This window comes from Nicotiana tabacum, unplaced genomic scaffold (assembly GCF_000715075.1).
Source record: "Nicotiana tabacum cultivar K326 unplaced genomic scaffold, ASM71507v2 Un00011, whole genome shotgun sequence".
NCBI lineage: Eukaryota > Viridiplantae > Streptophyta > Magnoliopsida > Solanales > Solanaceae > Nicotiana > Nicotiana tabacum.
Window position 1 is genome coordinate 737,772 of NW_027438249.1, and position 144,179 is coordinate 881,950.

At 35.2% G+C, this 144,179-nt stretch overlaps 9 protein-coding genes and 1 long non-coding RNA gene across 12 annotated transcripts; 6 read left to right on the top strand and 4 right to left on the bottom strand.

Moving 5' to 3' along the window:
- Positions 1-1,865: 1,865 nt before the first annotated feature.
- Positions 1,866-5,936, top strand: LOC107773552 (cinnamyl alcohol dehydrogenase 2). The gene is made up of 5 exons (XM_075248664.1): positions 1,866-2,128; positions 2,799-2,912; positions 4,175-4,685; positions 5,250-5,403; positions 5,512-5,936. The coding sequence occupies exons 1-5, from the start codon at positions 2,031-2,033 to the stop codon at positions 5,712-5,714; spliced, it is 1,080 nt and encodes a 359-aa protein (XP_075104765.1). The 5' UTR covers positions 1,866-2,030; the 3' UTR covers positions 5,715-5,936.
- Positions 5,937-7,516: 1,580 nt separating this feature from the next.
- Positions 7,517-8,407, top strand: LOC142178873 (uncharacterized). Its single transcript, XM_075248652.1, has one exon. The coding sequence runs from the start codon at positions 7,517-7,519 to the stop codon at positions 8,405-8,407; it is 891 nt and encodes a 296-aa protein (XP_075104753.1).
- A 3,745-nt stretch (positions 8,408-12,152) lies between these two features.
- Positions 12,153-15,273, top strand: LOC107773242 (putative mannitol dehydrogenase). The gene is made up of 5 exons (XM_075248665.1): positions 12,153-12,372; positions 12,448-12,561; positions 13,461-13,974; positions 14,666-14,819; positions 14,947-15,273. The coding sequence occupies exons 1-5, from the start codon at positions 12,275-12,277 to the stop codon at positions 15,147-15,149; spliced, it is 1,083 nt and encodes a 360-aa protein (XP_075104766.1). The 5' UTR covers positions 12,153-12,274; the 3' UTR covers positions 15,150-15,273.
- Positions 15,274-20,609: 5,336 nt separating this feature from the next.
- On the top strand, positions 20,610-23,858 carry LOC107773995 (putative mannitol dehydrogenase). The gene is made up of 5 exons (XM_016593439.2): positions 20,610-20,970; positions 22,135-22,248; positions 22,611-23,124; positions 23,216-23,369; positions 23,480-23,858. Exons 1-5 carry the CDS (start codon positions 20,873-20,875, stop codon positions 23,680-23,682), a joined length of 1,083 nt encoding a protein of 360 aa, XP_016448925.1. The 5' UTR covers positions 20,610-20,872; the 3' UTR covers positions 23,683-23,858.
- A 228-nt stretch (positions 23,859-24,086) lies between these two features.
- LOC107773993 (elongator complex protein 4) lies at positions 24,087-29,655 on the bottom strand. Its single transcript, XM_016593438.2, has 9 exons — positions 29,519-29,655; positions 28,465-28,618; positions 28,098-28,324; positions 27,902-27,971; positions 26,924-27,080; positions 25,656-25,734; positions 25,228-25,387; positions 25,062-25,153; positions 24,087-24,629 (listed from the first exon to the last, which is right to left on the bottom strand). Exons 2-9 carry the CDS (start codon positions 28,595-28,597, stop codon positions 24,462-24,464), a joined length of 1,086 nt encoding a protein of 361 aa, XP_016448924.1. The 5' UTR covers positions 28,598-28,618; positions 29,519-29,655; the 3' UTR covers positions 24,087-24,461.
- A 20,259-nt stretch (positions 29,656-49,914) lies between these two features.
- On the top strand, positions 49,915-52,144 carry LOC107773653 (dof zinc finger protein DOF5.7). Its single transcript, XM_016593057.2, has 3 exons — positions 49,915-50,507; positions 50,654-51,045; positions 51,297-52,144. Exons 1-3 carry the CDS (start codon positions 50,323-50,325, stop codon positions 51,788-51,790), a joined length of 1,071 nt encoding a protein of 356 aa, XP_016448543.1. The 5' UTR covers positions 49,915-50,322; the 3' UTR covers positions 51,791-52,144.
- Positions 52,145-75,999: 23,855 nt separating this feature from the next.
- Positions 76,000-80,777, bottom strand: LOC107772980 (HVA22-like protein e). 2 transcript variants are annotated; one of them, XM_075248661.1, is made up of 5 exons: positions 80,593-80,776; positions 78,628-78,654; positions 78,395-78,517; positions 77,773-77,971; positions 76,000-76,217 (listed from the first exon to the last, which is right to left on the bottom strand). In XM_075248661.1, the coding sequence occupies exons 1-5, from the start codon at positions 80,637-80,639 to the stop codon at positions 76,197-76,199; spliced, it is 417 nt and encodes a 138-aa protein (XP_075104762.1). In that variant the 5' UTR covers positions 80,640-80,776; the 3' UTR covers positions 76,000-76,196. The 2 variants fall into 2 exon arrangements, with proteins under 2 accessions (XP_075104762.1, XP_075104763.1); XM_075248662.1 differs by lacking the exon at positions 78,628-78,654 and having other exon boundaries at positions 80,593-80,777.
- Positions 80,778-81,819: 1,042 nt separating this feature from the next.
- On the bottom strand, positions 81,820-89,407 carry LOC107773967 (kinesin-like protein KIN-14R). The gene is made up of 19 exons (XM_016593402.2): positions 89,062-89,407; positions 88,287-88,585; positions 88,034-88,205; positions 87,862-87,932; positions 87,593-87,776; positions 86,853-86,962; positions 86,647-86,746; positions 86,482-86,568; positions 86,188-86,364; positions 85,820-86,093; positions 85,544-85,705; positions 85,225-85,440; positions 85,108-85,145; positions 84,809-84,972; positions 84,432-84,683; positions 83,223-83,288; positions 83,022-83,096; positions 82,861-82,932; positions 81,820-82,743 (listed from the first exon to the last, which is right to left on the bottom strand). The coding sequence occupies exons 1-19, from the start codon at positions 89,246-89,248 to the stop codon at positions 82,108-82,110; spliced, it is 3,342 nt and encodes a 1,113-aa protein (XP_016448888.2). The 5' UTR covers positions 89,249-89,407; the 3' UTR covers positions 81,820-82,107.
- A 1,680-nt stretch (positions 89,408-91,087) lies between these two features.
- LOC107773430 (protein DECREASED SIZE EXCLUSION LIMIT 1) lies at positions 91,088-110,921 on the top strand. Of its 2 annotated transcripts, XM_075248656.1 has the most exons (14): positions 91,088-91,219; positions 91,336-91,447; positions 91,536-91,598; positions 92,061-92,132; positions 92,304-92,360; positions 93,720-93,889; positions 95,397-95,455; positions 95,546-95,636; positions 96,618-96,684; positions 108,850-108,932; positions 109,036-109,127; positions 109,596-109,702; positions 110,164-110,227; positions 110,381-110,921. In XM_075248656.1, exons 2-14 carry the CDS (start codon positions 91,344-91,346, stop codon positions 110,477-110,479), a joined length of 1,128 nt encoding a protein of 375 aa, XP_075104757.1. In that variant the 5' UTR covers positions 91,088-91,219; positions 91,336-91,343; the 3' UTR covers positions 110,480-110,921. The 2 variants fall into 2 exon arrangements, with proteins under 2 accessions (XP_075104757.1, XP_075104756.1); XM_075248655.1 differs by lacking the exon at positions 91,088-91,219 and having other exon boundaries at positions 91,329-91,447.
- Positions 110,922-132,328: 21,407 nt separating this feature from the next.
- LOC142178880 (uncharacterized) lies at positions 132,329-139,834 on the bottom strand. The gene is made up of 3 exons (XR_012707079.1): positions 139,772-139,834; positions 139,199-139,281; positions 132,329-132,617 (listed from the first exon to the last, which is right to left on the bottom strand). It is a non-coding gene; the product is annotated as an uncharacterized LOC142178880 (long non-coding RNA).
- Between the last annotated feature and the right edge of the window lie 4,345 nt (positions 139,835-144,179).

Here is a 144,179-nt window from a genome sequence, read left to right on the forward strand (position 1 = left end):
CAAAAAATGACCTTTTTTTAGTGAGTATGATTAAAATTCATTCATTGAAAACATATAGATGAGTCAATATTCAAAATTTGAGGAAGATTGAAGGTGATTTGGATTGATTTGGTATCAAAATTCGTAGTTAAAATCGAGTTTAAAAAATTCTTCTGCGACACTATCAAACATGTATCACGCATATATCTCACACACAGATATACATGTGATACACAATTAATGCAAAATATGATACATATGTGATATACAAATGATGCACAGTATGATAGACACATATTTTTTCCATGTTTTTCTTCTACTTTGAATTTTCAATTCAAACCCTATTAAATTCCACCAAATCATCCCAAATCTGGGATTCAAACTCTTTAAGATGTACTCAATCTATCCTAATAACACCCACTCAAAAGAAAGCAAAATTTTGACCTTTTTTTGCTACAAATAGCTAACTGGCTAATATTAGTAATATTTGGCTAAAATTAGTAATATTTTATGAATTGGCTAATTTTTGTAATGAACTACTTTTATATGGACATAGCTGGTAGTTTTCCTATATTGAATAACCATGATTAAGTAATAAGAGTTAAAAGATGCATGTTATATAGCTTGTTTGGCCAAGCTTCATTTTGGCTAAAAGTATTTTTTTTTTTCAAAGTTAAACTATTTGGCCAAGCTTTTAGAAAGGGAATTTTTTTTTTTGAGTTGAAGCCATTTTTGAGAAATAGAAAAGGTAGTGTTTTTTTTTTCAAAAGCACTTTTTTAAAAGCACTTATAAGAAAAATACATTTCGAAGCATTTTCTAAAAGTTTGGTCAAACACTAATTGTTGCTCCAAGGTATTTTTTAAATTAATCAGTCAAATACAAATAAATTAATCAGCAAAAGTATTTTTTTAGAAAGTACTTTTATATAAATATTTTTCAAAATAAGCTGATTTCAAAGGTTAGAACTGTATGGGTCAAAATTAGATCAGAGAAATTCGGCACGCAAAGATATAAGGTCGAGGTCGGACAGGCGGGATCGAACAGTCATCAATAAGGCCAAGGTCGTACAGTCATCAATAGTCGAGGTCGGACAGTCATTAATAGCCAAAGTCAGGCAGTCATCAATAAGGCCGAGGTCGGGCAGTCATCAATAAGGCCAAGGTCTGACAGTGATGAAATAGCTAGTTTGCTTTGGAATCCTCAAAGGGAATATTCAGTAGAATATTCCCTCTAATTGTACTTTTTTAGGATTTTCTATGTATACCCCTTATAAATAGGAAGAGAGGACTTCCAAAAAAGAGGGCTGGCTCTCTCTCCCTCTCCCTCTTTCTAGAAAATATGTAAACATACCTCTTTAAAGAGATTAGAGGATCTGTGTTCCCGGACCTTCATCAGATCCAAAAAGGGTCCTGAGGTTCTTGTATCTGTTATCATTCGTCTTTATCAAATGAAAGAGGATCCGCTCCACTCAAGATTTGGTGAATCTTTTCCCTTATTTACATTTTATTACTTAATGCATCTTTCTTTATGCTATTAAATTTGGCCATAATCACGGCCAACATTTATACTCGGATATATTTTTCTATTCATATTATTCATCTCGGATCTAGAGTTAATTATCTTTAATTAGGATTTACTTCTTCATCTTTGAGTAAAACAAGAACTAGGTGTGACTAAGGTTTTTCCCTATAAAGCACGAGTCTCACGAGATTCCGGACCAAAATTGATGGCAAACCATTGTCGTTGTATTAACTTTCATCAAACCTAGTAGTTGAACCATTATTGCAAGCATTTACTTCATTTCTCTAATTCAACTACTTGTACACTCAAAAATAAATTCATTTAGCCCTATCTCCACATACAGTAGAAAGTTTCCTTTAAATCCATTGTATATTTCTTGAAACAAGTTAAAATAGTAATAAAGCAAAAACCTTCCCAACTAATACTATAAATATATTGGCTTTGTCCATGCGTTTGCTCAGTCTCATTTTCTAGGCATTCTTAGTTATAGCTAGCTATATTTTTTGGTTATATTTTTTAATTAGGTGAAATGGCAAAAAACCCAGAAGAAGAGCATTCAGTGAAGGCTTTTGGATTTGCAGCTAGAGACACTTCTGGGGTTCTTTCTCCTTTCAACTTTTCAAGAAGGTATTAACGTAATTATATTTTACGCGATCGGTGTAGTTTAACCTATTCTAGTATGTTAATAGTTACTATTCTTGTCATGTTATATACAATTGCGTAGCCACACAGAATGAAGCGTGTTCAAATAGGAAAATTATGGTGATTATATAGAAAATTATACTATGTATATAGGTCAAAAATTACTTTTTATAAATATATAATAAATTTTTGAACATGCAAAATTTCTGGCTCTGCTACTAGTTATATATCACTAAATGGGACATAGATATTTGCCTATTATTACATTGTAAGTGATTTGATTGTGTAAATATTTTTTTAAGTTGTTAGTACATAAAAATTTTAAATTTTTTCTCTTTTTTTTTCTTTTTAGAAAAATGGTTCCATGTAGTGGCGGAGGCAGGATCTCCACGAAGGGGGTTCAAAAAAAAAATTGTATCTAGTGGGAATTGAACTCATAACCTTATGCAGATTTTGAACCCCCTTGACCACTAAACTACACTTTTGGATTGTGTTAAGGGGGTTCAAAACTTAATATATAGAGGTAAAAAACAGATTTTGCCTTATATATACAGTGTATGTTTTCGGCGAAGGGGGTTCGGATGAACCCCTTGCGCCCCCTAAATCCGCCCCTGAGTCACTTCCATGTATGTGAAAAATCTTTTGAATGGTGCAGGGCTACTGGGGAGAAAGATGTGCAATTCAAAGTCTTGTATTGTGGAATTTGCCATACAGATCTTCACTTTATCAAGAATGAATGGGGAGTCACTAGATATCCTGTTGTACCTGGGTAATGTGTTTCTTCATTTTCTTTTGCCTTTAATTTTGTTCCTTTTTGCGCATTTCGAGACAAATATATTTTCTTCATCATTGTTATTGAAAGATATAACTTTAAAAAGTTGTCGTAAAAGGATTAAAGTATGTGATGCATCCAATGAAAGAAAATCAAAATAATGTAAGGTTAAAAAAAAGAATAAAATTAACACAGGGGGTAAACTCGTCCATTTTATGTTTCTACTATAGGTACTTATACAAAATAAGAAAGAATTAATCTTTGTACAATATTTCAAACCCAAAAAATGATACAAGGAAATTATTCAGCATAATTCTATAGTTTTAATAGAAAAAAATGATTCTATAAAAATTTCTTGTGTATTATTTTTAGATCTCGGGTTGTACGTTTAATTTTCACTAGATCTAAATCTTATTAATATTCTCAGAAGTGATGGAGTGAAGACAGCCTTTAAATCTTTAATGGGTTAATAAAGTTTGCCTTCAGTGCCTGCCCCAAATGTAGGTGGGACTGACAAGAGCCAATAACTCTACTCCATGCCCCTACAACTTGTCAAAGTAATGGTGACTCCGATCCAATTTAGATGACACGTTTCGTTCCAATTTAGATCAAAATGTATGAAGTTTGACCACCATTTTAAAATATATATTTTTAATCATATTTATATGAGAAAAATTACAACTTATAGTACTTTTCATATAGTTTTTGAATAGCTAAATTTCATTTTTAAAATATTGAATTAAACTAATCTAATTTAGCTTCAAAGTTTAGTCCAATTGACTTTCGATAAGGACTTTTTGAGAAGGACTTAAGTAGCTAAGTTTCCAAAGGTGAACATCCCCTGTCCTTTACAGTATAGTTGTAAAAGGCTTCTCAGAAAAGTTAAGAAGAAAGCTTTCGAAAGGCCGACCACAATCTCATAGGCATTTTGGTGGTAAACCGACGACTACACGGCTCTATATCAAGTCATGAGCAATAACGAGGCCAAGCTGTTGTCAATATGTCATCTAAATTGAAAACAGAGGGAGTAGTTCGAAACTACAAAACATTAACATATTTGACGTTTGTTTATTTCCGTAAAGGATTTAACCTATATGCACATAATATTTTTTCACTATGTAGTAATTGTGATACTAAAGCTAGTTACATGTTTATCCGCTAATCAATTCATATGTACCAAGATAATCTGATTGTATAAAATACTTTTTTATACTTTCCGTGTATAGAACTAAAGTCTTTACTTGAATTATTTGAAATAGGCATGAGATTGTGGGTGTGGTGACTGAAGTCGGTACAAAAGTTGAGAATTTTAAAGTTGGAGACAAAGTAGGAGTTGGATACATGGTAGGATCATGTCGTAAATGTGCAAGCTGTGACAATGATATGGAGAATTACTGTCCTGGTCAGATACCGACTGCTAATGGTACTAACTCCGATGGAACAGTAACGTATGGAGGTTACTCCGATATCATGGTTTCTGATGAACATTTTGTAGTTCATTGGCCTGAGAATTTGCCAATGGAAGCAGCTCCTTTACTGTGTGCTGGGATCACAACTTATAGTCCAATGAAATATTTTGGACTAGATAAGCCTGGAATGCATATTGGTGTTGTTGGTCTTGGTGGTCTTGGTCATATGGCTGTGAAATTTGCTAAGGCTTTTGGAGCTAAAGTCACAGTTATTAGTACCTCTATTGGTAAAAAAGATGAAGCTCTTCAACATCTTGGTGCTGATTTGTTTGTACTTAGCAGCCAGCCTCAGGAGATTCAGGTGTGTATAATTCAGTGGTTTTTTATTTGTTGAATGGAGATTGTATATGGTATGTTGCTTTAAATTGGAGATGGCAAATGGACGAGTCAAACTTGGGCAGGTCTAAACTGGTTAATTAGTACATTGTGGAAACAGCCTCTTGCAGAAATGCAGGGTAAGGTTGCATACAATAAACTCTTGGGTACCGCTCTTTCTCGGACCTCACGCATAGCGGGAGCTTAGTGAATCAGACTACCCTTTTTCTTAAGATGGGTGAATAACGGGTCATTGTCATACTCAATCCGTCCAACACGAGACAATCTTACCTCCTTATTGAAAGAAGTTGTAAAAGCGAATATATTTTTTTTACAAATCATTTGCTTAAATTCTTCCAAATTTGTTTGTTTAGGTTCGGGTTACATTTTGACCTAATAATTTGATGGATCATTTCAAATTTAACCTGTTAGATCAAGTCAACAAATAGGTCATGACCTAAACGGTTTAAAATTGGGCGGATTACTAAAAAATGGGTTGATTTTACCACATGTAATTTAAATCTTTGTTTTATGTTGGCTATTATAACAGGGTGCATTGAACACAATGGATGGCATTATCGATACAGTTTCAGCAGATCATCCACTTTTGCCATTGCTTGGTATGTTAAAGCCTAATGGGAAGCTTGTTATGGTTGGTGCATATGCAAAACCACTTCAACTGCCAGTTTTTCCCTTGCTTTTGGGTAAGCACATCGCTTTTTCTTTTCCTTTTTTTCCTTTCTTACAATAACGGTGTATATAATTTAAACTACTATTAAACTTCATACTGACGTACATAATGTGGAAAACAGGAAGGAAGCTAGTGGCTGGGAGTGCTATAGGAGGAATAAAAGAAACTCAGGAAATGTTAGATTTTGCGTCAAAGCATAATATAACACCAGATGTTGAAGTCGTGCCAATGGACTATGTGAACACTGCTGTCGATCGCCTACTGAAGTCTGATGTGAAGTATCGATTCGTGCTCGATATTGGCAACCATTCAAACTCTACTTAAGCTTAAATCATTTTTTGGTTCTTGAAAATCACTGTTGATTTTCTCAGCTCGTGTGTTAAACAAGTCTTAATAATAGCATTGTCTTTGCTTAGCTCTATAGTTGTCCAATCTTTTAAAAAGGCTCGAGACTTTCTGGTTTGTCTTAGTAGAGAATAACTACTCTTGTATTTTTTTTATTTGGCTGTGCTATTTTATCACAACTTCTGGTCTCGTTCCTTTAAACTTGGGCGTATTTATAGGGTAATTTATGGATACGTGAATCCATAGTCTCTCCGTCAAATTAGGTATTTTATGTATGTATTTATCTGTTGGTACACATGCTCTAACAAAACTGAATGATGCACTTGGTTGAATACCTAGTTTAGAGGTGCCAAATTAGTTAAAAGAAAGAGAGATTTTCATTACTAGCACACTTTTAAAGAGATATCACGGAAGATTGGCATCAGATAATGATTAACAAGTAAGGCAGTAAGATATTTATACATATAGCAGATTCTTTTCGATTCAAATATGGTAATGTCTTACCAAAATCAAGCTACAACAGTAAAAACGGCCGTATCATATTTAATATCCTTTCCTTTTTTTGAATGTAAATCAATTTCTTATAAAAAAACTTAATGGAAATATCTTTTCCTATTTTTTCGTTGGAAACCAAATCATTCCATAGCAAATTTTTTCCTTTCCGTACATGGACTCTTTTATATAAATGTAACCCTAGCAAAATTATACTAGTTTCTATGTACAAAATCAAATATTTTGTCTATTTTATGTAGAACATATTATACCATTTATATATTTATTTAACTATCATTTCTTTGCATATCTAGAAAAAGAATATGCATATATTTTGCTTAAAAATTTAATGCATGTATGTAGTATATATACATTGAAACCATGTATTTATAAGAAAACACCCATATTATGGAGCCACAGTTCTCTGATCACTCTCCCATGAAGATTAAATTTGATCAATACATAGGGGGAAAAAATAAGCCGTTCAGATTTTTTAATTGTATAGCTGAACATCAAGACTTCTTACTTTTAATTGATAATTGTTGGAAGCTACCTACTCCTGAAACATATATGAGAAGAATATGGAATAAATTGAAGTGCATTAAGCAGAGGTTGAAAACACTGAACATAGAGCAATTTAAGGGAGTAGAAGGCAAACTGAAGCATATCAGGAATCAATTACGAGAAATACAGGAAAGAATGGGACAACATAAGCAGGATAGTATTTTGATTGAAGAGGAAAAAAAACTGAGAAGGCAATTGGAGACATGGGGGATGATTGAGGAGAGTATCTATAAACAAAAGTCAAGAGTCCAATGGTTGAAAGTAGGGGATTCAAACTCAACCTACTTTTTTGCAAACATGAAGAGTAGATAATCCCAAAATAATATTAGCAGTCTGTCAGCTGAACAAGGTGTGCAAATTCAAGCTGCCGCTGGGATAAAAACAGAAGTAATAGGTTTTTTCAAGAAGCTTTTGGGTACAGCAGTTGTGGCATTGCCTGCAATTTATCCAGCAATTATAAGGGATGGTCTGGTACTTCTCAATAAACAACAGAGGGATCTAATAAGGCCAGTAACTAGTGCAGAAGTATTCCTAGCATTAAAGGATATTGATGACATGAAAGCACGGGGATGCGATGGACTAAATAGGTCATGACCTATTTGTTGACTTGACCTAACAAGTTAAATTTGAAATGATCCATCAAACTATTAGGTCAAAATGTACCCAACCCTATACATACGAATTTGGAAGAACTTAAGCACCGGGATGAATGGAGCTGTGTGTAGATGGAAGCTGTGTGTAGAAAGTTCCTTTGGACTGGGGGAAATGAAACGTCACATAAATCTCTCCTGGCTTGGGAGAAGTTCTGCTATCCTCACTCAGCTGGTGGCTTTAATGTTATGGATATCCATATATGGAATAAGGCAGCAGTAAGCAAACATTACTGGAACTTGAGCAAAAAGAAGGACAAGTTGTGGATTCAATGGATTAATTGCTACTATATTAAAGGGAGGCAAGTTTGGGATACATATCCAAACCAAGCTTCCTGGATGGTTAGGAAAATAATGAAGGCCAAAAAGAATTTTGAAGAAGCAAGATACACTCATTCTGATATTCTAGCCCTGAATTCCTTTTCTATCAAAAAACTTTATCAGAGATTGAGAGTTACTTTCCCAAAGGTTACTTGGAAGAGACTTGTCTGTAATAATGCAGGGTGTCCTAAATGGGTATTCAATTTGACGTTGGTAGCACATGGAAGATTGTACACAAGAGATCGATTAGCCAAGTGGGGCATTGCTAATAATTTGGTTTGTCCATTGTGTGAACATGATAATGAATCACTTGATCACTTATTTTTTAAGTGTAGCTTCTCTGCAGCTCTATGGAATAAATTACTCATATGGCAAGGAGTGCATAAACAAATTATGGGATGGGTGCAAGAGCAGGAGTGGGCGATTAAATTTGCAAATGAGAAAAACGCAAAAGCAGAAATGTATAGAATGGTGCTGGCATGTAGTGTTTACTATATTTGGAAAGAGAGAAATCAAAGAATATTTCAAAGAAGAAGAAGAACTGTTGACAATCTGGGCATGCTAATAGTGCAAGATATACACTGTCGAGGGAGCCACAACAAGAAGATTACAAAGCAACTGGAATCCATGAATTTCTACCCCTGAAAATTGTCCCGGAGGAAAAGAGTTAGAAGAAGAGTAGGATAATATTGACATTTTAGTAGTAATGAGTCTGAACATTTCCTTAGTATTGAATAGATAATATCATAAGCGAGAAGGGGATAGTAGATAAATGTTTAGTAGTAATATCATGATTGTACATATATTTTGCCCTTGGTAATAAAGTTACTTAAAAAAAAAACATATGTATATACATATATTTAGTATAATATGCATATAAACAGCTCGGTATATATACATTTGAAACCATGTATTTATAAGGAAAAGCCCATGTATATATACATGTATTTAGTATAATATGTGTATAAGCAGTTTATGTGATATTTTTTCAATTCTATACACATATTATACCAAATTTATATGAATAATATACAAGGATTACCAAACCACTACCAATTATATTATATAAAATATAATTAATATATATATGAACACCTTTTGCCAGTGGGCTATGCAAGGGTACTAAAAGTCTATATTTAATTAATTAGAAGTAATATTTTGCCTTATACCTAGTATAATTTTCGGCGAAGAATGTTCAGTTGACCACCATTGGGCCAACTTAGCTTCGTCCATGTGTATATATATAATGTATAATTTCGGACTATACATGTATATCCGTATGTTATTCCTTTAATAGCAAAATAGAAAAGAAAAATTGTGCGGAAAAAGTGAAATGATGTTTTTTCCCGAAGAACAAGAGACATTGAAGAAGAATAAGTCTCAAATACCATTAAATTTTGGTTGAGTAGAAATATGAAAAATGCTTCTGATCACTGGACTTCTTACAGATCATAGAAAAATATATGAATAAGGATATAAAAGGTGTGAGGATAAGGACACAATGCATCAGAAAATAGGGTGGCACAGAGTCGGATCTAAAATTTTTAGTTTATGGGTTCCTACATCGATTTTAAATTAATATATTATAATAACCAGACTAAAGAACTGGATTCCCAACTAAATATTCTTATACATTAAAAGATTTCCTTAATACAAATACGGGATCTAGCCAAAAGCTACTGGGTTCCCGGGAACCATACTCACACCTTTAGATCCGCCCCTGGGGTGGCAGCCGTAAGGTAGTAATTAATTAGATACCACGTTTAGTTAAAGTTTTAAATTAGTTAAATTTAATAATGATCAAAACTATCCCTTAAATTGCGGGTTAGTTAAATTTAAACAACCACATAATTTATCAAAACTGCTAAAAAGGTAAAAAAAAATCTGTTATTTTTGGAATAAACAGAAAATGTTATTATTTATGACAATAATTTTTAAGAAGAGATCAGCCGTGTAAAAATCTCGAGGGAAGAGTTATCTATCCATATTATTCATTAAAAAATGGGCTAGACAATGAACTTTTTATAAACGGATCGAATATGGATAAAAATCATATTATCCACTTGAAAAATGAATAACCAAATGGATAACCAATGAATGACTAATGTGTTTAACTTTTACATTTGTAAAGCCTCAAACTGGGGGTAGGGGTGTACAAATCGAACCGAAAAATCACAAAAAAACGAAAAGTCTACCCAAATCGATTAAAAAACCCGACTAGGTTTGGTTTGATTTGATTTGGTATTGAGTAAAAAAAATCGAACCAAACCGACATATAAATATATAATTTTTATATATACTTTTAAGATTTTATATAGACTTTTCTCTAAAAAAATATCTAGAAACATTTGGAATTCTCTTGCGGGATATAATATTTAATAGAATATGAAGTAATTCATATTTATAACCTTAAATAATGGGTTATATGATCGATTTCTCATCAAGTATTGCTGAAATGCGTCAATCTCTTTGTTCTTCCATATTCGTAGCATAAGTTAAGATCTATTAAATTCTTATATATTTTTCGAATTTGAAGTGATTATTATTAGTTAGGTATCATATTGATTTTTATGTTTAATTACTAATTCGGTTAACCTTGAAAGTGTACATCAACAAAAAATTATTGTCAAACGACTAAAAATATAACTATTATATGTTACTAAGAAACTTCTCTCGTAAGAATATTTTAATAGATAATATGCTTGCCAATTTTTATATTTCTACTAAACATATATTTACTTATAAAAAAAATTTAACAAAGTAAGATTGAAATAGTATTTAAGTGACAAAACTCGAAAAATCCGAAAAACCCAATAAAATCGAACCAATCCACACCGATATGGTTGGTTTGGTTTGGTTTTTATCAAAACCAATCAACTCGGTCTATGTACACCCCTAACTGGGAATACGGATCGGATCAAATAATTTATTCTTTTTTGATACTAGGTCTTAGTTATTTACCCAAAGGAACAGGAACAATCTCATTTGATACTATTTTTTCTTTTGAACTTGAACGAAACATTGAGTTATTGATAGTGCCACTATGTTAGTCATTTTCAAACATTGATCTGTCCACCATTTTTTTTAGTAAGCTACTAAAGTTTATTCTATTTAACTTCTTTTTCTTTGGAGAAAATGATAAAGATAATGACGGTAATAACAAAGACGTCAAACGTGTCCAAATTATGTTTAAAGATGGCCAATATGTTGTGTCTAAGAACTATTCAAATGAACACTTTTTCTCTTGTCCATAATTGCCAGTCCACATTGGTAACTATGGGTAGGAAGCAACAGCAGCTTTTCAAGAATTTAGTTCTATAATAATACATCACCAATGACGTCATTTTGCCATACTTATATAGGGTTTTTGACCAATATTATCCCTTATCTTTTAAGGTATATTTATTTTGATTCCTCAAATATAACACTGAACATATTTAGTCCTTTAAGTATGTTAAAGTAAAGCACTTTTAGTCTCACTAACACAGTGTGTTAAAAAACTAACGGTGTTACTCAACTCTGATTCATGAAGCAAATCTTCTGCTCTGAAACAAAATATTTCCTCTCGTTTTATTAGATAACGTAAACTATTACTTTAATTCCTTATTTTTAGATAATAGCTTCTAAAATTTTGACATTGAAAATATCCTCTCCTGCGCCGGTTTTTAATGAGAAAATGATAATGTGTAACCGATGTAAAAATAATTAGCCGAATTTTTTTACTAAAAGTGTATATTTATATATATATATATTAACATTTAAAAATTTCGGTTGTTTTTTCCAAAAAGAAAAGTTAAAATTTGAAAAAAAAAATAGAGTTGCCAGGATCACTTCTAGGCATATTATTGCAGCAAACGGATAACCAGGTTGTATTATCACTTTTAGCTAGTGCTAGAAACTATTTACATCTGGTAGCCGAAAAAGTATATAAAATTTGTATAATTTTTGTATATTAACATACAAAATGTATATATATATACAAAATAATATACAAATTTTATATTTTTTTCGTCTATTATTTTTACAACGGCTATATAGTGTAATTTTCTTTTGGCTATTATTTTTACAATGGCAATACAATGTCTTTTTTCATTGAAAACTGGCACAGAAGGGGATATTTTCAAGGTCAAAATTTTAGAAGACATTATCTAAAAATGAGGAATTAAAGTGATAATTTGCATTATCTAATAAAAGGATAGGAAACGTTTTGCTTCAGAGCAAAAGATTTGCTTCATGAATCAGAGTTGGGTAACACCATTAGTTTTTGAACACATTGTGTTAGTGAGACTAAAGGTGTTCTATCTTAGCATACTTAAGGGACTAAATATGCTCGAGGTTATATTTGAGGGACCAAAAACTCTACTTATATACACCATTAACAAACAGCCCATCGCTTACACTTTACTTCACCATTTTCCATAGTTCCACTACCAATAATAACATTGTCTGAACCACCCATTTTTCCTTTAAATTTTTCATCTAAAAGAAAAGAGGAAATTCAAGAATTGGAATATGGAGAAATCACTAGAGGAAGTGCACCCTGTTAAGGCTTTTGGTTGGGCAGCTAAAGATACTTCTGGGTTACTTTCCCCCTTTAAATTCTCCAGAAGGTAATTGATTTTATACAAGATATCATTTTTTGTAATAAGGACAAGATTTTGATTTTATCAACTTAATGTTTGTAGGGAAACTGGGGATAAGGATGTGAAATTGAAGATTCTTTATTGTGGTATCTGTCATACTGATCTTCATCAAGTGAAAAATGAATGGGGATTTTCTCAATATCCTATGGTCCCTGGGTATGGTGTCAATTTCAGATTCTTGAAAGTATTATATTTCATGCATATGCAGAACTCTTACTACCTTATGATATTTACAACATATTGCACATTTATAACATTGCTCTTGACATATGGTACCACCAAATATTTTAATTTAGCCAGGAATTGGAAATAACCTCTTAACAAGTCATAGCTGGGAGGTGGGCATGAGTTCCCCTCATTTAAAACAGGAGAATTTGTTGCTGAAACTGTATGAAGTTCAGAGAAAAATAAATTAAACTATGATTCCCTTGAACTAATTTTTGAGTTATAGAAACATGTTAATGGGAGCTTAGTGGATTATTAGTAAGGTCATTTATGCTTGCATCCGAAAAATTTGTCCTTTGTCAAAACATTAGGATTTAACTTATAAGCACCGACGGTATAAAGAAATTTTACACCATCTGCATATTTTAACCTCTTCTAGCTAGTAACATGACTTATCTCTATGTTACTAATCCCACTTTGTATGGACCGCTACTGGTAGTTATCGGTTATGTGACTTGATAGTCTAAAAATTCTTTTAGACAGTAACAACAACAACAACAACAACCCAGTATAATCCCACTTAGTGGGGTCTAGGGAGGGTAGTGTGTACGCAGACCTTACCCCTACCCTGGGGTAGAGAGGTTGTTTCCAAATAGACCCTCGGCATCCTTCCCTCCAAGAACTTCCCACCTTGCTCTTGGGGAGACTCGAACTCACAACCTCTTTTAGACAGTAAGTGTATCGAAATATAACTCAAACATTAGTAGTTCTTGGCTAAGGTCCAAGTGTTTTTGGCTCAGTTAAGGATCATTCCTTGCAACCTTCAAATTCAATAGCTCTATTTGCTTTCATACTTTAAATTTGAATTCTAACTCTTATGATGGATGCAGACATGAGATTGTGGGTGAAGTAACCGAGGTTGGTAGCAAGGTGGAGAAATTCAAAGTTGGGGAGAAAGCTGGTGTGGGGTGTCTAGTTGGATCATGTCGATCTTGTGAAAACTGCACCAACGATCTTGAAAATTATTGTTCCAAGGGAATAGCCACCTACAATGCAATCTACCACGATGGAACACCAACGTATGGAGGCTACTCAGACATGATTGTTGTTGATGAACATTTTGTCATTCATGTCCCAGAAAACATGCCCCTAGCTGCTGCAGCTCCTCTCCTTTGTGCTGGAATTACAACCTACAGCCCGTTGAGATACTTTGGACTAGATAAACCAGGTCTTCATATTGGTGTAGTAGGTCTTGGTGGACTCGGTCATGTTGGTGTCAAGTTTGCCAAGGCTTTAGGGCTAAAGGTGACGGTAATTAGTACATCTCAAAGCAAACAGAAGGAAGCCATTGAACATCTTGGTGCTGATTCGTTTTTGATTAGTACTGATCCGGATCAGCTGCAGGTAACTACTTCTAATCAATCTTTATCTCTTTCTCTCTACCATTTATTGCTGGATAAAATACTAAAGATGAATGTCCTAACTAGAAGAACACTTTATGACACACAAGATGCAATAGCTAACAATAAATGAAGGGATAAAATTGAGGATGCAAGAAAACCGGTTTGAGGCACGCTATTGAGGACTCTGTATCCGTAGTAGATAACTGCATTAGCAAAATGACGTCCTACTCCTAAAATACAACTGACCACTCAAGAGTCTTCTAATGTGCACTCAAATAGAAGCTCCAAATAACTCTTAAATCTTCAACTGCTTTTGTAATTATTTAGATAAGACACTTTTTGACGAGAGTGAAATGAGAAAGAACTAAAGAACAAAGTTAGAGGAAGGCAAGGTCATATGGAAGATTAACTGGTCAATTCCTTGGGATGGTGGGGTAGGTATTCATATAGTGTGTGAAATATAACCAAGGCACATTTTAGTGAATAGATATGTCCTTCTACGAAGAATGTATACATCTATTCCGTTAATGAATAGATGTGTTCTACAAAGATTTGATACATCTTTTTAGAAAATATTGTATCTTTACAACAATAGGGGAGTACATTAAATTTTGAATCACTTAAATAAAAACAAATATCTAATTGTCATAGATTAACATAGTAGTACTCAACTGTGGTTCCTATATCCATAGGCTGCTATGGGCACAATGGATGGAATTCTTGACACAGTCTCCGCGGACCATCCCATACATCCATTGATTGGGCTATTGAAGTCTCATGGGAAGCTTATATTTCTTGGTGCACCTGCAAAACCTGTCGAGCTACCAGTCTTTTCATTGCTTATGGGTGAGTTGACTACTCTCACTGTCTAGATTTTGGTATGACGGTGCAAGGAATGTGTTATCATCTCATATTTAAAATCTTTTAGTTGCTATAGTAGTGTAAGTAAGTTGAGAATTGCATATAATGACAGGGAGGAAGCTTGTAGCTGGAAGTGGTATAGGAGGGATGAAAGAGACGCAAGAAATGCTTGATTTTGCTGCAAAACACAATATAACAGCAGATGTTGAAGTTATTCCGATGGATTATGTAAACACTGCAATGGAGCGTCTTGCCAAAGCTGATGTTAAATACCGTTTTGTCATTGATGTTGCTAAGACCCTTAAAGCAGAATGATTAAGAGTTCTGCTTCATGTAATTCCAGTATTTTATGATGTTTTGGGCATAAAACAATGATTTTGATTACTAAGTGAAACATTGTTAAGAAAATAAATAATGAAAGTTGAGTAGTTTTTCCAAATATTGGAAATTATTTTAAGTCTTTTATCTTCAATATGAACCAGGAGGTTCAAGCTGTGGAAACAGTCTCTAGTAGAAATGGGTAAGGCTGCGTAGAATAAACCCTTGTGGTCCGGCCCTTCCCTGGACCTCACGTCGTAGTAGGATCTTAGTGCACAAGCTGCCCTATCTTCAGTGAAGCCAAATATTTTTGCTTATGTGTTGCTCTCTAGAAGATGGAAATAAATTTATATGATTTACTAAACAAGCAAATTCCACCAGCAACGAAAAAAGTTAGTCGATTTCTTCCTGGAGAATAGTTTCTCATAAACAAGTTACATTACAGGTAACCAAAAAATCCAGAAACTAACCTTGTTAGAGAAGTCAAACGGAGCACATACCGACTGAATGGCAATACATAAGAAAGAAACTTTTACAACCCATTCAATTCAAGATATCAGTCCTAGGTTGTGCACGGATCGGATCGGATCGGATTTAGCACATTTCGGATTCGAATTTCGGATTTCGGATTCTAGAAAATGCAATCCGAATCCGATCCGAATTATATCGGATTGGATCGGATTTTAAAGTTTGGATCGGATCGGATTTCGGATCGTATTATTATGCCTCAAAGTTGCAAACTAATATGTATATTTTCTCTGTAATACATTAAGAAAAATTCATGTTTATGCAATTATGAGAGTATTATGGTGCCAATATAGTTAAATCTAGCAATTGTAAAGGTAATAACTTGGAGTAAAATGTAAAGGAAGTAAACTATCCGAAATTAAATTGTAGTATTTATACATTGCCAAATAATTTCGGATTTCGGATCGGATCGGATTAAAATATACCAATCCGAATCCGATCCGAAATCCGAAATTTTAATAAATACAATCCGAAATCCAAAATCCGAAATTGAATGGATCGGTTCGGATTTCGGATATCCGATCCGAATGAACAGCCCTATTCAGTCCTACATAATCTGAACCATAGGAGACACAAAGAATAAAATCATGCCAGTATAAAGTAGAATTCCTGAACATCTAACCAGTTCATAAGCCTATGGAAACCAGAGTTCCACAAGCTAGATAATCCTTGTAAACATCTTGAATGTGCATCCAATTTAAGCATCTGAAACATATTAATATTGTTCACCTAAAGAATAATTCAACATGTTAATATTGTTCCTTAAAGAACAAAGCTTTCCATCTTTTTTGCTTCTGCCTCTGTGCTGCTCAGTTTCTGCTATAAATTTACTATACTATTTTTTCTCACAGGCTTCTGCATAACTATGTTTACGAACTTCAGCACCTTACTAAAGCTTCTACACTCACGTTACTCTATCTATGGACTACCATCTATACTCATGATCTCATGCTCAGCATATTTTTAGTTACTCACTATCAAGAATTAATCACTGTCTATTGGTAGCAAAGATTACTTCTTTTTCTTTTCTTCATATCTCAATATTACAATTCACGATATCCAGAATCTGAAATGTCCAGTTACAGTAATTTATAAAATTTAAAAAATTGATTGACAAGAAAGGCAGGTACTTCTGTTAAGCATTTTATCAAACGGCTGGTATGCATTACTGTAAAAACAAAATTACCGAATTTCTCTGCTAATTAACTTTAGTTTCCAGTTCCAGTTGTTTCAATCTTAAATGGAGCTGTAGCTATTATTTGGACTTGTTGTTACAGACATTAACTAAAACAAAAAAGGAAGAAGAGCTTACAAGTAGGGGTGTTCATAAAAATCCGAAAAATCGACAAAAAAAAACCGATACTTTTTGGTTTTGTTTTGAAATTTAAAAACCGATCAAATTTAGTTTGGTTTTGGTTTTAATCAAAAAAAAAAACTGAACCAAACCGAATATAGGAGTAGCTATTTTAATTTTAGAATTACACCTATATATATGTATACTGTTATACAAAGTTTCAAAAATTTTATAGTAAATGTTAATCGTTTGCACTTTTAGTACAGTTCTTTACCTTTACATTCTAGTTTGACTGGTAGTTTTCTTTTGTTAAGTGTAAGAATCTATTTCATGTTAAAAATAATATATTTTTAATTGAGTTCTTAAATTATTCATCACTATTTGATTCAATTATCATCAATATATCTTGGTAAATAATAGATTCTCAAAGGGCAGTTGATTTGATAGTGTTACATTAAAAATGTGGTCGCCAAAATATGTGTTTGGTAGTGTATGTCTTATATTTAAGGAAAAAATCGAAAAATAACCGAAAAAACCGAAAAATCGACATAAACCGAATCAAGAAAAAACCGACTTAATTGGTTTGGTTTGTTTCTAATATTTAAAAAACCGACTTACTTGGTTTGGTTTCTTTTTAGGGAAAACCAATCCAAATCGAACCATGAACACCCCTGCTTACAAGTGATGGCGCTATTGGAACTTTGTCTTCTCCTATATTGCCTCTGTAGTCTGTTTTTCATATAGTTACATATTAAGTTCAAGAAAATAAAAAGATTTTTAAAAGTAATGGTCTTAACATTGTCATGTCATTTTTGTGAATGTAAAAGCATGTAGTAAAGGTAACATAAAAGATGTATTTTCTTTAAGCACTAAAAAAAATAATTAGTGCTACCTATAATTAAACTAGTTATGATTAGCTCGGGTTGTGTGGGCCCAACAGTCATAGTCAAAGGTTAAATTTTTATGTAGCGTCCAATTTTGCATCACTTGTTGAATTTATACCTACTTTTAAAAAAAGCTGATACTAAATTTTTAAATAACTTTTGATACATATAGCTTTCTTTTCTTCTTTAATGCTATTTTCTTCTTCTTGTGCTTAGAGTTCCTTGTCCTTCTTCTTAGTTGCAAAAAAGGTTTGTTAAATTTGATGTTGTTTCGACAATTTGATGACTGAAATTTATTTTTTATAATATTTAAAAGTTATGTTTCAAATTAAAGCTCATTTTGAGTGGATTTGAGCATTGAATCATATATTTGATTGTTGAAAATCGAAGAACAAGTTTATGTTTCAGAACATAAGATTCAAAATCTGAAGTTTCATTCAATATGTTGAACTACTTAAGATTCGAATTTCTGAAGTTGTATTTGAAAGATAGAAAAACTTCAGATTTGATTTCTGAATTTGCATTGAAGAGATTAAACTACATCAGATTCGAATTTCTGAAGTTGCACTTGAAAGATAGAAGAACTTCAGATTTAATTTCTGAAATTACATTAAAGAGATTAAACTACTTCAGATCCAAGCGGATACACTTTATAAAATTTTATGCTATGAGGGTATAACTTCAATGGTGACCCCAAAAGTGGGTATATATAAAAATGCCCTAGCCAAAGGGGTGGAATTTTATTTTTCTCCTCTATGTATAAATGAATTATACATATATTATACATCTATTAACTAAATATATAATTGGGTGGGTAACTATTTAAATTAATTCTTTTAAATGTCTTAAATGCTCATTACATTCAAGCAAAGCTTGAAAGAATTTGCTTCTTTCTCTTTTTCCCGACAAAAGCTAAACTTTTTAAAAAATTTAATTGACTCAAACTTCAAATAATATTTATTCATATTTTAAAATATTGCATATATGTAATTCCTATTAAGTGATAATCATTCTCTATACACAATTTTGCGAATGAAAGCTCTCAATAATATAATCAAAACCTTATCATAAACTCACAAATGTCAATTTCCCTTTTTAAAAATATTCAAAGTACAATTAAAACAGCCTATCTTTCACAATTTTAACTAAGATCTATGTTGGCCCAGACTATTTGGTACATCTTTTGTTTTACAACAACAACTCAATGAAATTTCACAAGTGGGGTCTGATAACAATAGAGAATATAAAAGGAGCACTGATAGCAAACTAAGGAAGTATTGGTGACAGGTAATAACAGAATAAGATATGCAAAAATAGAAAACTCAGGATAAAACGGTACCATACTAACACTAACACTAATGAACTATTGAAGATAAAGGTAAACATACGACTGCCTACTAACCTTCTACCATGTCCTCGATTAGCTCAAGCTGTGTCATATCCCACCTGATCACCTCTTCCCAAGACTTCTTTGGCCTATCTCTACCTTTCCTCTTACCCCCGAGGTTAATCTCTCACATCTCGTAACTGGGGCATCTGTTCTTCTCCTCCTAATTTGGCTAAACATTTTTTTCATGCTGAAATTAAAATACTTATAGATAGAAAACAATTTCAGTTCAAGTATTAGATGAAAATTATTTAGAAGAAGACAATGATATTGTGTTTTGACATCGTCGGATTATTGTGGTCTTTTGAATTTGTTATTGACGGATAATAAATATGGGATCTCGTGAATTTGTTATTCATGGATAATATATATTAAATAATCAATCAAGTAAGAAAAATAATTAATAGTAACAAAATTGCAAGAGTCTTTGATTCCAAAGTCAATAACTTGGTAGAAGCTATTGAAGCCAATAGCCACAATAAAATTGAAGGAAAAACATAATTATAATGCATTTGTAAAATGCAGTTAAAGAGCTGTGTGTGAATATTTGGGATTGGGCTATGATACTCTCAAGAGAAAGGGAAATTTGAGTGAAGTTCTTTCTTTACTATATCCATTTTTAACTTAATATATTGTGAATGTTCATTTGCATGCCGGTTGAAGGTTCCTTGCCTTTTCCCTTGAACCGGGTATGAATTCCTAAATCCATTTACCTCGACCAGGATCAACTCCTTCTATGCCCCAGGAAAAAGCTAAAAGTAAAGCAGTCATCAAGCCAGAGCTAGTTTCACAGCTACCGATTCGCACTTATATAATAGTCAGTCATCAATTGAAAGCCCATACAGACTAAGACCTTATTCACACAGCGAAGAAAGGCCGAGTGGAAGGGGGCAGGCAGCTGGCTGCTTCTTTGCCATGCGCTTTGCAATCAATCTCTTTAGCCATGAAGAAATGCTTTGAAGGCTTACAACTCATCGCCACTTGCAGGATTGCAAAAGAAAAGTGAAAATGCGTCGCACTGTTAGTGTAAAATGCATCATCCACGGGCAAAACTGTCTAGACAAACATAAAACATTGAAGCAGCTACAGTAACTATAAATATGTCCGGGCCAATCAAAATAACCAGCTTAGCTAAATTTACTAAAATGACCCTTCTTATATGCTGATCAAGCATGTTGATGACACAGACAGTTGAAGAACCTCAACTGTTGCTTCTATTATTATTATTATTATTATAAGAGAAAGAGTAGAATATAGTGAGTATATTGAGTTAGTGATTTTAAAAACAGAAATTTGTCAACCATTTTTTGGTGTCTCAAATAATTCTTAAAATAAACGGAACGTCAATTATGAAGGCCAATATGTTGTGTCTAAGGTCCATTCAAAAATAAAAACACTTTTTTAACTCCAGTCCGTATTGGCAACTATGGCAGGAAGCAAATCAAAATTTCAAAGAATTTTGTTCTCTAACTATTGCCAAATGCTTATAACAATTAAATTTACACTTTTCCTTCTCATTGCTATAGTTACACCACCAAATAATAATACCTTATAGTTATATTTGTAGCAGAATTGTGCAGTGAAATTGAATTATCTTTGAGTTAGTAAAAAATTCAAGAATTGGGATATGGAGAAATCACCAGAGGAATTGCACCCAGTTATGGCATTTGGTTGGGCTGCTAGAGACACTTCTGGTTTCCTCTCCTCCTTCAAATTCTCCAGAAGGTACTTTTATTTATATAATATATTTATTATTATTTTTTTAAATACTATATGAGGGAATATTGATATACTCTCAAATCTCTGTTACTCTGTATCTTAACTTGTGTTGAACTGATTTAGAATGTCTTCAACTTGTCATCGGATTCAGGATAATCATATCAAGGTCAAATCATCCAATACATAGTCAAGATTGAGTTATTCTCTAACCTTTTGGATGTGTTGTTCAATAATATCGTCGTGCGTTCACATAATCGTCTTCTCTATATGCATTATCACTTACATTTAAAGAACCTTCCATTGCTCTATTTTATGATAAATAGAGCAAAGTAAAATAATTTTTGTGTAACAAAAAAAAGAAAAGTGACTTTGGGTAATAAACGCATAGTTGAATCATTTAAGTAACAAAAAAAGAGTAAATTTTGGATAATGAACACAAAGTTAAATGGTCACCCATGAAATTTACTCGGAGTGTGAGTATAGCTTCACTATAGCTCATGCGACTGGGAGTAAACGGAGAAAAAACTTCACTTCGCAAGTTTGAGCATTCCTCTCAAAATCATGGAAAATTGTTGCCTTAGCTTGTAGTTCACTTGGTCAAACCACGACATCCATTTAAACAATCTCATGCGAGAGAACCCTAAAAAGGCAGTCTGGTGCACTAAGCTCCTGCTATGCGTGAGGTAAGAGGCGGACCTATGTATAGTGTTGAGGGGTCACCGGACCCCGCAAACTTCGGCAAAAATCTTGTATATGTTTATGTGTATATCTTGAAAATGATTATATAAATAACTTGGCACCCTCATGAACACTAAGTCTTTAGGGGGCATTGGTCGAGCAAAATAATGGTGCCCCTCTCACGTTAAAATCCTGGGTCCGACTCTGTTAAGGTGCGGGGAATGGCCGAATCACAAGGGTTTATTATACGCAGCCTTACCTTGCATTTTTGCAAGAGTCTGTTTCCACGATTCGAACTCGTGACCTCCTAGTCACATGACAACAACTTTAACAGTTACACCAAGGCTCTCCTTCATGCGGAGAGAACCCTCTTCGGAAAATAAGTGATACACTTGAGTTTATCTATGAAGTTATTTTGTAACAAAGACAAGATTTTGTTTTGATCATCTTGATTAATGTTTGTAATCTTTTGTTTTCAAATGATGTTTGCAGGGCAACTGGTGACAAGGATGTTAAATTGAAGCTTCTTTACTGTGGTATCTGTCACTCTGATATTCATCAGTTGAAGAATGAATGGGGATCTTCTCTATATCCTCTGGTCCCTGGGTATGGTCTCAATTTTAGATTCTTGATTATTAGTAAGGTGTCATTTACACTTACATGAAAAAGATTAGTCATTTGTCTAAACTTTAATGTTGGGATTAGTTACAATGAGATTAGTTATGATGGGATTAGTTATCCTGGTATTATTTCTTATTGACTAGCTGGTACTATATTGAATCATTCCTGGGATTGTTATTTTTATTGTTTTATCATGGGATAACTTATCCTGGGATTATTATTCCACCCTTTGGCAGGTATAAGTTATTCTGGTGCTATTTTTAATCCTAGAATAACTTATCTAAGGATTAGTACTTTTACTTATCCATCATACCAAACGACCCCTTATAGTTATTTGATGGATTCAGACATGAGATCGTGGGTGAAGTAACTGAGGTTGGTATCAAGGTAGAGAAGTTCAAAGCCGGGGATAAAGTTGCTGTGGGAGGGTATTGTGGATCATGTCGATCTTGTGAAAACTGCACCAACAATCTTGAAAATTATTGTTCCAAGGGAATAGCCACCTACAATGCAATCTACCATGACGGAACACCAACGTATGGAGGCTACTCGAACATGATTGTTGTCGATGAACATTTCGTCTTTCATGTCCCAGAAAACTTGCCCCTAGCTACTGCAGCCCCTCTTCTTTGTGCTGGAATTACAATGTACAGTCCGTTGAGATACTTTGGACTAGACAAACCAGGCCTTCACATTGGTGTAGTAGGTCTAGGTGGACTTGGTCATGTTGGTGTCAAGTTTGCCAAAGCCATGGGGCTAAAGGTGACAGTAATTAGTACATCTCGAAATAAACAGAAGGAAGCTCTTGAGCGCCTCAGTGCTGATTCGTTTTTGGTCAGCACGGATGAGGATCAGCTGCAGGTAATTACTTGTAATCTTGAAATCTTTACTTCAAGCATCTGTTGTCATTGAATAACATTTTGGTTCTTGACATTGTTTCCTATATCCATAGGCTGCTATGGGCACAATGGATGGCATTCTTGACACAGTCTCCGCAGATCATCCCATACATCCATTGATTGGGCTATTGAAGTCTCATGGGAAGCTTATATTTCTTGGTGCACCTGAAAAACCCGTCGAGCTACCTGTCTTTCCATTACTTATGGGTAAGTGGATTATATTTTATCAAGATTTTAGAGTAATTACTGTCTCATATTTAAACTCTTTTTTAGCTCCTACAAATGTATAAGTTGAGAGTTACTACATATAATGACAGGGAGGAAGCTTGTAGCTGGAAGTGGGATAGGAGGGATGAAAGAGACACAAGAAATGCTTGATTTTGCTGCAAAACACAATATAACAGCAGAAGTTGAAGTCATTCCAATGGATTATGTAAATACTGCATTGGAGCGTCTCGCTAAAGGTGATGTTAAGTACCGTTTTGTCATTGACGTTGCCAAGACTCTTAAAACAGAATGATTAGGAGTTTTGCTTCGTCTAATTCTAGTATTTTATGATGTTTTGGGCGCAAAACTGATGAGTTTGATTTCTTCTTGTGAAAATTATATGATGAATTAAGAGTAGCTTCTCAAATATTGGAAATTATATTGAGGATCGTTTATCTTCAATGCAGTCAAACCATTCGCTTGTGTTACCTCTCTATAGGATGGAGGTTTAGTATCAATGAGATTAATCATATGTTACAAAAAAACTGTGCAATAAACTTGATCAAGGGGTCGTCAAAGACATAGCCAAAATTTAAATTTTATGAGTTCAGCCTTTGAGTTGCTATCATTGAATCCAAACTCATCACACTGATGGCAATCCCAATGAAATAGCTAAATTAAATTATGCTGATTCTAGTCATTATTGAAATTCAGGAATTAAGAAAGCTGACTCAAGATAAGTTTAACTGTAATGCATATCCTTCAATACAATTTCCTAAATATTTGATCGTAAGGATAAACATAATGTACTCAATTAGCACAGCCTAACAAGTCCAGCTCATAATTGTAAATTGATGCAACTGTAGAACATTATGATACAGTGAGTAGAACTATCCGTCCTGGCATTCCTCCTCTTGACCGGCTTTCATCAACAAAATTCGGAATTGTAAGAATGTATGCTAAATCCAGCTTCCATCCGACCCCTGATTGCAGCTTGCAACTGACAGTGACAAAGTTTGAACCAGCAAATCCAGCAATTACAGGAGCATGACTTAGGTTGTGACAAATTGAAGCAAACGCGCTTAATATCATCTAGAAGTCAAGGTTCCCTGTCTTAGAACTTCCAGAACAACTACTAGAAGTACCATATGAACTTCCACTTGAACCATCAACAGGGGCTTGATTAAGGCATTCTAAAATCAATGCCCTTCGCTTTCGCAGCTTTATTGAGAATGTTGTGGCTTCCAGAATTGCAGGGACCTGTTAAAAGTTTCGCATCAACTTACGCAATAAATTCGATAGACAGAAAATAACAGCAAATAACACAGAATTTAGAAATAGTTTCGCTTCCCCCAAGGATGATTGGTTGCACTTTTGATGTTCCAAAACAAGTCTGTTAATTATCATCAAACTCCACTTTACCGGTATTTCTCTCTATCATTTCTGATAAGGTTCATGTAAATTAATTATGCTTTTGAGGGTTAGATAAGGAAAGAAGAGAGCAAAGAACAACATGCATTTTATCGACTCATTAATGCTTTTAGAAAGTGTTTATGTTTCTTTTAAGTTAAAATCCAAACATCATTTGAATGTTTAGCTTATTTACCCATTCAAAGAAAATAAGCATTCCAGAAAATATTAGGACGCGATCAACTGCTGTAGTTAATAGTCAATGCAGAAAAGGTCATTCACCTGTGTATTTATGCGAGCCACTTTGTGTACACTCAGAAGGCCCAGCATATCTTGGTAACCAGTGAGGAGCTTGGCCAACTCCTTGTCCTCATCTGCAGCAAGCTTTAGTCACATTTGATAGCAGAACGAGATGAAGCTTTCTATAATGGATTAAATGGAGGCATACCAGGAATTGCTTTGACAGATATCAAGGTATCAGCCAGATGCTGCCATCTCTTTAAAAAGGTTGGTGAGACAAGTGAGGGCGGAAAAGATATGACCGCAACTGCACCCGAAGATCGAATCATACCTTTCAAGGTTCTTATAAAAGAAAGCATATCCCAATCCTGCAACGAGATGCAAGTACAGAATCAAATTTTTCACTGAACAGTCCCACAGGGCAACATGAACCCAAAAAGAGCCCAAAAACAATTTCTCATGCGTATATTCCGTTATGCCGCCCTTCCTAACACCCCCCCAAAAAATACCACCTCTCTAGAAACAACAAAAAACTAATGATTTTGATGGCCATTAGTCCTGCGGTGAGTTATTAATGGAGAATATTTTTTCTTAAAGAATAACTAGATTACAAGTAACCAAAGTCCAGAAAATAACCTTGTCAGAGAAGTCGCACTGAGGAGAACATAGTGACTGAATGGCAATACGACCGGCACATGTGATGTTGCCATCAGATCTGACAGAGTATTAGAAGAAACTTTTACACATATTCAACAGTTCAATCCTATCTAATCAGAACTAAAGGATCCACGTAATCAAAAACTTAATCTCAAAAAGAATCCTCATACAAGTATCGTTCAAAAGGTAACAGACCTTAATTGACAAAAACAACAATTTGAGAGATAATCCTGATAACAGCAATATTGAGGAGGGGGCCAAACTGGACATAAAATAGCAGTCTGATGCTTTATTAAACTATCAGCAAATCATCAATTCTTTTCAATTAAGCCACTAGCTTAATTATGACTTATCATGCATGTTTATTTGCTTTGTTGAGATGGAGTAATGATGTTTTGAAAGAAGAATGATTAACAATATTATTTGTTCTTTCATTATTCACTGATAAGAAAAATATTATTCAGTCTCTAAAGTTACTTGAAAAGGGAAAAAGAAAGCATAATCAATAGGCTTCCATGTAGTGATACATTATAATGAAACTACAGGTTAGAAGGACATTGTGTATCTGCTAGATCTTTTTTTTTTTTTTTGGTTTCCCACCCGGTGTCCAGTACCCGCATTGGAGCCCGACTATAGCCGTATTCGCGCCGGGTAGGGCCCCATTTGGGGGTAGCGCTCCTTACCAAGTATTTTTCCATACCCAAGGCTCGAACTCGTATCTGCTAGATCTTTTAATTGCCAGAATACCTATAGTAGACATCAGAATTGCACAAATGTAAAGAAGAAGCGTTTAAGAAACGCTTAAAGTGGATTGTGATTCTATATCCATATTTTAGATATTTTGAATCAAATGATATGAAAGATTATCCAGCCAACTTATGTCAGATTACATTCTTATCGTGGAAAGGCAATCAACTTTGTCTATTTTTCTATCCTTTTTCCCAGCCTTTTTACCTATTACCAATTCCTTGATGCATGTTTGCACACAGAAGAGTCTCTAGGTTATCCCTATGTCATACCACCACTTTTAAGATAACTATGGCAGGCCTCGGCTCACAATGGTATCCAACAACTTTTTACATCTTCCAAATGCAGACCCATATCCCATTTTCGTATCCTATTGAAAGACATGTATCAAAGATATCCTTATCCTTTATTTGGAAACTTAATAAATTGCATTTTTGGTTCATAAAACACAGTGAACATGAAAACTGTAACTGAATGTATGAAAGAAGGAGTGACAATACTTTGAGATTTGAGATGAAAAGGCTGCACAACGTTCCAGTAGAGGCACTAGATTGGGAGAATCTCGAAGACTAATGCAATCAACCCGCTGCCCACTATAGAAGTGCCTTTCCAGGGGCTTTCGCACGTCGAAGTCATTGCAATATTCAGCTTTTCCACCTGCATGATGATGCACAAGCTAATCGTCAGATTCAGCATAGGTCTCGCTTTCAATTAACAGCATAGTTACAAACAAATGAATAGAAAGTCTTTGGGCAACTACAAAAAGAACACTGCCCAAAGTACTTGATTACAGAAATGTGACTTGTCACACATTTTAAACGATTATTTCGTAGCATTACCAAAGCCTTCAAACTGTTAGCCGTTTTATCTTTATGACGGATGATATTATTTCGAAGAGTCAAGTAGGACAGAAACAGGGAGCCAAAAATCAACAGACACTACCAAATGTAATGATCAACGTATGGCCCTAAAGATTTTCTTCTAGAAGTAAATTTCATGAAGATAACTGGAGTCGCATGTCCACCTAAAATCTGGACAGCTATGGAAATTGCAACTCAATCTTACAAGTTGTTTAAGCGTAGAAACATTTTATTTGTGGCTTTAAGGAAATTTCAAAATAGTAAATACGCACTTCAAAAAGGCATCATTTGGTTGAAAACTTAACCAGAGGTATAAAATTTAATCTACTAGATTTCCTAGGGCATTGTTGAGTCAATCTCATTGCAGAATGCCCTTAGCATACTTGTGACAAGATCCATTTCCTCTTTCTTTATGCTTTAACCAGTAAATGATACATGGACATTTTTAGTCACCTCTTCGCAAGACAGCCCAATTCAAAACAAACTTGACTTAGACACCGCAGGAAAAAATTACCGTATCAAACTGAAGCCAACTTCTTTAGAGGAAAAATAGTCATTATTAGCTGTACGAGTTCAAAAGTGAATGAATTGAAACAAATCAGCTTCAAGCGGTTTTACCTCTTTGGACCTCTGAATTCTGTTCCCCCAAATACTTCTTATATTGCCAAGCGATTCTTAAATTCGAATCCTGTAATGTAAAATGGATTAAAAGTTCAGCTTTTTAGAACTGACAAGGTCTACATTAACATAACATCATGTATCCATAGTTTCATTTATAATATTTTGTTAAGATGTCGGAAAGAAAGGTATAAACCTGTTCAGCAGGCCGTTCATGAGGCTTCTCATCCTTAGAAGCCATTGGGCTAGGCAAAGTTCCAAGAAAGCCTCGTGGATCTCTTTCCGGGCTGGCATAAAGCAGGGGTTGCTTGTGAACCAGGCCCTGAGACATGAAATTTCTCAGTAAAAGCATATGATGAGGTGCCTCAGGGTCTTCCATTACCATGACTAGGCTTCCCAAAGTAAAGCCACCTCCCAAAATCTCTGGAAAGAGAATATAACAAGCAAATGGGAAAAAAAAAGTTCATATATATAACGCTAGCTAGTAACAAAAGAAAGAGAAATAATAATGCTGAGAACAAAGAAAAGGAAAGAGACATTAAAGGAGGTGTAGTGGGAATTACGGTCAAGATCTGGTATGCCTGATGAAAGAAATGATGTGCCATTTGGACCAAGCTTTACTCCAGGAATCTGAGATGTAGCTGCACTAGATATGTTTCGAGAGAAACTGCTGCCACGTGGCCTACTTGAAGCCATGAAGCTTCTTATAGATCAACTCTTCATAAAAAGAAGGAAGCAAAATTGAGAACAAAGCTCAACCAAAGTAAACAAATCTCAAGTCACATGTTACAGCTAGCAACTGAAAAATTTGTGGCATCACATGAACTTATCTTACTATAATCTTAATAGAACATAGAGGTTATTCTTTCTAGACTTGTCACTTCCAAGAACAAATAAATGACCAAAATAAAATATCGGGCAACTGCAGAACTATAAAGAAAACAAAACCAAACATACAACATAACAAATAATGAGCACCACAAAATAGTCACAGCACCATCATAAAGCATAATTCATGAACCTCAACCAAGTTCATGTGCCCCGCAAAACCTATTGCACACAGCTGCGGAGCTAGCTCTTTGGTTACGTGTTCGGTGCAACCCATTAGCTTTGGTTCAAACTCTGTTATTATCAAGGGATCTATGGAACATGTGCAAATTATAATTTAGAATCCTGAACCCATAAGCTTCAAATGTTGGCTCTACCTATGAATTTACACAAGCTAAATAATGTTTGTACATTGTAAGTATATGAAATGTGCTCACATTTTCAGCATTTGAGAACATGCTAATGTCCCTTAAGAATAGAAATTCAATCAGTTATGGTAACAACCCCGATAGGATATAAAAAAAGATATTACACAAGTGACACAATAATAATAAACCTACAATTAGCAAAGATTACATCTTTTCTTCATATCTCAAATTTTTTCGCTATTTTTCAGAGCAACTGAGGACACCAACAATTGGGAATTTTGATTTTTATGTATCGGTTGACATAAGAGGCTGATACTTCTTGTAAGCACTTTATCAAATAGCAGGTGTGCATAGTGTCAACAACAAAGAACATTCAAACTGCAACGTAAAAGAAAAATTGAAAGGACTAAGGAGTGCTTACAAGTGATGGGCGTTAATGGAATTTTTATCTTCTTCGATATATGCCTCTCTACTTCACAAACAGCTCTTTTTTTTTTTTTTTTTGCCCTCTCAGAGCTTAGGGAGCGAACGTATTTCTCTTTCTTAGGAGTTTAGAGCGGCAAAGTTATAAATTGGAACTTTATAAAATAAAATCAATACCTTTTCTTTTTCTTTTTCTATTTCTTTTTTTTGGGGTTATTTTTGTTAACTTTTATTACTTTTACTTTCTGTAATTTTGATAATCGGTACATGCCCCGTAATGGCTTTTTATATCCAACAATAATTTTTATTAATTGAATAATTGATTCGAATCCTAAAAATAATAATGTCTTGAAATAAATAAAGACAGACTCAGGATTTGAAAGTAGAAGGAACATCGCTATCGAATAAAAATTTGAGCATATGCTGAAACAGAAAATTGAACCAAGAATGAATATTAAAAGTTAAGATGTGCCCCCAAATTGAGCAATGCAACTGACTAAGCATCAAGTTTAGGATGAATCAAAACAAATGATGTTACTTAAGATATATATATATAGGGGCTAGTGGCTCCCCTACCTAATGGTAGATTCGCCTATGGAATAAACATGATTAATCAAATGAAATAAAGTGCTTCGATAAGATCTCACACTTAGAGCTAACATCATATAACTTAATTGACACATTGTGAAATCTATTTGCTACTTCGATCAAATGGGATCAGATGAATAAAGTTTGTCTAAATTTGAGCGGATTAAAATGAACTAAACTAATAGATGTGTGGAGTAATTATTTGTTCAAAGTTCATTTAAGTTGTGATAAGTTTGATTAGTAACCAAGAAAATAGGGTAAAAATTAACCTGTACATATGGTTAAACTCTTTTACACTGTCTAACTTATTTTACTTTATTAATTGGAATTTTTACCTCCTATATCAAAGGTTAACACCTTATTTATTTTAAATAAATACCATTTAAGAAAATTATATTCTATAGATACCTTTTAATGTTTATAGCAAAATATATAATTTTGGTTACCTCCTACCCCTAAGCCACTAAATACGCTATTCAGTTACACTATTTTCTTTCTCTCTCTACTTTGATACATGTCATTCTCTTCTCCCACACGATGCTCAATCTCAAAATTCCTCTCACCCACATCACCTACCATTAGTCACAAACAATTATTTTGCCTGGTATACCACGAAGACTTCCAGCTAGTGAGTAGCCTCCTGGCCCATCAGGCAATCCGACAAGACAAGCTAGACTATTTCGATGTGTTGAACACTAAACCCTTCCGTTGCAATTACAACTGTAGAAGAAATCCTTACGCCTCCGTGTTCGCATAGCTATGGCGAAGAACAGAAACAAGAATAAGAAAAATGGTCGTGCGGCTATGGATGTCTCCTCTGACAAGACAGTCACGGGTCCCCTAACAGTGTTAGTAATTTCTGCAACTGAAATTGAATCCACAGTAAGATTCAGGTTTTTTTCTCGACGACGGATTCGCCGGAAATTAGGATTTTTTGTTGAACAAAGACGACGGAGTTTGGTCAATTTGTATTGGATTTTAGTTATTTTACTAATGTGTTAACATTCGTTCTGCAATGGTAAAGATGCAATTTTCCTGAAACCTTTGCTACAATTTGAGGAATTTTTGATGGGAAACTTGAAGTCATTCCATTCTTGCGCGCATCTCTGTTCAAAGTCCTCCTAGGCATATGCTTAGTTGACTGTGTCCGACAAAGATGTAATTTTCTATAGAGATTTCAAGAGAAAGATACAAGAACTATTAATTACGATTCAGAAACAGTATGAATTCTGGCATGATCTTTAGTAGCTACTTCATGCCGCTGGACTATCCTTGATTTTCTGCTATTATATTTCAATATTTTTTCAACGTATTACACTGTATTTTTATGTACTTCATTGTATTCATTGTCTTTTTTTTCATTGTAATTCAATGTATCTCGTTGTATGTCACGTATTTCATTGTATTCACTATTTTTTTCATTGTATTTCAATGTATCCCGCTTTATTTTATGTATTTCATTGTATTCACTGTCTCGCTATATGCCATGAATGTATTCATATATATTTTTTAATTAATATAATTTATGTATTCAGATGTATTATATAATTTCTCTGAAGATTGCTATATTTTTAGGGTATTTTTCGGTTGAGAATCTTTTTTATAACTGGAAATACAAATTTTGTGTGTTATAATTGAGTTTGTTGAGTTATATTAGGAGTCTATTATGTTAATTGATTCACTTTCCGTTTAAAAATAGTGTAATCTCCCGTCTCACGCCATGAATACAGTCGAATACAGTCGAATACAATAATTTGTCCAGCTGTAATCCCATGTGTTCACGCCATGAATACAGTCGAATACACTCGAATACAACAGCTGATTAGCTAGACTTCCCTGATTCACGCCTATTTTTATTACTGTATTCATGAATACAGTAGCTTAAATACATCTAATACATCTTATAACAACAGAAAACGTATCTACAATCCGTAATATAGCAAATGGTATCCATAGATAGCTAATTACCACTAAAAGATAGTGCTTTATGAAAATTTCTCTTATTAATTCCCAAAAGTTCTCTTCCCACAAAAAAATGACATCTTTACACAAATAGCCGGTCATATTAATTGTTTATTTATTTAATCATATGCATATATTATACATTGATTATATATAATTATACATATGTAATACATAAATTATGCATATATTATACATTCACCGACTATTTTAGTTTAAGTGATAGACTGGGGTGCTATTTGGGTTAATTCTTCAAAAAAAAAAAAATTACCTCCTGTAGCAAATATTAACACCTTATTTGTTTTAAATAAATACCATTTTAAAAAATTATATTCTATAGATACCTTTTAAGGTTTATAGCAAAATATTTAATTTTGGTTACCTCCTAGCCCTAAGCCACTAAATACGCTAATCAGTTACACTATTTTCTTTCTCTCTCTACTTTGATATAGTGTTGTATTCTGGCCCGGGCCCGGGCCTTAGTGGGCCTAACGGGCCGGGTTTCGTGGGCCTGGGCTCTGGCGGTCCCGGGCTTCGTGGGCTCAATGGGTGGAACCGGCCCGTGACGGGCTTAAGCCCACATGGTTTTGTGCTTAACGGGTCGGGCTCGTGGGCTTCGCGGGCCTAGCGGTTTTTTTTTTAAGGCAATTTCTTGTAGTATCATGGCTATATTAAAAATATATATGTAGTATATATGTAGATCTAATTATTAAAGTGCTTGACGAAAAAGAAAATAACAAAACAATAGTAAAACACTAAATTGCCATGCATAATATATTGTCTTGTAGTATATATATTGTATCTTATGTATATATATTCTGTTAATATATTGTCTTGTAGTATATATATTGTATCTTATGTATATATATTCTCTTATATATTTTCTTATAGTATATATATTGTATCTTATGTATATATATTTTCTTTTAGTATATATATTGTATCTTATGTATATATATTCTCTTATATATTTTCTTGTAGTATATATATTGTATCTTATGTATATATATTCGCATAATATATTTTCTTGTAGTATATATATTGTATCTTATGTATATATATTCGCATAATATATTGTCTTGTAGTATATATATTGTATCTTATGTATATATATTCTCTTATATATTTTCTTGTAGTATATATATTGTATCTTATGTATATATATTCGCATAATATATTTTCTTGTAGTATATATATTGTATCTTATGTATATATATTCGCATAATATATTGTCTTGTAGTATATATATTGTATCTTATGTATATATATTCTCTTATATATTTTCTTGTAGTATATATATTGTATCTTATGTATATATTGTAGCTTATAAATAATTCTAAGTAAAGACAAAGAAATATTGCGAAAAGATATTGTCTTGTAGTATGTATATTGTATCTTATGTATATATATTCTCTTATATATTTTCTTGTAGCATATATATTGTATCTTATGTATATATATTCTCTTATATATATTTTCTTGTAGTATATATATTGTATCTTATGTATATATTGTAGCTTATAAATAATTCTAAGTAAAGACAAAGAAATATTGCGAAATGATATTCAAGGGTAGAAGCAATAAATTTTATTACCAAAAATGGCATATCTTTCTTAGTCATCCTTCCCCCAATGGAATGAGCACAACAAAGTACTTATACCACCATTAAAAGGAAAAAAAACTAAGGAAGATGTGCCAAAATACAAGTTACATATTAGTCTATGTATTATCTCTAACAAATCTCATAAATCCTTCAAGGTTCGGAGGAGGTTGTGTTGGTGGTGGTGGAAAAGAAGCTTGTTCATCACCACTTCCGGGCTAAGCCGAATCCTCCGCAAGTTCCGCTATCATTTCTTCATAAGCTTCATCTATCGCTGGTTGTGCTTCTGCAATTCCAAAGTTTTTTCTTTCTGAGCGGATCCAATCTCTAAACAGTACTGATTTTTCCAAGCTATCCCTCATAGACGCTCTATGATCACCTATTTACAGTCTTGCTTGACTGAAAGCGCTCTCTGATGCAACAGTTGAAGCTTGAATTGATAAAATATCCCGAGCCATCCTTGCAAGAACCGGAAAATATTTTTCCTTTGCCTTCCACCATTCCAAAAGATCAAAAGAGCCGTCTGGATTCTCCTTTTCAAGTCCCTGAGACAAATAAACTTGAAGCTCATTTAGATGTGAAGTTTCATCATAATTTTCACCTTGAGAACCCCTGAACTCCGTCCAAGATTTAAGAGCTTTTAAGCCCGCAACTCTTTTAGACGATTGTGAGCTAGACGAAGTAGGGGTTGGAATAGTTGGCCTAGCATGCTCTAAGGCAAGTTGATAAGCATTATAAACTGTTTGAGCATTAATTTTAATTGAAGCTTTTGCATCTGCAAGTGTAGCAATTTCCTCATTTGAAAGATCTAAAGCCTTATAAATATTTGAATACCAAAAATGAGGACCTCCCAATTTCATTGTAGGATTTAGCATTGCAGCAAGACCATAAATAGGAGGGATAGGAAAAAAATATTTTTTAAACTTTTGTTTCATTTCATTTATAGCAAGTTCATAAATGTCTCCACCCTCACCAAATTCAACAAACAAATCAGATAGTGCTGCAATATAAACTAAACAGTTTGAAATAGTAGGATAATATTGCCCAGAAAATGCATTTGTAGCAATTTGAAAATGTTCTAAAAAATCTAAAAGAATTTTAACATTCGTCCAATCTTGAGTAGTAAGCATTTCATCATCATCCTCACCACCTACCCGAGAATTAAACGTTGCATTAATTGGGTTTCTATATTCATATGCTACTACTAAACTTTCGTACATACAATTCCATCTAGTCGGGCAAGGTTTAGGAACTTTTCTTTCTCTAAGGCCATATTCATCACATTTTTTAAAATACTCTCTAAGTCTACTTCTACGGTTTGAATAAAAAAGCCAATTAAGAGTCATTCTAACCTTTTCAATTTCTATGTTTAATATTCGCATACCATCACCGACAATTAAATGATAAATATGACAAATACATCTAACATGGAAAATATTAGTAAATACAGGATTTAGTGTTGTTGTAAGCATGCTTATAGCACTAGTGTTACTAGAAGCATTATCCATTGAAATTGTCATTATTTTATCGCTAAAGCAAAAATATCTACAAATATCTGCAACAGTGTTAGCTATAAACTTACATGTGTGACGCGAATTAATTATTCTATATGCAATTATGCGTTTTTGCATTATCCATTCCTCATCTATCCAATGACTTGTAACAGTTAGATAATCACAATCATTACCACTTCTACCAATATCAGTAGTAATAGAAATCCGATTAGGTATATGAGTAAATAAATACCGCAAATATTGTTCATATTCATGTTTGAATTTATAAATATCACTCTTAACTGTTGCGCGAGGCCAACCTTTATAAGTAGGATTAAAAACTCTTCTAATATAATGAACCCAATTAGGATTAGATGCAAAAGTATAAGGTAAGCACATAACAGTAATCATCTTTGCTAATTCTTCACGATCTCTATTTGGATCGTAATATAAAATACCTCCGGTGACTGTTAATTCCGGGTTGAACTAGATTTGAACCTGTACTAGGGTTAACCGCAGAATCTACACTTGTCCCCTCTAGTTGCGCTTTCATTTGAAAAAATCTAGCCTTATCTCTAGGGTGTGTTTTTATGTGCTTAGTCAAACTACCCGTGCCGCTACGGTTTCCAGTATATTTATGCACCATTAATTTCCCACAAGTTTTACACTTAGCCTTATTTTGTTCTCTTACTTGAGTAAAAAAATTCCAAACTAATGATGTTTCTAGGCGTTTAGCAGGTTCTCTATTAAAAGTAGGAGTTTCTACAGGTGGGTCGACCGGTGCATCAGTTGGGTTATTAAGAGGACTAGTAGGTGTATCATCTAAATCCGATGCTTGGGTTTCATCATCATCCTCATTTTCCTCATTATTTTCTAAGATGGTTTCATTAGGATAAAGAGCATTCATAATTTCATCATCTAATCTATCACCTGGTGCAACATTATGGTAAAATTCACTATCGGTAAATTGAAAACAAGGGTGATCACTATCAAGAATTACGGAAGGAGGAGGACGTCTAGGTTGACGACTACTTTCAACTTGCTTATCTTTTCTAGGTCGGGGAGCCGGGGGAAGGGTAGTTGGTTGGCCACTACTTTCACCGGTTTTATCTTTTCCTTTACCAAACATTTTTTTCAAAGTAAATGCCATATTAATTATAATTATGCAAACTAAATCACACAAAAATATATTCTTAAAACGTAAGAGTTGAAACGAGTTTACCGGATTGCCGAACAACTTCTTAAAAATTGAAAATCGTTGAACACTTGAAAACTTCAATTCAACAACTTCACAATTTTTCACGAAATTTCAACAATAAATTAAGTAATTGTAGTAGAGAGATTGAGAGAGATTGAGAGATATTGAGAGATATTGATGAATTGGTGAATAAAAATGAAAGAATGAGGGGGTATTTATAGTTGAGAAATGGGGAAAAGTGTAATTATATAAAGTTTGGGGTTAAAATAAAGTTTGGGGGCCAAATGACCATTTTTTAAACTTAAAAATGGTCATATTTTCAGCCCAAACGGCTAGATTTTAAATATGGCCGTTGGAGAATTTTAATTTTTTTTTTTAAAAAAAAAATAGCCGTTGGGCCCGCCAGGACCAGCCCAGGCCCGTCTGACGGTCCCGGGCTCGTGGGCTAATACTACAAGACCGGCCCGTCACGGGCTTCTCAGGACCACCAGGACCGGCCCACCAGGCCCACCAGGCCCGTTATGACCGTGGGCCCGGCCCGCTCCGGTTCAGGCCCGGCCCACCAAGCAGCCTTACTTTGATACATCCCATTCTCTTCTCTCATCCCATTAAAAGTAAAATCAGTTACACCAGCGTATTAAAGCTTCCGCCGCCGTTCTTAACTCTTGATTATCTAACGAGTGCCATTTACGAGAAAGGAAATCCACAACACTATATATCAAAGCTATCAAACATGAAATTCACCACATTAATTCCGACACACACTTCTACTTTTGGTGAAAATCAGAACATCCAACTTTTTTTCTTTCTTTTTGCTTTGTTTTCTTCTGGAATTGAACTGCAGTAGAGGAGTTGGAATATGAGGCAACAACGCTAGACACATAGCTGGAGAGTTGCAACTTTGAATTGCTAGTTGCGGTGGAAACTGGGCCGCCACTCGACGTCAAGTCCAACGAGGAGATGGCGGCGGTCGTGGAAAGAGGATTCAGTTTCGGAGATCCAACGAGTGACGATTTCTTTCTTTCGTTATGAGAACTTTTCTTTTAATATATTTTAATGTAATTTCAACGTATTACATTGTATTCATAATTTTCATTGTATTCATTGTCTTTATTTTTCATTGTAATTTAATGTATCTCGTTGTATTCCATGTATTTTATTATATTCTCTGTCTTTTTTTCATTGCATTTCAATGTATCCCATTGTATTTTATATATTTCATTGTATTCATTGTCTCGCTATATGCCATGAATGTATTCATAAGTTCTTTTTAATTAATATAATTTATGTATTCACATGTAATATATAATTTCTCTGAAGATTGCTATGTCTTTGGGGTATTTTTTGGTTGAGAATTTTTTTTATAACTGAAAATACAAATGTTGTATGTTATAATTGAGTTTGTTGAGTTATATTAGGAGTCTTTTATATTAATTGATTCACTTTCCGTTTTAAAAACAGTGTAATCCCCCTATTTCACGCTGTGAATACAGTCGAATATAATAATCTGTCCAGCTGTAATCCCATATTTCACTCCATGAATACAGTCGAATACACTCGAATACAACAACTGATTAGCTGGACTTCCTTGATTTACGCCTATTTTTGCTATAGTATTCATGAATACAATAGCTTAAATACATCAAATACATCTTATAACCACATAAAATATATCTATAATCCGTAATATAGCAAATGGTATGTATAGATGGCTAATTACTACTAAAAGATAGTGTTTTATGAAAATTTCTCAAAAAAAATCCATCTTGAAACAAGTCATCATTGCAACTGTCCAAATGAATTAAAATCACTTTGCTTCTTTATGTTATGGGCTCTGAGCTTCTCTTTTGGGCCTGGATCATCTTCTAGCTCATAGTAGTATTTATTTATTTATTTATTTGTCTGTTTCAAAAATTTAAAAAGTGTCAAAATTAAAATTTTGAGGTAAGTGTTTAATTTTTTTTCTTAGGGTACCAAGATAATAAATGTTTTTCATGTATTATTTAAATAAACTTTCATCCTTTAAAAAATTTATTGAATAAGTATTCTTACCTTCCTTGGTTAGTTTTTAAGTCATATTAATTGGTTTACAATAAAACTGGATGAGAATAATTATTTTCTTCAAGTAATAGAGACAAAAAGCGTAATAAACATTAAGCTGTAAACCAAATAGTCAAAAGGAAACCAGACTACAAAAAGTGTTGTGAAGGGATGGATGATCCATCCACCTTTAATTAGAGGTCTTAGTTACGAGCCTTAAGAATGAAAAAAATTCGATATGGGCGCTTCTCATTTAATAAGCCTTATGCTACATAAACTCGAATTAATCGAGACTACAATGCAAGTTTTAGACATCGAGTGACAGGGGCCGAACTAACCTTAAAGATACAGGTTCAGCCGAATGCAGTAATTTTGTTCAAACTCTGTACAAAATTACCATTTAATCAGATGTGGGTCCAGAAATTTTAACTCATGGGTTCTTAAACAATCTCAAATTAATATACAATAATATCCTATTGCATTAGATCCGCCTCTGTATTTAATAGGAACATATTTTTTATTTATAACCTAGTAACTTAAAGAGACTAAAATTCCGAATACAAAAACTCTAATCTCCTATTGCACTAGATCCGCCTCTGCATTTAATAGGTACAAATTTTTATTTATAACCTAGTAATTTAAAAGAACTAAAATTCCAAACACAAAAATTTTAAATGCTAGCTCCGACTATACTCTATACCGGTTTGACAAACCAAAAACAAAACCATAGAGATAGAGAGGCGAGAGCGACATGACAAGCACGTGAGCGAAATAATACTAGCATGCGATGCTTCTACTTCAAGGCACCGTACTTTTTCCTGAGACAAAAAATAATTTTGTAGCAGAAATTATAATAATGGAAATAAGGAGTTGGGAATTCAATAATTTTGATTCAGATTTTTATATTTGTCTTAGCCATCAAAGTTTTAAGGGATTAAGTCAAATCCTAAATTAAAGATACTACAGGACTCTTGAAATTCTAAGAGTCTATTAAGGTTTTTTGGAGGGTACTCTACCCAAAACCCTAACTCACACATATATAAAGAGATACATATTCCCTTGAAGAGGTGTCTCAAAATTCCCATAAAATCTTCGGATATTCACAAAGAGATTAAAATATGGCCGAATACTTCTTGACAATCAAATAGTTCAAGAAGCTGGAGATCAAATACATATCCAGGAGGTCTGCCCATCCTACATTCGAGAAATACGATGCTTCAGCCCTCGAATCACGGAGATAATTAGGAGAGAAGAATCAAGGGAGAAACAGAATTGTACTCACAATTGATTAGTAAAAATATTTTTCTCTTATTTTGTGACTGCAGTTTATTTTTCGTATGTTGAAAATTAGTTGCAAACAATATGTATAGATAATTTATCTAATACTTAATTAAAAAATTTAACTAAAATTAAGAGTCTATAAACTCAAAATTCCTCTTCTCTTTCACGTTCATTTTATTATTTTTCCTTAAAAATTCTACTACCACTACGATTTTTTCTTCAAAAAATCCTTGCAATATGCCAATATAGAGATGAAAGCTGCTAAAATATGGAAAATAAAGAGTGAGGAAAGTTACCAGATAGAAGCAGTATCCTTCTTTGGCTCTTTCTCGGAATAACTAAACTTCAAGTTCTATTAGCCGCTGTGGAAAGCCAAAAATTTATACAAGATGATTCAAAAAAATACTAAAATATCACACCTAATGTTCAGACATATGATATAAAGTAGTTTTTTAATGCCCAATAATTTGCGATTATACTAAAATCTTACATTAGCTCAAGGGTGTATAGCAAAATAATTCATATTTACCCTATTTAATTATAATTATAATTTTTGGGCATAGGATTCAATTAAACCCCTTGCCACAACCTAAGTCTGCTCCGAAAAATACCAACTTAGGAAAGGTTTTCTATTGAAAAAGAAAAACTTAAAATGTTTTTAATAAGAATGGATGTCACCAAAGCTTATAGTCTAGCGATATTAATTTATGTGGAAGTCTTCACACATTAAGTATTGGTGACATTAAATATGTTTTTAAATATGTTTCACACAAAATATTATTGCGTATTATCACTTTTAGCTGGCGCTAGAAACTTTTAGCATATGAATTTGGATGACATTCCATCACCTAAAAAAACTAATAAATGATTTAAAAAATGTAACATAAGAATATGACGTGTCCATTGATGATTTACTGACAGAGAAAAGAGAAAAAGGAATGTAATTAATAAGGAAATACATCTGGCCCTAATAAAAAGAAAAAAAGAATAAGGTAAATTAATCAAGGAGAAGTGGCCAGCAGCCCAGCAGGGTAGATAAGGAGAATGGCCCGTGAGAAGCGATGTAACGTTTTGTCTGATGATGACGGTGATGATGATTCTTCAAATTTGTTTGTTTTCTATTCTAGGTTCATTACGCGTTTTAACATTCGATTAATTTGAATTCATTAAGTATATAAACTATAAATTAAGTATTTTCTCAAGAGAAAAGAATTTTCAATTATAAAATACAGTTTAAGTCGAATATATAATGAATTTGATTGCACCATCGATGAGTAATAACTTACTCGTACCCGGTATTTATACCAAATTATAATTATGCTATGCGCATTCTCGCTTTAATACTTAACAATTACGGTTAAACTGTTTGATTTAGTATAATCATCTGGTGCGGATTCATATTTACCCATACATATTTTGGGGTTTGATTAATTTGAATTCGCATCACATAAAACTCATTAAATGGGAAAACACTCTCTATTAGAACATAAATATTCAAGTATTCTTTCAAGAGAAAAGAACTTTCAATTATAAAATACAGTTTAAGTCGAATATATAATGAATTTGTTTGCACCGTCAATAAGTAAAAACTTAGTCGCATCTGCTGTTTATACCAAATCAATAAATATATATACAAGACAAGTGACTTTCATAGAGCACATATCTCACTTAAACCATAATTATATTATATGCATTCTCGCTTTAATATTTAACGGTTAAGGTTAAACTGCTTGATTTAACGTAATCATCTGACAAGAATACATATTTACCCATAAAAAATATAGTCCATCTTTAGAGTGGGATGAGAAGAATTGTGTTGTGGGGAGGGATTAGGGATGCGGAGCCAAAATTTAAAGTTTATGATTTCAGGATTCTATATTAATAAACTACTTAAAATAAATACAATTACTAAGTTCTGCCGAACCCGTAAGGCGGGGAGGAGTTTACATCACGGCTTCATGTGTATATGCATATTGTGTTGTGTCTGTTTCTCACGGGAATCCAGCCAGCTTCTTCCTTTCACGAGATCTCTCTTTCTTAGCTCTCTCTATCTGTCACTTAGCTCTTGTTTTACGGCGTCTACACGTTTATTTTCCAGCACATACACTACAACTTATTTTGTATGCCACTCTGTTTATTTTTATTTTGTGGCATACAATTATATGTCCATCTCTTCTCATGTTAAGTAGTAGTTCTTTTGGGCGGTAGTAGTGCCAAATCATATTTGTCACGCTTTACTTCAACTCCCCACCTCATCATTTCTTGCTTTCTTTAGTATATTGTAGCAATAAACCTATGGAAAAGTTTGGTGGTTGGGACCAAACTAGGACATTCCAAGATTGAAGGGTAAAAAGTTAATATCGATTTTAATTTGTTTTGTTAAGGTACGTATATAAAAATCATACGTTGTCATGAGTTGGAATATAAGTTATCTCTTCATCAAGTTAGGAATGGGTTAGGACAAAATCAAGTATATGAGTTTGGACGTCAAATTAAGGCTGTCCAACGGGACGGGCCGTCCCGTCCCGTCCCGGTCCTGTTTAAACGGGATGGGCCAATGTTAAACGGAACACGGGATGGGACGGGACGACCATTTCGTCCCGTTTATCCCGTCCCATTTCGTCCCGCTTCGTCCCGTTCCGTCCCATCCCGCTTGTTCCGTCCCGTCTCGCCTGTTCCAACTGTCCCGCGAGTTTTTATGGTATATTTGTGGAATTTCTATTATATTTGGTTAGTATAAAACAAATCCAACTTATGCAACGGCCATTAATGAAATGATTGCAAAATTTAAAAAGTAATTTTTCTCTATTCCCCAAGTTTATTTAATTTCTACAATACTTAATTCATATTTAAAATTAAGAGGTGCAAAGGGACTTGTTCGTAAAATTTATCAAAATTTAGCAATTCAAGAATATGAACAACCATCTCTTAAGACTTCCAAGCTAACATATATTCTTATGTTAGAATCTAGATCAACGTTTGATAAATATAAATCTATAGAAACAACAAGTGGTGAAACTGTTCCTTCTACTTCTAAGTCTAGAGTAAAAATTCTTATGGGATGATATTGATGATATAACATGTTTTGATTCCTCTATTGATGATGAACTTGATTCTTAGTACCAAAGAATGCTTTTAGCGCAACAATATTTCAAATTGGAGATCATAGACATTCATTAGCAGAGGACAACCTAGAGATTTCCGTATTATTCAGAGATTGGATTAATGCAGAAAGAAGAAATCTTGGTTTTGAAAAATTAACACTAGGGAAGAAGAAAAATACAATGAGATACTTAGCACTGGGACGGATGACGACATGGAGCTCATAGAACATCAATCAACATTCAACACTGCCAATTCCAGAACAATGTCCGAGAGATATTATTGATAAGTTACAAAGAAGCTATATAGGAGCTTACAAATATTAGTATGATAATTTGTAATTGGCTACTAAGAGGCCTAGTTCAAACAGAACCCTTCCTAGAAGGTGGCTGCGTAGATTATGTGCTCTTCAAAAGAATTATATTTGTATTTGAGATTTGAAAGTTCCGTTAATAAAATAAAAGGCTCTAAGCGTTGAATTTTTTTTATGAATTGTCTTACTTACTTATTGATAAATATAAATCTATAGAAACAACAAGTGGTGAAACTGTTCCTTCTACTTCTAAGTCTAGAGTAAAAATTCTTATGGGAAGATATTGATGATATAACATGTTTTGATTCCTCTATTGATGATGAACTTGATTCTTAGTACCAAAGAATGCTTTTAGCGCAACAATATTTCAAATTGGAGATCATAGACATTCATTAGCAGAGGACAACCTAGAGATTTCCGTATTATTCAGAGATTGGATTAATGCAGAAAGAAGAAATCTTGGTTTTGAAAAATTAACACTAGGGAAGAAGAAAAATACAATGAGATACTTAGCACTGGGACCGATGACGACATGGAGCTCATAGAACATCAATCAACATTCAACACTGCCAATTCCAGAACAATGTCCGAGAGATATTATTGATAAGTTACAAAGAAGTTATATAGGAGCTTACAAATATTAGTATGATAATTTGTAATTGGCTACTAAGAGGCCTAGTTCAAACAGAACCCTTCCTAGAAGGTGGCTGCGTAGATTATGTGCTCTTCAAAAGAATTATATTTGTATTTGAGATTTGAAAGTTCCGTTAATAAAATAAAAGGCTCTAAGCGTTGAATTTTTTTTATGAATTGTCTTACTTACTTATTGATAAATATAAATCTATAGAAACAACAAGTGGTGAAACTGTTCCTTCTACTTCTAAGTCTAGAGTAAAAATTCTTATGGGAAGATATTGATGATATAACATGTTTTGATTCCTCTATTGATGATGAACTTGATTCTTAGTACCAAAGAATGCTTTTAGCGCAACAATATTTCAAATTGGAGATCATAGACATTCATTAGCAGAGGACAACCTAGAGATTTCCGTATTATTCAGAGATTGGATTAATGCAGAAAGAAGAAATCTTGGTTTTGAAAAATTAACACTAGGGAAGAAGAAAAATACAATGAGATACTTAGCACTGGGACCGATGACGACATGGAGCTCATAGAACATCAATCAACATTCAACACTGCCAATTCCAGAACAATGTCCGAGAGATATTATTGATAAGTTACAAAGAAGCTATATAGGAGCTTACAAATATTAGTATGATAATTTGTAATTGGCTACTAAGAGGCCTAGTTCAAACAGAACCCTTCCTAGAAGGTGGCTGCGTAGATTATGTGCTCTTCAAAAGAATTATATTTGTATTTGAGATTTGAAAGTTCCGTTAATAAAATAAAAGGCTCTAAGCGTTGAATTTTTTTTATGAATTGTCTTACTTACTTATTGATAAATATAAATCTATAGAAACAACAAGTGGTGAAACTGTTCCTTCTACTTCTAAGTCTAGAGTAAAAATTCTTATTGGGAAGATATTGATGATATAACATGTTTTGATTCCTCATGATGAACTTGATTCTTAGTACCAAAGAATGCTTTTAGCGCAACAATATTTCAAATTGGAGATCATAGACATTCATTAGCAGAGGACAACCTAGAGATTTCCGTATTATTCAGAGATTGGATTAATGCAGAAAGAAGAAATCTTGGTTTTGAAAAATTAACACTAGGGAAGAAGAAAAATACAATGAGATACTTAGCACTGGGACCGATGATGACATGGAGCTCATAGAACATCAATCAACATTCAACACTGCCAATTCCAGAACAATGTCCGAGAGATATTATTGATAAGTTACAAAGAAGCTATATAGGAGCTTACAAATATTAGTATGATAATTTGTAATTGGCTACTAAGAGGCCTAGTTCAAACAGAACCCTTCCTAGAAGGTGACTGCGTAGAATAGGTACTCTTCAAAAGAATTATATTTGTATTTGAGATTTGAAAGTTCCATTAATAAAATAAAAGGCTCTAACCATTGAATTTTTTTTATGAATTGTCTTAGTTACTTAATAGTTAATACTTTGAAATTATATTAAATAAATTATATCTCTATTATAAATTTACAATTACTAGAATATTTCATTACAAGTCTTTTGTTTTAATATTTTATAATTCTTTACTTAGTTTTATAATTTTCGTTTTAACATAATAACATTTAAGTTTATTAAATAAGTCAAAAATCTAGCCGTTGCAAATTTTAAAAACATAGTAATTTTTAAAAAACTAGACGTTTTTTTTAAAAAAAAAATACACTTAACACCCATGAACCCGTCCCGTCCCGTTCCGTCCCGTCTCGTCCCGTCTCGTCCCATCTCGTCCCGTCCCGTCTCGTCCCGTCTCGTTTGTTAGCGGGACGGGATGGGACGACCATTTCGTCCCGTCCCACTGCCGTCCCGCTTAAATGTCGTCCCGTCCTGTTGGATAGTCATACATCAAATAGACTAATTAAAAAAAAGGCAGCTCGGTGCACTAAGCTCCCGTTATGCGCGGGGTCGGGGGAAGGGTCGGACCACAAGGGTGTCTATAGTACGCAACCTTACCCTGCATTTCTGCAAGAGGTTGTTTCCACGGCTTAAACTCATGACCTCCTAGTCCCATAGACTAATATTGGAAAAAAATATCGTGCTAGCTCACATTGTCGATTCAAGGCCTATTTAAGAGGAGAATTATAGTAGATTTCACCCAATATATATATATATATATATATATATATATATATATATATATATATATATATATATATATATATATATATATCCCGCCTTGTTGAATTGAGACGTAATAATTCTATTTAGGGGTGTACAAAGGAAACCGACAAACCGTACCAAATCGAGAAAAAAAACCCGACTATGGTTTGATTTGATTTGGTTTGGTGTTTATAAAAAAAAACCCGACCATAATTGGTTTGGTTTTAATTAAAGAAAGTCAAACCGAAACCAAACCAACCCGACATTACATATATAGAAATTTTAGATATATTTAATATATAAATATACTTATTGTGATGTAATTTATAAATATTTCTTAAAAAAATTCATAATTTTATCTTTTAAGGTATTATTTCACGGTTGGACTTAGAACTTTTGAATGTTCCAATAAGTTTTATAGCCATTAACAATAGTAAACTAAATAATGCTAACAAAAGCCTAAACCAAAATCAAATCAATGCTAATGCTAACAAAAAACATTTAATTCAATACTATGAACAAGAATGTATTGAATATCTATATTTTGTTTTGCAATAATTTAGATAAAAATGCATAACCTATTTTTATTTTTTCTTTAGCGTTTAGTCATGTAATTAATACTCCCTTATTAGTCTACTTATTTTATCATGACTTAGTACTTTTAGCTTATATTTATTTTTATTATGGCTTTTTAATTAGCAATATTTATATTACATAATTTTATTGTCTTTATTGTTGAATATTTTAGGATAATGCCATGACACATCTCATATTTTGTATTATTTTCTTGGAAAATACTTTATATAGTTGTATCTTACTAGGATTAAAGAAATATTTTGAGCACAATTTATATGTTTTGTTCTACGAAGATTTTACTCGGGAAAAAAACCCGAAAAACCAAACCCGAGAAAACCGAGAGTGAAAACCCCGAGTTTTATTGATTTGATCTTTAGATTTAATAATCCGACACAATTTGTTTGGTTTGGTAATTGTCAAATCCGAACCAATCCAATCTATGTACACCCCTAATTCTATTGTTATATTCTATTGCTACTAAGATTGAGAAACAAAATGATATTTTTAGTTTTCCCTTGGTATCGAATTAAAGAACATGCTAATTAGAATGCAACATACAAACTTAAATGCCGGGGGGAAATAATGCAAAAGGTACAAAATACAAATAGTAAGTAGAGACAGTTCATAAAGGTAGAAGCTTGGTCGTATATTAACTAAAATTTAGTCAATGAATCACAATCAGAACTTGGTCGCTACAGTTATTATTCGTTTTTCTACTGCATTAATTCAGTGATCGTACGTACATCTTGCCCATAACAAAAGAAAGGTACCATCAACTGTTCCTCTCTTTGTCCTTCTCTTGCCAAAGAGTTATTTTAATAATAATATAAAGATCAACTACCACGGCTTATAGTAGGATAAATATTTTTAGGATCACACTATCCTTGATCAGAACTCTCGACCTCTCGGGTTCAATCTTTGGAATAGGAAGATATTGGTACGGAATACTTTCCCTTTAATAGGGCTTATGCAAAGCGAATTCGGATTAGCTGGACTTCAATGCGGGTATCCGATAGTGAATGGAAAAGAAAATAAAGATCCCGCCATGTCGAGTAAAGTATAGTACGAATATATTCAAGCAGCCTAGCTAGTGATTTTAAAAGTAAATGAATAATAATTAAGTCATCTCCAATAAGTTGGCAATTCCTTGGAATTTTTTTATTAAGAAGGTTAATTTTAAACAGTGATATCAAAAGCTATGTAAAGCTGGTTAGAGAACAAGTCTAGTCTTTCTAAATAATACTATTCTCTATTTAAAAAAGAAAGTCACCCAATGCTATTTTTGTGGCATCACGTCAACTTTGTAGCTTCCTCCTAGTTAATATATCCTTATAAGAGAAATCATTCTGCACCTCGGTCTCTAGCTCCGCTCCGGCATATATATGCCTAGAATGTAGTACACTGATAAAAGACTTTTTTTTGGTTTTTCACTAAATATCCGATACTCGTATTAAGAACAAACAAAATCCAAATTTGCACGGATCAAAAGATCCCACATTAAAACTAACTGATTATAACAAAGACGATTTCATACTCAGGCTCGAAACACGAGTACTCATAATAGATTACATTAATGAAATAGAGAATTAAATAGCGGTAGAGGGGGCCAGGGATGGGGTTGTAAAAGGTGTAAGCTTCTTAATATGTGGAAGCCTGCAAAAAAGGTGGGGTTAAATGAGAGTAAAAGGGACATTACATAAGAAGGAAGAGACAAGGCTGTTGTCCCTGCCATTCCCACACAGCAACTGTTTCCTCTTTTCTCACACTCATCACTACTAGCACTGACCCTATACTCTGAGATCCTTCTCCTACTCTTTTTGTACTTTCTTCACACTATACATTATCCGCCCGTCCTAATTTATGCTACGGTATTTGGTTGAACACGAAGTTTAAGAATTTTTCTTTTGAAATTTGTGGTATAAAATACTCTCTCCGTTCACTTTTACTTGTCATGTTTCGCTTTTCGAAAGTCAAACTACATAAACTTTGACCAACATTTTAACATGTATTTTCTCACCGTATTAGTATGAGAAAAATTACAAATTATAATACTTTTCATATGGTTTTCGAATATTTAAATTATAATTTTAAAATATTAAAAAATTAAATCTAATGCATTTAACTTCGAAAATTAGTCAAACTGACTCTCGAAAAACGAAACATGACAAGTAAAAGTGAATGAAGGGAATATGTTATAGACATATTTATGTCTTAAAATTATGTTATTGATAGAATCAAGGAAAATATTATTTTTTGACAGACTAAAAAAGAAAGTATATAGGGACAATTAGAGTACTATTATACTTAATTTCCACTTTGATACCTACATTCTCTCCTATCACATCCATTCAGTAATTCAATGCATTAGCATGAAAAAAAAAATTCTATTTATTGGAGCTAGACATCTTCCCACAATTCGATAATGGTGTTGTTTGCATGCATGCATGCATTCAATTGGTGCTTGAATTAAAGCTATTATCTAAGTTTACTGCAGTCGAGCTTGTGCTGCAGTTGTCCTACAAAGGAATAACCATTTTTAAATATATTTTGGGGAAATGGATTAATTAATATGTAACAACTTAGTTACAGACTGTTACTCGCGATAACAACAATAATTATGCTTCAATTTCAAGTAAATTGAGGTGGTATATATAAATCATCACTAACTATGCTGTTCCGTTTAAGTTCATCTTAGACAAATCTCAGACGATACATTATCGTATATATTGCCAACTAGAGGAGGACCTGTATATACTATATTGAGAGGGGTCATCGACACCTGTAAAGTTTGGCAAAAATTCCGTGTATGATGTAAACTATATTTTTGGAAAATAATAATATATATTAATAGTGGGCACCCTATATACAAAACAAATTTTAGTTGAATCCAAAAAGTGCACCTCCGATCTTCAAATTCTGGATCCGCATCTGATTACCAACAATGTAAAAGCTATACATGATTAAGAAAAAACTTAATTTTCAAATTCTTTACTTAATTATAACTGAAAACAGAGACGGAGTCACAAGCCCACGCACGAGTTTGGTAGAACTCAGTGTTTCAAACATTATATTTATACTATAAAATTCAATTAATTTGTATAAATAAATTATCCAGAACCCATTAAATTATCTTTTTTAGAATTCTAGAACCCATAAACTCAAAATCTTAACTCCGCCTCTGACCGAAAAACTTTTTATTACAGTATAGTTAATTAATTAATCAACTTCATCCAATACTATTTCATGTGAGTATTTGTTTTCAAATGAAAAATACATAGCCTGAGTCCTCTCTTTTTCCCCAATTATTTATTGTTTTTAACCTCAGTTATTACCTTTTTAACTTTATTTGTTTTCACTTACATGTGGATCTCACCATTCTGCCTCATCTGTATCAGATCATCTACTCTCTTTTGTCTTTTTATATCCTTCTCTTTCTTAAACATCAGAATATATATACCTAGTCCTTTTTCTAGTGAGATCTCTAATTCTCTTTCCTATGTAACCTACTTTATTTATTCTATCACAATCTCTATAATAATCAAATATCTCTCTATATTTTTTTCTTTCTTTTCTCTTCACACCCAAAGAAAGAAAAAACCTTCTTGATGAAGTTCACAAGCAGCCATCAACATCCTCTATTAAATCCATGCATGAAATCATTGAAAGAAATCTTTGCCTCTTCCAAAGGAAACTGAAACACAACTAATTTAATTTCCTCTATTCCTCCACCTCTCCTTTGTTTACCTTTTCCTATATATAATTTTTATATTCAATTTGTACACTATTCATTATTAGGGTTTCTTCCCTAGCTCTTCACACTTGACCCAAAAAAAAAAAAAAACAGCTAGCTAGAAGCTAGTTATTTAGCCTACTGTAATCCTCCTCCTATGACGAGTCCAGATAACAAAGAGGAAAGCCAGAGCTCCGGTGGCGGTGGCCGGAAAACGTCGGCGGCAAGGCCACAAGAACCATCATTGAATTGTCCAAGATGTGATTCTCCCAACACCAAGTTTTGTTATTACAACAATTACAGTCTTTCACAACCAAGACATTTCTGCAAGACTTGCAGAAGGTACATACTTTTGAATTATGTGACTATTTCATCTAATATTTTTTTTTTGTGTGTGTCGGTGAGATTTGAATTCATGAACTATTCAACAGTTTGAACTATTCGAGAGAGCACTTTTTTATTTACTTAATTATATTATGTGACAACAGGTACTGGACTAAAGGGGGAGCGCTACGCAACGTTCCGATAGGCGGTGGTTGCCGGAAAAACAAGAAGATAAAGACTTCTTCTTCTTCAAGGCTTTCTGGTGATTCAAAAGATACAAGCGTTTCTTCAGATATTGGTGGGCTTAAATTTTTTCATGGTCTTTCACCAGCTATGGATTTTCAGCTAGGAGGACTAAACTTTCCTAGATTAAGTAGCAATACTTCAACATCTGGCAGTATTTTCAACCAGTTTTCTTCGTTTGGGGACATTTCTACTACTTCTGCTGCTGCAATTGGATCAAGTTCTTGTTTTAGTCTTGATCCTTCAGGAAGTTGTTCTGGTTCTTTATTGGGATTCAATAATTTCCCTTTCTCAAGTTCTATGCTAAAACAAGGTGAGAATATAGTGGTGCAGAACGATTCGATAATGTTGAAGTGTATAACCATCTCATTTAACATTTTAAGTTATTCGAAAAAGTACTTTTATTATATTATATCCGTCCTCAAATATGTAACCATACTTTTTTATGGGCCAAAAAAGCGATGAAAATAAGTACCAAATGAGATATATGTTGAAGTGTATGACTAATATACAAGCTTAAACGATTTACATTTTTAATTACTTAATTATATTATGTCTCGACAGGTAATGCAGGAGCTCAGGAAATGGGGTCGATGGGCATTCATCACGGCACAATGGCATCTTCAATAGAATCCTTGAGTTCAATAAACCAAGATTTACACTGGAAATTACAACAACAAAGATTGGCCATGCTTTTTGGTGGGGATCAAAATCAAAAAGAGAACATTGTTTCATCTCATATTCCTCATCTTGATCAAAACCAAATTCAAAAGCCACAGCCTATTTTGTTTCAAAACTTGGATATTTCATCAAAACAACAAGAAGAAGAAGCTGCAGTTTTTGGAAATAATATTAATTCAAGAAAAGATCATGGTAGTGGAAGTGATCATGGGAATAATAATTTAGCTACTGAATGGTTCTTTGATAACTCATTTGGGACAGTAAATCCAACTTCAACAAATAGTAGCAGTGGAAATGCAAATGATCAGAACAACAACAACAATTGGAATAGTATTCAAGCTTGGAGCAATTTAAATCAGTATAGTACACTGCCTTAGTTCAATTTGATGAAACAATGGTGAAAGAAATCATATTTTATACTAATCTATTTAGGCCTTCTTTTCTTTGAGTTTGTTCATTTTGGTTAATAGGGAGATCAATATGGAAAAAATAGCTAAGACAATCAGGAATTAGTTTTTGTTTTCTCCTTTTCTTTTTTTTGTTATTTAAATTCAGTAAGACACTAATTAAAAGTTTTTAGTATTGAACTTATTGTAATTGTTTTAAGATGATGATGATGATCTTTTATTGTTTATTCTCATGATGCATTAAGATGTCGCACGTCCTACTACTAGTTTCAATTTTTTGGATGTAAGTTATATATTATTGACAGTATAATGAATATTTGTATAGTACTAGTATAATTTAATTTGTTATATATTGCATTACCATTTATTCAAGGTTACCAATAAATGTCACTAAATAATTATCTGCAATAGCTTTTAAGTGATCTGATTGTGAAAATGTTATGATTGTATATAATGTTATTTTGACCTTATTTGTCCATAAAACATAAACTCTAATTTTGTTCCCCTCTTTTTGTTTATACATGTTGGTTTCTTGTTCTTACAAATTCTAATTGGCAGATCACTCTATTTATTTGCAATATTGATAATAATATACTAAGATTTTGAAATGTTAATCCCATAGTCTAATTATTATTTTTCTTACTTCAATATATTCTTGGGATTGGTGATAGTCTGAATTTTTTTTTGGTAGAGTCAGTCAATAAATTGGAAACTTAACGGCATATCTTTTGATTTGTTATTATGTTATTGAGTCAGACTTCAGAAGTCTCGCTATGTCAATCTGTCTCCCTTTATCAGGTAAACCAATTGAATAACCAATTCTCAGACTTCTCAAATAAATGTATATGTGTTAGTCATCGTTAGAAGGAGGGCCTTAGCGTAATTGGTAATGTTACTGGCATGTGATCACTCGGCCACGAGTTCGAGCCGTGGAAACAGCCTCATGCATACAGAAATACAGGATAAGACTGCGTACGATAGGACCGGCCTTTCCCGTACCCCACGCATAATGGGAACTTATTGCATCGGGCTACCCTTTTATTACTCATGTGTTAGAAATTATACAATAGTGACTGAGTTCTTTTTTGCTGTGCCATACCTGCAACTGTTTCATACCTATATAATATATACACTGCTCTGCACACACATATATATATATATAGTCTTTGCTTCAGCATAATTCTCTCTCACATACACACATTGCCTGGGGCTTTTCATAATAATTAGAGTTGCAGGTATTGTGATTTTGGTGGTGTCTCATAAAGTGGTGGCTTGAAACTGTAATGAATGCCAAGACTGTATCAACATTTTGAGTGAAAGAATCTAAGTGAGCTTGGTGTTCTTACAAATTTGTTTTTTATTAGCTTTTTGATGCTCTTGGATAGTGTGCCTAGCTTCTCCCTATTCAAATTGCAAGCTTTTTTTTTTGTCCGGAGCAGTTTGTGTGTATTTATGTTTATTTATTGAATTTCTGCTTTTTTCTATCAGTATAGATGCTAGATAATTCTGATAGTCAAAATTTAAATAAATAAGAAAAAATTACTTAAAGTTTTTGTTTACGTTGAAATTTTATTCTTGACGATCCCTTATAATTTTCACTCGTTTCATTAACTTCAATTGAGAATATTGAGTGAACTACACTAGTTTGGATTTTGGAAAGTGCTTATGTGTAAAGAAAAGATTTGCTTTTTCTAACAACTTTTACCATGTTCATTCCTCACTTTAACCATTAATTCAAAAGGAATATTGCTCCCCTGCCTAAGGTTTTGATTCAATTTAAAGTGTGTTATGATCATATTTCTTATATTTTTATGTTCCATTAATTAGCTATAGTAATAACGTATCCACAGGGGAGAGCTTTTTTCAATTAATGCATAGGAATATACAACTTTGTTGAAAGTAAGACCTGCATTGCATCATTTCATTATATATGCTTTTGAATTTATAAGAAGCTCATTGCAACTTTTTATAAATACTATTTTTATGACACTTTTTTTCCTCGTTGAATTTATTGTAAATTTGAGCAACTGTTGTTCAGAGAAGAAATAGTATTTACAAAATTGTAAAACAATTTAACAACATTATCCATATTTCTTGATTATATTACCTGTTTATGGCTCATAATGGGTCATATATTGAGGTTTAATATGGTTAAAAAACAATAATATCAATTTTCTATTTATCTTTGTCTTCTCAATCATCAAAATAGAATAGATGTGAGTTAATATTGGTCATTTTTGTGAATTTTCTGTTTTATTTTATGCTAATAGTTTACTCAAGAAAACTAGAATATAAAGAAATGTTTTATTGCAATTCATTAAAGGTGGTATAAATCAATTTTTGAGGTTCATGGGACAAGTTGAGACAAAATCTTAACCTCCTTAAAAAGCTAGACAAACTTACGTAAGTCTAGTTTATATATAACTGTATTTATGAACTTTAGTCTTTCAACTCTCCTTTTGTTGGTACGAATCTTTTCTTTTTCCCCATTGACTTGAAAAAGCAAATAACCCCATTTGCCATTTCTTAAAATCGGATAAAAATACTTTCTAGCATTTTAAGCTTTCATGTATGATGATCACACAATTCATTAATGTGATTGTAAAAGTCTTGGATTTAAGTTTTATTGTGACCTATTATCAAAAAAAAAAAAAATCACTTTGGATCACAAAAATTTAGGTTTGCACGTGAGGGAATGGGTTGGAAATATAATTACGTAAATAAAACTACTATTCTTAATCCCTTAAAACTTTTATATAAATTGGTCACAAAATTCAACAATGATAATATTTTTAAAGAAAGAAAAAGAGAATTTTTTTGTGTGTCTCGATTGAGGAAAAAAAAAGGCAAAATACAAAATCGGCCAGTCGGGTAAAATTTATTGCATTTGCTAGTCGAAAAGTATATAAAAAATATATTATTTTTTGTATAAAATACACATACATACAAAAAATATATACTTTGTCAGCTACTGTTTTTGGAATCGGCTAACAACAACAACATACCCAATAATATCCCACACTGTGGGGTCTGGAGAGGGTAATGTGTACGTAGACCTTACCCTTACCTTGTGAAGATAGAGAGGTTGTTTCCAATAAACCCTCGGCTCAGGATGGCTAATAACATACATTTTAAAAAAAATACAAGGGTAAAAATTTATCCGCACTCGATATATTGGGGGGTTGGAGGGGGGGGGGGGGCAAGAATAACGTGAAAGACACTCTGGAAGAGAACTTGGGATAGATAGCAACAACAAATGTGTCTGTATAGTGAAGTACTTCAACTGTCATTTTAGAAAACCTGCGAGAAATTCATGAGTATTATGTAATGACTCATTGGACATGATAGGGAAACTCATACCTGCTTTTTAACCTCACGATAAATGGTTGGTCTTTTCTTCTTTTTCCTTTTTTTTTCCCCATATATAAGCTGAAATAAATACAGAAAATGATTTTTCATACTTCGTCTTTTACCGTGGTGATTAAATTCTTGAATATTGAAATATTACTTTAGAATTTTTAAAAGGAATCCATAAAATAGGGAAAGAAGAAATGTTTTTATTGCTATAAATTATAATACGAACAAAAGTTATTATTCATGCGTGCTTTAGCAATTTTTTTAAGAAGAGAAACTTTGATATTTTAATTTTTTTTAAAGAGAGAATTGAAGCTTTCGTTTCAGAATAAAAGAAGGTTGCAGATATAAATGGGGACATTCTACTTTATTATACGCAATTAATTTGATTTTCTCTTTTACATTTTAATTATTAATGTGATTTAAGGCTGTCAAATGAGCTGGTATATATACAAGATATAATTTGGACGTGTTAAAATGTCATTAGATAATACTAGTATTAGTACCCGCGTGATGCGCGGACATAAATAACAAATTATAATTTGAGTTATTGCAATTACCTTAAAATTTAAAATTTCCAGATAACATGTTTCTTTTTATTTATATTTTTATTTTATATCTGTAATAATGCAACTCCTTGATTTAGTACTTGTATTTTATTTTGTGGTCAATATTAAATAATACTAAACATATCACATTTGTGATATATCTTGTTTGAGCATATTATTTAACAAAATTCTGACTACCTTTTTATGTTTCATCACAAATTCGAATAAGTTTTATCCTTCTACATTTTCACCCAAAACAACTCTCTCTTTAATTTTTGCCTATAGTTATTACATTATCTATTACTTAATAATGTTATATTCATGTCATCTTTTATTAGCTTACCAATTGACTTGATATCTTGCTTATTACCTTTTTGATAAACATATATAAATACAAAGTTTTTTTATTCCTAAAATTTAATTTATTATTGTACTTTGATCCTCTTACTTGGAACTCTTTTTTCATTTAAATCTTTCAATAATATATTTGAGTATTATTTAATTATTTAATATACTTATACTTAATTAATTCCAAATATAAATATTCTCACACTATCTCTATTTTCCTCTTTATACATCCTCTTCCTACTATGAATTTTTAATTAGTTTTTTTACATTAATATTTTACCAATAAACAAAATATATAATATTACATGTTATTTTAAGTTATAACTTTGAATTAGTTTAAAAACATTAATACATAAGTTTTTTATTATTATATTTTAAATCTATTGAATTTTCTTATAATTGTTTTTTGTATCACGTGTAATTAAATTTTCTTTCTCTTTTAAAGTTAGGATACAAATTAGACTTTAATTTTCGTTCATAAAATTACCCATATGAGATATTTATTTTGTAATTCCTTAGTTTTATTTTGTTATCTAATTTTTAGTTTTTTTATCTAGTAAAACTTTAATTTTGTAGTTTTATCCATAGTTTGAGAGTTTTCACCATAATTTTAATCTAAATCTCAAGTTCAAATCGGCTTTCCCTTCTATTTCTAATATTAAATATTTTTAAATTTTTTATTATTGCTATTAAGTTACCTAATATATAGTATTTTATTTTCTTATGTGGCTTTTGTCACACCTCCTTTTTCGGCTACGCCCCCGAGAAGGGAGTATATAAGGGAGTTTTTCCAATCAAAGGACAATCAAAATGGGATTTTTATATTTTTTATTTCGGAGTCGCCACTTGGGAGATTTATGGTGTCCTAAGTCACCGGTTTTAATCCCGAATCGAGGAAAATATGACTCTGTTTAACATTCTGCGAACCAGAAATCCGAGTAAGGAATTCTGTTAACCCGGGAGAAGGTGTTAGGCACTCCTGAATTCCGTGGTTCTAGCACGGTCGCTTAACAATTTATACTTGGCCTAATTATCTGACTTATTACACATTTTTTGAACTTATTGCGTATTTTCAACTTTTATTACCGCTTTTAGCTTGACTATTTGTAATTATAGAATTGTCTTGAAACGAATCACGCGTACGTATATTCGTTTTACTTTTAGTATGTAAAGAATCATGTCACGCGTACGTGTACACAATTAAATTAATAACATTTTTTATTATAAAAAAACGAATTTGGCCGAAATTACGCGTGCTTAAAACAAACTACGAACATTTGTCATTTTTTGTATGATTAAATGGTAAGCGGCGCGCCTCGGACTATATGAGACAAATTAATTTAATAACCTCCGAAAACCCATTTTTTATTGAGAAAATTTGTTCGAAGTTGCGCGAACGCATACTCCGAATTGTCTTTAGAATTGTAATCATGTCACGCTAACGTGTCCACAATTACGATAATATTTTAAACGGCCCTAAAGGTTTCTCTACGAATGTTTATTATTTTTATATCTACATTAATACGAGAGCCATGGGAATTCGCTGAATGGCGCGCCTCGATTTCCAAAGAATCAAGATTCATTAAGTGATGGCCATAGGTTATATGATTTAAAAGTGTGAATGACATGCCTCAAAATTATTCAACTAGAAGAATTAAGGAGATAATTAAAACTAACTTGAAATTAAAAATCACAACCATACCGCGAAAACAGTACCCGTGATTTAATTATGTGCCTAGAGCTTGATCACCATATTCATAAGTTGTTTGTTCTCTTCCTATGCTTGAGACCAATTGTATGTGTTTAAAACTTGCAAAATGGTTTACGTGTAAAGTTGGGAGAAATTTTAGCTAATATGCATACCATTTGTTTTATGAAATAACCGTCACTCCACCCGGAGCAAACTCAACCTTTGTATATCCTCTACTTAAAATGCCGAAATCAGTACTCATAAACCCAGTCCTCTTCTACGCATTTTATTCTTAGTACAAGTCCTAATTATTCTGTTAATTTGCTTATGACGATTGGGTTTTAGACGAACAAAATCGAACCAATTATTGTCCAAAACTTGTGAAAACTATTTACAACTACCAAATCTATACCTTGTAATAATGTTGACATTATGTTTTGTTATAAGAAATGGGCTAATTGTACTCCTAAGTTAAAATAGGCAATTTGTTGTTAAGAAAGAAAATTAGTTTACAAATTGATAAATTCACACTACATATACCACGAATACACAACTGAACCTTTCAGAATACTCCAATACTTTAAGCATAATGGATTATATCAATTTACCTTTAACTTATGGTTATCCCAATAGTTGTTATCATGATTACATACAAACAAGAACACTTATATCAACTAGAATTAAAACAAAATTCCGATGTTTGACGAAATATACTATTGTGGTTCCTTGATATTTCCATACTACCCTGCACTTAGCTAACAGGGCTTAAAAACAAAATTTAACTAATGGTCAACTTTCTACCAAGTTCCCCATCTCAACAGTTCGAAAGCAGCTATAACCAATGAGCTTCAGAAATAAGTAAAATTACTGCAGAGCTTATGCTAACTTCAACAGAAGCCAGTTGGCTAATAGCTCCCATGTTGAGCATATGATATGTTAATTAACTAAAAAAAATTGAAACTTAAACTAATAGATTTAAATGGGCAGAGGACATGTTTGGAACTCCGGATTTCATTTCCTTGCGATATCGAAACCTTGTATGAGATAAGTCTAAAAACATATACCTGGAAATGAGAGTAAGAAGGGGTAAGATTCAGCAGTATCAACAGCAAGACCCAGCAACAGAAATACACCAAGGAAAACCAATTTTTGAGCTAAATTCAAACCAGTAGAAAGATCAAATGATGATCAGTTCATCAAAAAAAAATGCAGCCAACACTTGAACCAAACACTTGAAAATCAACAAGTTCAAATTATTTTTAACATCTAATTATTTAGGAATTATTTCAGAAATGAAAAGCCTTAAGAATTTCAGAAATTTTAATGGAACAGTAATATTTTGTATCCTTTCCAGTATTTTCCCGAATGTTTTTTCTTGTTTTTTTTTTGAATGCCCATCTTTCTCTCTGAATGTCTTTCTAAATCCCCCTCTCTTTATAGACCTCCTCCCCTCTTATACAATCCTGCCCGACCTTTTTTTAACTTACTGCCTTACCCCCCTTTCCTACTAAAATCTGAATCATTCCACTTTAAATCCCACTAAGGAAAACTTTTTCTTATTTTCAGCCCCTCATTCCCTTTTGTTCCCATTATTATATAAAGGCACTAATATCCCACTAACAAAACACTATCATTAATATTATCCTAACTGTTTCATTCCCAAATCACCCCTGAAACCCCTTAATAATACTGTCCCAATACAAACCATTCATCTGCATTAAAACCTTTAACTCTAAAATCTTGTTCAAACTAACAATTGTCTAAAACTAATTCTGATTAACAACTATAGCCAATTCTCCTAACAAACTGAATGATTAAGGTCAAGTTCTCATTGAAACCCATGGACTGAATTTGAATCACAACACAAAACTCAACAGAATCATTATAACTGAAACTGAAAATTGAATCAAAATGATCATGAATGCAGGTAACATGAATGCAGGTTCATTTGTCAGTATATTGACAATGCCCTGAAGCTAAGTGTCCACAGATCAAGCATACACAATAACCATTTGACGAACTTATTGGTTTACAAACAAGAACGAATTAATCGACGAAAACTAATTAACCGATTGCCTACAACAATTGATAACAACCAATCTGAAAATAGATAATCAGGCAATTTCCTTCGGCATTGTCAAGGACAGGGGTTTATAATAAAACAACTAATCGACGAACTTATTCGAATCGATTACACAACCTAATTATACACAACAAAGACAGAAATAAATTCGACCAAATAAAAAGGTCTGAAGGAGAAGAACAGAACAATTGACAGAACTGGAAAATTAATATAACAATACTAAACACATAAACAGACATTTAAAATATCAAAACTAGAATAAAAGAAAAAATAAGAAACATACCTTAAAATGGAACAACGAACGGACGGACTTGAATCAACTCATACTTGAACTTTTTGAGGTCAAACGTACTTTAATCGAGTGTTCTCAACCGAGAACACTTCGACTAAGGTCAGTTAAACACCCAAAACCTCTTAAAATTCGGACAGAAACCAGTTTTGGTTTTTCTAGGGTTCTGTTTGTTTCGATTTGGGGTTCGAGTGTTTCTAGCCAGATTCGAACCAAACCAACGGTGGTTTGGTCATGAGGGAGGTCAAGGGGTGCCATGGTGTGAGTTCAAGGTAGATTGGGGTGTGTCCAGGTTTTGCTCGAATCTTCGATTGAAGATTCGAGAAGCTGGAGGTTGATTCGAGGCAAGTTAACAGATCCATAACGAGGGTGGCCAGGGGTTGCCTTGGTGTGAGTTTGGGACTGGTTGGGGTGGGTTTCAAGTTTTCTCGAATCTTCGATTGGAGATTCGAGAATCTGGAGTCTGATTCGAGCAAAACAGTTAAGGGATTTGTGGAGAGGGTGGTTAGGAGGTTCAGGGGTGTTATTTTGGTGGTCACCGGCGTTGTTGCCGCCGGCTTTCAAGCGAAGGGGTTTCAGGGCGGCTAGGGTTTGAGAGGGTTTCTTGGGTTCATCTCTGAAAGAGACGATGAACAGGGTATGGCTTAGGGAGTGTGAGGAGAGGGGTTAGGTTTATATACGGAGGGGATGGTTTGATCTTGGCCATTCGATCAAGAGAGATCGAGGGTCCAGATCAGTTCACTTAACTCAAACGGTGTCGTTTGGAGTAGTACTGGGGCGGTACGGGTATTAGAGTGACGAGTCGGGGGTCGGGTCTGGTCAAGGCTTTGGGACCGTTTGATCAGTTGAGATCAACGGTCCAGATTGAAACGTGTCCAAACGACGTCGTTTGGTTCTGGTGGGGGTAGACCAGGTATGGTAGATGAGTCTGGGCTGGTTTGGCGTGGGTTTGGACGATTTTGTTTGGGCTTGAGGATCTTCTGGCCCAAATTTGAGTTCCTCTCTTTTATTAACTCTTTTTCTTTTCTTTTCTTCTTTTTTTTTCTCAAAATTAAACTTAAAGATCCTACATTAAATTATAGAAAACCTAAGTTAACTTAAAAATATTAATTAACTTTAAATATCACCCATCACAAACAATTAAACACTTAAATTAAAAGAAAATCACACAATTTGACCAAAATACAAATAATATGTTATTTTCTGTGAATTTTCATTTTTGTAAAACACTTAATTATTAATTAATTCCGAAATATAAAAAATCCAATCCTAAATGCAAATGCTATATACTTTTGTATTTTTAATGCATTAATAAAATTAAACATGCACACATATCTATGCAAACAAACAGGAAAATCGCACAATATTTCCTAAAAATAACACATAATTAAAGAAAAGACCTAATTTTGGGAATTATTTTGGAGTAATTCGTATGAGGCAAAAATCACGTGCTCACAGCTTCCCCTCTTTGTCCGGAAACACGAAGAGTTTTCGTGCAAAGATAAAGTGAGCGGATACGAGCGATTTTTGCATGTTTGAATACTCCGTGGGAAGCATTTTTTGAAAGATTTGACCGAACCTCTGCTTCAAAGGTTTCCTACATATCCTTGGCTATAAAGGAATCAGGTCAATGTAGTTCAGAAAGTTTTGGATAGCTGGGACTACCATGGGATTGCCTTTTGCTGTTACTGTTGTTACTGCTGATGTTACCTCTTACTGATCTCTTTATTACACCTTGATGAAAGATAAAGAAGTTATACTAAGCTATGATCTATGCATTACAAAAATTTATTCTCAAACTTGGTCATGTGACTGGTGTTGCCTCGTTGTCTTGTGTTTCCTCTGATGTTGCTTTTACTTCTGACTTGCCTTGTATTCTCCCTTGATTGCCGATCTCGAATTGTTTATTTCCTTCGCGTTATTTTCCTTCGAATCTTGAACTGCCTTCCTCTGCTGGGGATTTTTGTTGTTTCCCGCTGCTTTACTGACTTCAACAACAATTACTTTTTAAAATATAGCACTATTCCTTTCTTCAGGCGGGCTCCTGACTTCAATCAACAACTTCGAAAAATAAAGCACCATTCCTTTCTTCAGGCGGGCTCCTGACTTCAATCAATAACTTCGAAAAAATAAAACGTCATTCCTTTCTTCAGGCGGGCTCCTGACCTCAACAACATCTTCGAAAAAATAAAAACGTCATTCCTTTCTTCAGGCGGGCTCCTGACTTCAACAACAACTTCGAAAAATAAAGCGTCATTCCTTTCTTCAGGCGGGCTTTTGATTGCTGAAACTTGAATTGTATTCCATTGTTCTCCAGGTGGGCTCCTGATTGCTGCGACTCGAATTGTGTTCCCTTGTTCTCCAGGTGGGCTCCTGATTGCTGCGACTTGAATTGTTGTTCCTTGTTCTCCAGGTGGACGCCTGATTGCTGAAAACTTGAATTGTATTCCCTTGTTCTCCAGGTGGGCTCCTAATTGTTGCGACTTGAATTGTTGTTCCTTGTTCTCCAGGTGGACGCCTGATTGCTGAAAACTTGAATTGTATTCCCTTATTCTCCAGGTGGGCTCCTGATTGCTGCGACTTGAATTGTTGTTCCTTGTTCTCCAGGTGGACGCCTGATTGCTGAAAACTCGAATTACATTCCTTTATTCTCCAGGTGGGCTCATGATTGCTGCGACTTGAATTGTTGTTCCTTGTTCTCCAGGTGGACGCCTGATTGCTGAAAACTCGAATTGTATTCCATTGTTCTCCAGGTGGGCTCCTGATTGCTGAAACTTCAACTGTTGTTCCTTGTTTTCCAGGTGGACGCCTGATTGCTGAAAACTCGAATTGTATTCCCTTGTTCTCTAGGTGGGCTCCTGATTGCTGAAACTTCAACTGTTGTTCCTTGTTTTCCAGGTGGACGCCTGATTGCTGAAAACTCGAATTGTATTCCCTTGTTCTCCAGGTGGGCTCCTGATTGCTGAAACTTCAACTGTTGTTCCTTGTTTTCTAGGTGGACGCCTGATTTCAACAAAATAGACAAAAGCAAAGAAAATTTTTTGCCTCAGTTTGGTAGTTGGGGACAGATGTGATTGTAAAACTAAATCATATTACCAAATATTATTAAGAATTTGAAAGTTATGTCCTATTATCCAGGAGGGTCCTGATAACTCTTACGCGAACTTTGAAGCCAACTTATAGTCCCTTTGGTGCACATTTGTCCTACATTTACTACTTATGATTGTTTTAAGGTTTAACCTAGGTCCCATTTTCTAGGAGGGTCCTGAAGTTTCTAATCGAGCCTTGTCTTTTTTTAAAAAAATAAAATAAAATTCAAACCAACTTATATTTTCACGAAGTAGAGCTTATGCCAGATCTTGTATTCATGAATGTTTTGAATTAAAGCTAAGTCCCATTTTCTAGGAGGGTCCTGAGAATTTATACAATCAAACCTGCATGGTACTTGCTCTCCTCACAGGGTGCTTCCTGGAACAAATGCCGTCTTTGCCCCTGTTTTCAAATCAAAGAAAATTTTGTCAGTTTAAAATGTGGTAGTTAGTTGTGCCATTTTTGCTGGGGAGGGTTTTCTCTTTGCCCTGCTTTGCTTCATCAGACTGCTTTGAACCGGTCGAAAGGACTGTTTTGACCTCATGATTGATCCTTAACTGCAAGATCCCCAACTGTTGTTTTCACTTCTGACCCTTCCATTCGTAACCATACATCTCTCATGACATTACTGAACTATTTCACCGATTTAACTTTTCCTTACACCCTATGTCTCATCATATTACCTCCAGCATATCCTAGCCGTATTTTGCCTTTGTGCAATTTTGAATCTTGGTAGTATACCTTGACATTCCTTCTTATTTGTTGGAACAAGGCTAACCTCAGAAGAGCTTTAGAGGAGTAAAAATTAACAGCAATGAAATGCGACAATTTTGAAAATTAAGAATAAAGAAGAAAATCCAAATTTGGATGACTGTTGGAGATAGGAACAAGGAACTTATCTGAGCGGAGTCACTAGCACCAATGATCATGGTATGCATTTTGGATTAATCAGCCCAGTCTATTTAACCAATCTCTTTTCAAATTGTTTTACTTTGTTCTCCAAAATTTCCACAACCCAATTTTACTTTCCGCCAACTTACGGACCTTGTTTGACTTGCAGTGCCCTGAAGGGTTTTCATCGACAAACCTCTCTCATTCGTTTGTTCCTCAGTTCCTTGTCGCCTTATGGTGCCCGTGAAGGTTTTCACCGATAAGGCTCTCTCATTTATACTTTCTCTCAACTTTCGCCCCATGGTGCCCATGAGGGTTTTCACCAATAAGACTCTCATTTTCATTACTTTTCCTGCTTGGACCAGAGTGTTATCCTGATACGAATCACCTTTATTTGCTCAACTTGGCATCTCTCGAAGACTGATCGAAAGGTCTTTCTTTGGACCGTAATGTGGGCTTTTGGATGGGGTTAGAAAGAAAGGGTATCAAAGGCTCAAAGCAATTTGACATGGGTTTAAAATTACAACTCTTGGAATCACATTTCTTATTACAAGTACAACTTCTGCCCCAGTTTCTTGCTTGGGGATCTTTTGATATTTTATTTTACTATGACAGAGCCGTGAGGCTGCCTACATATCCTTAACAGGAATCAGGTCAAACTTAGTTCACACCCTGATTGCTTGTTGTTATACTTTCTCTTTTCACTTCTTTTCCTTTTCTCTTTTTCTTTCTTGTCCTTTTCTTTTTGTTGTTTATTCCAAAAGAGGGGTATGAAAGAAACAAATGCGGCTCAAAAAGGGGGAACAAAGGGTAAAATGTTTAGATAGCAGAACAAATTGCCTTCGTCATTCCAATCTTTGAAACAATGCCAAGTACAAACAATCAACAATTATAACAAATAAATCATACATAATATTTCTTGCCAATTCGGGGCGAACTTGCCTTTTGCTTCAACCTGATGTGGAAGAATACGTTTCAGCACTTGCTGAATCACTTCAAACTTTCGGGGACGCACCCTTTTGTTGTATGCTCTTGCTATTCTTCTTTGATATAACTGGCCATGACATACTGCTGCCAATCTTTTTTCATCAATCAAGTTCAACTGCTCCAAACGGGTTTTGACCCACTCATCATCATCAACCTTAGCCTCAGCGACAATCTGAAGGGAAGGGATTTCAACTTCTGCAGGTATTACTGCTTCAGTGCCATATACCAACAAATAAGGAGTTGCACCTACCGAAGTGCGAACGGTAGTGCGATATCCCAGCAACGCAAATGGTAATTTTTCGTGTCATTGCCTCGAACCTTCTACCATTTTCCGAAGTATCTTCTTTATGTTTTTGTTAGCTGCCTCGACTGCTCCATTTGCCTTGGGCCGATATGGGGTAGAATTGCGATGTGTAATCTTAAACTGTTGACAGAACTCTTTCATAAAATTACTGTTAAGATTAGCACTATTATCTGTAATGACCACCTTTGGAATTCCGAATCGACAGATGATATTTGAGTGAACGAAATCGACCACTGCTTTTTTGGTCACTGATTTGAATGTTTTGGCCTAAACCCACTTGGTAAAAAAATCAATGGCTACCAGAATGAACCTATGCCCGTTGGATGCTGCTGGCTCAATTAGTCCAATGACATCCATGCCCCAAGCAACGAAGGGCCATGATGCTGACATTGTGTGCAATTCCGATGGTGGAGAATGAATCAAATCTCCGTGTATCTGACATTGATAACATTTGCGCATAAAATTGATACAATCTCGCTTCATGGTAAGCCAATAATAGCCTGCTCGGAGAATTTTCTTTGCCAACACATATCCGCTCATATGTGGTTCGCAGACTCCCGAATATACTTCGGACATGACAACCGTAGCTTGTCTAGCATCTATGCATCTTAATAATCCAAGGTCTGGCGTTTTCTTATACAAAACTCCTCCACTTAAGAAGAATCCATTTGCCAACCGTCTAATTGTTCTCTTTTGATCCCCTGTGGCTTGCACTGGATATATCCCTATTCTGATGTATTCCTTGATATCGTGGAACCATGGTTCACCATCAAGTTCTTCCTCAATCATGTTACAGTAAGCATGTTGATCTTGGACTTGAATATGCAGAGGATCGACATAAGCTTTGTCCGGATGGTGCAACATTGATGCCAGGGTAGCCAATGCATCGGCGACCTCATTATGGACCCTTGGAATATGCCTGAATTCCACTGATCGAAACTGTTGACAAAGATCATGTAAATACTGTTAGTACGGTATGAGCTTCAAGTCGCGTGTTTCCCATTCTCCTTGAATTTGATGTACCAGAAGATCCGAGTCTCCCAAGACCAAGATCTCCTGGATATCTATGTCTGCAGCTAGCCTTAGACCCAAAATACAGGCTTCATACTCAGCCATATTGTTGGTGCAATAAAACCGAAGCTGAGCCGTAACGGGATAGTGATGCCCTGTTTCAGAAATAATCACAGCTCCTATCCCGACTCCTTTCATGTTGGCAGTCCCATCAAAGAAAAGTTTCCAGCCTGGTTTTTCAATTTGCTCCAGTTCATCGATATGCATCGCTTTTTCATCGGGAAAATAAGTTCTCAAAGGCTCGTAATCTTCATCGATCGGGTTTTCGGCCAAATGATCGGCCAATGCTTGGGCTTTCATCGCAGTCCGAGTTACATAAATGATGTCAAACTCTGTGAGCAATATTTTCCACTTCGCAAGTCTTCCTGTCGGCATAGGCTTTTGAAAGATATACTTTAATGGATCCAAACGCGAAATGAGGTAAGTAGTGTAGGATGACAAATAATGTTTCAATTTCTAAGCCACCCAAGTTAGGGCGCAACATGTCCTTTCCAGATGAGTGTACTTAACCTCATAAGCCGTGAACTTCTTGATAAGATAGTAGATGGCATGTTCCTTTCTGCCGGTGATGTCATGCTGCCCCAGTACACAACCAAATGAATTTTCCAAGACTGTCAAGTAAAGAATTAAAGGTCTTCCTGGTTCTGGAGGAACCAGCACGGGTGGGTTTGACAAGTATCCTTTTATCTTATCAAATGCTTCTTGACACTCATCAGTCCATTCGACCGCAACATCCTTCTTTAACAATTTGAAAATAGGCTCACAAGTTGTCGTGAGCTGAGCAATAAACCTGCTGATGTAGTTCAACCTCCCTAACAGACTCATTACTTCAGTCTTGTTCCTCGGAGGTGGCAATTCTTGGATGGCTTTGATCTTTGATAGGTCCAACTCGATGCCTCGCCGGCTGACTATGAATCCCAACAGCTTTCTGGATGGAACACCAAATGCGCACTTGGCAGGGTTAAGCTTAAGGTTGTACCTGCGAAGTCTTAGGAAGAATTTCCTCAAATCCCCAACGTGGTTGGCCTGATGCTTTGATTTTATGATCACATCATCCACGTATACCTCAATCTCCTTATGTATCATATCATGAAACATTGTAGTCATTGCTCTCATGTAAGTTGCCCCGGCGTTCTTCAAACCAAATGGCATTACCCGGTAGCAATAAGTTCCCCTTGGTGTGATGAATGTCGTCTTTTCTGCATGTTCTTCATCCATCAGAATCTGATGATACCCGGCATAGCAATCCACAAAAGATCCTATCTCATGCTTGGCACAATTATCGATCAAAATGTGGATATTGGGTAGTAGGAAGTTGTCCTTCGGACTAGCTTTGTTGAGATTACGGTAATCGACGCATACTCTGATCTTACCGTTCTTTTTGGCACATGCACGACATTAGCCAACCAAGCAGGATATCGAGTGACGCGAATGACTTTTGCATCCAACTGTTTGGTGATTTCTTCTTTAATTTTCACACTCATATCAGTTTTGAATTTCCTCAACTTTTGTTTGACGGGAGGAAACACTGGATCGGTGGGCAATTTGTGGACCACTAAATCAGTGCTCAAGCCCGGCATGTCGTCATATGACCATGCAAAAACATCTTTGAATTCGATGAGTGCTTTGATTAACTTTTCCCGGATCTTTGGCTTTAGGTGGACACTTATTTTAGTCTCTCGGATATTATCTGTGTCTCCTAAATTGACGGCTTCTGTATCATTCAGGTTGGGTTTGGGTTTTTCTTCGAAGTGAATTAAATCCTTACTAATCTCTTCGAAGGCCTCATCTTCATTGTATTCTGATTCGTAATCACAATCTACTTCTTGAACTATTATTTTAGAATCAGATTGATTTTTAAGACTGGGCTGAGGATTCCTTATGCATGCCATATCACTAGAGCTAGCGTAAAAAGAACTGTACAGAAAAGAAAAGAAAAAAAACAAAAGAAAAACTATCAGGAATGATAAAGGAAGGGAAATTGCATTTTATTGAATGATGAAAGATAATAGGGTTTGCACACTTCAAACAGACTGAAAGATAAAAATTTGGATTACAACCCTGGAATAACCCAAACAAACTGAAGGAAAATCAAAATAAACTACCAAGACTCCCTTCGAATGGGGAGATGAGTGGCTTTCCAATTATTAAGCTTTGTTTCTGGCCCAACGAATTGAATTTCTGCGTTGCTAGGACCTTCACCACTTTCCACCATGTTCACACTATCAAACAACTTTTCAAATCTTTCAATTAACTCCTCGTCAGGATTAATCATAGAACTGGAAATTGTTGTTACCGGGCGACTTCTGGTACCAGACTTGACAAATGATTTGGAAAGACGTGAGACTGGCTTTGGAAGGACCCATGCCTTCTGTTTTAGCTTTCTGGCCTTTCTTATGTCTGTGGCAGTGGTCTTGAATCCCAAACCAAATGTTCCCAAGTTTTCAGGAAGAGACACCGGCTGTATGATGCCTTGCAGTGACGAGCCCAAACCTTTACCGAGTACAAAACCATTCTTCAACATCTCATAGGCTACTATGACTGATGTGGTGGTTATCTTTGGATTTGGAATGTATTTCCCCTCCGGAACTTTATCTACTAACATCGTGTCAGAAACTTGGTATGCTACTAAATTCGGACAGAAACCAGTTTTGGTTTTTCTAGGTTCTATTTGTTTCGATTTGGGGTTCGAGTGTTTCTAGCCAGATTTGAACCAAACCAACGGTGGTTTGGTCATGAGGGAGGTCTAAGGGTTCCATGGTGTGAGTTCAAGGTAGATTGGGGTGGGTCCAGGTTTTGCTCGAATCTTTGATTGAAGATTCGAGAAGCTTGAGGTTGATTCGAGGCAAACGGTTAACAGATCCATAACGAAGGTGGTTAGGGGGTGCCTTGGTGTGAATTTGGGACTGGTTGGGGTGGGTTTCAAGTTTGCTCGAATCTTCGATTGGAGATTCGAGAAGCTGGAGTCTGATTCGAGCAAAACGGTTAAGGGGTTTGTGGAGAGGGTGGTTAGGAGGTTCAGGGGTGTTATTTTGGTGGTCACCGGCGTTGTTGCTGCCGGCTTTCAAGCGAAGGGGTTTCAGGGCGGCTAGGGTTTGGGAGGGTTGTTTGTGTTCGTCTCTGAAAGAGACGATGAACAGGGTATGGCTTAGGGGGGTGTGAGGAGAGGGGTTGGGTTTATATACGGAGGGGATGGTTTGATCTTGGCCGTTCGATCAAGAGAGATCGAGGGTCCAGATTAGTTCACTTAACTCAAACAGTGTCGTTTGGAGTAGTACTGGGGCGGTCCGGGTATTGGAGTGACGGGTTGGGGGTCGGGTTTGGTCAAGGCTTTGGGACCGTTTGATCAGTTGAGATCAACGGTCCAGATTGAAACGTGTCCAAACAACGTCGTTTGGTTCTGGTGGGGGTAGACCAGGTATGGTAGATGGGTCTGGGCTGGTTTGGCGTGGGTTTGGACGGATTTTGTTTGGGCTTGAGGATCTTCTGGCCCAAATTTGAGTTCCTCTCTTTTATTAACTCTTTTTTTTTCTCAAAATTAAACTTAAAGATCCTACATTAAATTATAGAAAACCTAAGTTAACTTAAAAATATTAATTAACTTTAAATATCACCCATCACAAACAATTAAACACTTAAATTAAAAGAAAATCGCACAATTTGACCAAAATACAAATAATATGTTATTTTCTGTGAATTTTCATTTTTGTAAAACACCTAATTATTAATTAATTCCAAAATATAAAAAATCCAATCCTAAATGCAAATGCTATATATTTTTGTATTTTTAATGCATTAATAAAATTAAACATGCACACAGATCTATGCAAACAAATAGGAAAATCGCATAATATTTCCTAAAAATAACACATAATTAAAGAAAAGACCTAATTTTGGGAATTATTTTGGAGTAATTTGTATGAGGCAAAAATCACGTGCTCACAGCTTTCATTAACATGCCTCTTTATTTAATATCATAATCTATTTATATCATTAATATTATTACATAAATTGATGCATAATTTTTTAATCTTGAAATAAATATTTATTTTATTTAAAATTAATACTCAAAATTATTAAATTATTTAAATTTATTAATAATATTTTTAAGAATTATATATTTACTTTATTATAATTTTTAAACTAATTCTTAGTATAAATAACCTCGCATTATCTCTAATTTATTAATATTTTGATTTTTTAAATTTTTTTATCTATTAAACTTCAGTTATGTGGCCTTATCCACATCATGACCTTTTTTTTTATCATACTTAAAAAAAACTTTTTATATCAAATTTAAATAAGTTTTATCCTTCTTTGTTCTTTATGATAGAAATTTTAATTTTTTCTCTGTTTGTTTCTTATTTTGCTATTGTATATTCAATACTTAATATTATTAACATTGTCATGTGCTTTTTATTAGTTTACTTGAATTTAATATCCACTTTTATCACATTCATTTTAATATAATACAAATAATAAATAAAAATTATTTCAACACTAACTTTAATCTATTGCTTATATTCTTAAATAAATATGATTTTTCTTATCATATTAAAAAAAAGTCCCATCTCAAATTGAAATATATCTTATTCTTCTATTTTATCCATTGGACCATATTTTCAAAAATCATCTTATACTTTCAAACTTAACCTAGCAATACTCAATTCAAATATTAATCGTATAAACTCTAATTGTTGCAACAATATTTTTACTATTATTTTAAGAAATAAAAAATTTGTCCGAATTGTCAACATTAATATATATATAATTATTTAATTATTTTTCCTATCATAACTGAATTATACACAAATTTAATTAAAGATACCTATAGTAATGTATATTGCACCCAAATAAGGTTAGATACAAAGCTTTTACTAAATAAAGAATTATTATTTCAACTTAAAATTGATGTGTAAGATACAAAATGAAAATTTAATTGATTCTTTCTCAGAAAAGGATACCTATCATAACTGAATTATACATAAAAATTTAATTAAAGATACCTACAGTAATGTATATTGTACCAAAATAAGGTCAGTTACAAAGCTTGATCAATTAATTAAAATTCGTCCCTACCATAATTATACAAAAAAATGTTAAATAAATTATACTACTAATAGAAATTTGTATCATAATTAAAAAATAATTCTTATTGAACTACTACTTCCATTAATTATGTTTTCATTTTAAAACTGTGGCTATTTTTGAATGACCACTTGTAAATCTGATAATTTTTAAATTTTTCCCCAAAGTTAGTGGGGTGGAAAAGGTTTATCCGAAATTACTGTATATATATATATATATAAGAAAAAAAATTATTCATATATATTAGACATTGAGCGTGGTGAAGATTCTGTTTTCTGTCACTAAATTCCATCAGAAATATTTTCTTCATATATATATATATAACGTACCAAACTGAAATCCATAACAACACTAACTTAGACGAGAAGAACTGGCAGTTAGTTATTTGTACAGAAGAATCTTTTGTGGTCTATTTGTCCATTTGCTGATCAAACTTCTTCTTGTCATATTCATATATAATCATCATATACATAAACTTCGGCTCAATCAAACGTTTTCTACGATATGGGTTTGGTTCTATTGCTACTCATCATTTTATTTTGTTTTTTCCCATCTGTTTAATTGCTGAGAGGAGGTGAGGGAGTGGGGCTAAGTGAAGAAAATGGTTAGTTTCTAAAACGAGAAAAATGCATTCATTATCGTCATTTACTTTGGACATTTGTGGTATTTTTGGTTAGTTTTGAAAAAACACAATCACTGAGTCTTTGATTCTTGGAAACCCCACACTATCCATCCCCCAAGTTAGCATTAACTGTCATCATTACAATTTTGGCCTTTCTAACATGGAAACAAACTGAAAAAATGTTGTTTGGATTTGGGTTACTTCATAAAGATCTATATCAACACTCAAGGTACGTGTGGTTCAAGTATTTTAATATAATAGAGACAACAAAGATAAGGTAACTTTTTTTTATTTGCCTAGATTTTAGTGTAAAGTACTTACCTAATACTCGTGCATGGGTGGAGCTAGGGGCAAACGGGCGTTTACCCGTATCCCTTTCGTCGAAAAATTATATTGTGTATATAAGATAAAATTTTATTTTATCTATATATATTATATGTTGAATCCTCTTAGCTTCTTCACGTCTTTAATTTTTTATTTTTTGAATTCCGTTAATAAAATCATGTCTTTGCCATATTCGTGTCGATCAGGAAGTAGCAGATACCTGATTAAATAATTATTGTGCGTAAAAATTAGTTCGGATACCGCATTTTTTTTTTGTTACGTATGATATGAGAACAAAAATAAAATAAAATAACTACTTATGTTCAATCATGCTTTAGGTGTGTGTCTATGAGAACCATCCAATGCGTGGATTTTTGTCAAACTGTATTTGGATCTTTTCTTCTTGTTCATGATTTATATCATTTTGTTCTTTGCTGATCTTTGACTACAGCACTATGAAGAAAGTTGTGGTAAATCTTTGGGATTTTACTTCGAGTAAATTCAAGTTAATCAGCAATTTTTGTAACCTCAATAATCTAGTTAGAGTCATTACCGTCATTATTATGTCTTGTAATTCACAATTTAAAAACATGCTTAGGAGGGTCTACAGGCTACGAGTTTGAAAAAGAAAAAACGTCTACTCCCTCCGATCCGTAATAAGTGACCATTTTACTATTTTATTTTGGTCCAAAATAAGTTTCCATTTACATAATCAAGAGGGAATTTATTTTATTTTTCAAAATTTACCCTTATTTACATATTCCAATATTTCAAGGTATCAATTAATTAAGGTTAATTTAGTGAATACATCTTTTTTTTCTATGAGTTGGTATTTCCTTAATAAGTGTGCCAAAGGTAAAATGATCACTTATTATGGACCGGAAGGAGTAATTGTCTTATCACTATGTAGGATGGAAATTGGAAAGGCATTTGAATTTGAAGAAAGCATTCAAAAGATGAGTAAGCAAAAATTAGGATATATCACATGAAATTGTACTACCATCATTAGAAAAGCATAACGAGTTCGAAGTACGACTCTCAAATTGTCTAATTTTCAGTTTTAATTCGAATACTTGTCGAAAAATTGGACTAATGGGGACAGAATTTAAATAACGACCTCAAAAAGGCTATTTGTGCAAATGTCCCTTAAATCAGCTCGATACACAGAGATTGTCCAAATCGCTCGGTACACCGGTCTGAATCTTTTAAATGAAGTTTTGGGCTTTTTCTTGTCAATCTTGGGCGATCTGCACAGATAGCCACTAACCGCTCATGTCTTTATTTTAAAGCCAGCGTTTTAAATATCTTTAGTCTTTAGCCACTGATTTAATAAACTTTAACTGCTCGAACGAAAATACCCTTCTGCTTATGTCCTTAACTTAAGGACTTCAGGACTACATGTCCTTAACTTTTGAACTTGAAACTCTAAGTTCAGGACTTCAGGACTACATGTCCTTAACTTTTGAACTTGGAACTCTAAGTTCAGGACTTCAAGGTTACATGTCCTTAACTTTTGAATTTGGAACTCAAACTTCAAGACCAAGCGTCCTTAACTTTTGAACTTGTAAGTCAAAGTTAAGGACCTATTGTCCTTAACTTTTAAACTTGTAACTGTAAGTTAAGTACTGCTTGTCCTTAACTTTTGAACGTGTAACTGTAAGTTAAGGACTGTCTGTCCTTAAGTTTTGAACTTGAAACTATAAGTTAAGGACTGTTTGTCCTTAACTTTTGAACCTGAAACTCAAAGTTAAGGACAACAAGTCCTTAAGTTTTGAACTTGAAACAATAACTTAAATATTGACTGTCCTTAAGTTTTGAACTTGAAACTATAAGTTAAGGACTGTTTGTCCTTATCTTTTGAACCTGCATGTCAAATTTAAGGACTGCATGTCCTTAACTTTTAAACCTGCATGTCAAACTTAAAGACTCATGTCCTTAACTTTTAATCTTTGAACTCAAAAGAAATAAAAACAAGGTAAGAAGAAAGAAATTACTGTACGTAATTGAGACATCTGCTCAAAAATTCAGAACTTGAAAATTTTGATGATGCAAAAGGAACTACTGTACGTATTGGTAAAAGAAATAGTGAAGCAAAATCAGAAGGATCTCGTGATGGACCTGGTTATGTACTAGTAATTGGGGCTACTAATAGACCCGATGCTATTGACCAAGCATGGAGGAGGCCGACCGTGAAATCACCTTGGGTATTCCAGATGAAAATGCAACGCGAAAGAGAGGAAGAAAGGGTAAAATTATCTTTTTTCTATTAGTAGTGGCTATTTTTGCTGAGCATTATAATTAGTGGATAAAAATTAAAGACACCCTTAATTAGTCGCTACTACACGCCATTTTTACGTCAATCTTCGACTTTGAAGCCCAAATTAATGTTGAGCCATCTAATCGATTGGGAGAATAATATTGTATAGCCGCTCTCAAAATAATAGTCGAAAAATATATTTTTTGTATATATATACATTATGTATATTATATAAAAAAAATATACAAATATTATATATATTTTGGGCTATCAAATATAAATAGTTCTTGGCACGGGCTAAAAGTGAAAAAAGCCAATTCGATTCGTCTTTTTGTGCATCATTATTTCAGGCCCATGTTTTGAGCTTTCTGGATTGTGGACTACATATTATTTTATGGGCTTTTCCAAAACGTTCAGATTTTTGGCCCAAAATCGCAATCTGCTTAAAATTTTGGGCAAACTACGAAATTGACCCGTCGGTCAAAATTAATTATATTTGCTAACAAAAAAGAAATTATTTATTTTATCGACTATCGACTATTATTTATAGGAGAAGATAAAATTATAAATTTCTCAAAATTTTCACCTCAAGATTCGGTTAGCTCGATCCATGTATATAAGTTTAACACTCTGGATTACACGGTAAACACACTTTTTTATAACCAAGACAAAAAAAGTTCTTGCGAAGAAGCCCAAGGAAGAGATCGCCGAGTTCAACTTCCACTGGTGATGGCGATTCCTTCTTGAAAAACAGTATATTCAGTTGAATCTTCATATTATAATAATAAGATCGAAGTAGTGTTAATTTCTCCCTTTTTAGAATGGCTCCAGTGTCTACATTTATGTTAAGTCTGCTCGGAGGGGCACACTGAGCAAGTACGAAAAATTGACCGCGCTCCGCTTTCTTAAAAGCAAGGACCACTACCGGAGGTCAAACCAAGGTTATATTATACTTGTTCGGCCTACGTAGTTGAGCTTTCATCATTTTTTTAGTTTCACGATTCCATTGTAGAACCTTTAATAAATTTATTTTCTCAAACTTTTATTACCTTAATAATTTCTATCTCATTTTTATTTATTAACCTTGTAAAAGATGTAATCCGCACACTTGATAAATAATAAAGGGAAGCAGGCAATATAGCAAAACATAGATTAATCCACTTTTCTGCTGGCAAATACATAGTAATATATACTACTATAAAATATTTAAAATAAACATTGACAGCATCAATCTAACTCATCACAGTAGGGTTCTTTATAGTACAAAGTTTAGCCACAGTGCCAAAATTACAGAATGGAAGCAAATAATTACACCCCATACATTAAGGTAATTAACAAGCTAAATACTGCCTATACAATATTTTCATTGTTAATAAACAAAATTAGGCAATCTCTATGGTGGCACTTCATCTGTCACTCTTTATAAGTATTCAGTAAGCCTCATGCTCTCCCTGTTCCAGAGAATATACATTATTATCATTAACCTGAGTAAGTAGATAAGGTAATGCAAACCAACAAAAAAAAAAGGGGCAATCCGGAGCACGAAGCATTCCGCGTTCATCTAGGATCCGGGAAGGGCCACACCCCGATGTGTATGATGCAGGCAGTCTATCCTGATATAAGCATCAGTGGTTAATTCCACGGCTCGAACCCGTGGCCTATAGTCACACAGAGACAACTTTATTATTGCTCAATGCCCCTTCTAGATAAGGTAATGCAACAAATAAGAATTAGTTGTTTTTGTTATTTCTATTTAAAGTAAAATATTTTTCTTTTAGATCATATTAGCTAAAGATCAGGATCAATAACTTCAAAATCAAAACCCTCTAAGATCAGTTATATAATGGTGAATACAATGGATACAAACTTTATACCGGCCATGTTGTATGAGGTTGAGTGTTGGCCAGTTAAGAGCTCACATATCCCGAAGATGAAAGTAGCAAAAATGAGGATATTGAGGTGGGTGTGGCTCCCATGGATAACAAGACACGGGAAACAAGGCTCAGATGGTTCGGGCACGTACAGAGGAGAAGCCTAGATGCCCCGATAAGGAGGTGCGAGCAGTTGACATTGGTGGGTACGAGAAGAGGTAGAGGGCGACCTAAGAAGTATTGGGAAGAGGTGATCAGGCGGGATATGGCAAGGCTCGGACATGGCTCACGATAGGAAGCTGCGGAGGTCGAGCATTAAGGTTGTAGGTTAGTAGTTGATAGGATTTTGTCTTAGACTGTTAGTGGTCAATGTTATGTTCACACTACTCTTCTATTTCGTAGTGCCGAGCCTTATTTCTATGATTTTTGTTGATGGTACCGATATACAGTCTCTTTTCGTCTTCTTGAGCTGAGGGTCTATTGATAACAGCCTCTCTACCCCTTCGGGGTAAAGGTAAGGTCTGTGTACACACTACCCTTCGTAGACCTCACTTGTGAGATTTTACTAGGTTGTCGTTGTTGTTGTTGTTTAGATCTTAGTGAAGACTAATTTCGTTTCATTTGAGCGTTGATGGAGAGTTATCAACTAGTTGTGTAGGTAGCTATGTTGCTCGGGCTCTTTGAAAATATCGCCGGTATGTGCCAGATCCTCCAAAAGTAGTATATTTTTGAAGGATATGACGGTCGTGCAGCGACATCTCGGAGAGTATGTAACATGGGTAGGTGAAATATTTTGTGTGTTGGCTAAAGGAGAAAAAAAAAACTCTTTGAATAAACGTCAAAGTGATGAATAACCTTCTTGAAAGCAACATGTTCCTACTTTTAAACCCCCACCCACCCCACCCCACCCCACCCGATAGTACTTATGAGGTTATTTTAATTTCCTTGAACAATCAAGACTTTAATATAGGACTTGTGATTGAAGTGTGTGTATATTAGTACTTGTATAGACCCTTCTGATCCGACCCTTCCTCGAACCCCGCACATAACGGGAGCTTAGTGCACCGGGCTGCCCTGTATATGAAATATTAATTACCACATATCATAACTCTAATAATTACTTGCTTGAACTGACCTTTTTGGAAGTGATGAAGTCCACAAATTTAGTCTTGGACTTGCCTTTAGGAGACTTGTTATGGTGCTGCTGTGATTCTCTATATCTCTTGATTATCCTTTCCCTAACAAACTTATCATATATAAAAGCTGCTCCTCTGAACTGTGGTAGAACTAGCCATGCCACAAATATCAACTTCACATCATACCATATTGGTATCCTATTTTTCCAAATAACAAATAAATAATAAATCAGTTTTCTCCACACAAAAGAAAAATCTCCATAGTTACTAGTCTTTCAATTTTTAATTACTTTCACAATAATTTTGAAGGGTAGCCTTGGAACATCGGTGAAGTTGTTCCCGTGTAACCAATCGGTCACGTGTTCAACTCGTGGAATCAGCCACTAATACTTGCATTAGGGTTGGCTGCCTACATCACACCCCCTTGGTAAAGTTATTACCCCGTGACCTATAGATCACGTGTTCAAGCCATGGAATCAGTCACTAATACTTGCATTAGGGTTAACTGCCTACATCACACCCAAGGGGTGCGGTCCTTTCTCATACCCTATCTTGCACCGGACTGCCTTTTTTATTTTCTCAATAACTTAAAAAAAAAAGAAAAAGAAAAAACTAACTTACCATTCAAGAACTGGTTGAAGGACCATTTCCATGAGTGTAAGAAAAGAATAGAAAATCCAATAAGCAAGCCATTGTTCATCATCTAACTTGTCAGTAGTCTCAATTGCTACTACTGATGCATACCTATATAATAAATCACCCAAAAAAATTTTTTAAAAAATATCCTGAAAATGATTTTATAAGAAAAAAAGAGGATTTTTTTAAACATAAATATAACAATTTAAAACACTTACAAAGGATAGAGCAACATCGTCACTGGCCTGCAATATTTAGTTCAAAAACAAAACAAATCATTTTTCAAGATATCTGAAAATATATAATACTTCCTCTATTCCTTCTTATAGGTACCTATAAATTAGATACAATTTAACTTTATAATTTTCCGTTCTATACTCTTAGGGGTTGTTTGGTATGAAGGATAAGTAAAAATAATTTTGGGATAAAAATTTAATAATGCAATTCTGAGATAAATTATCCTATGATTAAAAATTGTATCTGAATAATTTATACATGCCAGAAGGAGGAATAATAATCTCAGGATAAAGCAATAAAACTGACAATACAAGGATTAATACAACATATACCAAATAGTCAATAAGAAATAACACCAGAATAATTAATGGGCTTTTTTCACTTTTACCTCACGCCACAAAACTATTTACATTTGATAGCCGAAAAAACTATTTACATTTGGTAGCCAAAAAAATGTACAATACCTATAATTTTTAGAGATAAAATAGAGAATGTGTATATATAAAAAACATATATATTTTTTTGTTATTATTTTGAAAGCGTCTATATATTGTCTTTTTAACATAATTAATTCCACCATAACTAATTACAGTATAACTAATCTCAGCATAATTTGCTTAATGACATACTTAGGCCATCTCCAAGGTTGCACCAAATTTTGCACCAAATCCAAATTTGGTGCAAAATTTGGTGTTTTTTTGCTCCAATGGAACACCAAATCTTGCACCATTATAGAGCATGAATAGTGTTGCATCAAATTTGGTGCAACACTATTCATCACACCAAATTTGGTTTATTATTATTTTATTCATCTTTTTATTTTTTGGATTTTTAATTTATCATATATTGTGTATATAATTAATTTTTCTATTAAGATTTTTATAATTTTAATTTTATATCCTATTTTTTTGATATATTAATTTTTGTATATATTATATTTATATAAAATTATAAGTTAATTTTATTATTACTATAATTGTATAAAAAGAAACATAACCATTATTTAAAAATAAAAAATGCAAATGTAAGATATCTAATGTTGCTGAAATTGAAAAGTGAAAACTAAAATTTAAAAAAGAAAATTAACAATACATAAAATAAAAATACATTATAATTAAAGTACATCAAAGGAGGATAAGTTAAAATTGAAATTACATTAAAAAACATAAAAGGTAAGTTTAGTAATCCCCTATGTCATTTCTAAGTGCACCAAAATTACCAAAATACTGAAAGGACAGGGTAGAAGTTTGTTGTGCTTGTGGTTGTTAAAATTGTTGACTTCTTTTATCGATTATTCGTTTTTGTTCTTGTTGCAAAAATTCACGAAGATTTGAATCGTCAATGGAATTCAAGTTCGTCACCGATTTGAATAACTTTTAGCTCGACACAAAAAAAATTAAGGATAAAGATGCGCATTTCGCACTTCGTAATGCATTAATCGAGCATTTATGGGAGAATAGAGGCAAAAGTTAAATATTTATGTGGTACTTAAATTAAATTTGACTATGATGTAATATTTATTTAATTATCTTTTATCAATGATTTCAGTTTTAGTTATTTATTCTTTAAAATAATTTTGTAATAAATGATTATATAAGTGGTGAATGTGAATTATATATGATGAATATGGAAAAAAGAAAAAAAGATAGTATTTGTTTGAAGGAAATAAAAAATAAAATTTAAATAGAAGATAATAATATAATATAAAAGAGAGAGAAGAAATATTATTTTTTGGTATAAAAAATGTTGTAATGGTTGGAGTAAATTTGGTGTTACACCATTTTGGCGTGAAATTTGGTGTTAGGGTTGGAGATAGTCTTTAATACTTTTATAAATACAGAATAGTCATGACATATTTAGGATCATAACACTGTCATATAAAATAAAACGACGAAAGTAATAAAATAGCAAATTAAAGAATCCTATAAATAAACTGTAAAATTTACCCGGCAAGAGTATGAAGATGACACATCAAAGTCCAGAAATAACCCATAATTCCTCTTGAAACTGAGAAGCTTCTAATGAAATGAAAACTTAAAAAGAAGAGAAAGAAAATGGAAAGCTTCTTATTTATCAAACCTCAAGAGAAGAAGAAGAAGAAAGACAAAAAAATTACAGTATGTTAATTAAAAGAGGACAATATTTGTGGACAGCAATTTATATAAGAAAATGTTAGAGGGACACGTGTCAGTATTTAAGATGGTAGGTCGGTATTAGGTTCTTACTTTAACGTAGTGTTCTAGGTTGAGCACCGGCCATGGGACCAAAGTTTAATTTAAAAAATAAACGACATTTAATTGATTAATTAAATGTTTAATTGTGTTAAAAGAAGGACATTTGTATTTTCTAGAATTTTACTTTATCTTTCTTCAAGGAACACGTGTACTCATACATGAAGAACAGTTGAAGAAGGAAGGAAATTTAATAGAAAATGGGATGGCCATCTTCTTTTTGGTCTAAGAATTCATTTCCCTTAATTTATTGAAAATTTTCTATGAGCATCAAGAGGTAAAAATCACTTTTAAATGCAGAAAATTGATATAATAGATAAGTAAACTTTGAATAAACTGATTTTTAAACTTAAAGTTCATTTATATGTGTTCGAACTTTAAATTCAATTATTTGACACGTTGGGGTGTCTATTTGGACCATAAAGTATACTAATGCTAAGTATCAATATTTTTTGAATTGGAAATAATTGAAATTTAATTCATTTCTCAACTAATTTTGACTTAAGTAAAATTTGAACGAATTGAATCCTTATTCATTTACTTCTGTCAAGTTATTTTAAGTTTTCAGGTATAACTCAATTCTCAACTTATTGTTTATGTATAAATTTTGAACTAGTTGCCTATTGATCTGTTTATTTCTTAACTCTTTTTTAAGAAGAGATTATTAGCTATAAACAAAAGAATGAACAATTTGTTTTGAATAATAGACATCTTCCACATCCAACTATAATTCAACGAGTATCATTAGCTGCTTATCTTATGTGAAATTTTGTTGATTAGTTTCTGATAGGCAACAACAACAATAAAACCAATGTAATAGGCGGAGTATGGGAAGTATGTACGCCTACCTCGCCTACCTAGTGAAGGCAGAGAGGCTGTTTCTAATAGACCTACTTCTGATAGGCAATAGTAAGCATTTTAGTAATTAACACCCTGTGATAATTTGTTGAGAGGTTATTAAGCATTTCCTGAAGTCAACCAGCCACAATCATCCACTTTTTTTCCTTCTTAATATGACATACAATGATACAGTGGATTACTAGGACATACAGTAATCTACCAAGTTGCACTTGTTGTATAGACAACAGAATCCAGTTTCTAAAATGGATATACAAAATGCAGCACAATTAAAAAAAATGCACCACAAACCAATCAAACATACACTAATATCAAGAGAGGAATTAGTTGTGAAGACAACAGAATCAAGTTGGCTTCTTTGCTATCTCTAGACTATCTTGACCACATCCTTTTTTTGGCGTCCCTCTCTTTAGCTCCCTGAACAACGGGCTCTCTGCTCGTTTTGTTACGAATCGATGGCCTCTGAGCATTGGTGGTAGTAGTCGTAGTTGGCTTCATTCCTCTTGGAACACCACTAGCAAATGGTTTAGGTGGATCAGATTGCCTGCCCCTTCTATCACTTGCAGATACGGCAGCAGCATTGTTCTCTGCTTCGCCATTTCTAGACAACCGCTTCCTTCTGGACTCTTGAAGGAAATCCTGTTCTGTCCTGTTATGTACTGAAGAAGATGGCAAAATACCGTTGTTCTCTGTTTCACTATTTGTTGACAACCGCTTTCGTCTAACTTGTTGGGCAGATTCCTTTCCCTTCAACAAGTTAGGCTGCTGACTTGCCTGGCGATTCAGAGAATTTGAGCTCCTCAAAATACGTTGCTCAATTTCACTTGTTAAATTTTCCTCTTTGCTTTCCAGTGGGATTGATCTTAAAGAGTTGGCCTCAGAATCTATAACAGGCACGCATGCCAATTGTTGTTCTATAACAGGCACGCATGCCAATTGTTGTTCTATAACAGGCACGCATGCCAACTGTTGTTCTATCTCCTTGATCTTGTCTTCAAGTTCCTTAATCTGGAAGTGTAAGACATTGTCATTTCATGACGGTTTTGCCAAATCAAGTCCATAATACACTTAAAACATTGTTATGTTTCACTCTTGTCAATATCATAGAAGATAAAAGCAACAAACCTTCTGACGGAGTAGAATGCACTCCTCTGCGTTCTGTTCTTTTGCTTTCAGCTTTTCCTCGAGTTCCTCAACCTGAAAACCAGGAAATACTGCGTCACATTTAGGTTCTTGCTAAATTTTATGGGAAACTTCAAGCTGGTAATATGCTTGAGAATGAGAACCTTATGTTGAAGGATGTTAGATTGAGAAGCAAACTCTTGCTCTCGCTCTGTCAGCTTGATCTCGAGATCCTTGACCTGATTTTATGAGAGCATTAAACAAATGAACTTATGAATATCAAATGTGTTTTTTAGAATTCACTATATTGAATGACTTATATAAAATTTCTGCAAATAAAATTGCTGTTAGCCAATTGAAAGAACCTTATTGTTGAGGCTTTCAGACTCAAATTGATGTTGCTGCCTCATATTGTTCTCTAGCTCTGAAACCTGTATTAGAAGATACAAAAAGTAAAATCAGAATGATACGCAAAGCATTAATCCATATTAAAATCACAATGATATGCAAAACAAATATATTGAGCGCTTATTGTGAGAATCATAATAAATGCATCTTCATTTTTTGTCACTATATTTTTCCTATCGTGTCTATTAAGAAATGGTCACTTAAATGATTTTGGAAATAAAAAAATACCTAAGGGACAGGACAAACCTTAAAAGTTAAAAGGACATGGAGCAACACAAAAAAATTAAGACATACACCCAGGTATATAATAGTTGCGAGTTCCTCCAGATTCACAAATAAATATGAGGGAAATGTATTCCCTAGCATTACTAGTAAAACAATTCGCCATTTTATTAGCCTCCTGAAACTATGTTGAATTTGCAAGCTTGTCTGTGATAAAGGAAGATGTATCAGCTTGATCCTCTTGAATATTCCAGTGTCCGAGAAAATTGTCCTTTTATTATTTTGAAGGGAGAAAGACAATTCATCTCGACCACCAGGTCACTAAATTGTAGAAGTCTGCTCCTATTTGGATTTTATCAGAGAGACGAATTAGATCTTACTTAGGAAGATAATTAATCAGCTTACACAAAGTCAACTTAATCACATATTATTTTTCATTCTTAGCCAGAGGGCACATATTATTTTTCATTCTTTTTCCGAAATCACTCTTTTGGTCCTGTAAAAGATGTTGGCCAAAGTGGCTTTAATTTTTCAACTACTTTGCTACTATTTGAGAGCTTTGAGATTGGATGCTGCTGTTAAAATTGACTTATTATGAATGTATATCTCCTAGCTAAACACTGATGCACTGTTTTTTGGGTAATGGCTAGTTCTTCTAGAATGCTGCTACGTATGTTAACTCTGAAATTATACTACAAAGTCATATCTTCTAATGCCAACTTATATATCACAGGTTACACTATACTAATGAGTCGGCAATACCAATTCAAGCATTACAAGTTCAATTTGTCTGATGAGACTAATGTCATCTTTAAAGGACATAGAGTGTAACAATCACTCTAATTAGATATATCGACAACAAAAGACAGGAAACCGAATTAGATATAGAACAAAGCTTAATCACCATGTGTAAGTACTCAGAATATGATTCGATTAAAGGATACCTTCTGTTGCAGAGCAGAACAAGTTTCTTCCCGACCCTTCAATCTCTCTGAAAGCTGTGAAAGTTGTTTCTCTGATTGACCATGTAATGTTGTCTTTAAATTGAGCTGGCTTTCAAGTTCCTTAATCTTATCCTGTTGAGTTTTGTTAACGTGTTCCTTCCCTTTAGCCTTACTCTCTAAGTTCTGTAGGCTTTCCTCAAGTTTCTTCAGGGACTCATCTTTGGATTTAGCTTCCTGCCTTGCTTTGTCAAGCTGCCACCAAAAAAAAAAACGAAAAAGGGAGAGAGGATTACAATAAGTGGTTGAGTAGCATGTTGTACTAAGAATTCTTGTAGGCAGATGAACAGAAAACTACACTTGGAAAACATTCTACAAACCATCATTTTCAACTTTTGGAGCTCGCTGGTATCAACTTGTTTCCTTACAGGACCCAACTCAATTCCTCTAACTCTTGTCGCAAAGTTCAATGAACTTATAGTTTCACTTAAATCCTTATCAGAAGGGCTGATTTGCACAAACATCAAGGCTTTTGAATCTCCGCCTGCAGGAAAGAGCCAAGTACAAACTTAGAAGAAAAGGTGAACTTTGAAGATCGGAATCTTACAGCTTTGAACACTATGGATATTTGGAAATCAAATTTCACTATGTCCTAGAGGTTAAAGAACTATTTAATTACCTAATGAATCTTGCAGTAGATGTGTCAGCTTGGAGTTCCTATTGACAAAGGTAGAACGTCAGCATGAATATTCAATGACCCAACTGTAACCTTCAGGCAATAAAGATCACATATTACCTGTATGGAATATGGTTGCTTCTATTTGCTAAAGCAGATATTACGTCTCCTAGAGCTGAAAGTGACCTATTGATATTTTGAGCTTCCTTCAGCCTATCGCCTTGGGCATCAGTCTTTGCAAGCCTCTCACTGCCAGCTAAATCCACAAGCCAAAGCTTGCTCTTTGTGCACTCGCCGTTAATCAAATTATTGGCTGTTACCATAATACAAAGCATGCTGGAAAAAAATGGAAAAGATTGGCCAAAAATTAGTTAGTTAGTGAAACTAGATCAGTGAAAATGAGCAATAAGAAGACAGTTAGAAACTCAATCTATTTTACCAGTGAGAACGGCTACTGTGCTCATTCACGTTGTTGGATCCAACAGCCCGTGCACTACTTCCAGTTTGTAGCACATTCCAGACTTCTTCTATATTCTCCACTTTGGCTTCCACAACTCCTGGAATATGATGAAGCCCTTCCGTAGCTTGTTTTATTTCCAACCTAAAACGATTTCATAAAATTAACAGTTAATTAGAAACCTTATTGCGCCAAAGTAACAACATTTCACTCGTGGCACTTGAAAAAATAGAGAATATAAGAGAAGAACAACTATACTTTTTTGATGTTGTAGGTGGAGACAATAGGTCCCTGATCTGTTCATTGTAAACTTCAAGGACGCTAACTGATATGTCATAGGTGAAAGTTTCACTCCTCTCCTTTGCAATTTTGAACAACTCTTCGAGAGTCCGATAATTGACTCCCCTGTTCCCTTTAGTACCTTCCATGGTGAATGTTTTTCCTGTTCCCGTTTGTCCATAGGCAAAGATACATACGTTGTAACCGTCTAAAACTGAAATAACCATTGGTGAAGCATCGGCATAGACAACATCTGTTAAAAGACAAGATGAAACTATTAGTGGGAGAAAACCTTTTCTATTTGTTTTTCTCAAGCTTGTATTCACTAAGTTGTGCTGAGGGAACACCTTGGTCATCCCTGGGTGTATATACACGGTCAAATTTGAATGTTTTTTTCATGGAGCTGCTATTTAAGATTCCAAGTTCTCCATCGTTGGCTGCATCAAAGTCCACAACCGTTGAGCACCCATTTGAGACCTCAATTTTGCTTAATGGACGGCAACGGCAAAATACTCTAATATTCCCTGGAAAAGATGGATTGTCGTGAATAAGTAAAAGAAAGAAAAAAGAAGAAAGGGAATCATAATTTTATTAACTTCCGTCAACGATTTGATGAATATTCAAAGGAAAAGCATTGCAACCTTTCGCCTCCTGAACTTCATTGAAGAGTTTTCTCCTCTTTGCTTGCTCTTCGTTATACTTCATCTTAAGATCTTCATATTGTTCAACTGCAGATTATACAGAGAGATTACTCAGTCCATGATTCAATGCTAGGTTATGGTGATTTTAGAATAATCCAAACTAACCCAATGACTGAACTGCAAACACCATTTTATTCAGATCAGGGATTGAATCTGCACACTCATGTGCCTCGCGAGAGAGCTGGGAGTGCTCCTGTTTCATTTTCTGCATTGTTTTTTTCCAGAATGTCACACATGCAATAACTTTCAGACTACATTGATAACCTCTAAGAAGTAACAAGGCGGTCATAAAATAGGAATTTTATAAATACCTTTACTTTCATGTCTAAATCATTGATTGCCATCTGCCAATAGTTCTTGTCGCGCTCGTACTTGGTTGACATCTCTGTCAAATTCTTAGCTTGTTTCTCCAATTTCTGATCTGTTAAAGGTTAACGTTGCTTCAAATTGTTGTACAAAAACTATAGATAATGTCATAGACTCATCAATAAACTAAAGAGATAGCCCACAATCTAACCACCTATAACTGGACTCTGTGAACTAAAAGCAGACAGAAAACTCAGTCGGTAGTTCATCCAATATTCAGTCTATGGAAATGGGCATGCAAATAGCCTTGAAGAAAAATTTCTATCATCATGAATTCACCTTGAAGGTCATTACCATGAACATCATCCCTTTTTTTGGTACAAGTAGGAATGATTCTTCCAGATAGTATAACACACCAAATAGGAAATCTAAGTATCAAATACCAAATTTATGTAAAAATCAGAAACGATCTTAATGAGAGAAGCTGAAGTGGTTTGACAAAACCACTCTTTCTGGAAGTCCATATGGGCTTTTTCAAGAAATGAACATCTATTAGCAAAAGTGACATTTAAAGCAAATATTTTTATTCAACCACTTCAAATGCTAGCATACAAATTCCTGATAATACTATCAAGATCCACAAGAGAAGCCCTAAATTGGATTTCGGAGTCAAATATGATCCTAGTTCCCACTAATGAAACCTGGAAAAAAAAAATAGTATAGGTTTTATATTCATATCCCTTACCAAGTGAATACGTATCAAATGTCTTGTTGTCCAGATCCATCCGAACCTTCTCTAGTTGCTGGTTAGCTGCAGTATAAGACATCCAAGATTGATAACATTCATCTGTCTTGCGCTCCAATAATTCACCAAGCTCTTGTATCTTCTTCTCATACTTGGCTGTTGCCTGCAGTCTTGCCACTTTTTTCTGCATTCATCCAAGCAGTCAAGCCTAAGCCATGAAAATTTCAATAGTCCTACAGGTAACATTTTCTGGATCTTTTACACCATACCTGCACGGATGGAAGATCTATCTCCGCTGCACAGTTTTTGCATGTAAGGCGATCATGTTCTGCTTGAGAAGCTGCAGTTCATCAAAGATAGCTCCAGAAATTAGATTTTCCTTAACTCTTTTAACTCCATTCAACAAATTAATCAAATAGTTAGAGGCAAATAGGGAAATACCAGACACTTTTAGTGCTTTCCTTATGCAAATCCCACTAACCACAGGACTGCCAATAATGCCTTCAAATTTTATCAGAAGCACCCCATTGTCTTTGATGGAAACTCTTGAGTCAACTAATTGCAGAGGTTTATTGGCTCCAACAATGGAGAAGATGTCAAAATCAGACAGAACCTGCATATTGTTACAACTTCTTAATTCTAAACCAACACAAAAGGCACCAACAAATAACTTTCCATGCCCAAATAAACTTGCCTTTTCATCTTGTAGAAAGACATTGAACACTCTCATTCCTTTAGGCCCATTAACATTTATAATCTCGACAAAATGAAGATCAACAAAGTATTTTCCTGGTGTAAGGTTGTCAATCTGATAACAGAAGTTTCCTAATCGTGCTGACTGATAAATGAAAGCATGTTCACCGCCCTCTGTTATAAACTCTTCCGTCTGAAATGTATCTCCACCTTGGTAAAAGTTATCAGCCAGAAAGCTCAGACTGGAATCCAACTCTACTGAAGTCTCTGATCCAGCATTAAGAAAAAGCACAAGGTCCTCTAATTTCAACAAACCATGTAAAATGTTAGTCTATAGCTTACTAAACATAGTTGCCTCAAAAGCTAAAGCACGAAGAGAAGAGAAAGACTAAGAAAAAGAAAATGTGAGTAACATACAGAACTATTTCATATTAACTTATAATATTCCCTCTGATTGGCTTTCTGAAGACTGTAGTTAAGCTAAGTTATATATTAAGTCATGTTCCATGCACGAAGTGCTCAAACTCATGTCACAACCCGTCGACTACATCTCAGTCTCAAACAAGTTATGGTCGGCTATTTAAAAAAAATAATCAGTGTATTTAACATAGATATTAAATTAAAAGTCTATTAACGTCATTTTGAACTAAAAATCCCCACTTTCCCCCGAACCATGTACTTTGCATTCAGCAAGATCCCATTTTTACAAACCATAGACTAAACCCTAACTCAAGCACAAGAAAATCAAATCAAGGAGAGTAATGATTTTGTCGTACCTGTACAGGTAGGTCTTGTAAACCCACTTGGGATTAGTTTTGAACCCGAGTCACAGACCATCGAATCGGCTAAAAATTGAAATGTTTCATCTTGATCTAAGGGTTTTTCCCATTCAAAATTCTTGGTTAAATCTTGAAAAGGGGTTTCTGGGTTTTGCTCAAAAGGGTTAAAGTGAATGCTGTCCATGGAAAGTTTTGCAATGGGTGTCTGAAAATCTGAGAATCCTGAAAAACAAAGAGTGAAAAAAGCTTAAAGATTTAGTTTTTAATGGAGGTGTATTTTCGGGGTATTTCTTGTATCTTGTGGCGGAAATGTTTCATTCAAATTTCAATCTTCTGACCGTTCAAAAGAAAAAAGATGATTACCGTTACTTTTGAAGTCTGGGTCAACTTTGGGCCTAGCTTAATTGGGCCGGAGAAGTCCAAGGGATTAATTTTGGGCTTGAATGTACGCAGGATTAAATGGGGTATTTGCATATATATACCCATTTTTGGGTCCACCATTGATGTATACTCATATTGAACAAAACTTTAGTTCAATCTCTTTAGTGCAACTTTAAAAATCAAATCTTAAGTTCTTATATCTTTCAACTGCAACTTCAGAAATTCAAATCTTAAGTAGTTCTATTTTTTAGTACAACTTCAGACAACTTTAGATTCAAGTTCTTCTATTTTTCAATTGCAACTTCAGAAAATTCAAATCTAAAATAGTTCAATTTTTCAGTACATCATATTCAAATCAGATTTAAAATCTGACTCTTAAGTAGCTCAATTTAAAATCTGACTCTTAAGTAGCTCAATTTTTCAATACAACTTCATATTCAAAATCTGAAGTTCTGAAACATAAACTCGTTCTTCGAATTTCAACAATCAAATATACAATTTAATACCCAAATCTATTCCAAATGAGCTCAAACTTTAAAACATAACTTTCAAATATCATAAAGAACAAATCTCAATTATCAAATTGTTAAAACAACAACAAATTTAACAAAGAAGAAGAAGAAAAAGAAGAAGAAAAAAAAGCATCAGTGGAGAAAAAGAGAAAAATATATGTATATGAAGTTACTAAAAAATTGGGTATCAGTTAAACAGTTTTTAAAAAGTTGATACAAATTCAATTGGTGGTGCAAAATTGGGAGCCACGCGAAAATTTTATGGATTAAATTCTTTGATCACAAAAAAGTGGAATTTATGGGTAAAACCTTATTTGCACGACGTATTTTACACCAAATCAATTAGTGCAAGATTTATTATATTCTTACTTTAATTTTTAACTGGTAAAGTTAAATCATCGTGACATACAAATTGCATTTGAAGATGCATTTTGAATATTGAATGAGTTACTAAATCATTTTCTGCAATTGCGGCTTACAAATTACATTCAGTAATAAAGTTTTATATATCTCATTTGTTGAATGCTGTTTATTTCTATTTTATACCTCCTTATCCCTTTGTTCGAGCCACAAGCTCCATTTCTTTTTTGGAAATTCGTAGCAGTTACTATTGGAGTGCGTATTAGGTAACCTGCTCACCAGGCAATAGTTCACAAAGGAGTTGCATTAGGCAATTTTCAGTGTGACAGCTCTGGCTAAGTATGGAGAATATTGTTTATATTTTACCAATGCGATTGGCACATTTATGAGAATTCCCACAATAAAAACATAGAGCATGTTTGGCTTAGATGATTTAGAATAGCTGATAAGCATTAGGTGCGGAAAAACACTTTTAAGTGCTGAAACTGATTTAAAAATAAACAGTTAAATGTTTGGATAAAGGTGCTGAAATTAATAATAAATAGCTGAAGAACTGGGTATACAAAAAGTTTTGTTTTAAAAAGAAGTATTTTAGGGATAGAATAGTAAATATTTTGGTCAAACTTAAAGTGCTTATAAACAGAATTTTGATATGTTGGGGGAGACCGACTTATGACTTTTGACTTATTTTTGGCTTATAAGTAGTTTTAATTTTATCAAACGCGTAATGAAATTGATCGGCCAAAAGTGCATTTAAATATGCGCAACATTTAACTTTTTATTTTCGTATACCAATCACAACTCACAACATTTATATATGCATAGCTCATCAAACTTCAAAATAGTTACACCAAGAGTATTAGAACTAGAAGATACTGAGTTCTCTTTTCACGAAGGAAGATGTAATCACCAAAACACGATATTAATCCACGAACATTTAATTCAGAATTTTTAAGATGATATTTCAAATAGTTTTAAGTATTATGCCAAACTGTTTGACAAAATGCTTCAATGGCAGAACAAGGCATGAGCAAAAGACCAGCGCCGGACCCGGTGTCAGTGCTACGAGGTCACCGCGCTTCTGTTGCTGACATTTGTTTTCATCCTTCTAACAGCATATTATTTTCTGGGTATGAATTTTTCGAGTTATTTATTAAGTCCTTTTACATTGATCGTAAGTCAAAACTGATTAGTTACATACTTCGGTTTACATTTCAGGTCAACTGATGGAGAATTGCGGATTTGGAATACCGTACAGTATCGTACAGTTTCTTCGGCTTGGTAATAGTTTATAATTCCTCTATTCCATGTTATGTGACACACTTTTTGTTAACACAAAAATCTATGGCTTGTTTTTACACTAATATTTTCAAAAGTCATTCTTTCTTAAACTTCGTGCTAAGTCAAACATTCAGGCATAAAATGGGACGGTATAATGTTTTGACGGGCTCCCGAGTTTCATTATGTACTCTGAATTGTTTCTTTCCCACCCTGATTGATTCGGATTGAGGCGTAGTAACTGTTATATTATGAATTTTATGCAATCCCTAACTAGTTTGAGACTGTGGCCTAGTTGTTGTATTGAGACTGTGGCCTAGTTCAGGACTGAGGCTTAGCTGTGGTTGTGCTTGGAACTTCTTTCTAACCAACTAGTTTGGGATTGAGGTGTACTCGTAGTAATCTAATATCTGCTTAGAATCATACCACAGTTGGGTTTTAAAAGTTGATTACTGTTAGCTGCAGGGTTCATAGTGCAGCACATGGGATTATTTGTGTTGCTGCAAGTCCTGTTCTTGGGGATAATAAAGTTATCAGGTGTGTCTCGTCTCTTTCTCTCTCTTTCTAATCGTTGTTAATTTGTTTGATATTTCAGTCAGTAATATTGTCACAATTCCTTTGAATTTGAATGGAGGATGTGTTAGTCCCTCTCCTATTCTGGATAGGTGGGTTAATTTGATTGAACATTTGACTTTTCTATTTCCGCAGCCAGGGCAGAGATGGTACTGTCAAATGTTGGGATTTTGGAGGAGGAGGTTTGTCCAGGTATTCAGGTTTACATTTTTTAAATTATACATAAATTTAAGGTGTCCTCTCGATTTCGTTACTACTGGATACTTTACATAGAGTCTCATTAGTTGCATCTTTATTCATTGTTTCTTACATAGCATGTGATGGGGTTCTGTGGAATGTTTACATGAAACAGTTATTTGGGGTGATTTTGAAAGATAGCTTATTGCGTTGCCCTGCATTCTTGGTTCAAAGTTAATCACAGCCTTTTAACCATCATCACTTCTAAGAAACTGAACGCATTATGCCCCCTTTCTAGAGAGTTTAAGACGTTCTCTTCCTTGGCGCTGAGCATGGGGAAGCTCGGGCGGTACCACTCCATACCAATTTTTTTTTTTTGAACTTTACGTACAAAACCATCTAACAGTCTTTGCAACCTGAAGGTTCTATATTAATAAATGGACTTGTAATATCTCAGGGTATCAACAGAAAGGGTATTCCCAATGCACCAGTTTTAATCAAAATCAATTAGCAGGAAATGCAAGGACAAATGCAGAAACTCCCAAACTTTGACAACTACATGACTATGCTTATTATGAAAAGTCTAATTGAAGAACAAGAGATTTATTGTTCTATATATTGAAGGGGAGCCTTGGCATAACTGGTAAAGTTGCTGCCATGTGACCAGGAGGTCACGGGTTTGAGCCGTGGAACAACCTCTTGCGGAAATGGTAAGGTTGTGTACAATAGACCCTTGTGGTCCAGCCCTTCCTCGGACCCCGCGCATAATGGGAGCTTAGTGCACCGGGCTGCCCTACATATTGTGTGAGGCAAACACGGTCAATTTCTTCTTTGTTTTTTGTCTTTGTTGTTTTTTTTTTTTGGGGGGGGGGGGGGATAGTTCTTTTTTTTTTTTTTTTTTTAATATTTGTCTTTTAGTCCAATATTTTGTATTTGGGAAGTTAGACTTAAATGTGGCTAGTGCTGCAGGTTTCAAATTTTCCTAGGCCTTCATATTGCACAAGTCATGCATCACATATTGTTGCTTAAAAATCTTTTTCAGCCAAATCTATATCAACGAAAACAAAATCTTTTTCAGCAATATGGATGCAATGTTATATTGGTGATGTCTAACTCAATTCATGATGACTGTAAAATCATATTACAATTCCATTATAAGGAATGGCTTCTAGGTGCAGTGGATATTGTTTATTTGTTTATCAACTATGCTGGATAGATATTTGCAACATCATCTTTTCAATACTCATTCATTTACTTTCTTTTACTAGTTGCCTTTGCTATTTGCTGTCATGTTAGTTTGACTATTGTTACCCTGTGGTGGTGTTCAATCTCTGTTTACTTTATGATTAGGAATACACTTTGTGCTTTCAACAGGACACCATTACTTACAATAAAGACAAACTCTTATCATTTCTGCAAATTATCGATTGCAAAGTCACCAAGTGAGGCAATGAAGATTGATGATCTGGAGGTCAACAAAATTGTTGATGGCGTGCAAAGAGAAGAACAAGGAGATCAACCCTCTGATTCCACCAAATTCAAAGGTTTTCTATCTCTTGCTTGCCTTTTCTTCACTTTGCAGTTCATTTTTTAATTAAGCTCTCTCTATCACTTCTGATATTTGAATGAGGTGAGTTCGAATATACACGCACCTAAATTACGACAGATTTTGAAATATTGGTCAGCTAAAATCTAAATGATGTATTTAATTGACTTCTACATTCTCCTAAGTTGCTCGGACTCGGGTGCGGGTATCCGATACAGGGACGGATCCGAGTATTGGATTCGGCAAAATCTAAATTTTAAGATTTGGGGGTGCGGATCCGGATATGGATACGGGTGCGGGGATTCGGCTAATAAAAAATAGAGCTATAAAAATATTGTAAATTTTGAGAGATATTCTGTGAAAAGCTTACATGAATATTGTAGAATTCAATTTTTCATTCTCCAAGATGGACATTTTTCTTTTATTCTCCTAAATCTGTTCTATTTTTGATTTGAGAAATCAAAATCTCAATTTTTCTCCCAAATTTGTCAATGGACTCCGGTTAAAGTGTCCGAAGTCAGTTGATCGTATCAGGACGTATCCCACTTCCACTCCCGTCCCCGTCTCGTATCGGGACGGGGACGGCACCAAAATCGAGGAGTCCGCGCAGCTTAGATATACTCGCAATATTGGTTATATTTTAAATATATAAAGAAAATCAGAACCATGGCAAGTGTTTTTGATTTTATGTTCATTTTAAAGTCTATCCGCATCCAATTCTAAAATGTCTAAGCTTAAAAAATGAGAACAAACTCTGAAAAAAAAATGAATACAGCCTTAGTGAATGTTGCAGAAATTTTTCATCTTTGCCTCAGAAGTCTTGTCCTTAAGATTTTGGGTATGATTACATGTTATTAGAGAAAGTTCAAAGTCAATTTTGAAAGCCATGTGTCTTGTACTTAAGGAATAGACTAATACTTCTTTCTGTACAACATGCTAATTATCACTATCATTTCTCTATAAAAGATAAAAAGATCCTCAAATGTTTATTATAAGATCTCGTCCAATTTGAAATCAAATTTGTTAACATCTATAGGCACCACGGTGTGAGTAGGTCAGCAGAAAGCTTCCCTAACACTTCAATTGTCCAACATTCCCTTTAATGACAGAACTTCCATCAAGTATGCTTTTAGTCAAAGGTCTTTCACGTGAAGCTTTGACAAAGGCCTTCTGGTAGCAAGTACATCTGCGGTCAGATTACGGTTCCATACTGTTAAGTCTCAACATGTTATAAATACGATCAAGACAATATCAAGGAATGGAATCAATATACTCAAGATAATCAGCTTGTTGTGGTTTTTGTTGTATATAATGACTCGATGATGAGTGTTGTTTACACTTGTGCTTATTGTTGCTTGAAATCTTCAATGCTATTCCCTTCCTATATATTGATGTGGTTCTCAACCAAAGTATGCTCCTTTGTTTACCTGGATCTGGTTGGTTGTCTGCATGGCTTTAAACAATGTTTGGGGTGATAACATTGTTTAACATATTGAAATTCTCAGGTAAGGAGCTCATTGAAGGACCAAAATATGTTGCTATAGCAGGGGAACAAGCTTCTGTGGTTGGTTGATGGTTATTTCTGATACTTTATTCTTTTCTTTTGAGTTTGTTTTATGCAATTTACTGAACACTAACCAATCCATTTGCAAAGGTTGAGATTTGGGATGTCAATACTGCAGAAAGAATTGCACAGCTGCCGCATAGCTCTGGCAGCCCCTCAAATCAGATTCCGAACCAAAGAGGTTTTTTTTTTTTTTTGTCAAATATTTTCGTAAGCTACTTTTGAAAACTAGTTTTCTGAGATCTTATTGTGTTCTGGATAAGTTCGAAATAGTTTACTTCTTAGAAGGTATGTTGAACTTCAAGATTTTATGAGATTTATTTACTGCCTTTCCATATTGTGGTATCTCTGGATGCTGGTGGATCTAAAGTGATGGTGAGAAGGTACTAGAAAATATTAGGTCCCTGAGGTGTGACACCTTCGTGTCAAGACTCGTATCTTTACTTAGATGTCATTAGATATTTGTGATCTTAATCAATGTAGGAGCTTGAAGGGATAGCAATATCAATATTACTAATTTCATTAGGAGCAATATACATTCTGAGAGACTTCCTAGGCTTGGCACTTATATAATAGAAATTTGGTTATTACTGCTTGGAAGCATACAGTTATCACTAAAGAGCTCCAATTGGCATGATTGTTGAGAAGAGCCGTATAATATTAGTGGTTAAACAATACGAAATGCATCTAAAGCTTCCAAGTTCTCTTTCAGTAGCTTTTGGAGCACCTTCAATGGGTATTTTAGAATGGAAATTTTTTCAAAAGGGAAATTGAAGCGTCTGAAATCCAGTTTGGTGCTTGGACAACTTAGACTACAAATTGCACAACTTCTTGTGATTTTCTACAGAAAGAATGAAAGGTTCTTGTGCATTCCACAAATTGGAATTCCCAAACTACCAGTTCCAAGACCTGGGGATAAGAAGGGTAGAGGATTGGTGGGAGAAATCATTTTTAAGATGCAATGTTATATTACCCAAATTGAGAGTTTACTGTATTTTGCTTATTTAGGTACTTTATGATTCTCTTCCTCTAGCTTGTATTACATACTTTGGTATCTGCTTGGGTTTCTCTATCTATCCCTCTGGATAGTTACTGCCTTTTCGCCTTTCAATTTTGATTTAAAATATCCATTTGCATTTGCTTATAAAGTAAGTACCCTCAGGAATGTGCATGGCGGTTCAAGCATTTTTACCTTCTGAATCTCAGGGGCTCCTAAGTATTATGGCAGGGTTTGTTCTCATATCTCCAGTAATAACCTTGTTTACATAGTATTGTCTACTTGTATCTACATTCATACTCATATGTTCGTCTTTCCTTGTATACTTGTTGTTAGAGATAGCTATGTAAATGTTAGAGATAGCTATGTAATTGTCCCACATTGGAATAGGAGTAGTATCCCCTTTGTATAGAGTAGCTATAAATAGCACCTCTTGTATTGCATCACACACAATATCAATATATCATATTTTCTCCCGTGCCTTCTCACATGGTATCAGAGCTATCATGAGAGATTTATCGCTGTGCATAAATTCCAGCGATTCCGGGAAGTAAAATCAGTCACCGGAACCCTTTTTTTCCGGCGACTTTCAAAGTTGTTTTGCGTCTGCTTTGTCTCGGTCAGTGTTGTGCACAAAATCCAACACTACCACAAGAGTAGTCACTGTCCGGCGACCAAATCCCAGTGAAAATCTCCGGTGGTACTGCAGCTGTCTAAAGAAAATTTTCCGGCGAAGTTCCAACGTTGCGTGGGCCACCTTCCGACCATTTTTTGGCGACGACTCTTCAGGACAGATTGTTTCCCTTGCAATTCCGAGCCTACCCATCCAGGTTACACCAAATTCCGACCATTTTTTTTATTTTTCCGGCGTGAATAGTGATTTCAAAAAGTTGACTTCCGGCCATTTTTTGAAAAAGTTCCTTCAGAACGTTGGGTCTTCTGGTAATTCCGATCCTACCCCTACTGTTTTTATTTCATTCCGACCACTTTGAATATTTTCCGGCTGCAACAGTAACTTTCCAACTGCTACATTAGTTTACTATTCTGGTTCATTGTTCCTTACTCTATTTTCAGTGTATTATAGTTGATTATTTCTCTTATTTGGTAATAATTTACAAGATGTCTTTGGGAATTGATGTTTTTGGGTCTAAAAGCATGAGTTTTGGAAACTCTAATGTTATGATTACCTCGGAACCTTTAATGGGAGGTTCAAACTACTTAGCTTGGGCTTCATCTGTCGAGTTGTGGTGTAAAGGTCAAGGTGTGCAAGATCATCTGATTAAACAGTCTAGCGAAGGAGATGAAAAGGCGATAGCGCTTTGGGCAAAAATTGATGCTCAATTATGTAGCATCTTGTGGCGTTCTATTGATTCTAAGTTGATGCCTTTGTTTCGGCCATTCCAGACATGTTATTTGGTTTGGGCAAAGGCTAGTACGTTATACACTAATGATATATCTCGCTTCTATGATGTGATATCACGGATGACAAACTTAAAGAAGCAAGAATTAGATATGTCTACTTAATTGGGTCAGGTACAGGCAGTCATGGAGGAATTTGAGACATTGATGCCAGTTTCTGCTAGTGTGTCAAAACAACAAGAGCAGCGACAGAAAATGTTTCTAGTTCTTACACTCGCTGGACTTCCTCATGATCATGATTCAGTACGAGACTAGATTTTGGCGAGTCCGACTATTCCTACAGTTGATGAATTATTCTCTCGATTACTTCGCCTTGCTGCAGCACCAAGTCACCCAGCGATTTCATCACATATACTTGATTCCTCTGTTCTTGCATCCCGGACAGTGGATGTTCGGGCATCTCAAGCTATGGAGAATAGACGAGGAGGCGGTCGTTTTGGGAGATCTAGACCCAAGTGTTCTTATTGTCACAAACTTGGACACACTCGCGAAATGTGTTATTCCTTAAATGGCCGTCCACCCAAAAATGCCTACGTTGCTCAGAGCGAGACTACAGGTAACCAGGGCTTTTCTGTATCTAAAGAAGAATATAATGAGCTCCTTCAGTATCGAGCAAGTAAGCAAACATCTCCACAAGTAGCCTCAGTTGCCCAGACTGACACTCCTATTGCTGGTAATTCTTTTGCTTGTGTTTCCCAGTCTAGTACTCTTGGACCATGGGTCATGGACTCAGGCGCTTCTAATCATATCTCTGGTAATAAATCACTTTTGTCGAATATTGTATATTCAGTCTCTTCCTACTGTTACTTTAGCCAATGGATGTCAAACTAAGGCACAAGGAGTTGGACAAGCCAACCCATTGTCTTCTATCACCCTAGATTCCGTTCTTTATGTTCCTGGTTGTCCTTTTAGTCTTGCATCTGTTAGTCGTTTGACTCGTACCCTCAATTGTGGTATATATTTTATTGATGATTCTTTTATTATGCAGGACCGCAGTACGGGACGAACAATTGGTACAGGTCGTGAATCAGAAGGTCTTTACTACCTTAACTCGCTCAGTCCTTCCACAACATGTCTAGTTACAGATCCTCCAGATCTAATCCACAGACGTTTAGGACATCCGAGTTTATCCAAACTTCAAAAGATGGTGCCTAGTTTATCCAGTTTGTCTAGATTAGATTGTGAGTCGTGTCAGCTTGGGAAACATACCCGAGTTTCCTTTACGCGTAGTGTTGAGAGTCATGCAGAGTCTGTTTTCTCCTTGGTTCATTATGATATATGGGGTCCTAGTAGAGTCAGTTCAACCTTGGGATTTCGTTATTTTGTTAGCTTTATTGATGATTACTCAAGATGTACTTGGCTTTTCTTAATGAAAGATCGTTCTGAGTTATTCTCTATATTCCAGAGTTTTTGTGCTGAAATCAAAAACCAATTTGGTGTCTCTATCCGCATTTTTCGCAGTGATAATGCCTTAGAATATGTATCTTCTCAGTTTCAGCAGTTTATGTCTTCTCATGGAATTATTCACCAGACATCTTGTCCTTATACCCCTCAGCAAAATGGGGTTGCAGAACGAAAGAATAGGCACCTTATTGAGACTGCTCGCACACTTCTAATTGAGTCTCGTGTTCCGCTGCGTTTTTGGGGCGATGCAGTTCTCACAGCTTGTTATTTGATTAATAGGATGCCTTCATCTCCCATCAAGGGTCAGATTCCACATTCAATATTGTTTCCCCAGTCAGCCTTATACCCTCTTCCACCTCGGGTTTTTGGGAGCACATGTTTTGTTCATAACTTAGCCCCGGGGAAAGATAAGTTAGCTCCTCGTGCTCTCAAGTGTGTCTTCCTTGGTTATTCTCGTGTTCAGAAGGGATATCGTTGTTATTCACCTAATATTCATAGGTACCTTATGTCAGCTGACGTCACATTTTTCGAGTCTAAACCTTTCTTCACAACTGATGTCACTTCTGCTGACCACCATGACATATCTGAGGTCTTACCTATACCGACTTTTGAGGAGTTTAGTAATCCTCCTCCACCTTCAACCACAGAGGTTTCACCCATACCAACTTTTGAGGAGTCCAGTGTTATCCCTCCTAGTTCCCCAGCCACAGGAACACCACTCTTGACTTATCATCGTCGTTCGCGCCCTACATCAGGCCCATCTGGTTCTCGTCCTGCACCTGACACGGCTCCTACTGCGGATCCTGCTCCTAGTACACCGATTGCACTTCGAAAGGTATACGGACCACACTAAACCCTAATCCTCATTATGTTGGTTTGAGTTATCATCGTCTGTCATCTCCCCATTATGCTTTTATATCTTCATTGTCCTCGTTTTCCATCCCTAAGTCTACAGGTGAAGCATTGTCTCATCCAGGATGGCGACAAGCTATGAGTGACGAGATGTCTGCTTTACATACAAGTGGTACATGGGAGCTTGTTCCTCTTCCTTCAGGTAAATCTACCGTTGGTTGTCGTTGGGTTTATGCAGTCAAAGTTGGTCCCGATGGCCAGATTGATCGACTTAAGGCACGTCTTGTTGCCAAAGGATACACTCAAATATTTGGGCTAGATTACAGTGATACCTTCTCTCCAGTGGCTAAAGTGGCATCAGTTCGCCTTTTTCTATCCATGGCTGCAGTTCGTCATTGGCCCCTCTATCAGTTGGACATTAAGAATGCCTTTCTTCATGGTGATCTTGAGGATGAGGTTTATATGAAGCAACCACCTGGTTTTATTGCTCAGGGGGAGTCTCGTGGCCTTGTATGTCGCTTGCGTCGGTCACTTTATGGTCTAAAGCAGTCTCCTCGAGCCTGGTTTGGTAAGTTCAGCACGGTTATCCAGGAGTTTGACATGACTCGTAGTGAAGCTGATCACTCTGTGTTTTATTGTCACTCTGCTTCAAGTCTATGTATTTATCTGGTAGTCTATGTTGATGATATTGTTATTACGGGCAATCTGAAGCAACATCTCTTCCAGCACTTTCAAACTAAGGATCTAGGCAGATTGAAGTACTTTCTAGGTATTGAGATTGCTCAATCTAGCTCAGGTATTGTTATTTCTCAAAGGAAATATGTGTTAGACATTCTTGAGGAAACAGGGATGACAGGTTGCAGACCTGTTGACACGCCGATGGATCCGAATTCTAAACTTCTGCCTGGACAGGGGGAGCCGCTTAGCGATCCTGCAAGCTATAGGCGGCTGGTTGGTAAATTAAATTATCTCACAGTGACTAGGCCCGACATTTCTTATCCTGTGAGTGTTGTAAGTCAGTTTATGAATTCTCCCTGTGATAGTCATTCGGATGCAGTTGTCCGCATTATCCGGTATATAAAATCGGCTCCGGGTAAAAGATTACTGTTTGAGGATCGAGGTCATGAGCAGATCGTTGGGTACTCGGATGCTGATTGGGCAGGATCACCTTCTGATAGACGTTCTACGTCTGGATATTGTGTTTTAGTAGGAGGAAATTTGGTGTCCTGGAAAAGTAAGAAACAGAATGTAGTTGCTCGGTCTAGTGCAGAAGCAGAATACCGAGCAATGGCTATGGCAACATGTGAACTAGTCTGGACCAAACAATTGCTCAAGGAGTTGAAATTTGGTGAAATCAGTCGGATGGAACTTGTGTGCGATAATCAAGCTGCACTTCATATTGCATCAAATCCGGTGTTTCATGAGAGAACTAAACACATTGAGATTGATTGTCACTTCGTCAGAGAAAAGATACTCTCAGGAGATATTACTACGAAGTTTGTGAGATCGAATGATCAACTTGCAGATATTTTCACCAAGTCCCTCACTAGTCCTCGCATTGATTATATATGTAACAAGCTCGGTACATATGATTTATATGCTCCGGCTTGAGGGGGAGTGTTAGAGATAGCTATGTAAATGTTAGAGATAACTATGTAATTGTCCCACATTGGAATATGAGTAGTATCCCCTTTGTATAGAGTAGCTATAAATAGCACCTCTTGTATTGCATCACACACAATATCAATATATCATATTTTCTCCCGTGCCTTCTCACATTTGTATTTGCTTTTGTGTACCTATATGAAGTAGCTTTTCGAACAACAACAACAACAACAATATACCCAGTAAAATCCCAGTAGTGGGGTCTGAGGAGGGTAGAATTTACGCAGACCTTACCTCTACCCCGGAAGGGTAGAGAGGCTATTTCCGGGAGACCTCGGCTCAATAGAAGAGACAATAATGTCAGAAAAGAGACTGTGAGAAAGCACGGGAGAAAATTGATATTATTCTCATATGTTAAACATGATACAATGAGCCCTATATATATACATAACATGTCCTACTCCTAATACATATGAGATTAGGGTTATTTACTACTATTTACATAACTATTCTAACACCCCCCCTCAATCTGGTGCATATAAATCATATGTACCGAGCTTGTTACATATGTAGTTAATATGAGGACCAGTGAGGGACTTGGTGAAAATATCTGCAAGCTGATCATTCGACTTCATAAACTTTGTAGCAATATCTCCCGAGAGTATCCTTTCTCTAACAAAGTGACAGTCAATCTCAATGTGTTTAGTTCTCTCATGGAACACTGGATTTGACGCAATATGAAGAGCAGCTTGATTATCACACACAAGTCCCATTTGGCTAATCTCACCAAATTTCAACTCCTTGAGCAACTGTTTGATCCAAATTAGCTCACATGTCGCCATAGCCAGTGCTCGATATTCTGCTTCTGCATTAGACCGAGCAACTACATTCTATTTCTTGCTCTTCCAAGATACCAAATTTCCTCCTACTAAGACACAATACTCCAGAAGTAGAACGTCTATCAGAAGGTGATCCTGCCCAATCAGCATCTGAGTATCCAACGATCTGCTCATGGCCTCGATCCTCAAACAATAAACCTTTGCCTGGAGCGGATTTTATATACCGAAGAATGCGAACAACTGCATCCCAATGACTATCACATGGAGAATCCATAAACTGACTCACAACACTCACATGAAAGGAAATGTCAGGTCTTGTCATTGTAAGGTAATTTAATTTACCAACCAACTGCCTATATCTTGCAGGATCGCTAAGAGGCTCCCCCGTCCTGGCAGAAGTTTAGAATTCGGATCCATTGGAGTGTCAACAGGTCTACAACCTGTCATTCCTGTCTCCTCAAGAATATCTAAGGCATACTTCTGTTGTGAGATCACAATACTTGAGCTAGACTGAGCGACCTCAATACCCAGAAAATACTTTAGTTTGCCCAGATCCTTAGTCTGAAAGTGTTGAAAGAGATGTTGTTTCAATTTAGTAATACCATCCTGGTCATTGCCGGTAATAACAATGCCGTCAACATAGACCATCAGATAAATACAGAGACTCGAAGCAGAATGCCGATAGAATACAGAGTGATCAGCTTCACTCCGAGTCATGCCAAATTCCTGGATAACTATGCTGAACTTACCAAATCAGGCTCGAGGAGACTGCTTTAGACCATAAAGTGACCGGCGCAAGCGACATACAAGGCCACGAGACTCCCCCTGAGCAACAAACCCAGGTGGTTTCTCCATATAAACTTCATCCTCAAGGTCACCATTTATAAAAAACATTCTTAATGTCTAGCCGATAGAGGGGCCAATGGCGAACAACAACCATGGATAGAAAAAGGCGGACTGATGCTATCTTAGCCACAGGAGAGAAGGTATCACTGTAATCGAGCCCAAATATCTGAGTATATCCCTTGGCAACAAGACGAGCCTTAAGACGATCAACCTTACCATCCGGACCAACCTTGACTGCATACACCCAACGACAACCAACAGTAGATTTACCTGAAGGAAGAGGGACGAGCTCCCAAGTACCACTCGTATGTAAAGCAGACATTTCGTCAATCATAGCCTGTCGCCATCCGGGATGAGACAATGCTTCACCTGTAGACTTTGGGATGGAAACAGAGGACAAAGAAGATAGAAAATCATAATAGGGTGATGACAAACGATGATAACTTAAACCGACATAATGGGGATTAGGATTAAGGGTGGTCCGTATACCTTTTCGAAGTGCAATCGGTGTACTAGGAAGAGACAAGTCCGCAGTAGGAGCAGAGTCAGGTGCAGGACGTGAATCAGTTGGGCCTGATGCTGGGTGCGGACGACGATGATATGTCAAGAGTAGTGTTCCTGTGGCGGGGAGTCTAGGAGGAGCCACACTAGACTCCCTAACGGTTAGAATAGGTAAGACTTTTGTGGCGGAAGGTGAAGGAGGAGCTATAGTAGACTCTTTAAAGGTCGGTATAGGTAAGACCTCAGATATATCAAGGTGGTCAGAATGGTCAGAAAAGGTAAAGAAAGGTTTAGACTCAAAAAATGTAACGTCAGAGGACATAAAGTACCTACGAAGATCAGGTGAGTAACAACGATATCCCTTCTGAACACGAGAATAACCAAGGAAGACATACTTGAGAGCACGAGGAGCTAACTTATCTTTCCCAGGGGCTAAGTTATGAACGAAACAAGTGCTCCCAAAAACACGAGGGGGAACAGAGTATAAGGATTACTGGAGAAAAAATACTGCATACGGAATCTAATTCTGGATGGGAGATGAAGGCATCCGATTAACCAAATAACAAGCTGTGAGAACTGCATCGCCCCAAAAACGCAACGGAATATGAGATTCAATGAGAAGTGTGCGAGCAGTCTCAATGATGTGCCTATTCTTTCTCACTGCAACCCCATTTTGCTGAGGGGTAGAAGGACAAGAGGTCTGATGAATAATTTCTTGAGAAGTCATAAACTGCTGAAATTGAGAGGATAAATATTCTAAGGCATTATCACTGCGAAAAGTGCGAATAACAACACCAAATTGATTTTTAATTTCAGCACAAAAATTCTGGAATATAGAAAACAACTCAGTACGATATTTCATTAAGAAAATCCAAGTACATCTTGAATGATCATCAATGAAACTAATAAAATAACGAAATCCCAAGGTTGAACTGACTCTACTAGGACCCTATATATCAGAATGAACTAAAGAAAAAACAGACTCTGCATGACTCTTAATACTACGAGAAAATGAGGCTCGGGTATGTTTCCCGAGTTGACATGACTCACACTCTAACGTAGATAAACTAGACAACTAGGCACCATCTTCTGAAGCTTAGATAAACTTGGATGTCCTAAACGTCTGTGAATTAGGTTCGGAGGATCTGTAACTAGACATGCCTTGGAGGAATTGAGTGAGTTAAGATAGTAAAGGCCTTCTGATTCAAGTCCTGTTCCAATCGTCTGTCCCGGTACTGTGGTCCTGCACAATAAAAGAATCACTAATAAAATATATATCACAATGGAGGGCACTAGTCAAACGACTAATAGATGCAAGATTAAAAGGACAGTCAGGGACATAAAGAACGGAATTTAGAGTGACAGAGGGTGGGGGATTCGCTTGTCCAACTCTTTTTGCTTTAGTTTGAGACCCATTGGCTAAAGTAACAGTGGGAAGAGACTGTGAATACACAATATTTGACAAAAGTGATTTATTACCAGAGATATGATCAGAAGCGGCTGAGTCCACAACCCATTGTCCAAAAGTACTAAACTGGGAAACACAAGCAAAAGAATTACCAGCAACAGAAGTATCAGTCTGAGCAACAGAGGCTACTTGTGGAGATGTCTGCTTACTTGCTCGATATTGAAGGAACTCATTATACTCCCCTTCAGATAAAGAAAATCCCTAGTTACATGTAGTCTCGGTCTGAGCAACATAAGCATTTTTGGGTAGGCGACCATGTAAAGAATAGCACATGTCACGAGTGTGTCCAAGTTTATGACAATAAGAGCACTTGAGTCTAGATCTTCCAAAACGACCTCCTCATCGTCTATTCTCCATAGTATGAGTGCCCGATTGTCCACCGTCTGGAATGCGAAAATAGACAAGTCAAGTGTCTGTGATGAGATCACTGGGTGACTTGGTGCTGCAGCAAGGCGAAGTAATCGAGAGAATAATTCATCAACTGTGGGGATAGTCGGACTAGCCAAAATCTGATCGCGTACTGAGTCAAGATCATTAGGAAGCCCAGCAAGAGTAAGAACTAGAAACATCTTTTGTCCCTGCTCTTGCTGCTTTTCAACACTAGCAGAAACTGACATCAACTTCTCAAATTCCTCCATGACTGCCTGTACTTGTCCCAAGTAAGTAGACATATCTAATTCATGTTTCTTTAAATTTGTCATCTGCGATATCACATCATAGAAACGAGATATGTCATTAGTGTATAAAGTGCGAGCCTTTTCCCAAACAAATAACATGTCTGGAATGGACGAAACAAGGGCATCAACTTGCAATCAATAGATCGCCACAGAATACTAAATAATTGAGCATCGATCTTCTCCCAAAGTGCTTTGGCCTTTTCATCTCCTTCACTAGACTTCGTGATTAGATGATCTTGAACACTTTGACCTTTACGCCACAACTCGACAGACGAAGCCCAAGCTAAGTAGTTTGAACTTCCCATTAAAGGTTTTGAGGTAATCATAACACCGGAACTGCCAGAACCCGGGTTTTTAGACCCGAAGGCATCGACTCCCAAAGACATCGTGGGATTGAAGTGAGGTCTATAAAATTATCACCAAATAACAGAAAGAATCAACTGAAAACTCGCTGAAACAGATGAAAGAAACACTGTTTTTGCCGGAAAATTACTGTAGCTGCCGGAAAAAAATCAGTGTAGTCTCTGGAAAAACTCAAAGTGGTCGGAATCAAACGAAAATAGTATGGGTGGGGTCGGAATTGGTACACGACCCAACTGTTCTGAAGAAATTTTTTCAAAAAATGGCCGGAGGGTGCTGCACGTACCGGCGCGTGAGCTTCTGGTGGCGCGTGGGGCTGCTGTTGCCGGAGATTTTTCTGGGGTTTGGTCGCCGGACAGTGGCGACTCTTGTGGTAGTGTTGGATTTTGCACAACACTTACAGAGACAACGCATACGCAAACAACCTTGAAAAAGTCGCCGGAAAAAGGCTTCCGGTGACTGATTTCTCTTCCCGGAATCGCTGGAATTTATGCACAGCGATAAATCTCTCACAATTGCTTTGATACCATGTGAGAAAGCACGAGAGAAAATATTATTGATATTATTCTCATATGTTAAACATGATACAATGAGCCCTGTATATATACATAACATGTCCTACTCCTAATACATATGGGATTAGGGTTATTTACTACTCCCTCCGTTTCAATTTATGTGAACCCATTTGACTGGGCGCGGAGTTTAAGAAAAGAGAGAAGACTTTTGAACTTGTGGTGTAAAATGAGACACATATATTTTATGTGGCTATAAATCATTGCATAAAGGTAAATTGTTTCCAAATAAGGAAAGGGGTCATTCTTTTTGGCACGGACCAAAAAGGAAATAAGTTCACATAAATTGAAACGGAGGGAGTACTATTTATAACTATTCTAACAGAGACAAAAGAAGAGGTCTGTCACAGCAAAAGAAGCCAGAAAGGTAATAACAACATCGTAAGAGACAACAAATAAGTAAAAGGGCAATAACACAATACTATGCAAAACAACAAAATAATGTGGACAAAGCATAGATCGCTAACAGACCTAGACAAAACTCTATTAGACTACCTGGTACAAAGACGGAAAAACTCTCGACTACCCTCTAGCCTACAACTCTAATGCTCGACCTCTACACGTTCTTATCAAGAGCCATGCCCTCGGAAATCTGGAGCCGTCAGGGAATTTTGACAATGTTCGAAGTAGCTTTTCGAACATTGTCAAAATTCCCTGAATGCTTACTTCCCTATGACTTCAGAAAAGATTTCTGAAGTTTAGTGGAGCATTTGAAATGCTTTTATTCTAAAAGCTACAATCATTCTTTGATTATTCAGATGTGAAGTGATCCTAATTCCTAAGGCACACATGTTGATTTAACAGGCCCTGCAATGTGAAGGATACTCTATCTACTTTTGTTGAGAATCTAGCGATTTCAAGATGGAATATTGAAGGATACTCTATCTACTTCTAGCTGACTGATCACAACTTCATTATTTCTATGGTTTGTTTCTTAACCCTCATACAGCCTCTTTCCATTCTCAGCCAAATGCGTTGTTGCATTCCAACTCAATTTCCTAAGCCACCCATCTCACTCCAGTTTTGACTAGCATTTACAACTGCACTTTAGAACATTCATTATCGAGAAAATGTATTCCATACTAACTGTCCAATTGGAATATCATGTCCATTGGACCCAAATAGCCAGAAAGCAAATTGCTTTCCTGAAATTTATATTCACTCTTTGCTCCTTAATTTTGCTTTCTGTTATATATAGAATTTCTTTCTCTTTTTCTTTTTTTTTGGTTTGGGGGGGGGGGGGGGGCTGAAATTGATATTCAAATTGATGACGAATAGCAAGGAATGTTGCTCTTCTCAAGGGAACCATTCATGGTGTCTGAAATAAGAAATGCTTCCCTATCAGGTGGGATTGACGAAAATGCCAGCGGGATCAGCAGCTTCTAGGTTTCGTGCGCAAACCCTTTTTGGACAACTTTCCCAACCAGGTTCTACAAGACCCTTCCCTAACACTTGTACCCTGTCTTAGGGCGTCTAACACCACATTGGTAGTAATGTGGTGACACCAATGTTAAGAAGTCTGTATATTCAATGGATTCACTGTATAAAATCACGTACATATAATTATCACTGTTATCAATGAATTGTGAATTCGAATGAGAAAATGATACAAGGATCTTCAGTACTTGACAGCAGGATAATTCAAATTTTCAAGAGTAAGATTACTGTACAATGCTTGGAAAATGAAGATTCATTACATAAAAGAGTGTGATCATGCTATTCTTTTCGTCTCTTGACGGAGTAGAGACCTGACATAAGTAGATTCTTTCTCCTGTTGAATTTCTGTTAAAAGGTGATATACATGTATTTCATCAAAATGCTTGACTTACCAAACTAGATTACATATCCCTACAGTTACGAGGATGGATCCATTGCTTGGTGGGATTTGCGTAATCCGGGTGTCCCCTTGACTTCAGTCAAGTTCCATTCAGAACCAGGCATATCATTCTACCATGCATAAAGTGCTTTATAATACACCTTTTCTAGTTCTGTTTTCGTTCTTAAAGCAGGCATGAAAGACATGTTGTCTTCTCTATACAGTTTTAAGCTTATGCATAGATGGATCATGCAAAGGTGGTCTCTCTGGAGCTGCTGATGAGAAAATTTTGATGTTTGCATTGGACCATTCTATGGTAACTCCAACTTTTTCTCTAGTTGCAAGATATGCTATTGTTGGATGGTGCTGTTGATGTGCATGTATTTTTCACATAAACTCTTCTCTTATAGCAAAAAAATGTTACTAAGTGTCTTATTTGAAACTGATTTTCGAATGTGCATGCCTTAATGCCGCGAGGACAATTTGGTTCTGATGTTTGAACCTCATTATCCACATGCATTGATAAGTTGGTCAATTGTCTGGAGCTGGTCACCTTTTGTGATATTGTGTTAGATCTGTGAATATTTATAGTTTTCCTGTTGCAGCATATACTATCAACCCAAGGAAAAATATCGTCCACACTAAGTAAACATATTTCTGCAGTTTGCAGCAGCTGCAGTAGTTATTAGTTATGGACCTTGCAAATGGTGGCTTCATTTGTACAAAGCTTTCTTTTGTATTTGCAGGTTTATTATCTGCTGATTGTAATTTTTCTACTTTTTAGGGTTCTTGTTTCATCAGAAAAGAAATTGTTTTGGAGAGACCTGGAATAGCTGGAACCTCAATCCGGTCAGACGGGAAAATTGCTGCAACTGCTGGTTGGGATCACCGGTAGGGATCTCAGATATTTTCAAACTGTCAATTCATGTACATTGTGGCTGGTTAGGGTGTTGTTGCAGGCCCTTCTGTAAATGAAAGAACATTTATTATAAGCATATGTGTATGGTATTCTGTCGATGAAAGAACATGATATGATCATTCTATTAACGTTAATGCAGAAGGAAACATGAATCTAGTGTTTTCATTGTGATCTTGTTTATAAGGTCAGACAGTGTTAAATATTTGATGTACTCTCCTTGAAACATCACATATTTTTTCAAAGTTGAAAATTCACATATTTGATCTTCTATGGAAGTATAGATGTCTTTGATGCAGTTCATCAATTCCTTTGAGATAGCTGGTTGTTAAACTCTAGTAATTGTCGCTATGTGAGTTCAAGCATTGTGTTTAAGTATGTAGGTCATGTTCTAAGTATCACTCTAACATTAGCTGATCTTATCTTTTATTGTCAGGGTTAGGATTTACAATTATCGCAAAGGAAAACCTTTGGCTATTTTGAAATATCATAACGCCACGGTATGCAATCCCCTTCTCTTTCTGTTAGAGTATTTTTCTCCTTAAAACAATTATCAAACTGACTTCATTCCATTTTTTGTCTCTCCCTCCCTTGGATTCCTGGATATATCCACGTATTTTCTCTATGACACTCCTGCACAATATGTTTTGCAGTGCAACACTGTTTCATTCTCTGCTGACAATAAATTATTGGCCTCTGCATCTGAAGACACGACAGTGGCTCTATGGGAACTTTATCCTCCTAGAACATGATGTCGTATACATTCTTAATCCTCTTCTAAATTAGTTCTTTAGACAACGATGAACCTCTATACAAACAGTGATTTGTGGGTTATGATGGACCTCTATAAACAGCTCTTGTGGTGTTCACTTGTCTCGAGCGTGGAGTTTGTATGAAATCAAATCCTATTGCACAAAATTCCACGGGTTATCTTTCAATATCATGCCATTCTTTCTACAGAAAAAAGGAATCAGGGTTAATGTACTAAGTTCGGCGAAAAGCGGGGGCTCAAGCTATTTTTGGGACACATGTACTCTTGTCGCATCTGGAGGTGTAGATAGTAAGGGGAATCGCATTTCAAGTTGCAAGAAGAAACATAGTTGTGAAATTATTTAAGAAACTCTATATTTTTTGCTTTTAAATAAAAGAATTATTTGATCAAGCTTTTAGTAATATGAGTTTTTCGATTTTATCTCATATGAAAATCTATAAGAATCATCTTGTCGATGATTTGATGTTAGCATATTATCTATAACTGCCTCTAGTATTACACCCAGTGGCGAAGCTAGGAATTTTCCCAAGGTATTCAAACTTAAAAGAAGTGAAAAAAGTTTCCCCAACAAAGGGTGTTGTATATATGTTATATACCTCAAACTTAATAGTTTATTTAACATATACAGTGTAATTTTTCGACGAAGGGTAGTTAATTGACCACCCTCAGGGTAATGTAGCTTCGCCCTCAACTAGGGCTGTGCATGGATCGGATCGGATTTAGCACATTTCGAATTCGAATTTTGGATTCTAGAAAATGCAATCCGAATCCGATCCGAATTATATCGAATTGGATCGGATTTTAATGTTTGAATCGGATCGGATTTCGGATCGTATTATGCCTCAAGTGGCAAACTAATATGTATATTTTCTTTGTAAAAGAGGCAATACATTAAGAAAAATTCATGTTTATGCAATTATGAGAGTACTATGGTACCAATATAGCTAAATCTAGCAATTGTAAAGGTAATAACTTGGAGGAAGATGTAAAGGAAGTCTGACTATCCGAAATAAAAGTGTAGTATTATACATTACCTAATAATTTCGGATTTCGGATCGGATTGAATTAAAATATACCAATCCATATCCGATTCGAAATCCGAAATTTTAATACACAATCAGAAATCTGATCCAATCCGAAATCTGAAATCCGAAATTGAATGGATCGGTTCGGATTTCAGATATCCGTTCCGAATGAACAGTCCTACCCTCAACCACACCAATCGAACAATATTGGCCCGACAATTGTTCAGGTAAAACAGGATATGTTATACAAGTCTACTGACCAGAGGAATGAAAATAGTCTTTGATCTTGCTTGATTAAGAATTGGTCACAAATGTACTCAACATTCTTATTTGGTTCACAACTTCGATTTTTGTTTTTAAAGAGTTCCAAATTTTGTAAATATGATTTATGATGATGAATTTGGAGCATGTGACACGTTAGGGTCTTTGGGGAGAAAAATAGGAAGAAAAACAATAAAAATAATAAATGTAAGAAATCATGAAGTAAAGAAGCATGATCTATGTATAAATTTTGAAATTATTTTATCTTGTGTTTGATTGAATTCTTATTTTCAATATAAGCAATGCTAAAATTGTCTTATACCATAATTCTAATTTCTAATATCATATTTAACGTGAGATTCTAATATCGAAACTGGCAATCCTTGGATAAAACTGTCACCAAAAGTATCCTTGATTACCTCTTTCTTTTTTTCTTTTTTCTTCTTTAAGAATAAGGGTGATATTATAAAGAATAACAAAATATAGTTTTCATTATATAGTATACTAGTAGGACGTAATAATAATGCTACTAACATCTTAAAATCAATATTACATATCTTTAATATTGCCAAGAGAGCAATATCTCTCACGCTGGCTTGCAAAACCTATTAAATTTACATTTCTTGCCGAAAAGATCACAAGTAATATGTTCTTATAATTTAATTATTATACTAACTTTCACAAACTGTAATACTCATATAAAAACTTAAATATATGGAGTAATTCTTCTACTTTTTCCCTAATTAGTTTAGCAAATTTTGTGTTTTTTTCCCCTTCTTTCAGTTCTTCGAAACAAAATGTACCGACAGCTTCTAACTTCTAAAGCTTCTATAGAAATAATGCTTTTTTTAATGAGATTATGCTTATATTTTTTTAAAAAACTACTGTTAATTATAATTCAAAGCACAACATTAGATTATTATGAGACTAAATACTTTTCAAATGATAATGCAACATGTGTGAGTGGCAAAATTAAGGGATAAAAAAGATGCTAAAAATAATTAGACAAGAACAACAAAACCCATTAACAACAACTTCCAAGGTCTTCTCATTTACTTGAACAGCAAAAACTTAAAAAAAAAAAAAAAAAAACCCATAGTTCCAAACTCATAAAAAAATAAAAACTACAGTAATAATGCTGAAAACTGAATGACTAGAAGCTAGAGGAATTAAGAACAACAATGGAACTCTCTGGAGAAAACTCCCCTAAGCTTCATGTTCAGAAGAAGTCACAGCAGAAGCGCCGGCGGTGGTGACGGTGGCGGCAGCGGCGGCGGTGCTAGCAGCGGCAGCAGCAAAGACAGCATTGACAACGGCTTGGTTAGCAGCTACCCGTCTGGCATGATTCCTACAATATTCATAAAAAATTATTTTAACCCTAACCCTAACCATATATTGCAAAACAAATGAAAATATTTGAACGAAAATTAGAACCTGGCAGCAGTAATCCAAACGGTTTGGGATATGCTATTAACCATGCGGTTTAGACATAGTATCATATTTTATTCTTTATGAAACAATTATTTATTTAATTTATTCAATCCAATAAAGTACTATTTTAAATAGATCATTTGTTACATGCGTGTCGTTTTAATTATGTAATAGACAATTTAGTGTATGGAGTCTTAGCTCATGCACAGAAGATTAAATTGTTGGTTCTCATAATTAATAAATTATGTTTACAATCAAAGATATTGTTGGACAAAATATCTTGATGATTGTAGCACAAGATTATAGTATAATTTGTCTTGATTATGAGAGTAGTTTTACTCCAACTTCTTGTGCTAGTATACTCGGTGTATATTGAACGGACCAAGTAGAGAAAAGATGTTTTTGTACTGAATATATAACATATTTTCTCTAATTCATTAAATGAGCTTATACTCCTAATCTTGATATAATTATTATGATCAATGTAATTTGTTTATTGTTTTGATTTATCAAAAGGTACGACTCTATTTAGAGTTAGTGTATGCCTAATAGATTGGACAATAACGAATAACATTTGTGAATAATAATTAGTTGATAGAATCCATGACTTGTTTTGAGTTTGATGATACCCCTTTATGTAAGCTTATAAGTTTTCATGTGAAAACCCGGCCGATGAATTTTGTATCCGTCACATGAAATGTTTTAAGCGGAATTGTAAAGGATTTAATTAGTTGATTAAATTAAATTTTCAGTGATTTAATTTAATTAACTAGTATTTGAGATCTTAACATGGGGAGTTAAAATAAGTGTTATTGAATTTTCGAAATTCATATTGAGGAGTTCAATTGCAGTCTTTTAGTGGAATAAATTGCAATTTGTTATAGTAAGAATTAATTCATGCTAATTTCGAATTAATACTATAATTGGTAGCCTCTTATTATTTTTGTGGTCCCTGCTATACCTAGTAAAAACCTGGACAAGACTTGGGTAAAAAGTGACTTGGGAGAAAAGTCATCTAATAGAGTTGGAGTAGGATTCTACTTGGAGAAGGAGAATCCTACACGTTTTTGGAGGAGGATTTTCATCCAAAAATAAGTCTATTAAAGGAAGACTAGTTTCACCTAATAACTTACCTTTCAGTTATATTGTTCTTGCCCACCCAATAGCAAAATCGTCCAAAGGTTTTACTAGGCAAATAGCAGAAGACTGCAGCCCTGGATTCTTGCTGCTTGGAAGGTTTGTGCAACTACTTTAAGAGGTTAGTGCTTCTAATCTCGTTATTATTGCGTTGTCTAGTTCACATGTATTTGATGCCTGATTAGTTTGCTTGATTCCGCTGCGCATGTTCTAACAATTGGTATCAGACGCCGTCTTACATCTAACTAGATAATGTAATACAATATGCATAGATTAATATTAAAACGTGTTATTTATTGATACATGTTTGAGATAATTATCCTATGTTAAAAACGTGATTGTATTTATTGGTATCTTAATTCTGTAATTATGAAATTATGAATTAATATACACATATATAAACAGTAGTGTTATATTTAAATAACAGTCTGTTTAAATTACGTTTTTTGCTGAATAGCAATTTTTTTTGATAAAAACGTTACTGTATTTTTTTTAATGCTATTAATACTGTAATTATGGGTTAATATACATATGCATAAACAATGAATTAATACCATTAATTTGTTTTAGTTGCATTTTTTCCATAATGACAGTGTTATATTAATAAAAACTTGACTGTTTTGTATGATATTAGTTCTGTAATTTTGGATTAATATACAGAATTATGAACAGTACCGTTTTTGACTAGTGAAAACATATTGTTTTTACAATTCTTTCTAAACACGTTTTTATTATAAAAAAATATTATTTTGAATTCTGAAATCATGTGTTAACATACATCAGTATATTATGTGATTTGAACAAGTCAAAATAATTAAAAACCCTTAAAACGCCAAAAACAGAATTCTAGTCATGCGTAGAATTCTGAAATTCTGTCGAACTCCGATTAACCTCAAATTTGGTAGGTTCATCGGAAACGGCCCAACTTAAAAAACTCATTAGCTTTGATGTACGTCGTTTTTTGGGCATTCAGGGTCGTTTAGATGGAGTTTTGGCCTTTTTTTTTCTATTTTCTGGAAATTTTTTTTATAAAAAAAAATATTAATAGAAATCTGTGATGGTAGGGTTCAATTCCCATTATTTTCAATCATGTTTTACAGTAATATAATGAATTTATATGTTGACATAGGTCTTCTTCCACATCGGATAAATTCATTATAGATGATTACTGTAGTTTTGTCTCTAGTTATTTCATTACTTGTATTAACTCTCCAACTGAGTTACATGTTGATTGAATGAAACTAGAGTTTATAAAAGTGATATTTATCTATCTTAAATTAATAGTTTACTCTCCATCTGAGTTGGTCCTGTTTAAATTTATGGGGTTAATATCTAACATCACTCATATATTTTGCATGAATAGTTAAGTTTCCCTAACGAATCTAACTGTTCAATGAGCATGGTTATATGTGTAATGTGCTGTTTTGAATTTAATCATTCTAAATACATAACTAATGGTCTATTTAATGTGAATATCTCTCAGATTAACCATGTCTTCATTCAACCCACTTACCTCAATTTTGAACCAAAACAAGTTAGAAGGACCGAATTATGTTGACTGAAAAAGGAACCTTGATATTGTCCTAACTGCTGAAGGTTACAAATTTGTAATCATTGAGGAATGCCCAGAAAAACCTGAAAATGCTACTAATGATCAGGTTAAGGACTATGACAAATGGGTTAAGGCTGATGAGATGGCGCGATGTTACATTTTTGCCTCTATGGCGAATATTTTGCAACATCAGCATCAGTCTATGGGGTCTGCTTATGATATGCTCAAAAGTCTCAAAGAGATATTCGGTGAGCAAAATCGTGCAGCTAAGCAGACAGTCATGAAAGCCCTTTTGAACACCAAGATGGCTGAAGGATCATCGGTCAAGGACCATGTTCTGAAGATGATAAGTCTTCTGAATGAACTGGAGGTCCTTGGAGCTGTGATTGATAAGGAGTCTCAAGTTGAGATGGTCCTGCAGACTCTGCCTGACAGTTTTCAACAGTTTCACTTGAACTATAATATGAACAAAATGGATTTGTCACTAGCGAAATTGTTGAATGAGCTGCAAGCGGCAGATTCTATTATCAAACAACAAGCTCCAGTTGTGGCACTCAATGTTGAGAAAGCTTCGGTTTCTAAGTCAAAAGGCAATAAGAAAAAGAAGAAGGCTCAAAAGGTTCTGGCACCTGATGGTGCGGCTGGTGTGAAAAAGCCCAAAGGCAAGTGCTATCATTGCAAGCAACCTGGGCATCACAAGAAGCAATGCCCTGCCTATCTGGAAAAGTTGAATAAGCAAGGTAATTCAAATTTAAATGTCGTTGAAACTTGTTTAGCGGCTGTTTCTACCATGTTTTGGTGTGTAGATTCGGGAGCCACTAATCACATCTGCACTACTTTGCAGGGGTTTCAGGAAACGCGGCGGCTAAGTGAGAATGAAGTTTGCATTTTTCAAGCCAATGGCGAGCCACACCAGCTTTTGCTTTAGGAGATATTAGAGTTTCGTTTAGTAGTGATAGAGTTTTAGTTTTAAAAGATGTTCTCTATGTACCTTCTATTAGAAGGAATTTGATTTCGGTTTCGAAAATAATGGATGTTGGTTATAATGTTTATTTTGCTAATAACTCTGCTGTTATTAAGTTTATTAAACGTTTTATCTGCACTATTGCTAGAGTACAAGACCTTTTAATTCTTGATATATCTCCTCATGTGCTACAACAACCAAAAGAACTAAATAACATTAATCTACCACATAAAAGAAAACGTATTTCTGAATTGAGTCAAACTTATTTGTGGCACTTACGTCTAGGCCATAAAAATCTAAATAGGATTTCGAGATTGGTCTCTGATGGACCTTTGAGTTCATTGAAAGTGGAGTCATTACCAACATGCGAATCCTGTTTAGAAGGCAAAATGACCAAGAGACATTTCCCCTCAAAAGGAAATAGAGCCAGTGATAAGCTAAAATTAATTCACTCTGATTTGTGTGGTCCTATGAATATACAAGCAAGAGGTGGTTTTGAGTATTTTGTGACTTTCACAGATGATTACTCAAAATATGGATATATTTATCTGTTGCGACGTAAGTCTGAATGCTTTGAGAAATTTAAAGAATTTAAGACGGAAACAGAGAAACGACATGATAAATATATCAAAACACTGCGATCTGATCGTGGTGGTGAATACCTTTTTGCGGAATTCATAAAATACTTATCAGATAATGGAATTACATCTCAATTATCTGCCCCAGGAACACCACAACAAAATGGTATGGCAGAAAGAAGAAATAGGACCCTTACAGAAATGGTTAGATCAATGTTAAGTTATTCTGATTTGACTTCTTCCTTGTGGGGATATGCTCTAGAAACAACAAACTACATTCTAAATTTGGTTCCTTCAAAGTCAGTACCTTCAAATCCAGTAGAATTGTGGACTGGGCGCAAGCCAAGTTTACGACATATTCGGGTTTGTGGTTGTCCAGCACATGTGCTGAAAGGTAAATAAGATAAATTGGAATCAAGGACAGAAATTTGCATTTTTATTGAATATCCAAAAGGAACAAAAGGTGGTTTGTTTTATTGTCCCAAAGAAAAGAAGGTAATTGTTACGACAAATGCCAGATTTTTAGAGGAGGACTATCTAACGAACCATATTCCTAGAAGTAAACTAGTTTTACAGGAATTAAACAATGGAGTAACTAAAGACTCATCTCTGGAACATATCTCGGAAGCCAGTATTGACATACCACTGCATTATCGTAGTGGGAGAAATGTCAATAGGCAGCAGATTGCACAAGAGCAATTGTCTGACATCTCACTACCCCAAAGTAGTGGGAGTAATGTTGAGCAACCTCAAATTGTTGAGCAACTTCAGATTCTTGAACAACCTGAAATTGTTATGCAACCTGCACTCCAGGAAAAAGTTAATGATATCCCAGCACCGCAAGGTGTGGAGGATAACATTAAGGCTTCAGTTCCAGGAAATGATGATGTGATTCAACAACAAAATCATCCTCCACCTATAGTGACTAGTCGTAGTGGGAGAATTATTAGAAAACCTCTACGGTTTGCGCTCTTGGGAGAATCTTATGATAGAATCCCTGAAGAGCCTAATACAGAACCTATTAATTACGACGAAGCACTACATGATGCAGATGCTGATAAATGGGTTGATGCTATGAAATCTGAAATATAGTCCATGTACTCCAATCAAGTCTGGGATCTTGTAGAACACCTACTGAGTCAAATCCATAGATTGTAGATGGATCTATAAGAAAAAGAGAGGAGTGGATGGAAAAGTACAAACTTTTAAAGCTAGGCTTGTTGCAAAAGGGTTTACTCAAAAAGAAGGGATCGATTATGAGGAAACTTTTTCGCCGGTAGCCATGCTTAAATCCATAGGGTTCTCTTATCCATTGCTGCTCATTGCGATTATGAGATCTGACAAATGGATGTCAAGACCGCTTTTCTAAATGGAAGTCTTGATGAGTGCATTTATATGACACAACCAGTTGGTTTCATAAAAAGTGGCAATGAGCACATGTTGTGTAAATTAAAGAAATCCATTTATGGATTGAAACAAGCTTCTAGGGCATGTAACACTTGTTTTGACGCATCGATTAAGACCTTCGATTTTGATCAATGTAAAAATGAGTCTTGTGTCTATAAGAAGTGGAATGGAGATAAAGTTACATTTTTGGTTTTGTACGTAGATGATATTTTGCTCATAGGAAATAATGTGAGCATGTTGAATTCAGTAAAGGAATGGTTGTCCTCACATTTCGATATGAAAGACTTGGGACAGGAAGCACATATCCTTGGGATCAAACTTTTGCGAGATCGCAATCAAAGGATATTAGGCTTGTCCCAAGCACTTTATATTGATACTATTCTCACCAGGTTTAGCATGCAAGATTCCAAGAAAGGGTTTCTCCCCTTTAGACATGGAATCTCTCTATCAAAAGATCGGTCCCCAAAAACGACTAATGAGATAGAAAAGATGAAGGCGGTCCCTTATGCTTCTGTTGTAGGGAGTCTTATGTATGCCATGCTATGTACTAGACTTGATATCTGCTTTGTTGTTGGCATGGTTAGTAGATTTCAGTCTAACCCTGGTCGAGAACACTGGACTGCTGTTAAGCATATAATCAAGTACTTGAAGAAGACTAAGGATTATATGTTGGTGTATCACTTAGGTGATCTTGCACCCATTGGCTATACTAATTCAGATTTCCAGTAAGATAGAGACTCTAGAAAATCTACCTCAGGATATGTTTTTACCTTAGGAGGTGGAGCCATAAGTTGGAGGAGCATCAAGCAATCATGTGTTGCTGATTCCACCATGGAAGCCGAATATGTGGCTGCATCTGAGGCAGCTAAAGAGGCTGTTTGGCTCAGGAACTTTCTGAAAGAGCATAATATGGTTCCTTCGGTTCCAGCACCAATTGTACTTTATTGTGACAATAGTGGTGCAGTTGCAAACTCAAAGGAACCAAGAAGCCACAAAAGGAGTAAGCATATTGAGCGTAAATATCACTTAATTCGGGATATAACTCAGAGAGGTGATGTAAGAGTGTTGAAGACTGCGTCAGAGGACAATTTGGCAGACCCGTTTACAAAGAGCTTGACATAGAAGATTTTTGACAAGCATGTAGAAGGAATGAGTGTTAGAGTAGTAGACACGTGGCTATGAGTCTAAGTGGGAGATTGTTGGGATATACTATTAGCCATGCGGTTTAGACATAGTATTATATTTTATTCTTTATGGAATAATTATTTATTTAATTTATTCAATTCAATAAAGTACTATTTTAAATAGATCATTTATTACATGTGTGTCCTTTTAATTATGTAGTAGACAATTTAGTGTATGGAGTCTTAGCTCATGCATAGAAGATTAAATTGTTGGTTCTCATAATTAATAAAGTATGTTCACAATCAAAGATATTGTTGGATAAAATATCTTGATGATTTTAGCACAAGATTATAGTATAATTTGTCTTGATTATGGGAGTAGTTTTACTCCAACTTCTTGTGCTAGTATACTCAGTGTATATTGAATGGACCAAGTAGAGAAAAGATGTTTTTGTACTGAATATATAAAACATTTTCTCTAATTTATTAAATGAGCTTATACTCCTAATCTTGATATAATTATTATGATCAATGTAATTTGTTTATTGCTTTGATTTATCAAAAGGTACGACTCTATTTAGAGTTAGTGTATGCCTAATAAATTGGACAATAACGAATAACATTTGTGAATAATAATTAGTTGATAGAATTCATGACTCGTTTTGAGTTTGATGATATCCCTTTATGTAAGCTTATAAGTTTTCATGTGAAAACTCGGCCGGTGAATTTTGTATCCGTCACATGAAATGTTTTAAGCGTAATTGTAAAGGATTTAATTAGTTGATTAAACTAAATTTTTAGTGATTTAATTTAATTAGTTGGTATTTGAGATCTTAATATGGGGAGTTAAAATAAGTGTTATTGAATTTTCAAAATTCATATTGAGGAGTTCAATTGGAGTCTTTTAGTGGAATAAATTGCAATTTGTTATAGTAAGAATTAATTCATGTTAGCTTCGAATTAATACTATAATTGGTAGCCTCTTATTATTTATGTGGTCCCTGCTATACCTAGTAAAAACCTGGACAAGACTTGGGTAAAAAGTGACTTGGGAGAAAAGTCATCTAATAGAGTTGGAGTAAGATTCTACTTGGAGAAGGAGAATCCTACACGTTTTTGGAGGAGGATTTTCGTCCAAAAATAAGTCTATTAAAGGAAGACTAGTTTCACCTAATAACTTACCTTTCAGTTGTATTGTTCTTGCCCACCCAATAGCAAAATCATCCAAAGGTTTTACTAGGCAAATAGCAGAAGACTGCAGCCCTGGATTCTTGCTGCTTGGAAGGTTTGTGCAACTACTTTAAGAGGTTAGTGCTTCTAATCTCGTTATTATTACGTTGTCTAGTTCACATGTATTTGATGCCTGATTAGTTTGCTTGCTTCCGCTGCTCATGTTCTAACACAAACAATATAGTTCTCCACAATAGCTCTTAAAATCATAAGAACTGTAATGACCCGGCCGGTCGTTTCATGAGTTATAGCCCCGTTTTCCCCATTTATGCTTTCTTATGTGTTGTTCAGCTATATTGTGCGGTATCGGGTTGGATGGTTCGGGTTCAGAGTGGTTTTGGAGAGGAATAAGACACTTAGTCTCCTATTTTGAAGTTAAGTTGGAAAAGTCAACCAGATGTTGGCTTATGAGTAGATGATCTCGGATGTGAATTCTGATAGTTCGCTTAGCTCCGTTAGGTGATTTTAGACTTAAAAGTGTGTTCGGAATGTAATTTGGAGGTCCTGGTAGATTTAGGCTTGAATTGACAAAATTGAAAATTTGGCATTTCTCGGTCGGCAGTGAAAATTTTGATATCGGGGTTGGAATGGAATTCTGGAAATTGAAGTAAGTCTGTGGTGTCATTTGTGACGTGTGTGCAAAGTTTCAGGTCATTCGGACGAGGTTTGATATGTTTCGGCATCGTTTGTGAAATTCGGAAGCTTAGAAGTTCTTAGGCTTGAATCCGAGGGTGATTTGGTGTTTTGATGTTATTTGGAGCGTTCCGAAAGTTTGAATAAGTTTGAATAGTGGCATATTACTTGTTGGTATTTTTGGTTGAGGTCCCGAGGACCTCGGGATGAATTCGGATACTTGACGGAAAGGTTGGAAATTGGTTTGAGCAGTTGAAGCTGCTGCTTCTGTCATTTCCGCACCTGCGGATTGGGGACCGCAAGTGCGAGATCCGTAGTAGTGGAATTGGACCGCAGAATCGGAGAAGGACCGCAAGAGCGGAAGTTGGACCGCATCTGCGAGCCCGCAGGTGCGAGGCCTGGGGAGCAGGTACGGAAGCTGAGGATTTAAGTGAAATGCGCAGATGCAGCATCCCGCAGGTGCATGAAATTGGCCGCAGATGCGGAAGTGTTGGACAGGGTGTATAAAAAGGCCCCTTCGCGAATTTTGGTCATTCTTCATTATTTTTCATCCGGATTAGGGGCTTTTGGGAGCAATTTGAAGAGGGATTCAAGGGAGTTTTCACTGAGGTAAGTAATTTGAGCCCTAATACTCGTGATTATGGTAGTTTTCTGTGGTTTAATCATGTAATTAGTGGTGATTAAGGGTGAAATGAGGGGTTAGGGCTTGGGATTTTGGAGAGTTTTGATTGAGGGTTTGAGGGGTCAAATGGAGTCGGATTTTGATAAATCTTATATGTATGGACTCGTGAGTTGCAGGAGTTTCTAGTTTTGCAATTTTTGTCGGATTTCGAGATGTGGTCCCGGGGGCCGGGTTTGGGTGAATTTCGGAATTTTGGTTTGAATTGATATTTTTTCATTTGGAATTGATTCCTTGGCCTATATTGATTGGGTTGCATTGCTTTTGGTTAGATTCAAGACGTTTGGCAGCCGATTCCAGAGGCAAAGGCGTAACGGAGTAGGATTTGGCTTGGTTTGAGGTAAGTAACGCTTTCAAACTTGGTTCTGAGGGTTTGAAACCTTGAACTACGTGTTATGCGATTTATTTCAAAAATCTTTTGCCTCTCAAATCGGCCTCGAACAAGTCAAGTATAGCAAAAAATAACTCAATAATGTCAAACATGGCTATATGAACCAATGTCAAACAATAAAACTTCGATATTTATTCAATTCCCAAAAAGTCAACAACCCCGGTTAGATTTGGGCTTGAATTGGCGAAATTGGAAATTTCGTGTTTCTCGGTTGGCAGTGTAAATTTTGATATCGAGGTTGGAATGGAATTCTGGAAATTGGAGTAAGTCCGTGGTGTCATTTGTGACATGTGTGCAAAGTTTTAGGTCATTCGGACGAGGTTTGATAGGTTTCAGCATCATTTGCGGAATTCGGAAGTATAGAAGTTTTTAGGCTTGAATCCGAGGGCACTCAGCCCATTTCTATTCCGCCGTATTGTATGGCACCGACGGAGTTGAAAGAGCAGCTTCAGGAACTCCATTATAAGGGGTTTATTCGGCCTAGTGTGTCACCATGGGATGCGCTTGTCCTATTTGGGAAAAAAAGGATGGCAGTATGAGGATGTGCATTGATTACAGGCAGTTGAACAAAGTCATAATCAAGAACAAGTATCCTTTGCCTCATATTGATGATTTATTTGACCAGCTTCAGAGAGCGAGAGTGTTCTCCAAGATTGATCTCCGGTCAGGGTATCTCCAGTTGAAGATCGGGGACTCAGACACCCTTAAGACAGCTTTCAGGACCCGATACGGTCATTATGAGTTCCTTGTGATGTCTTTTGGGCTGACCAATGCCCCAACAACGTTCATGCATTTGATGAATAACGTGTTTCGGCCTTATCTTGACTCGTTTGTTATTGTATTCATTGATGATATTCTGGTGTACTCGCATAGTCAGGAGGAGCACACCAAGCATTTGAGAGTTGTACTGCAATGGTTGAGGGAGGAGAAGCTTTATGCAAAGTTCCCCAAGTGTGAGTTTTGGCTCAGTTCAGTGGCGTTCTTAGGGCACGTGGTGTCCAGTGAGGGTATTCAAGTTGATTCGAAAAAGATAGAGGTAGTTCAGAATTGGCCTAGACTGTTCTCAGCCACAGAGATTCGTAGCTTTCTTGGTTTGGCGGGTTATTACCGTCGGTTCGTTCAGGTATTTTCATCTATAGCATCACCCTTGACCAAGTTGACTCAAAAGGGTGCTCCTTTCATGTGGTCGGATGAGTGTGAGGTGGGCTTTTAGAAGCTCAAGACTGCTTTGACCATAGCTCCACTGTTAGTTTTGCCATCAGCTTCAAGTTTTTATACAATATATTGTGATTCTTATCGAGTTGGCATGGGGTGTATGTTGATGCAGGAGGGTAGAGTGATTGCTTATGCTTCTCGTCAATTGAAGCCTCATGAGAAGAACTACCCTGTTCATGATTTGGAGTTGGCTTTCATTGTTCACGCGTTGAAGATTTGGAGACATTATCTCTATGGTGTGTCTTTTGAGGTATTTACTGATCATCGTAGCCTCCAACACTTGTTCAAGCAGAAGTATCTCAATTTGAGGTGGCGGAGATGGTTGGAGCTGCTAAAGGACTATGATATTATTATCTTGTATCACCCGGGAAGGCCAATGTGGTGGCCGATGCCTTGAGTAGGAAGGCGGTGATTATGGGCAGTTTGGTATTCATTCCTGTTGGGGAGAGAACTTTTGCAGTTGATGTTCAGGCTTTGGCCAATCGGTTTATGAGATTGGATATTTCGGAGCCCAGTAGGATCTTAGCTTGTGTGGTTTCTCGGTCTTCCTTGTTTGATCGTATCAGAGAGCGCCAGTATGGTGATCCTCATTTGCTTGTCCTTAAGGACAGAGTTCAGCACGGCGATGCCAGAGATGTGACTATTGGTGATAATGAGGTATTGAGAATGCAAGACCGGATATGTGTGCCCAATGTAGATGGGCTCCGGGAGTTGATTCTTGAGGAGCCCATAGCTCGCGGTATTCCATCCATCCGGGTGCCACAAAGATGTACCAGGATTTGAGACAGCAGTATTGGTGGACGAGAATGAAGAAGGATATAATGAGATTTGTAGCTCGGTGTCTCAATTGTCAGCAGGTGAAATATAAGCATCAAAGACCAGGTAGCTTACTTCAGCAGATGTATATTCTAGAGTGGAAGTGGGAGCGGATCACCATGGATTTTGTAGTTGGACTCCCACGGATTTTGAGAAAGTTCGATGCTATTTGGGTAATTGTGGATCGGCTGACCAAGTCCGCGCATTTAATTCCTGTGTGTACTACCTATTCTTTAGAGCGGTTAGCTGAGATTTATATCAGAGAGATTGTTCGCCTGCATGGTGTCCCAGTTTCCATTATTTCAGATAGAGGTACTCAGTTTACATCGTAGTTTTGGAGGGCTGTGCAGCTAGAGTTGGGTACTTAGGTTGAGTTGAGCATAACGTTTCACCCTCAGAAGGACGGGTAGTCCGAGCGCACTATTCAGATATTAGAGGACATGTTGCGCGCTTTTGTCAATGATTTTAGGGGTTCATGAGACCAGTTTCTACCGCTCACAGAGTTTGCTTACAACAACAGTTATCAGTCGAGTATTCAGATGGCTCCATATGAGGCTTTATATGGGAGACGATGCAGATCTCCAGTAGGGTGGTTTGAGTCGGGCGAGGCTAGGCTTTTGTGTACAGACTTGGTACATAATGCTTTGGACAAGGTGAAAGTGATTTAAGAGCGGCTTCATACAGTGTAGTCAAGGCAAAAAAGTTATGCTGACAGAAAGGTTCGTGATGTGTCTTACATGGTCAGGGAGAAGGTTCTACTGAAGGTTTCACCCATGAAGGGTGTTATAAGATTTGGGAAGAAGGGCAAATTGAGCCCTCGGTTCATTGGGCCTTTTGAGGTGCTTCGGAGGATTGGGGAGGTGGCTTATGAGTTCGCTTTGCCACCTAGCTTGTCGGGGGTGCATCCGATATTTCATGTTTTTATTCTCCAAAAGTATATCGGCGGTCCGTCTCATGTTTTGGATTTCAGCACGGTTCAGTTAGATGGTGATTTGACTTATGACGTGGAGTCAATGGCTATTTTGGAGCGACAGGTCCGAAAGTTGAGATCACAGGATATAGCGTCAGTAAAAGTGCAGTGGAGAGGTCGACCCGTAGAGGAGGCTACTTGGGAGATCGAGCGGGAGATGCAGAGCAGATATCCATACCTATTTGAGGTTTCAGGTATATTTCTAGACTCGTTCGAGGATGAACGTTTGTTTAAGAGGGGGAGGATGTAACGATCCGACCGGTCATTTCATGAGTTACACCCCCGTTTTCCCTATTTTTGCTTCCTTATGTGTTGTTCAGCTGTATAGTGCGGTATCGGGTTGGATGGTTCGGGTTCGGAGTGGTTTTGGAGAGGAATAAGACACTTAGTCTCCTATTTTGAAGTTAAGTTGAAAAGGTCAACCGGATGTTGACTTATGAGTAGATGATCTTAGATATGACTTCTGATGGTTCGGTTAGCTCCGTTAGGTAATTTTTGACTTAGGAGCGTGTTCGGAATGTAATTTGGAGATCCGTGGTAGATTTAGGTTTGAATTGGCAAAATTAGAAATTTGGCGTTTCTTGGTCGGCAGTGGAAATTTTGATGTCGGGGTTGGAATGGAATTCTGGAAATTGGAGTATGTCCGTGGTGTCATTTGTGACGTGTGTGCAAAGTTTCAGGTCATTCGGACGAGGTTTGATAGGTTTCGGCATCGTTTGCGGAATTTGAAAGTTTAGAAGTTCTTAGGCTTGAATCCGAGGGTGATTTGGTGTTTTGATGTTGTTTGGAGTGTTCCGAAGGTTTGAATAAGTTTGAATAGTAGTATATGACTTGTTGGTATTTTTGGTTGAGGTCCCGAGGGCCTCAAGATGAATTTGGATGCTTGATGGAAGTGTTGGAAATTGGTTTGAGCAGCTGAAGTTGCTGCTTCTGTCATTTTTGCACCTGCGGATTGGGGACCGCAGGTGCGAGATCCGCAGAAGCGGAGAAGGACCGCAGGAGCGGAAGTTGGACCGCATCTGCGAGCCCGCAAGTGTGAGGCTTGGGGTGCAGGTGCAGAAGCTGGGGATTTAAGTGAAATGCGCATATGCGGCATTTGGACCGCAGGTGCGGTCCAGCAGGTGCGTGAATTTGGTTGCAGATGCGGAAGTGCTGGGCAGAATGTATAAAAAGGCCTCTTCATGAATTTTGGTCATTCTTTACCATTTTCATCCGGATTTGGAGCTTTTAGGAGCAATTTGAAGAGGGATTCAAGGGGGTTTTCACTGCGGTGAGTAATTTGAGCCCTAATACTCGTGATTATGGTATTTTTCCTTGGTTTAATTTTGTAATTAGTGGTGATTAAGGGTGAAATGAGGGGTTAGGACTTGGGATTTTGGAGAGTTTTGATTGAGGGTTTGAGGGGCCAAATGGAGTCGGATTTTGATAAATCTTGTATGTATGGACTCGTGAGTGGAAGAAGTTTCTAGTTTTGCAATTTTTGTCAGATTCCGAGACATGGGCCCGGGGGCCGGGTTTGGGTGAATTTCGGGATTTTAGTTTGAATTGATAGTTTTCATTTGGAATTGATTCTTTGGCCTATATTGATTGCGTTGCATTGCTTTTGGTTAGATTCAGGATGTTTGGAGGCCGATTCTAGAGGCAAAGGCATAGCGAAGTAGGATTTGGCTTGGTTTGAGGTAAGTAACGCTTCCAAAGTTGATTTTAAGGGTTCGAAACCCCGAACTACGTGTTATGTGATTTATATTAAGGTGACGCGAATGCTAAGTGATGGGCGTGTGGGCATACACCATGAGAACTGTGGCCTGGTTCATCCCATGGCACCGCTTAGTGACTCTTTCTTGATGATAGCTATGTTGTGATTATGTGACTAAGTTAATGAGCTGTAAATCATGCTAATTCCCATGTTAGGGATTTACACCGATACTATTGAGACCCGAGGGGTCATTTCTTGCCATCATCTCATTAGTTTCATTTATATTCTGTACTCCGTCTTGCTCATGCATATCATATCATGTCTTAGTTTCGGTTGCTGTTATTTGGCACATCATATCATTGTCCGGGCTAGTTTATGGCACTGTGAGCCCGTGTGTGTGAGACTGGAGAGTAATGACTGAGTGAGGCCGAGAGCCTGATTATGAGTGACAGTTATGGGATCGGGCTGCACGCCGCAGCAGATTATTGATTATGCCTTCATTGGCTTGTTATAGCGCTTGGGCTGAAAGGAGCCCCTTCGGAGTCTACACATTCCCAGTAAGCGCGGATGATATTATTGAGGGATGGATTTCCCTGGACATGGATTTGTCAGAAGTATTGATACCTGGAGATGAATTTCTCCTCAGGGTTGGATTACCCTTGTTCATCGGTACCGATTGACTTAAAGTCAATGTTGTATATATTCTGGGATAGATTTCCCTAGGCCAGATGGCCATATGTGATACCAAGTGGTTGAGCACTTGAGAGTGGGAGCACACAATGCATTTTCATACATTTCTGGCATTAGCATGTAGAGATTTGATGAGATTTATACTTCACATTGTTCGGATTGGTATTTTGTTTTACTGTTGAGTTGAATAATTGAATTGTCAGCATGCCTACTTTATTGTACAATTTAAATGTTTTGTAATTACTAAGGCTTAGTTCGTCACTACCTATTAGTCCATAGTTTGGACTTGTTACTTACTAAGTTGGTGTAGTCATGTTACCCCCTACACATTGTGTGCAGATCCAGGTATCTCAGGTCCCGGTAGTGGCTGTTGACTATTCCAGTCGCGGATTATCACCGGAGATAGCGAGGTAGCTGCCTGGAGATTGCAGTTCCGCCTTTCTCCTTCTTTATCTTCCTTCTAGTATACTTTGGCTATTTTCAGACTATTTTGGTCTTGTTATGTTTCGGAACAGTTGTAGTATTGCTCATGGCTTAGTGACACCTGAGGTCGAGCTTTTATTTTAGCATTTGATTTTTGACTTTGTATCTTTTTATGGAATTTTAGTTGAAAAAGGTTGTTATTTAAGTTTTAAATGAAATGTTGAACTACTTTGAAAATGTGTCGGCTAGCCTAGTTTCATGATAGGCGTCATCACGATTGGGTTGGTTTTGGGATCGTGACAAAAACAATACAAACCCCCACAGCCAAATTAGTCTCGAAGCTATGTTTGCCATATTCTTTGATAGAGAAGTTAACCAAAATACCACAAAGTGGGTAAAAAGCACCAAAATCAGTAGCCATTGGTCTTAGTAAGGTTATAGTGAAAAAACTAAAAATCGGGGCGGCTACAAGAAGCCAGTAAACATATGGACCAACAGAATCACCTTTTCGATCATCTAATCTAGGGAGGCTCCATAAAATTGGTGGCCTAAAGCCATATTTTAATAAGAGGCCTTATATTCTTTTTATTAGTACGTATACACGCATATATGCAAAAAAATTAATCTTGCAATTTTTTTCATACTTATTGTTTATAGCATATGTTCTTAAATGACATAAAGTCTTTAACTTCACATAGTAATATTATTATTTATATTAGAAAAGGAAAATTTAAATAAATGAGATATTAGACATGTATTTGCAATATGTTACCTTTGATATTGTTGTAAAAAATATATTTTACTAATATGAAGATTTAAGTAGTTTAATTCAAAGTTTTAAAAATATTTTTACTGTTTAAGAGTAGACACCTTTCTTTCTTTTTTATAATTTTTTATTTTTTCTACAAATATTAATATTGTCTAATTTGAAATAAAATTATAAAATTCATTATTAAAAATTTTGGGGGACCTAAATCAAGGCTTTACTAGTCTCCTACTAGAGCCACTTATCTGACCCTGACATTCTCAATAAAATTTATAGGGTCTCACTTAAAATAAAGCAACAATGATAAGAGCATTAAAGGCTGTGAGTGTATCATTAAGTTACCAAATGTGAATGAAGCTGGTTGAACAGTACGTTTATAGTGGGGCAGTAGTCTGTAAATAATTGTTGATTGTCAATGAGGGGTGACTCAACAAAACCGATGGCCTAAACTAAAATATATTAAAAAGACCCTGAAACGTCTTTTATAAAATCCATATAATATTGAGGCACAAAAAAAACCTACGTGATTTTTATATAGTGGTGAGAGCACAACTCATGATGTATGAGTTAGGCGCGCGACATATGGTATTGAATTCTTCCCTAAGTGGAAAATGGTAAAGGGTGAACCCATTATTCATCATGTTTTGAACCTTGCGACATTTGCCTTGGTAATTTCTTAGTTAAAAAAGATGAGACACAAAAGAACTTACTTTCTAGTGTGTGGATCAATCAAATGTGACAAAAAATAGTTAATTTAGAGAACTGGAGTTGAAATTAGAAAGTAAAATCGTAAGAACCATGAAAAAAGACTATACATAAAGAAAGAAAAATAAAATTGATGAGAAAGTAAATATATTATTTAATTTAGTGAGAAAAATTTATCCGATTAACTCACTCAATCTTACGTCTAACAAATGTTAAAATTATTAAAATTTAAAATATTTTATTAATAATTATATAAATATAAATTATGGAGTATATATTATATAATAATATAGTAGTGTTTTTTTATTTTTGGGGCCTTAATTTTTTGGGAGCCTAAGGCAAGGGCTTCACTTGCCTTACCCTAAAGCCGCCCTTGCATCTAGTGCATAAGCCACGAAAATACTCACGAGTGGACCAACTGGGTTGCAAAGTTTTGCAAACCTCTGTTCAATAGCAGGTCCATCCAAGAAACAATCTCTCAGAAAATTATAGAGTGGTGCCACCCAACATAGAAAACCTAACATGATAATACCAATAGTTTTGCAGATCCATTGGTACTCATGTTTTATCGCAACACCATCAAAGATAAAGAACATTGCACAAACTGAGTAGGAAAGCAAGAAAAATGTGATCAACAAAACTCTTTCAATTGTTTTCATAGTTGGAGAAGAAGAGGAGCAAAAGTTGATTTGGAGAAGATAAGTTGGTTCTGAGAAAGGGAGAGAACGAGAAAGATTTCGGAAGAGGAGCAAAAGTTGGTGTGGACTGTGGAGGAGAAGCTGGTTCTGAAAAAGGGATAGAATGAGAGTAATAGCAAGATTTCAGGTTCACTTATATATATAATATAACAATTAAATAGGAGTAGTGTACACTATCACTTTTAGTTTTGTACACTACTAGATGGTGTGTGCCCATGCTAAAAGCACGGGCGTGCACCCAACATTATTATTTATTTGTGTTGTGTAATTTGGTAGAATATAAAGATGGGAGGACCGAACCTCACTAAGGGTGTGTTTGGTACGAAGGAAAACATTTTCCGGAAAATATTTTTCAATTATTCCATGTTTGGTTGGCTTAAATGTTTTTGGAAAATATTTTCCTCCAATTGGTACGAAGGAAAACATTTTCCGGAAAATATTTTTCAATTATTCCATGTTTGGTTGGCTTAAATGTTTTTGGAAATATTTTCCTCCAATTGGAGGAAAATATTTTCCTTATCAAGATAAGGGAAAACATTTTCCAAAACTCCTTCTCAACCTTCCCCATCCTCACCAACTCATCCCACCCCCTCTCTCCATAAAAGGCTTTTTTTTTTAAGTTTCAGTTTTTCTGTTTCCACCCACCCTACTACCCCTCCACCCCACCTCCACCCTCACCCGTATTTTTTTTACCTTAATTTTTTTTTTTTTTGCAATTTCAAATTTCTGTTTTTTTCGTTTTTCTGCACCACCCACTCCAACCCCCCACCTCCCCCCACCTCCCCAAAAAAAAATTTGTTTTTAGTTTTTTTTTTTACTGTCACCCCCCTTCCCTCCCCTCCCCCCGAAAAAAAATATTTTTTAAATACATTTTTCAGTTTTAATTTTTTAATTTATCGGTTTAAAGGTTCAAAATTTTACAAATTTCAAAATTATGAGTTCAAAATTTTACAAATTCCAAAATTATGAGTTCAGAGGTTTATGTGTTTGGAAGTTTACGGGTGTAGAAATTATAAAGTTTACGGGTTCGAAATTCCGCAGTTATGAAAGTTTAGCGGTTTGAAAGTTTATGAAATTTGTAAGTTCGGAAGTTTGTGCGTCCTCTTGAGAAGTCATTTTCCTTAATTTGCGTACCAAACACCGAAAAATGAATAAAATTACTATTTATTTTCCAAGAAAATATATTCCACGGAAAACATTTTCCGTTATACCAAACACACCCTAAAATTTTAAAATTTTGCTCCTGCTAAACTAATGAAGGGCATTTGGATTATAAAGGAAACAAAGATATCTTTGCGGATACCATCAACGGATTGTGTTAAGCGGCTGACTTAGGAGATCAAATTGCTCGGCCAATACTCCAGTCCACACTCTAAGCTAAACTTGGAAGCTAAAGAGCAACGTAACTTTTCTCCCTAAAGGAAAATATAGCATTTATGTCAAAGATAATTCGAACACTATCCAACCTATTAGTCTAAAAAATTACAACTTATCAAGTATAACTTAACAAGCATTAGGAGCAGCCAGCGTTATAAATTGAGCACACCTCACATCAAATATTTACAGGATTTCTGTTGAATATATTGAATGGCTAATGACACCAGGTGGTTTTACATCCGGGCGTCGTCTTAAATTTGATATTGGGTTCATCCAACGCTTATTCAAGCACCATGCATCCTTGCTTGTCCTCGGCGTCCACATTTGCTCCATATTTTATCGAAAGAAGACTTACATGTCAAGGAAAACTCAAATATAAAGGTGCCTTATGTCCACTCTATAACATTGCAAAAATTACTAACACTATTTTTTAGCACAGGAAATCATTGACTACTAAAATGTAAACAGATAAAGCATAAAAGGAAAAGACATCCCTTGGTAACATGGATACGCAGAGGATCACACTTTAATTTCAGAGCCACAATCACAATTTATCTATAAATCTCTGTTTCATGAATTTTTCTACCGTCCCCTCGTATGATTAATGGACCAGAGATGTTGTACTCTTTAAAGAGGGGCAAAGGAAAGTTTAGAAAATTGTCATCAAAAGAATTTCAAGATGCTTCTTTATACCCAAATTAGCAGACCAGATGATGCGCTAAAAAAAATTGTATAGATTATTAGTGTCATACTAATAAAAAAACTCAACTCATATTGGATTTGTATAATATCAGAATTGATAACCCCATGATATATAGGAAGCTCAGTCATCTTATTCAAAAACAAAAACCATCTTGCCATCTCAGTATAGAGACATCTCAGTGAGTAGCCTCATTTATAGGCTGTTGTTCACTTTCTAAATTTATTTAACATCAACTTTATTTCTCAAAAAGAAAGGAACTCTTCCGCACCAATCAAAAGCGTCACAACTAATTTAAAATGATGAGAAGCCATGCCGAAAGTGTTAAGATAATAAAATATGGTTGATAAGTTACCTCTAAAATGATCTATCTACTTGGAGCGAAATTATCATATTTCATATCAGCTAGTATCAAGTATATTCGACAGATATGAGTAGAAAAGACCTTTATTCATCCATCAAGTGTCAAGTGATTTAATATCTTACTAAAAGTACTACGTTTTGACCCTCTAATTAACACCCATTCTTCTTAAGCCCTTAAACAACACTTGTATATATAGGGGAAAAACTATTAATTCTTCCTTTATAGATGATTCTTGTTAGGTGTAATTTGCCAAGAATAAGCAAATCCACAATAGCAACAAAAACAGTTTTCAGCACTCCAAATGCACTACTTTTTTATTTGGAAGCATTTTGTAATCTGTATACTCCTATCACGAACAAACTTAGGGCTTTAAGCCAGTCTACTGAGTAGCAACCATTCCATCTTTTAACTTACACATATTCTGCTATCCCAGAGTTCTTTTGCAGTATACTGCATAACCAATTATCAAATACTCGATTATCTCATCAGGAAAATATGGTAGTTGTTGAAGTTTGGCAAAATGCCAAAGTCCCACATTGGTTGGGAGTTAAGTTTGGGGGGGATTTTTCCCCTATAAAAGAAGGCCTAATGTTTAGGATTGAAACACACCTCTCATTTGCCTTCTCATCTGTTTAAGGCATTTGTATCTTCTCTCTTTAGTATTATTTCACTTGTATTTTTGGAGTGAAATAAAATATTGGTTGTGTCCGAGGAGTAGGCAAAATTAGCCGAACCTCGTAAATTCTGGTGTTCCCTTTATTATTGTTTTATTGTCTTATTTATTATTTGGTGGCTGTCATAAATTTTTGGTATAGTAGTTGTGACTTATTCACACTATATACATTTGGCTTCCGCAACAATTGGTATCAGAGCCAAGGTACTGTCTAAGTATGCTCTGTGGTTGCAGCATAGTCTGATCTTCCACATCAGAAAAGATTTATCTTGGTAACTGAGTCAAGGTTCTGTCTGAGTATGCTCTGTAGTTGCAGCTTAGTCTGATCTTCTACATTAGAAAGGAAATAATCTTGATTTGTGTCGTCAGCTATTAAATAATATTTGTGTCAAATATGGGGGACAATAAACAAGAAGAATCTACATCAAGTGTCAACAATACGTCATCATTGGCATCTTCGCTTATGACAAGAATTGTGTCAAATGCGAAATTTGCGGTAGAAATTTTTGACGGGTCCGGACATTTTGGGATGTGGCAAGGCGAGGTTCTAGATGTCCTTTTTCAACAAGGGCTAGATCTGGCGATTGAAGAAAAGAAACCAGATGTTATTGGAGAAGAAGATTGGAGAATTATCAACCGTGTTGCTTGCGGTACCATTCGATCCTACCTTGCTAGAGAGCAGAAATATCCATACACAAAGGAAACTTCTGCAAGTAAATTATGGAAAGCACTGGAGGATAAATTTTTGAAGAAAAACAGTCAAAATAAATTGTACATGAAGAAGAGACTGTTTCACTTCACCTATGTTCCTGGTACCACGATGAATGAACATATCACCAGTTTCAATAAGTTGGTCACAGATTTGCAAAATATGGATACAACTTATGATGATGGTGACTTGGCCTTAATGTTGTTGGCGTCACTTCCTGATGAGTACGAGCACCTTGAAACTACTCTACTCCATGGAAATGACGAAATTTCTCTCAGAGAAGTTTGTTCAGCTTTGTACAGCTATGAACAAAGAAAGCGAGAAAAACAGAAGGGCGGAGAAGGAGAAGCACTGTTTGTGAGGGGTCGTCCTCAAAATCAAACGAGGACAAAGAAGGGAAGATCCAAGTCAAGATCCAGACCCAGTAAAGATGAATGTGCCTTTTGTCGAGAAAAAGGGCACTGGAAGAAAGACTGTCCGAAGTTGAAGAATAAGGCCAAACATAACAATGGAAAGGCTATTATGGATTCAAATGTAGCTGATTGTGATGATTCAGACTTCTCATTAGTTACAACAGAGTCATCAACATCATCAGACATATGGTTGATGGACTCGGCTTGTAGCTATCATATGTGTCCCAACAGGGACTGGTTCATGGAATTTCAAGAAGGAGAATATGGAGTCATCCACACAGCGGATAACAGCCCTCTTACCTCATATGGCATTGGTTCAATACGATTAAGGAACCATGATGGAATGATCAGAACATTGATAGATGTTCGATATGTACCGGATTTGAAGAAGAATCTCATCTCTGTGGGAGCCCTAGAATCAAAAGGGTTCAAAATCATTGCAGAAAATGGAGTGATGAGAGTATGCTCCGGTGCACTAGTGGTAATGAAGGCTAATCGGAAGAATAATAATATGTACCGCTATCGTGGCAGTACAGTTATTGGGACAGCGACAGTAACATCCAGTGACGACAAAGAGGCAGAAGCAACCAAGCTATGGCACATGCGCTTGGGACATGCTGGAGGAAAATCCTTGAAAACTCTATCAGATCAAGGATTGTTAAAAGGAGTAAAGGCTTGCAACTTGGAGTTTTGTGAGCATTGTGTTAAAGGGAAACAGACAAGGGTTAAATTTGGTACAGCGATCCATAATACTAAAGGCATTTTGGATTATGTACACTCTGATGTTTGGGGTCCTTCCAAAACACCTTCATTGGGTGGGAAGCACTATTTTGTAACCTTTGTTGATGATTTTTCCCGAAGAGTATGGGTGTATACAATGAAGAGCAAAGATGAAGTGTTGGGAATTTTTCTCAAATGGAAGACGATGGTGGAGAATCAGACAGGCAGGAGAATCAAGTGTATTCGCACAGACAATGGAGGTGAATACAAAAATGATCATTTCAATAAGGTCTGTGAAAATGATGGCATCATCCGACACTTCACTGTTAGACATACACCACAACAGAATGGAGTGGCAGAACGTATGAACCGGACCTTGCTGGAGAAGGTACGGTGTATGTTGTCCAATGCTGGCTTGGGCAAAGAATTTTGGGCTGAGGCAATTACATATGCATGCCACCTCATTAATCGTCTACCATCTGCTGCTATTGATGGCAAAACACCATTTGAAAAATGGTACGGAAAACCTGCTGTAGATTATAACTCTTTGCACGTGTTTGGCTCAACTGCATATTATCATGTGACAGAGTCAAAATTGGATCCAAGGGCAAAGAAGGCTATTTTTATGGGAATTACTTCTGGAGTCAAAGGATATCGCTTATGGTGTCCTATGACAAAGAAAGTAATATTCAGCAGAGATGTTACCTTTGATGAATTTGCTATGGTAAATAAGGTAACAGAAGATACCAAACAAAATGAAGGTGCTTCTAAGCAGGTGGAGTTTGAGGGAAAATTTATTTTTCCTACACAAGAAGCAGAGGAGGAAACAAATGAAGATTACCCTCTGGAAGGAGAGCCAGTAGAGGAGATTCCAACTCAAGAATCTCAACAACAACTTGAATCAATAGCAACCAGCAGGCCAAAAAGAACAATAACGAAACCTGTTCGTCTCATAGAGACGGTTGCTTGTGCAACCTCAATTGTAGCTGATGATGTTCCTACTACTTATAAAGACGCTGTCCAAAGTTCAGAAGAAGATAAGTGGAGGATTTCCATGAATGATGAAATACAGTCCCTTCATCAGAATCATACATGGAGATTGGCCAATCTCCCGAAGGGAAAGAAAGCAATTGGGTGCAAATGGGTATTTGCAAAGAAGGAAGGATTTCCTAACCAAGTAGATGTTCGCTACAAAGCAAGATTGGTGGCCAAAGGATATGCTCAAAAGGAGGGAATTGATTACAATGAAGTGTTTTCTCCAGTTGTAAAACATTCCTCCATTAGAATTATGTTGGCTTTGGTAGCACAATTGGATTTGGAACTAGTTCAGATGGATGTAAAAACTGCGTTTTTACATGGAAACTTGGAGGAGGAAATCTACATGACTCAGCCAGAAGGATTCAAAGTTGCTGGAAAAGAAAATATGGTGTGCAAACTTGAAAAATCGTTGTACGGATTGAAACAATCTTCTAGACAATGGTACAAGCGATTTGACGAGTTTATGTTGCGGCAAGGGTACAAGAGAAGCAAATACGATCATTGTGTGTATTTGCACAAGCTTAAAGATGGTTCCTTTGTATATCTTCTCCTATATGTTGATGATATGTTGATAGCTTCCAAGAATTTGGAAGAAATTGATAAGTTGAAGATTCAACTGAAGAAGGAGTTCGAGATGAAGGATTTGGGTGAGGCAAAGAAAATTCTTGGCATGGAGATAATTAGAGATAGACGTTCAAAGAAACTCTGTTTATCTCAAAAGGAATATTTGAAGAGAGTACTTCAACGTTTTGGCATAGATGACAAGACTAAGCCAGTTAGTACTCCACTTGCTTCCCATTTTAAGCTAAGTACTACTATGTCGCCAATGGATGAAGCTGAACGAGAGTATATGTCAAAGGTACCATACGCAAATGTTGTTGGTAGCTTGATGTATGCAATGGTTTGCACAAGGCCTGACATTTCACAAGCTGTTGGAGTTATTAGCAGATATATCCACAATCCAGGGAAGGAGCATTGGCAAGCTGTGAAGTGGATTCTACGGTATATTCATAATACTGTAGATGTCGGGTTAGTTTTTGAGCAGGAAGACAATCAGTCTGTAGTTGGATATTGTGACTCAGATTTTGCGGGTGATATGGACAAACGAAGATCAACTACTGGTTATGTGTTTACTTTTGCAAAGGCACCAGTTAGTTGGAAGTCTACTTTGCAGTCAACAGTTGCTTTGTCTACAACAGAGGCAGAATACATGGCTATTACAGATGCTGTGAAAGAGGCAATTTGGCTTCAAGGATTGCTAAAGGAGCTTGGTGTTGAACAAAAAGGTATCACAATTTTTTGTGATAGTCAAAGTGCTATTCAATTAGCGAAGAACCAAGTTTATCATGCAAGGACGAAGCACATTGATGTTCGGTATCATTTCGTACGCGAAATCATAGAAGAAGGTGGAGTCACGGTGAAGAAAATTCATACTACAGAGAATCCTGCTGATATGCTGACAAAGGTGGTGACTACGGTCAAGTTTCAACATTGTTTGGATTTGATCAACATTGTTGAACACTGAAGATTGAAGATGAAGACACAACCAAAATTTGTTATTGAGAGAGAATTGAAAATGTGGAATTTTGCCAAGGTGGAGATTTGTTGAAGTTTGGCAAAATGCCAAAGTCCCACATTGGTTGGGAGTTAAGTTTGGGGGGATTTTTCCCCTATAAAAGAAGGCCTAATGTTTAGGATTGAAACACACCTCTCATTTGCCTTCTCATCTGTTTAAGGCATTTGTATCTTCTCTCTTTAGTATTATTTCACTTGTATTTTTGGAGTGAAATAAAATATTGGTTGTGTCCGAGGAGTAGGCAAAATTAGCCGAACCTCGTAAATTCTGGTGTTCCCTTTATTATTGTTTTATTGTCTTATTTATTATTTGGTGGTTGTCATAAATTTTTGGTATAGTAGTTGTGACTTATTCACACTATATACATTTGGCTTCCGCAACAGTAGTAAGTCGCTAAAACAATCAAACTTTAAAACTTTATATTTTACCATGTATGGGTGATTTATCTTGAAAGAGTAATGGCCACTTCAGAATACAATATCCTAAGAGGCAACATGCTTGACCTCTATGTTGTACATATCTACATCCAATTTTGCAACTCTTCACTTATACAATAAAGTTTCACTGGCTTTGTTGAACTGTCAAGCACATCATATAGATTTCATAAAAATAATTACATATAGCATTTAATAATGCAACTCTCTATGCCACATCCTTTATTTTTTTTACACAATTTATTGAATAAGTAAGATAGAATATGGCTTTTGAAAACAAATAAGGTAAGAATGAGGGTATTACCTTACATGCAACAGCATGTCTGCAACTTATGGAATAGTTTACACTCTTTCCAAGTTAAAGCACCAATGGTTGATTTAAGAACACTGAAGACAGAAATATAAAAGTTATATTTTAAAAAAAATGGTGAAAACCGTGTAAACAAGAAAGTCCATTGTTTCGCAAACAAAGACTATAACCTAACCAATCAGATTAAGCAAAAAAAAAAAAAAAAAATCAGAACTCGTTTTCCTTGAGCAGAACTCTATTCCAATTAGAATAACAACAAAAGGCCCAAGAAAAAAATAGATAGAAAAAAAAATATTGACCATCTCAACTCTATTACTATGTCCATCTTAACTTACTAATAACAACACATCCATTTGGACAAATATGTAATCAAAATTCTAATATTGTTTCATTTCTTACACAAGAGATAAAATTCTAATATTGCTCTAAGCCATCAAGAAGTATATCTATATTTGTATGACTATAAAAAAAAATTCTCAATTCACAATAATGCACAACTTTACACCATTCAAGGCAACCCGAATTTACTCGCTAATAGCAAAAGAGAAACAGAAATAAAATTCTTACCAAATAGTTATGTTGTTTCAGGCATATCACTGAACGTCTTGGGTTCATCAGTCTTCGTACTTTTCTCACATTGAGTAGAATACAAAAAAAAAGTAAAAGAAGAGAAAACCCAATTAAAATCGAAGTTGTCTCAAACCGTAATATACAATATTTACACTGAAAGAACACCATGAAAGTATGTCTATAAGTATAACTAATACTGTCAATAACTAATTTTTTAAGAGCAAATCCCCAATCTTCCAACAACAAATTTAAAATGACAGATTTTCGCATATGCTTGTTTTCAGTAATTTATCAGCGGCAAAAGTAAAGGAAAACGTCAACAATCAGTAATCCAAAATATAATACAACTACATGCACCAGTCAACTATTCTCAACCATGCATGTGCGGATTAGATAGAATTACAGGCCTGTATGTAAAAGATCTAGCTAGAAACTATGCGAAAAAGTAGGAAAACCAAAATTGAAGGAAAAATCGACAAACTGTCAAAGGAATACACAACTGATTTGCAGAAATCAGTGCAAAAAAGGAAATGAACATGGAAAAATTTACCAGATGCAGCGAATGAAATAGAGGCTAGAAAATATAAGCAGAGAAACTAAACAAATTGAAACAAAACTGAAGAAAAATTAAAGAGCAGAGGGAAGAAGAACTCACCAAAATGCAGACATACAGAAGAGGAAGAAAACAATGGAGAGAGGTAAAAACAAGGACGACAACAACCCACTATAATCTCACCATAATTTCACTGTCGAGGATAGCGTGTACACAGACTGATAAAAGATTCACATAGAATGCCCATGTTTTATGTTATATTAACAGAAATACCCTTTCGTCGTACCAAAACCTTCATTTATTACTTATAACTAGTGGAAATGGCCCGTGCTGAGCCTGAGCCCAAACTTGATAAAAATAGCAGCTTTTATTAATTTATAAAGAAAATAAATAACCTTTTATAGGGATCAACTTGCATTATGATAAATTATGTACTGAGATATGTGAGTTGATTTGTTAAATATTATGGTCTATGCGACGAAGTGCGTCATGGTCAGTTTAAATAATCTTTTGGATAGCAGTAAGTTTGTTTCGATTTAGTCTTAAAAACTTGGATACATAGTAGAGCGAAGAAAATAAATTCAAGCCAAAAAAAGGTCATATTTAGTGCTAGTCTTTCAACCCACTATTTACATTAGTTACACGACCAATATATTTACCGGCTAACAAAAATATAAATGTACATGCCAGTAAGTCACACAAAGTGAGTTGCATTGTCCATATTTTCTGCAATATTAGAAAGAAAAGGACGTCAATAACGGCAAGTAGCAAGGTATCTGGTAGCTTAAAAACATAGCGGTTGTTCTTTGCATTACCTGTCAAACACAAGCTAGCGACCTTCAAACACGTATGTACATAGCATGAGAAAGCGTATATACAGCCATTTTACAGAGTTATAACACCCTGCGAACAAAACAGATGTAAGATCTACAATGGTACCTTTTTTCATCAACCAAAAAATATTTTATCAGTAAACTATAATTTATATTGAAAAACATGTTGCATAATCTTAGTCAGTTATACCAATACAAGGGAAATAAAAGTGCAAGGTAGAAAGTATAAATCAATTCAGACAAAAGAATGTCTTAAAAAACATGTACTGATAAAGTAGTACTACTTTATAAGTAATTTTTTATCAGGAATAAAAAGTGTAACAATAGTATAGTAAATTCCATAAGCAGTGATGAGAGAAAGAAGAAGAAAACGAGAAAGATCGCTGAAGAAGAAATCGATGAAGAAGAAATCGCTGAAGAAGAAATTCAGCAGTCAATTCGTTAAAGAAAAAATTCAGCAGTCAATTCGCTGAAGAAGAAATTAAGCAGTCGAAGAAGAAATTCAGAAGAAAAAATATACTGAAGTTGACTCCTTATTCATGTCCACGAAACTTTGGGAGAAAAAGAGAGTTGATATTAGAGGAAGAGGTCCACGAAACTTTGGGAGAATGGGATGTATCAAAGTAGAGAGCGAAAGAAAAAAGTGTAACTGATTAGCGTATTTAGTGGCTTAGGGCTAGGAGTAAACCTATCATAGGAACTTAGAGAATTCTTTTGTAGGCATGAACACTGGAACATTACTGATGTTTAATGAAAGGTAGTGCACTAGAAATTTAGCTAACAATGGGTTGTCAACATTATCAACACAACTATTAATTTGTCTGTCTTTTCTTTTTGGATTGCCTGCGGGAAGGCATTCTTTGAAGATGATGAATGTGAGTGAATTAGAGCTTATGAATGAATATAGAATGGAATGAAATATGCAGTAGTTTTTTTTAATTTAAAGTTTTCTTTGAGTTGTTTGTGATTCAACTATAATCTGCTACTCCTACATTAGAAATCAAAGAATTTATTCTTGAACATGAATAACAAGTTCCTAAAAGTTTATCATCTGTAAGTATGGGAAAAAGTAATGAAAAAGTAGAGATAAAGTTTATTAACCTTCATTTTTTCTTCGGGGGGGGGGGGGGGGTCTCCAGTTCAGTTTGTTGCCTCTTGGTAGAAGAGCCACCTTCTGTAGTTAACGTGGTCTTCAGCTCTTCTATGAGTGTAACTTGTTCCACATTCAACTGACTGCTGCCTTCATTTTCTATCTCTTTCTTCAGGTCAACATTTTCCAATTTAGTATTACTGCTCTCTCCAATTTCTTCAAAAGCTACTGGTGCGGGCAATTGAAACAAATCTTCCTTCACATAGTAGGACACAATGAACAACCGCGGATTAGAAGTTCTAGAAAATGTTTTTCTCAGTTGTATCTTGAAGAGTTTATAAGGAAGACGCTATCGAACGTGTTCAAGAGGTAATGGTTGGTCCTGCGGGAGAGAAAAAGATGAATTAACACATGAAGATAGTGGTCAAAAGTAATATACTCTGAATTAATTGGATGTTTTAAGCCTGTAAAGTACTTGGGATGCAGAGGCTAGAAGCTTTTATAGCCTTTAATTATCTTTTCATTAATGATGAATTTAAGAAGCTAATTGTAATATTTAAGCAGCCTAAAGGAGATGTTTTAGTTTTCGGCAGGCATGTGAAAATGGAGGTATAAGCAGACATAATCAGTACTTTAGTAAGAAAATTGTTGACAACCTCTGTGACTGGCAGTACCTAACATTGCTAAGCAGTACAAGCTAGATGATGAACTAACAGAGCAACATTGAATAGTCAAGTAATAACTTAGGGTTAACTAACATTTCACTTTATTATTTCTGTTGAGCTTTGACTTTTTGATGTTCTTTTTACCTCTAAGTATGGTTTTGTCTATCTGGAAAAGCTTATCCGCTAGACCATTTAAGGTGGAGGTGAAACTTCTTTAGTTGTAATTCTTAAATTGAAATACAAACAAAATATCAAATAACTTTCTTTAAAAAAAATTCCCAACTTATTTAATTAGTGGTTATATTTTAATTAGTAGGTAGAAAAAAAGGAAGGATAAAACTTTTAGATGTTACAAAATGACAAAAATTCTTAGGAGATAATACAATATATGATTCCTACGGTGAACTTTTTTGATTGATGCGAGGAAAAGAAAATTTCACTCCACCAACTTATGTTTAGTGATGACAAAAATTCCTGGGAGATAATACAATATATGATTCCTACAATGAACTTTTTTGATTGATGCGAGGAAAAGAAAATTTCACTCCACCAACTTATGTTTAGTGGTGACAAGAAAAATTATGTTACGTTCTATTTGAATTATATTTATGTTCAATTAAAAACATAATTGAAAAAATTAAGAGCAAACTTGTTTTCATGATATCATAGTTTTAAAAAAGTTTCTCCTGCTACCATCAACAACGTACCTTAACTGAGATTTCACAGATATCTGCGGCGGTCATATCAAGAAATTTCTCTCCTACTTTGCCTATTAATGTTGCAACAGCTGATCCATTGCCATCTGTCATTACAACCTCAAAGCGTGCTCTAATATCAACAAAAAAGAAGAAGCGCAATTAACACTAAGAACCCCACAAGAAAAATAATTGTTAGTAACAATTGACTTGCCTGGTTTCTTAGAAAAGAATGAAAATGCTCACCATAAACCCAAAAGAATGAAGTTTTAGAAACATGAAACTATTCAATTCTCCCTTTTTCTATTCTGGAGAGTAACAAATCTTCAAGGGAATAAAGTTTCTTTAACATGAAAGAGTAAATCAACCATATTGAGTTTTACAGGCAGAAACATTCATAAACTAAATGTTTCATGATGTACTACTAAAGCTAGAATAATAAGAGAACACGATTTAAGCATCAAGTAAATTAATTCGTCGCTTTGATTTACGTTAGCAATTAATTTGCGTTATTTGATTTTCATAAAGCCAATGACTGAAGAAACCTTTTTTGTTTGAAGATGTAGAAC

Excerpts from the sequence above, each read along its gene's own strand:
- LOC107773552 (XM_075248664.1), top strand. The coding sequence starts at position 2,031 with ATGGCAAAAAACCCAGAAGAAGAGCATTCAGTGAAGGCTTTTGGATTT. Across the intron at positions 2,129-2,798 it reads CCTTTCAACTTTTCAAGAAG|GGCTACTGGGGAGAAAGATG; the intron begins GTATTAACGTAA and ends TGAATGGTGCAG. Across the intron at positions 4,686-5,249 it reads GCCAGCCTCAGGAGATTCAG|GGTGCATTGAACACAATGGA; the intron begins GTGTGTATAATT and ends CTATTATAACAG.
- LOC142178873 (XM_075248652.1), top strand. The coding sequence starts at position 7,517 with ATGGAAGCTGTGTGTAGAAAGTTCCTTTGGACTGGGGGAAATGAAACG.
- LOC107773242 (XM_075248665.1), top strand. The coding sequence starts at position 12,275 with ATGGAGAAATCACTAGAGGAAGTGCACCCTGTTAAGGCTTTTGGTTGG. Across the intron at positions 12,373-12,447 it reads CCCTTTAAATTCTCCAGAAG|GGAAACTGGGGATAAGGATG; the intron begins GTAATTGATTTT and ends TAATGTTTGTAG. Across the intron at positions 14,820-14,946 it reads AGTCTTTTCATTGCTTATGG|GGAGGAAGCTTGTAGCTGGA; the intron begins GTGAGTTGACTA and ends ATATAATGACAG.
- LOC107773995 (XM_016593439.2), top strand. The coding sequence starts at position 20,873 with ATGGAGAAATCACCAGAGGAATTGCACCCAGTTATGGCATTTGGTTGG. Across the intron at positions 20,971-22,134 it reads TCCTTCAAATTCTCCAGAAG|GGCAACTGGTGACAAGGATG; the intron begins GTACTTTTATTT and ends TGATGTTTGCAG. Across the intron at positions 23,370-23,479 it reads TGTCTTTCCATTACTTATGG|GGAGGAAGCTTGTAGCTGGA; the intron begins GTAAGTGGATTA and ends ATATAATGACAG.
- LOC107773993 (XM_016593438.2), bottom strand. The coding sequence starts at position 28,597 with ATGGCTTCAAGTAGGCCACGTGGCAGCAGTTTCTCTCGAAACATATCT. Across the intron at positions 27,972-28,097 it reads ATGAACGGCCTGCTGAACAG|GATTCGAATTTAAGAATCGC; the intron begins GTTTATACCTTT and ends TTTACATTACAG. Across the intron at positions 25,388-25,655 it reads AGTGCGACTTCTCTGACAAG|GATTGGGATATGCTTTCTTT; the intron begins GTTATTTTCTGG and ends ATCTCGTTGCAG.
- LOC107773653 (XM_016593057.2), top strand. The coding sequence starts at position 50,323 with ATGACGAGTCCAGATAACAAAGAGGAAAGCCAGAGCTCCGGTGGCGGT. Across the intron at positions 50,508-50,653 it reads TTCTGCAAGACTTGCAGAAG|GTACTGGACTAAAGGGGGAG; the intron begins GTACATACTTTT and ends ATGTGACAACAG. Across the intron at positions 51,046-51,296 it reads AAGTTCTATGCTAAAACAAG|GTAATGCAGGAGCTCAGGAA; the intron begins GTGAGAATATAG and ends ATGTCTCGACAG.
- LOC107772980 (XM_075248661.1), bottom strand. The coding sequence starts at position 80,639 with ATGGGTTATTTCTGGACTTTGATGTGTCATCTTCATACTCTTGCCGG. Across the intron at positions 78,518-78,627 it reads ACGATGTTGCTCTATCCTTT|GTATGCATCAGTAGTAGCAA; the intron begins GTAAGTGTTTTA and ends TTTATTATATAG. Across the intron at positions 77,972-78,394 it reads CTTCAACCAGTTCTTGAATG|GATACCAATATGGTATGATG; the intron begins GTAAGTTAGTTT and ends TTGGAAAAATAG.
- LOC107773967 (XM_016593402.2), bottom strand. The coding sequence starts at position 89,248 with ATGGACAGCATTCACTTTAACCCTTTTGAGCAAAACCCAGAAACCCCT. Across the intron at positions 86,963-87,592 it reads ATTTGATACGTATTCACTTG|ATCAGAAATTGGAGAAACAA; the intron begins GTAAGGGATATG and ends AACCTTTAACAG. Across the intron at positions 86,747-86,852 it reads ATTTAGACATGAAAGTAAAG|AAAATGAAACAGGAGCACTC; the intron begins GTATTTATAAAA and ends AAAACAATGCAG.
- LOC107773430 (XM_075248655.1), top strand. The coding sequence starts at position 91,329 with ATGGCAGAACAAGGCATGAGCAAAAGACCAGCGCCGGACCCGGTGTCA. Across the intron at positions 95,637-96,617 it reads TCAGATTCCGAACCAAAGAG|GAATGTGCATGGCGGTTCAA; the intron begins GTTTTTTTTTTT and ends AAGTACCCTCAG. Across the intron at positions 108,933-109,035 it reads CAAGTTCCATTCAGAACCAG|TTTTAAGCTTATGCATAGAT; the intron begins GCATATCATTCT and ends TTCTCTATACAG.